The sequence below is a fragment of the Platalea leucorodia genome (genome assembly GCF_965183815.1).
Source record: "Platalea leucorodia genome assembly, chromosome: 12".
NCBI lineage: Eukaryota > Metazoa > Chordata > Aves > Pelecaniformes > Threskiornithidae > Platalea > Platalea leucorodia.
Genome location: NC_138834.1, coordinates 15557929 through 15695847, shown reverse-complemented (window position 1 = coordinate 15695847; position 137919 = coordinate 15557929). Strand labels below are relative to the sequence as shown.

The following is a 137919-nucleotide window of genomic DNA, read 5'->3' as shown; positions in this document are numbered from 1 at the left end:
TGCTCTGCTGGTATCAAGTGAAATAACCAGCTATTAAAGAGAGCGCTCCACAAACTCTGCTGTGCGTTGGGTCTGCGTGGCTGGGCCTACTGTTGGGCTGCTAAGGTCCTTGCTGTTGGCGTAGGAATGGGGACCCATGTCTCTTGGGTCACCCTCTCTTACCCTGTTTTATTGTGGAGAGTGGTCCTTGGAGAGGCAGAGGCAGGATGGAGGTCTGAACAAGGCTCAGAATACTTTTTTTCCACGGTAATTTTGAGAGACCAGTGACTGTCTGTTGAGGACTGGAACACAAAAACTGTACCCAGCTTGTCTCTGACATTTTCAGTGACTTTCTGGACTGTGCTAGACTGCTCATGTCTACTAAAACATGCCTGGCAGAACTTGCTCCCAGAGCCAGACGCTGTTTTGCCACCTGGAGCAAGTTCAATACCACTGTATACAAATATGGTGTTTCTGCTGCGGCTGTTTGTACAGCAGTTATTTGCAGTACAGAGAAGAGCATGCAATTTATCCTAGCTTAATAGATGGGAGAAGTGTTTTTAAGATAATGCGAAGAGAACTGAATGTAGGTGGAGAGCGTTAGAAGTGAGGGAGCAGAGGTGATGGCTTGTAACGGTGTGTACAAGGACAGGTCTTGAACTTGACTTCCTAAATGCGAGGGCTTGCTGAGCAAATGCTTAGATGCTCAGCTCTCTGTGCCCCACGGAGCTGAACTGCATACTACTGTTTAGAAAAAAACTAAATGTTCAGTTGATTTAATTGCTCTGTCGTGCATCCTTACCTCCTTGAACTGCTGTCTCTTGGCAGTGAGGAAGAGGTGAACTCATAGGCTGTTTGCTCCCTGGGCTTTAGCCTGTGACTAGCACATGCTTCCCTGCTTCCCTCGCACCGTATCTGCGTGGGGAAGGTGGGTAAAGGCTGTTAAGAGGGACTTCTGCTCCCTTCCCCAATCCGCCAAGCAGTGGTGTTGCTGCAGTGACCATAGGGCAGCTACTGCTGACTCCAGTTCTTCTGCATCCCAATGGCATGTGCTGTAAAAGGAGGGCGAGGCCTTCTCCGTCCGTTACGGGTAGCTATACCTCCTTCCCTGTAACGTGGTTGGGATGATTCATCTGCTACATGCTGCGTGCAAGCACTGTCTTGTTTCTGTAACTGCGAAGTGGTGGTATTGTGGGGTTGGTAACAGCCTGAGAGTATTTAGCGGACCACTTCAGCAGAGCGCTAAGCGTAGCAGGAGAAGCTGGAGAGGGAGAGGCCCTGCAGGGTTACCGGGTTCTGGTCAGTGGAGGGTGCTGGTGGGAGGAGCGGTTCAGAAATGCCCCTTCTGCCTCGCCTGCTGCTCCCAAACGCCTCTCACCATGGGAACTGCCAGCGCAAACTGCAGAAGGAGCTCAGGGAAAGCACCAGAAAGGTGGCTGGTGTTCTGTGGTCTTTTTTGGAAGATATTACCCCAGATCAACTGTTTTGCTGCTGGATACAGTATTGTATCTCCCTCTTTTTTTATCACCGCTGGCTGCAACTGCAAGTTTCTACAGGAGAAACATATTCGCTCGCTTTGCAAGGCATCTGATTTATCTTCCGTTTTGCAGGGCATCACTAAAACTTGTTTCCTGGATTTTTTTTTTTTTTTTTTTGGGGGTGGTTTTCACGAGCCACGAGCTCCATGTTTCATCACCCCCTTTAAAACAAGTTTTCCTCTTTGATCGGCTCTTCACAGCTCCAAATTTCCTTCTGACTGAAAGGGTCAATCACCATAAATCTGGCAGAGCTTTAGGAATTGTCTTCAACCCAGTTGGCTGTGTGCAACAGGATAAATGGAGGTTATTATTCCCCTTCATGCTAAGCTGTGAAAATGTATCAAAAAGCATTTGCTTCTTGTCTCAGCTCCAATGCCGTTTTCCCCAAGCAACAAAGGGACTCATCTTATTGAGAAGGCAGCCTTAATCCCACTCGTGCGATAGCCTCAATTTCCTGAGTATCCTCTAGCTTTCCTTACCTGCAGGCACAGCTTCGTCGTTGTAGAAGCAGTAGGCGCGCAGAGAGACGAGGAGCCTCGTGGTCAGTTCTGTGCACAGGCTAAATAGGGGAGGGTCATCATCTGATTTTTGTCGTATGCCACCTGCTTGAGTGAGGAGCCAAGCGCTGCCGTCCTCCCACCAGCAGCGATTTGTGTCAGACTATGAACTGGGGGGCACAGGTTGAGTTGTTGCAGATACTGTCTTTAGTATTACAGGGTCCGGTTGGATTTTCTTCTCCTTGGCCCTTGCCAATGTGAAGATGTGGCATCACACTGGAAATCTGGGTGCAGCATGTATCTCAGTCTTTCTATACATTTCTTTTTTTGCAAGAACCTTCTGATAAAGGAATAGCAGAATGTCCCAGAAATCGTCTTTTATTAGCAAAAAGGCACCGTTCCTGATTTGCATATGCTGAAGCTGCATATGTTGTCTGGGTCTCGGCAAGGGCAAGCAGCGCTTAGGTCATTCACTCAAAACCGCTTGCCTGTAGTGTGTAAAAGTCACAGCTTTAGATCCTGAGGTCCTCTAATACAAAATGCTTTTTCCTCCCCCCGCCCCCCCCCCCCCCCCCCCCCCCCCTTATTTTTAGCCTTAGTAATTGTTACCTGCTTGTCTAAGTGTCCTGTCAGGGTGAGTGGGCATGAATTTCTTCTTGTCCATCTGGGTCCCCTGCGTGATTTCCTGTACCTGTCAGGACTTGGGTGCCGAGGTGACAGAGCACTCAGCTGTGCAGCCCCTGTTGGGGACCCTTGCAGTTAGAAAAGCTCGCAGAACCGATACGATAGGAGGAAAAGGATTAATGGGCTCCTTTGTGGTGTTACTCCAAACGCATCATCCACCTCTTTTTTTAAGGCTCCAACCAAACAAATTGAAGCTGTTTAACAGCCCATGTACCAGAATTTCCTGTCCCTACAGAAAGAAAGCAACAGCCAGGAGGAATCTGGCATCTGAAAGATATTTTCACAGTATCTATCAGTGATGAAAATGGCCAGACCAGTAGGACTGGAGAGGCAAAGTTCTCTATCGTAAATTTACTCTCTCACCACTATTATCTTTTCTATAATCTAAAACCACAATTGCTAAGGCCAAGTTCATTCAGATCTCAAAAACCCTGTGCTGAGACACCATAGAGAATGGCTGGGTGTAGTGATAGGAGACTCTGACTTCAGGCATTTGGCTGAGACCCTTCTCATTCCTTTCCCACTGACTCTAGACAGCCTCCTAGGACTGTTGCTTTCAGTTGCTGTTTACCTGGGGCTGCCCTAGGATGGGTTATGTGAAAGGAAGACTCCATCTGTCCTGCCCAAGCCCCAGGTTTTGAATGAACAGACTGAGGAAACCAGTAAGTTGGCACTGGTTTGAAATACTTTTTTTTTTTTTTTTTTTCCCTTCCTCCTCACAGCTGCAAAGACTGGGAAAGGGCGACATCCAAGGCAGTCTCAGGGGAAGAAGCACACTCTAGAAGGTAGATTTAGTCACCTTCACTCCAAGGTTCCTGAACCTCCCAAGTTCACCATGCCCAGGGTCTTCGGTCCTTTTCCAGAAGTCGTGAATAAGCAGGTTTGTCAGTAGGAGCAATCTGACGGTAAGATGTGGGAGCCTGCACCTCCACCATACCCACCAGGCACGAGTCCTCCGGGCCGTCTGCAGTCTGTGCTGCCCTCACCGGAGCACAGTATGTGAAATATCTTTCTCAGGCTGCAGGACTTGATTACAAACTTTGCTCTGAGAATTTGCCCAGAAACAAAGACTAGATTTGCCAAATAGGAAGTCGCTTTTATTTGCTTTGGGTAACTCCAGCCCCACTTTCAGAGGAGCGGCAGAAAAATCCATTATAAGGCACTCTCAGCTCCTCTGTCCAAACCTCTTGAGCTTATCCTAGTAGGAACAGCTGTAAGAAAAGGGGAAGAGCGTAAGCTGTTGATTCTGCTCATTTCATGGTAAAAAACCCTCCTTGTGCTGTTTTCTGATGTGTACTTTTGCTACCCATAGGTGGACAGAGCTACGACTTCAAGCCCTGATCTAAAATACTGGTGGACTGGTCTAACAACAGTGAGCCAGAAAAGGTAGGAGAGGGTTGAATCATGTGGAGAATAAGACTGGCTTAAAGCAGACAAGGTAGATGGAAAGCATCTGCATTTCCTTCCTGGTGATGGGGGAAGAGAACACTGCTCAGGCTCAGTAACACTCGTGTTCTGTTAGTTTCAGCCAGTAACACAAAGATTACCGTCCTTTGGTTTAGTCTTTTAGGAACAATATTTCTCCCCTTTTTAAAACCCTCCTCCCTTGCAAATTCTGCATAGTCTGAGAGAATAAAGCTGAACACTAGGTCAGTTCTTTTACAGAGTTTGTTGTTTTCCCACAGCACGGCTAATTTGCATCCTACAGTGCTCAACCCTGGAGGTTTCTGTAACTCCCTCCAGGCTGGTAACTACAATAGTAAGCTGAGAAACACGAACTTCTCAGGATAGGTCTTTGCTAGCTACCTGCAATGATATAGTTATCTTCTGATAGCTGTTATCTCTCTGCATTGCATCTTCCCACACAAACAGTCCCCAAGGAGTGACAGGGGAAGGTGTCAATCAGCATTAGAGTGATGCAGATCTGGCTTTTGGTATAGGAACTTTAGGCTTTCTCTGGCATTTCTCAGCTGAGCGAACTTCCTTCTCAGTGGTGTCTCGGGGAACATGTTAAGAGGTGAAGTGATCCTGCTCTAAAAGAAGTCGATTTTAGTAGTGCTGGATCAGCTTAGCAGAAAAAAAATAAAAGGAACTCCTTCATCTCAGCCTCATATACTTGTTGTATATATGCTCATTAACATATAGTAATAAACCATGCACAGGAAATTGACTGTAAATGTTCATTTACTGTAAGTTATTGTCCTAGTGACTTAAAAGTACATGGTGTAATCAGTGAAGGGTCAGGGTAACGTGACTCAGTGGTCAGTGAGGCTGCAGAGCCACCCTGACTTGGGGCTCCCCCAGGCTCAGCTGCTGGACTGAAGAGGCAGGGATAGATGCGGGAAGTTTAGTTACCTGTCACATTGCGAATGCCACGTCCTCACTGGAAGTGTTTTCTTGTTTCAGACTTCTTGGCAATGCTCCCGCACCTTCTCAAAATGCTGGCTCTACTGGCGCTAAACCTGCAGCCTCTGTTTTTAACACACCTATGTCACGCACGTTTCAAGGTGGTGCAGAAGATGACACGGACAGTGAGAAACCCAGCCTCGGTTCCTCTGCTAAGGAGGCCTAAACGTCTCGTCTTACATGGAAAAACCTATGCAAATAAACACTCTGTGCAAGCGCCCTGGCTGTGCGTGGAGACTCTTGCTGTGCCTTAGCAATGATTTCTGCAGAAGCTTTGGTCAGCAGGACAGCTGTGCTGTGCTAAGGATGGAGTGACATCTGTGAGCTTTCTTCACTACCAACCAGCAGATACCTAACTCGCTGGGAAGCGGGATCGCCACTCAATGAGAGCAGGATGCAGGTAGGGGTCCTGAACTTACCTTGCTCGGCTTCTAAGTGAAGCCGTCTCTCCTTTGACCCATAATACCCAAATCTTGAAACACATTAAGTATCTTAATTCCCTCTACCTTCTGCAGAAATTGGGTGCCTAAGTATCCCTTCGATTCTGTACTTTACTTCCTCCTGCCTAGCATGGATTTGAATCAACACAGCAAAAAAGAACTTCGTATTGCGTGGTCGGTTGTCCTTGCTTTGCTACTTGACCTTTTAGCAGATGACTCTGGCATCCCTGCTTCCAGCTGCTTGTTAACAGTTCTTGTCAAAATATTAATACAGGACGTGGTATGTGGAGAGTAGGGCTGGGGCATTTGGAAGACCCCAACAATTAATCTCCCTCGTAGCCAGAAGGGGAGCGGCAGATTCATGCAGAAGGTCGGGTCAAAAATTTAGTGTTCCAGTCTGGGCAAGATTCTGTCTTCTACTCCATAAATGTTTTAATATGTCTTACGTTACCACCCTAAGGATCAACAACAAATGGTTACCCGGTAGTGATGGATCTCCTGTTAGGAGTGTGGAAAATGACATCTGTTAATAGCTCGAGACTACCTCCTGAGGGAGACCTATTGTACAGATTTAATTGTATTTCTCTCTTAATTCATCAGCTGTTAGTAATTACATCCTGCATTTTTTTCAATGGAAAAAATTAATCTAAACTGGCTGTTGAGACTGTACTTAAATCATAGGAGGGAGAGGAAATTACAATGCAAATAGTACAGTCTTGTAAACAACTTTAATTCACTACTTAGGTATTCATTAATTAAATAACATCTTTAAAAACGGCATTCTGGAAAATGTAGCAGCCACACTGAGAGCAGTGCTGGTTAGATTAGCTTGAAGTAACTCCTCTGGCATCTCAACAATATATAATTTTTAAAGGGTTCAGACAGTAAGCAGTTTAGCTTGTCAACTGACAGTTGAGAGAAGTGCTGACATCCCCTCCTTGCTAGAGGACGTCAGCCTTACAGTCTGTGCTTTCAAATAATCTCTTAGAAGAGGAGTATTCTTCTTCAGCTTCTATTTTGAACCCTTTTTTTTTTTTTAAATCACAACTGCAGTTCCTCTTGCCTCCTTTTCCTCTTTGCACACTCCACAGTTGACCTCTAGTGGTATTGGATCCTCCAGCAGATACCGGGGTTTTCCACATCGCCCTCCTGTGCTATAGCCTCAAGTTACTTGGTCAAAATCCCTGTCCCTCATTCTTCTCTGGGGACAAGTATAAGAAAGGTATTTTGTCTCATTATCCTGTCACAGTGAATGCAAAGGAAAGGCACTCTTTACAATGGCAAGGTAAGGCAGAAAAGTACTTTTTTCATCATCATCATCTTGTTTCCTCGTAAGTGGAGATGGTTTCAGTGGAGAAAACTGGTCAGGTTGACATGGGCAAGGCTTGCTGCCCTCTCCTGGTGTCGTCAGGGGCCATGCACTGGATCTCACAGCTGCCTCTTAGATTGAGGCTTTCACCTTTTCAGACGATGAGTCCTGCAGGAGTGGAGGGAAGAAGCTGCTTTATAGATGGAATTGATTATTTTAAACAGCAGTGTTTTGATTAGGATTAGCCGGATCAATTCAGCCGGGCACAGCTTTTGAATTGTCAGTTGCAAAGGCAACAGTGGTGATCAGGATCTCTGAATCTGCAGATGGTCCCCTGTGGTTTTCTGATTGTGACAAACGGATCGGAGCTCAACGTTGCCGAGTTTCTGGCTACTCTTGCCCAATCTCTGGGAGCATTAGCACTTAGGATGCTTTTTGTTTATGATCATGGGAAGTGGCATCATGGCCCAGCAGAGCATGCCGGTTACAGATGAAAATTTACAGCCGTATTTTGGTGCGCATCGTGGGAACATATTTTTAGTCAGCACATCTCAGTCTCAGCATTTGATGGGAACCAGTCGTCTTACCCTGTAAGGTGACTGATGAGGGAAGGTACTCACCTTGTAGAAATATTTTTGCTCCTGATAGCCACTGAAGCTCAGCTTGTTGGGTCATGTGCAACAATCAAAGGCAGCAGCTCTCCACAGCGGGAATTCAGTTTTAAGGATGCAAAGTGATCTAACCTTGTGGGCCCAATGTTAAGGACCGCAATTGGCAGCTGCTTCTCCCGGGCAGCGAGAGCAAACCTGTAACCAGAGTATACCTGCAGGAATACCAGAAGACAAAATTACTGACAGCTTAGGCAAAAGAAGAGCTACAGAAAGGAGTAAGGAAAGGAAAATAGTTACTGTTGGCAGTGGGAAAAGGGGCTGTGTGTACATGCTCTGTTAGGCAACTACACGTAATTCAGGTACGAAATTCCTTCATTCAGGAGGGCACAGAAAAGAACCGCTTTTAACCTCTGTCAGGGAGGGATTTGCAGTTTCATAGACACTGAAACTTCACAGTACATTGAAGGGAAATGTCCTTGTCTTTTAGCAAATCTCTGCGGCAGTTTTTATTAGTTATCATAGATACTTAAATGCTTCTACTTTGATGGTTCTCACATGGCCCAGCTTAGGTAGTACAAGAATGAACCTAAGGCATTTCGATCATTCCTGTACAAAGGATTATAAGCTTAAGGAGTGCAAGCTCAAGGAATTTGTCTCCAGTATCCTGAAGCCAAGAGAATCACAATCGGGCAGCCTTGGTTTTATCTCGTTCTGGGAGGCGTTAGTTTTTTTTAATGTAATATAACTTGTTCCTGGAAAAATTTCTCTTATACAAACTCTATTCCAAAACCTTCCACAGGTTAAACAACAGGGGGTTGTAAACTATCTTACCTTATAGATAAGAGGCTAATGGAGAAAACACATTGTGATACAAAGGACAATCCTAAGCAGCAACCAGAGATAACTTCTGCTCTCTTTTTCAGAATTTAGTTAGGAATTAGAGGTCATAAAATCTGGTATTTCACACAGTGTGCCATGAGGCCTAGAAAGCTGCCAAAGGCTAAAAAATTCAAGCAAAAAAAATGTGGGGTTGTGATCTCTGCAGGACTGAATAGTATCCGGTATCTTGGCTTTATGGGCAACTGTGAGCCTGCAATGTACCGATGGAGGAGGTAGCAGAGCGAGGTCTGACCGTGTGAATGGAGTTATTTACAGCAGCGTGAAGTAGACTGGCAACAGAGTGACAGGGAAGCCCAAACAGGCCAACTGTGAAGCCAGATTCCAACCGCAGTAAAAATAAAATACAAAGAAGCTCTGGAGGGGCTGTTTTGATCCCCAAGCAATTAGTAGTCCGATACTGTGGGACCAAGGATTGTTGCAGGCAGAGTAACACAGAAACAGGAATGCACCGTGGGAGGAAGCCCTGCTTACCTGCATAGAGGATCCTGCCACCAGCATGGAGTCTGATTCTGCCAGGCGTTGGTGCACAAAATTCACTTTTTCCCGGCTCACCGAATCTCCAAAGAACGTCACATCAGGCTTCAGGATTCCACCACATTTACGGCAGGCTGGGACTTGGAAATTACGCACCTGCTCATCCGTCAGGAAGACATCCCCATCTGGAGCCACACCGAATGCTTCAGCTTTCCAGGTAGGATTCAGAGCTTCAAAGTGCTCCTGAAGCTCAGAGCGCAAGATTTGGTCTCCACAGGCCAGGCAGAAAACCCTGAAATTCAGAGCAAAGTCTTAAGGGAGTTTCACGTCAGTTGAAGATGTGGCGTCTGTAACTTGTTCCTTAGAAGGCCTGGAAGGTCCGTTGTCATTATCCACATTTATTTACCAAATAGTACAGGTCAGGGAGCTGTCTTTCTACCTCTGATTGTTGCTTTGTAGGAATGCTCTAGAGGAAGCGCTTTGAAGCCTACCGTGCATCCTCTCTCCCAGTGCAGGCTGTGCTTTTTGGTCTGGAAACTTTGGGTGATCACAGCCAGACTGCGGTGGTCCCTCTCTGGCATTCTGGCACTACCCACTCTGCTTAGCCCTGGATAATCCTTGCATCCTCAGCATCCCCTTGTCCTCTTCACTAAGAGGACATTTGCTGTAGCAAGGAAAGGGGGAGTTCTGAGTGATGCAGGCTCCGAGGGAAATGATCCAAATAACGCTCCAAAAAAATGGAGTGGTGATGTTTGTTGAATACTGTGCTGTGAACAGCACTGTTTCGTCATCTTTTCCTCCACCCCAGCCCACCAATACCTTTCAGCATGTCATCTCCAGGAACATAGCATCGATATTTTGCCTCCTTTTTCAGCAGCTAACACTGCACCCTGAACGAGAGGCCGGGGGATTAACCATCCTCCCTCTGCCAACAGAGTACCTGTGCATGCAGCCGTGCAATTCGGTCATGCGCTGGCTCCCGGCTTTGGTGTGAAGGGCATCCACGTTCTGGGTCACCAGCCAGTGCAGCTTCCCCAGCTTCTCCCAGTCTCTCAGTACCAGGTGTGCTGTGTTTGGCTGGTGGGAGGAGAACTGGGGCCAGCCCACAAAGTTCCTTGCCCAGTACCGCTGCCGGGCACTGGCACTACGAATGAACTCAGCGTGCTGGATGGGCCGTCTGTCTGTCCTGGTGTAGAGTCCGACACCTTCAGAGCGGTAATCTGGGATCCCCGATTCAGTCGAGATTCCAGCTCCAGTCATTACAAACAGCCTCTCGGACTTGGAAACAAAGCGCTGCAGCTCCTCTACTTCTGCGGGATCTGGGGGATGACAGGCTGGCACGAAAGCCAAGTTTGGAGAGGTCCTGGATACAGAATGGGATCTGAAATGATGGGATCTGATGGCTCTGCAAACTCCTGACAGCGTCCTGGCAGAGAACATGTTCAGCTAAAAGCCAAGAACAGAACACGTGGCAGGTAAAAGAAAGCAAAGAGCATGTCCTTAATTCCATTTTTTGGGGTTTCCCTGGAAAATGATGCCGATAAGTATTCTTTGCTCTTTTTCTTTTTAGTAAAGAAATACTTATTATTTTGGAAATGTTAACTAAAGCCCACCGTCCAAGGACAGCGTTTGTACGTCCCTTTCACAGAGGGCAACGCTGAGGACTGCTGGAGCTGCAAGGACAAAGTTAGCACCCCTGACTCGCAGGACTCCTGCTCTCCTGTTCTGGCGTGAAGGGTGGCTGCCCAAGAGGACTTCGAGCGAGCCCAGAAAGACCTGAACCTGCACAGTCCCAGGTATGTGCAACGGGGCAAAGAAATGGCAGGGAGGCCAAGCAGCCCACCCCAGAGACGCCGTACAGCTGGTGTGTCGGGTTCCTCCCCAGAGACCCTTGCTCTGCTTTCTTTAACATTCTGCCTGCTCCAAATCAGTCCTTTCCGTTTGCCCCATCCTTTGCATGTGTTGTGGGAAGGGAGAGAAAAACAGGCTTGAAATGTTGCTCTTTCAAGACAAAGGCCTCGACGGGAGTTACTCCTGGTTCTTTTTTATGAAGGCCTGGTGCAGAAGAGGCCTTGAAACGGGACTGAAGATGATTAGGACACTGCCTGAATGCCTCTGGCACCTCCTCCTTTGTGGGTGCCACCTCCCCGGAGTCAGTGGAGGTGGAGGGTACTGCTTTGCTCCTCCAGCAGGAAAAGGGGGCTTTGCTGAGAGCGAAGGGATCACCCAGATGTGGGGGGGGGGCAGAAACAACTGCCGGGCAGGCAGGAATGGGAGGGATATCCTGCTTTGAGGGGGGAACGGCAAGCCCTGTTGGGGACAGGCAGGATGGCTTTGCTGACGAGTAGCCTGGAATTGTGTGCAGGACCTGTTGTGACAGGAGCGGATGGTTTGGACCTTGATTTTGTTTGGTCTTTCTAGCAGTCCGTTGTTCTCCTTTCTCCATGTCACTATTTTAAAACTATTGTCTTCTGGGCCTCTCTATGGTTTTGCATGAAAAGTACAAAAAATTTTGAAAGAAACAGTACCGAGAAGGGACTGTCTGGTGTTTCTCCCTCCCACCATCTCCCTTAGCAAGGGGGCTTGTATGAGATCTGGAAGATGGAGGAAGGACTTTAATTACTGATGAAACAGGGTGATCTCTAAAGAGTGACTGCAACAGGCCCCAGATAGCCTGGTGCTTACAGCTTGCTTGGTGATGTGGGACACCTGGATGCAGATTCATGCCCGCTCACACCTCTGCCCTCACCACCAGAAGTTACTGGGAGGCCAGCTAAGGGACTGGGTCTCTCTGGGAGTCCTCAGCTGGCTGGAGCAGATCCCTTTCAGGTGTTAGAGGCAGCGGTCCGAGGGAGGGCTCTGTGCAGCTTGTTGGCTGTCAGATGGTTAAAGCATGGGGGCAGTTTCATAAATGGTTTCTTAAAAGTTTCATAAACTTGCAGTGCCTGCAAGATCTGTGGCAGCTCTGAGAAAGGTATTCAAGTGGTGAGCTTACTGGTCTAAAAGGCTGGCACCTCAGGGCTTTTGATGACCCGTGCTTTGGTGCCTGGATGGTTTTTAGACTCCTGCTGCGTCTAAATTGCTTTGCCTCACGTCCCCGGCCCCCCTCAAGTACCAGTTCTTACAGTAAATGGCGCAATATTTAAATACGCTTAAGGTTTGGGTGTTCCGCTGTCAGTATCGTGATACTAAATTGATGCTAGTGGCAAAGAGTAGATTTGTCTCAGTTAATCTCCAGTTCTCAAGGCTTTGCGTCGTCATCAGTTGAGTTACAGGGAAGATGGGACTTCCTCCATAGTCTGGATTACTTTTTAAATCTAAGCAGTGGGTTCTGTTTGCAATGGTTTTTGCCTCGTTTTGTTGTTTAGCAGGACATTCCCTCTGAAGAGGTTTAATTTTCCATACGAATTAATTAGAAGGGACAAAGTCTCCCAATAAACTGTAATTTGCTTGCAGAATAACATCTGTCATGATGCTCCCCAAAGGCTGTTGAGCCAGTTTGACAGTATTTAAATTGCTTTAACTGATGAAAATTCTCCATTCCTATCCCTTATCATCAAAAGATCTCTCAGAAGGAAATGTTTTGAGGGGGAATGGAATGGAGATATAATATAGGTTGGCCCACAAGAGAGAGAAGGCAACGGGTAGGCCCAGCATTAAAAAGAACATAGATATGAGAGCCGCTGTGAAGCGCAGAAGTAGGGCAGTGCAGGAGAGAAACCGACGAAGGGCAGAATAGTTCCTGTGAAATGCAAAGCTGCTTTTAAAACAAAAGCGCTCAGATTAAAAAAATAACAGCTACAGTACAGAAGTGAAACTCTGTAAACGTACCTATCGAGAGCCGAGGCTAGAGTTTGGTTTTAACACGCATCCAAGATGCTCCGCGGAGAGGTCGGACAAGGCGGAAGAGAAACAGGTTTGCGCAGACGGTTACAGGCCAGCAATCCAGAGGGACGCCATGTCATCCGAGTCTCTTTTGATGTAATAATGACGGGGGGGGGCGTTACAGGCAGACCGAACACATCTAACGAAATAAGGGCGATATGGTCAATAATGCCTGAAAACTGACCTTGCGTGGAGCTGCCGTGCCCGGCGGCGGAAGGAAAGGGCCGGCCTGCCGGGAGGGGAGCTTGCTGGGAAGCGTAGTTCACAACGAAACTGAGGGCAAAGACTACAATTCCCATGCTTCAAAGAAGAAAAAACCCGAGTTCCACAAACCTGATCAAGTCAAATTTCAAACCAAGAGCTTCATAGCTGCCCTGAAGGAAATGTGCAAGAATAAAATCAGATTTGATTTGATACAAATGCAAGTAATAGCTTTGATAAAATGTGTTGTAGATGCTTGTCCTTATAAAAGCATGGATTTTCTTTTCACTGATACTAACGGGTTTTAGGCTTAAAATGTGACTAAACAAATAGAAGAAAAATCCCCTGAGGGCTGTTGGAGACGTCTCTCCTGGCTCGGGAATTCCCTGAGATGTAAATTGTTGAGGGCTATGAGAGTACGCCGGGCCAACAGGTTCACCCCGCTCTGGCGCTCTTCCCTTGGTACCTACGTTTGGTCCCAGGAGGGATGGACCTGTCCGGCAGTCCTGATGGGCACAGTTAAGCATGTTTGGCATGACAGGGAAAAGGTTTGGGAGAAAGGTGTGGAAAGGGCCTGTGGCAACAAGGAGGGACAAATAATGAAAATCCGGCCCCTTGCGCTGCAGGTGGCGTGGCCAGGTGGAACCCGAGAGGTCCGCGTGGGAGAAGGGATCTCTGTGCAGCTTTCGGGGGAGGCGTGGATGAAAATTTGCTCCGGCTGGACCTCTCCCAGGGCATAGTCGGACACCCTAAGCCGCTTCAGTAGTAAATCCGTTGCCAGCAAAGGGCTCGTACCAGCCGTGCCGTTCAGCAGCTCCTGCCTGGGCTCAGCCTGTCCCCTGCCTCGCCCGCGAGGGCTCGGCGGGAGGTGGGTTTCTGCCGCCCGGCCCAGCCGACTCCCCGAAACCTGCCCGCTGCCGGGGGGCGCAGGGAGCGCTGGGGAGCAGGGACCACCTCGCAGCGGGAACGGGCTGGTGGGTCAGCGCGACCCATCTTTGCAGAGCCGCACCAACGACTCCCACCCCTCGGTGCCTCGTTGGCAGCAGGGATTTCTTCCAGCGTTTTCCCGTTGATCCCGCAGATCCTCCTTTCTCAGCGTGGTGGCTGGCTACTGGTGGTGACTTCTTTGAGCCCTTGTGTGAACGTGGCCCGCGGCGCTGGGCAGAGCTGGCCCCGCGCAGCTGGTTGCCGTCCCCGGGGCTGTGCTGACCTGCTGCCCGCCCGCTCCCTGGCAGGGACCGGCGGTGCCTCGCTGCGGGCGCGGTCTCGACCGTCACATACGAAACCGTACGGACTGCCTGGCGGTACGGGGCTTGGTTTTTTCAAAGGAGTCTTGGTTTTTTTTGAAGAAGAAATAAATAGGAGGAGGTCCGGGCTGCTGCACGGTAGGGGGCTAGATGCTCACCTCTTTTACACACAATGGGCTCTTTCTAATAATTTGGACGGCTTTTCAAGTGCATTCTCCAAATAGCTCTTGCTAATTAATTCAAGACACTGCAGGAATTTTTAATCCGGTTTTCTTGCCTTTTCCAGTTATTTCAAAGCCCAGAAGAGCCCGAGCCTGTATAAAGCAGCGTGTAATTTTGCTATCGGAAGGAAGACGTGCGTCCCGCTCGCGCGGTGCCAACCTGCCCGTCCCAGCCGCCCCCGCGCCCGGCGGAGGAGTGGGGCACGACCCCCTTTTTGGCAGTTCCGTGAGTCCGACGGCCCCGGGGCTGTTAGTGCCTGGTTTCGGAGTTTAAACGTGTTTTCATCGAATCGTTAGGGTTGGAAAAGACCCTTGAGATCATCGAGTCCAACCGTTAACCCAGCGCTGCCAAGGCCACCGCTAAACCCCGTCCTCGAGCACCACGTCTGCCCGTCCTTTAAGTGCCTCCAGGGCCGGGGACTCGGCCCCCGCCCTGGGCAGCCCGGGCCAGAATCGTTGGGCGGTGACTTTGCTTCGGTGCCACCGGGCCGGCGGGGGCAAAGCCCCGTTCGCGGTGGGGGGGCGGGGGGGGCGGTCCCTCCTGGGCCGAAAACCGGCGATTTTGGCCGAGCCGCCGCGGGGCGGCGGGACAGCCCCTCCCGCGGCGCTCATTACCATAGCGGCCTCCCGGCACCCCGCGCGTGTCCCGCCGCCGCGCCGCCCGCCCTCCCCTCCCGGTACCCCCCCCCCCCCGCCGGCCGCAGCGGCAGCGCGGGGCGGGGCGGGGGGCGCGCGGCGGCGCGGGCTGGCGGGGCGCGCGGGGGCGCGCCGGCGCGCTCTGACCGCGGCGGCGGGGCGGCGGCGGGGCGGCCGGGCGGGCGGGGAACGCGGGCAGCTTTGCGCAGTGGCAGTATCGTAGCCCGTGAGGTGAATCCGAGGCGCGATTATTGCTAATTGAAAACTTTTCCCAATACCCCGCCATGACGACTTGAAATATAGTCGGCATCGGCAATTTTTGCGGGCCTCCCCGGAGGCTGGTTTTACTGGTTAAAGATAGATACCGGGAGAAACGGGCGGGCGTGCGGCGGGCGGGGCTGGGTTTCGCTGCCCGTAACGGGGCCGGTGGGGTGCTCCGCCCCGGCCGCGGGCGGGGAGGGGGCCAGGCCGGGGAGCCCCAGGGACGGGCAGGCGGTGGGGAGCCCCTCATCCCGCAGGCAGCTGCCCGCGCTGACGTCGCGCCTACTTTGCATACTCCTTCCCAGCAAGCTTCGCGGCCGCCCCGCCGCTCCCCACGGAGAGGGGAAAAACGGGGAACCCCGGTACCGGCGGCGGGGCGGGGGGACGGCGGCGGGCGGGGCTCGCTGCCGGCGGGGCCGCGGCGGGGGCGGCGGGGCTCGCCCCGAGCTGGGCGGCGGCCCCGGGGCGAGGGGCGGCGGCGGCGGCAGGCCGGGGGCAGCTTTGCGCAGTGGCAGTATCGTAGCCAATGAGGTTAATCCGAGGCGCGATTATTGCTAATTGAAAACTTTTCCCAATACCCCGCCATGACGACTTGAAATATAGTCGGCATTGGCAATTTTTGACAGTCTCTACGGAGACTGAACTTTGGTGTGAAAAACAGACCAAACAAGCAAAAAGTTAACGAGTGGTTTGCTACTTTTGTTAATCTGAAAGTTATGATTGTGATGTCTAGCCTCAGACAGGTTATAAGGATTAATTACTTGAGAGTTGGAGGGTTTTTCTTCTCTCTCTCAGTGCCAGCTCCTGCCAAAAACATGGTTTAATAAATTAATGGCATGTTTACCTAAAAAGCTCGATTCTTGCCTTTTTCTTTCAAAGCTGCCGAAGGAGGAGTTGGTCCCTGAAAATGGAAGAGGAGGACCTGGGGTACTGGAGAAGCATTTCTTGCGTAGCCCTTGCTGACGAGGATGCCTTGAGGAGCAGGACCTCTCAGAAGGTAGCTGAGGCAGCGAGGAGAGGGCTGGCATTTCTGGAGCAAGTGAGGGGGGTGAACGTCTGCATCGTGCTGGACTGGCTCCAGAGCCGCTCCAAAACCCATGAGGGAACAGCTTTCAGTGCACAGTACCATAACCTGCATTTTGTGGGGGTTTGTTAGCGTATATCATATACAGTGTATATTATGGTGTGAATATAGTGTATATTATGGTGTGAATTTGGGGGTTGTCCTGTGCAGGGACAGGAGTTGGACTCGATGATCCTTGTGGGTCCCTTCCAACTCAGGACATTTTATGATTCTTTGATTCTGTATCCATTGGTGTCACTTGCTTTAAAAAAAAAAGCTGCTTATAGTCAAAGGAATCGCAAACCTTTACTCTGGAAAAAGCAGTTGCTGAATTTGGTGTAAAATCCTCTTTTATAAGTGAAGTAAACTCCATTCATTTCTCGGTTACAGCTGTTGTCTTATTTAATACTGAAGTAGACGCTGTGGAGGGAGACTAATGACCATTGCACACCAGCTCCTGGGGCTGAATCTCCGCTGGAGCTGAAACAGCTGCCCTCTGTCACTTTGTGTGAATGAGATGGAGCTTGTGTTGCTGACAGGTTACCTCCGAAGTTCCCTGTCTGGTCGTGGGTGCCATCCGGATGCTCCTACCCTGCCTATGAGACCCCCAGCCTGGCAGCTGTTTTAAACTATAAGCAGGCAGAGTAGGAAGCTTGGTAGCCAACATTAATGTTCCCTCTTTATCAGGTTTATTTGTAACATTCAGCTGTGCTGGGGTATCATACACAACAGTGACCAAAGAGTGACAGCGAAACCTCCTAGATTGCTTTTTCCCCCGTTTGTACTTTGTTGCTAGCAATATCGATTTGAAATCAAAACCTGAAGCATAGAGATGCTATTTCCCTTTGGCAAAATAAGCCACGGGGATAAATACCAAAGGCATATGTAGTGTACAGTGAGTAATAGTAAAAAGTAATTACAGTATATGAATCAAGCAATTACATGAAAACTGTGCTGATAAGTATTGGGTTTATCGTTTGATTGTTTCTCGTCTCTTCTGCCCAAACTGTCTGTGATAATACGCTGGCGTGGTGCTTTCATTCTGCATTGCGAAGTCATATCCTGCATCTTATGCTAGCAACAAGGCTTGCTCGTTTTGCTGTAACAGATCCCTCCAACAAGTGTGAGGTCGGACCTTGAATGGAGAAGTTGCATGTTGAGATTTACTGCCATTGCCTTGGGCCTAAAGCTCTGCCCGAATTTGTCTTTTATGCATTCACCTGAAGAAAGAGCTGCATCCCCTTGCGTGATGTCCGTGTGGCGCAGCGCAGAGGACACACACTGCAATGAAGTCATTGCCATCGCTCTGCAGTTTCGAGTCACTCTCTGCAAAGTGCACAGGTAAGCTCTAAACATGCCTTACAAGTCAGCGTAGCTTCATATCTGTTCTTTTCTGACGTAGATTTAGTCTGCTGTAAATAACGGTGCTTTTCCTACGAGGTACGATGAAATGGGCTTGGCTGGCCCCTCTGTTTGGCAGCTGGTCCGAGGCTGCAGCCCCGAAGGGGACAGGTGGGCAGTTAATCCGTCTGGTCTCTGAGCGTCAGTGGGTTAGGCCACCCTTCTGGAGCTGGTCCCTAACTGGTAAACACTGCTTTGACGAGAGGCAAAGATGCCTTGAGCGAGTACTGTGAACACTTGGGTTGTGTGGAGCCGGGAGGTCCTGAAGTCCAACATTAGGTTGATACTGACTCATTGTCTGACTTTCTTTCCGGCTCCCAGCCGTTTCCCGTCTGTACGTGGGGGCAATAACTTCTTGTCACACCTTCTGTGAAAGATAAGTCAAGTCATCACGCGTCTTAGTCACAGGGCACGACGTGAGAGGAAGCCGCGTGTGTTTCTCTGACGCGCTCCCTCCTTCGCTCCCTAGCGCTTCCCATCCGGCACCAGCTCTGAGGGATGCAGCTGCTCGCAGCGTCCCTTCCCCCCTGGTCCCGCCAGCAGCCTGCGGGCGCGCCTTGGGTGCGCCGCTCTGGTGGGAAAGCGTTTGCTGGAGGTGGCCATCGCTGGGGAGCTGCAGCTGCTTCTGCCGGCGGCTGGCAGCTGCATGAGAATGGCGCTTGAGCAGCAAGCGGGTGCTCCTGAGTCAGTAAGAGCCGCAGAGGCAGAGAGCAGGTAGCCGATGAGAAAACGGGAATTCCAGGGCGTTAGGAAGGACAGGAGAGGGTGAACGTTGTTTGGGTGCATTTAGCTTGAGCCCACACCACTGAGCAGTTGTCTTAGCAGCTTGGGTTTTAACCTGCCCCTGCGCCTTAGGCTATCACGGGAGGGTTGCGGACGGACAATTGTAAGGAAGGAATGGTAGCGGGTGAAGGAGAATTCGGTTATGGGCAGCACCTGGCTATGGGGAGTGCAACGAGGATGAGGTTGGTGTGAAAAGCCACGTTACTAGCGGATAGTGGCGCTCCTGTGACAGCCCTGCCTTTCCACCTCAGCGGCCCTTTCATAGCAGCGCTGAAGCCATAGGCAGAGCTTTAGAGGCGGTGACTTTTTTGTCTTTTTACACCGAGCAGCCTGGACACAACCTCTTTCTCGCGGGCGCAACCTTAATGGGTGCTATGACACGTGAATTTCAGCCCTGGGACAGAATAGAAACTGCCTGCTTGATTTGTGCTCGCTTCCAGACTCCCCGAGGACGCTGCAGGAAGCCGAAGATAACAATTGCGCACCAGGCCGCAATACGAACAGAGCACAGTGCGCGCTTTATTTATGCAGAGGTAGAAATACAACCCGAGTCGAGACAGCTGCCTGTCACGTGTTGCTAGAAGGAGCATACAGATCGCAGGCAAGGACGGGTTTCTGACGACCTGAGGGCCACAACGCTGCCAGCAAACGCGGCTGCGGTGGTTTGTGCGGCTCCACCTGCGGGGCACATCCTGAAGCCGTCCTGCACAGCCAGTGATAGGTTTTGAGGAAGCGTAACCCAATAATGTTTTAAATTTTACTCAGGGACCAGCAAGGGGGTTGTCAAGGGAGATCCGTGGCATTGATGGTGAAGCACACGGTGAAAGTCTTTGCTTGTATTGTACTTAGGTGTAGGAAAGGATGTCGTTTTCTGAGAAGTCTGGAGTAAAACCCGGAATGAATTTCCTGGAGGCTGTTGATATTCGCGAGCATTGGCTGGGGCAAGGGAGGGGATATTTCCATGTCCCCCTGGTGATTGTGCTCATTATAGCGCTTCTTAACACGGGAAATAATGATGTCTGTGGAATTGTGTTAGCTGGGGAAACTGGGTGTGTTTGCGCCTAGAGAGTGAAAAATAAAGTGTCGGAGATTGCTAGCGGCTGACCTCATGTTCTCTGCTTTTATGAAAACGCAATCCTGTAATCTAGGCCAGACAACAGGACCCGTGCTCTGCCCCTCCGAGAACGGTCTCCGACTCGGCCGTGATTTTGTACGGAAAAGTGCCGCAGGAGTCGCGTTTCCTGGATCCCTAGCTGCTCCCGCACTGGTGGTTTTTGGCGTCTCCCTCGCCAGACTGGGAGCTGAACGCTTGGGCTGAGCGGCTGTTTTTACTGCCGCGTCTCCTTGGCCGGAGCGCGGTGGTGGAGTAAACGCGAGCTCTGATGAGGGTGGAGCTGCTTTGCGGTTTGGGCAAGGCTGAGGACTTTGCTGCCTTGGAGCGTGGTTTGGTAGCGGTTTGAAAGGAAAAACAAGTGGGAAATGGTGGTTCGAGACGCACTCTCACATGATAAATCCAGGAGGGCTGTTATGGTTTTGAAACAGGGCAAAGGAGAAGTGGTTGGTGGCTCTCCTCTGTGGTGGCAGCAGCTCGTGGAAAATTGTTCAGGAAAGGTTTCGCCGGCCCGAGCTTCCCTGCGGATCGGGTAAAGCACCTGGGGCTGGAAACGTGGGTTTGGTCCAAGGCCTTTGGGGCCCGGGGCGGCAGCGGGCAGGGCTCCCCGCGGGCGGCGGCAGCGCCTGGCACGGCGGCATCGCTGCCCCGGGGTCCTGCTCCTCGGGGGAAGCGGCCGGCGCTCTGGCTCGCGTTCCCGGCCGGGCACCGGCGGCCCGGGCCGTGCCCCGGGGGCGGGGGGAGCCCGGGCGCCGCTGTCGCCGCCCGCCATCTCCCGGGGCACTTCTGCACCCCAGGCGCTGCGCACCGGGGCCGGGGAAGCCGGGTCCCCCCCCGCCCCGCCCCGCCCCGCCCGGGGCCGGGCTGGCGGCTCCCGCTGCCGCCGGCAGGGGGCAGCACCGGGCGGGGGCGCGCGCGGGGCGCGGGCGCGCGCGGGGGCGGGCCGGGAAAGTTGCGAGGCGCTGAGGCGGGCGGCGGCGGCGGCGGCACCGGCGGCGGGGCGGGCACGGCACGGCGGGGCACGGCACGGCGGGGCACGGCGGAGCGGAGCGGGCACGGCGGCACCATGGACGACTTGGGTGAGTTCCGAGCCGCGCGTACTCCCCGCGGCGGCGCGGCGCAGCCCCCGCGGCCCGCCCGGCCACGCTGCGCCCCTCCGCGCCGCCGCCGCGGGGCTCGGCCCGGGCCTGCCGGCGCCCGGGGACGTGTCGCTCCCCGCGGACCGCGCAGGCCCTCCCGGCGGGCGCGCCGCCGCCCGCCCCCGGGCCCCTCGGCCGGGCTGCCCTGGGGCCGCCGCCGCGGGCCGCCGGTGTTCGTCCCGGCTCTGCCCCGGCCGGGGAAGGCGCCCCTCGGCCCCCTGCCCCGGGAGCAGCGTGGAGCGCGGTCGGGTTTCAGCAGACGCCTCCTCCCCTGCCGCAGCCTCTGTTCTGGGGCGAGATCGGTAACTTCGCACGGGTGCAGGGCTATCGCTGGGGAGCCCTCGGGGGTCAGCGGAGCCCAGCCCCTGCCCGACGGTGCCGCCGGGCTCCGAGCTCATCCCCGTCCTCCCCGTGCTTCTCCCAGGTGTGCCGAAACCTTCCGAAACCGCACGGTGGGGAAATGTCAGGCAACTGGTCTCCCTGGAAAGATCTAGAGAGTTTGAGTTCCTTTGGTACCAAGCCCGAAAGGGGGTGGATCTGCCAAAATCCCTTGTGCTCTGGGAGACATTAGGGTGACTGAGTTCCGCTTATGAAACTGATTAAATCAGACACTGGGGAGGGGCTGCGATCCGTTACTTCCATCCTACCTTTAATAGGAACCAGACGTTCTGTTAAGATATGCTCCAGGAAAATTGCAGTTTTATTACTGGACCTGGAAGCTCACATAACCGTGCTGGCATAAAGCTGGCGGTCACACCTTCAGAAAACAGACTCCAAATTGGACTAGTGATAAAACTTACGGGGCCAGGAGTCCATCGGCTGCATGGCTTCCTGGTAAAAGGTGCACCACGAAGGATTCATTCATTCTCCACGGGTGAAGTAGCTGGTGGTGTAACCAGAATGAGTTTCTACTGCAGCTTCTTAACACAGTTATTGTTTCTTGAAGTGGAGACAGTTCTGTTGACCGTTTCTCATACCCCTCAACCTGGTTATCTCTTGGAGATTTGGTGCTGCTCCTACAGCAAGTTTCTAGCGTGTTCAGGAATGCGTTGCTAGTCAGAACAGGATTCACCTGGTCTGTGTATTGACTTGCGGAGTGGCCCTTCAAGGTGAGCATACAGATAGCGTTGTGTAGGGCCAGTTTAAGTGTCTCATCAGCACGCTCCTGAACAAACCATGGGAGCTGTACTGTGCCCACTGCAATTGTTGCATTCCTTGAACAGCGGTGGTGTCACTTTCCAGTTCTCCGAATAGGCTACTGCAGTTTCAACACATTTTTCCTTTCCTCTGTAGGAGGATTAGAAGTGAAATGCAAAGAAATTCTGAGAGAGATCTGAATTTGTCTCTGTTTTGTTTGTCTGAGGTGTTAAATGTATTGGCACAACCAAAAGTTAAAGTTGTGATCTGATTTTAAAAACAGAACTCTTTGTCTCAGCAACTTGATTCCATCAAGTCTTAATTACACTACGGCTTTCTCAATTTTTCTGCAGTCTTTCAGACTGGACAAGATCCAATTATCTAACAGTAAGCAGTTGAACAAAAAAAGTCGGACCCTTTCTCTCTCTAAGCTTTTTTTTTTGGTGTACAAAATTCATCACGGACAGGCAGACCAGCTAGTTTCCCTCTGCAAATCATTGTTAGCCCCAAAATTGCTTGCTTATTTTTCTAAAGCCATTCACCCTGGGATGCGTCCATAAGGGAACAATGCTGGGCTGATACAACTCCCCTGCAATAAGTCAAACTTTTGAACTGAAGCGAGAGTTGTTTGTTTTTCTTTCCTCATTATCTATGGGTGGATTATCTGAGTTGTGGATTAACTGTGCCATGGATACGGACGTCTGCGCTGGCTCTGTCCAGAGGCAAGCTGGTCCGGCAGGACTTGTTGGTTCAGGCACGATGCCACGCGGACATAGCTGCGCTGCTTCCAGGGCCAGTTTTGGCCCAAAAGTAGGTTAGCATCGAGCCTGAGCTGATACGCCTTGCAGGTTCGCAGTTGATGTCAAGTTAAATCAGCTTAGATATTTCCACACCCTGCTTCTGAATCTGTGGTGCAGAAATGACTAGTGACTGATGGACCTTGCTGGGCATGAGGGACCACGTCACGGAGCCCGTTGGCGTGTCTGATCTTATTTATCAAAAATCTCCTCCCTCTTCCTGGAGCTGATGGAGTTGATCAGTGTGTGCATGTGCGCTGTAAAATGGAGGTCCAGAAGTATCTCAATTTCATGCTGCTTGGGCTGGAGAGGTTATGAAACATATGTGAAAATAGATTTGTGTTGCTTTGGGGATTCATTTGAAATGAAGAAAAAACTTTGTTCCTTTTTTTTCCCCCTCCTCAGTGTTGAAGAAGTGGCATTAAGAGTGCACGGCTCACACAGGAAACTGTTTCAGAGCTCTGCTGCGGAACTCGTGCAGCCCGTCGAGCCGGGGGAGCCTCTGCGGCACAGGATGCTCGGTGCGGGGTCCGGGCGTAAACTGGAATAGCACATTGTGGGAAGGGGGAGGAGGCGGTGAATACGAGCAGCTGACCGGACTTGTCCAGGTTGGCTTCCTCGAATCTCTCTGAGCAAGCATATTTTGCGGATGTGCTTGGCGTTTGACAGGAAACTTGCTGAATGAGTTTGCCGTTCTGCAGTGTTGTAAATTGGCACAGAGAGCAAAACTTTGTCCTAAAGAGCGAAAATCCTAACTCGGGGCTATCGCCCCCGTCGGGGGGTTACCAAAGCGCAGGGTGGTGGTGTCACACGCTGCGCTTCCAGCACGCAAGTGACCAACCGCACATATTTGCTTCAGACAATTTGAGGTATTGAATTCGATACTGCATTATTCTTGGTTCTGTGGTGCTACCTTGTCTAAGTGATTTGTGTGAACAGTCCGCTGGGATCTGCTGGTTGTGGAGGAAGAAACCTAATTCGTGTAGTGTGTCATGTATTTTATGGTGAGAGGAGCAGGAGAAAGGAGGCTTTACATTTGCTTTAGTCAGATATTGTTTGATTTTTGACTTCGAATGTTTTTTACAGCCTTTTTCTGAAAGGGGTTGTTTGCAAACACAACTGTGAAACTTTTTTTTTTTTTGAGCTTTGGTAACTCCAAACAGAAATGATGTTGCTTCTAGAAGCTTTCTTTTGATGGCTTTGAATTTCTCACTTCTCTACTGCTTGGTGTGGTGGGTTTTTTTTGTTTTTTTGTGTTTTTTTTAAAGGCTTCAGATTTTTTTTTAACTGGATTTTGCAATCAAAAACAAAACAGCATTCACTAGAGCTTGTAAAAGATGTTTTACAAAGGAGTTATTTCTCTTTAATAAGAACGTATTTATGGTGGTGTTTTGGCTGTGCGTGTAAACTAGACTGTAAGCTGCTTATTGTAGGTATGCTTCCTCACTTCCAGAAGGGTTTTTCTTTTGCAGGAGGTTTGTCTAGCGGTGCGGCTTCAAAATTCTGGGCGCAAAGGTTCGGCGGCACAGAAGTTCACCGGCACGAGAGACTTGACTTTACAAGTTGTTTCCTTCTGTTTTCGGAACTCTAACCCACCCTCTCTTCAGGGCTTAATCCTCTCAAGATTGACTTTAAAGGGAGCAATCTTGCCGTTGATTTTTCATGGGAGTGGGGCGGGGGGTGCACGTGTTTCCATCCGTCATCTCTCCTAACATTTGGGAGACTGCTGTGCTCTGCAGGGCTATGCTGTCCGTCCTTCTTTTGAGGGGGATGCTCGCCTGTTTCTGACTCAGTTCCTTCAGTTGGGAAGTCAGATGTGGTGGGTTTTGGTCTTATTTGACTGCAAGTTTAGTGTGAAATTGCTTATGGTCAGCTACGCCCAGGAAATGGCATTGGGGGGAAACTGGTAAAGTAATTTGGTCCCTTAGCTTTCCACTGGCTCAGGTTTCTGAGTCACTCCTGCTGCTGGGCGAGAAGACTGTAAACAGAACTAATACTCTGCACAATGGGGTTCTGACTTGTTTCAGCTTCTTAGCTGTTCTGACCCCTCATAAAACAGGGACTTCATTGTCCTGAGCAACTCAGACAGGGAGTCCTCTGCCTCGAGCAGTGTGCGATGCAGAGAGAGGCTTCTTTTCTTGTTGCTCTATTTCCATGGAAAGGCTGGACTCTGTGCTGTCTTTAGCTCCTTTGTCCCTCGCTGGGAGAGGTCAACTTATCCCAAGTGTTCAGCTGCCCTCCTGGTTAAAACTGATCCTCCGACACCATCTCTACCACTGGAGAAAGAAGTGGGTAACTTCTCACACATCTTCTTTAACTCTGTCTCTCTACTTGTTCTTCCTTTCTCAGGGAATCAGCATACTTCAGTTTCTCCAGACACTTTTTCCCTCACCTCTTTCCCCTTGAAGTGTATTTATTATATGAAACAAGTTGTGAAACTGCAGAAATGACAGATAAAATTCTAAAGTCTGGTGGCAGAACAAGCAGTAACAATGCACTTCTACTTAGATCAGAGTTGTTTTTCTGATCTACTGCTAAGACAGACAGACATAAGTTCCTTAAATTAAATCTGTGCAACTAGAGTGGGGGAAAAAGCCTGTCCATGGCCACAAACCCAATCTGTTTGAATGAGACTAATGTGTTAGTTGTGATATCCAGGATCTACTGCAGCTTTGGAGAAAGCCAGAACAGATTCTGAACGCAGTTGTGTTGTGCTAGTTGAAAATCGGCGCGGGTGAATAGGATCTCTGGTCCTCGTTTCCTGCTCTGCGTCTCAGACTGCGCCTCCCTCCCTTTGCCTACTGAGCTTCTGTGCCCCTTTTTGTCTGATGCGGAAGCTGTTAATGAAGATGCTCTTCTGCTCCAGCTGCCTGAAAGTGAGACATTGTCTGCGGGAAGCTTCCCCGGGCTGTGAGAAGAAGATGGGGTTTAGGGGATGAGTTCCTTGCTCACTTTAGCCCGTCCTAACTAACTTAGGTTTAATAACAAGCCCTGGAAGTACAGGTTGTCACGACTACTAGGCTATTATATTTTAAAATGCTAGGTGGGGAGCTGTGGAGACCTTTGGGTCCTGTTCTTGTTTCAGCGTTTGTAAAATCTCACCTCGCATCTCCTCCGGTTTCAGATCACAGCCAAAACCGGTGATTCCAGCTTCCCTCTCTCTTGTGTGCTTGCCGCTTACTTAGTGAGCATCAGGCTCCAGAGCGAATTGGTTCAAATTGCTGATCTTTTGAAAAACCAGCCCTTTCCCCCAAATTGAACAAATGATTTGCCATTGGATCAAAAAGCTGAACTCGCTTGCCCTGTGGCAAGGTAACTAAATCCAGCGCAGTGTAGGTGCAAGGAGTGGTACCATTCCTTCCCATTTTGGGCTGAAGTTAAATGGATTGGAGAGAAAGTGGAAGCTGTGATTGCAAATTGGTTTTACATGATTTAACTGCTGGCTGCTGTAAAGTGTGCTGGTTTTTTGGTTTTGTCCCCCCCCTTCTTGTCTCCACAATAACCGTTGAGCAGTTAGCTGGATCAGCAAGCTGATCTTCTGAAAGTAATTTTTTTACATGGACAGTGGACTGGGAAGTAGGTGAGGCCACCTCTTTTAGCTGTGGTTTATGTTTAATCTAGCATAAGGTAACCGTTTATCCACAGCCTCAAAAACTTGCCCTGACTTTAGCCATATTGTTTCTGACTCTGCGAAACAGGGATAATAGCTCCTTACCTGCAAAGTACGGATAAAGTTTGTTGAGATCTTTGTGTTTCCAAAACATCTTCCCACTGAATATATCGGAATAGTAACTCTTTCAAGCTTCTCTGGTCGCCATTGCTGGAAAAGCTTACAATGGCAAGTTTGAATTAGATTTATAAGTTCTTGTTCCCTTCTCAGCCCTGTTTAATGTTCCCTCTCTGCCTTTCTGATTGCTCATCCTTTCTTCATCCTCTGTTATGACAGGCTGTGAGTAGGGAGAAAAGATTTCCTTTCCCTTCCAAGTTCCCCACAGTAGTTCTGCTCTAGTCTTTCCCTTTACCACAGAGCATCGTGAAGTCATTCAAAGAATGTCGTGTGCTAAAGATACACCGTAAAAACAGGAGGTGGGTGATGACTTTCTCATATCATTCTTAGCTGTTTTTCCCATTCTTGCTTATTCTCATTGCAAATGGCCCCAGAGCAGCAGGAACCAGCTGGCTGGGGACAGTCTCCCTTGATTGACTGGTGCTAAAATCCGTGCTTTCTCTTCTGTGTATGTATGTTTTCAAATCCCGATGAAGCAAAGTAGAAACGGCAACTGGAGTGCTGCGGAACAAGTTTGGTGTTGGTGTTTCGGTTATAGGAACTTGAGTCCCTGAGGTTGTGTGTTTGTGCTGTTTAGGAGTCTGGTAAGCTCTTTTTCTGCTCATGTAAATGCAGCTTTTGCTTGTAGCAGACAGTAGTTATTCTGAATTTACATGGGAAATTTATCTAAGCAGTTTGAGACAACTGTAAGCGGAGGATCCAAGAGAACTTAAGGCAGGCCACAGGGGGAGGCAGCCTGCATTGTTATTGCTTGGCTCCTTTTCCCTGGTGCTGGACTGTCTCTACACTGTGAACAAGTTTAGTTCAAGTTATTTAAATGATGATGGGGAGGTCTGAAGTTTTCAAACGCAGTTTGTCATGCCACTTCTCACAGCGTTCTTCTTATCCTGTGCAAGTTTGGTGTAGATGGCTTTGCTGGGTGAGCTACTGAGTACGTCTGGCTGGCAGCATGCAGTTGAGCGTAGCTTGATTTACTGTTTTTTACTGTTTATTGCACGTTTTTAAACCTCTAACATTTTGCAAATTATGTGAAGAACATCAAAAAAAGTAAATGGCGCTCCAGGGAATAAACTTTCTGAATGATGCTTTGCATGGGGAATTGTGCTTTAAACGGCTCAGCTGTAAATCAAACTGTATGGGGTCTCCAGGAATAAACCAATCCCATGTTTTTGTCGCAAAATTGAGCTGGCAGACGGAATTAGTTCTGTGTCTGTCTAGACGCCTGATAGGATCTTGCTTAATTTCCATCCCTGAAGAGCAAGGTGAGCAGAGAATTTAACTTTATGCTATAGGGAAGTTTGTGGTGGTTTGGGGACTGTCAGTAGGCTGGGTTTTTGTAAGAGCAGGAGAGGGCAAAAAAAAGCCAGAAGTAGAAAAGGTCATGGGCAGGAGGGCTGTAAATGATTTGCCATGGATTAGGGGCTTAATACTCCCTTGTTCTATCCTCTTTCATGGTTCTAAACAAATTTAAGGCTTCTCTCTGAAAAGGTTTGAGCCACTAATTTCAGCTGGGTCAGACGAAAGTGCTTAAGGCTAACTGCACGCCAGCGGAGGTTACTGGTGTTACTGGTGTTAGGGGAGGTTATGAGTTGGAATAAGATGATGGCCTGGCTGGTCTCGCCTGCTGCTCATCGTGTTTGGCCATTAGTTATATCTGCTGCTCCCATTCCTCAGCCCTGGCTGCTGCCTTGGGACTAGGGTTTGTTGCTGCTAGCAAATTATCCCTTTTGGGCGGAGGTGGTCCACGAATAAGATGCCTAGGAGCAGTTCTTCTGGATTGCAGCTCTCCCTCTGTTCGTTACAGTTTTATGTGGGAGAGTTTTCTTGGGCTGTGTAGGTCTGGTTAGGCAGCGTGATGCACAGCTGGAACTATTCTGCCTGGCTGCGAGCAGCTCCAGCAGTTAGACAGGATCCCTGCAGAGAGCTGGAGCGCTGGGGGAGGGAACGAAATGCCATTTCATCCACGTCATGAAATCTCTTATCAGTGGCCAACTCAGTGTTGTGGGTGGGTGAGCGGCGTTGGCCAGAAGAAGCTGCCTTTTATTTCTGCCGTGAAATGCGAAGAGCTCGGCGCTGTCAGTCAGGCTGGGAGCTGTGGAGTGGCTGTGTGGAGTTTGGGATGAATTTGTCAGTCAGGTTCTTATAACCCTAAGCTTGTAGTTTCCAATCTATCCTGCTGGTGCTTAATCTGAGATTTGCTACTTGGCTGTCCTGAGCAGTTCCCTTGGGCAGTGCCTCACAAGCACAGCTGCTCTGGCACGCTGCTCCCGTATTTCTTAATTGCTTAAATCTGGGGCCTCCGGCACCTTCTGCCTTGGGATCATGCTTAAAAGCCTTGTCCATGCGAGTTAGAGGTAAAATCTGTTAGGTTATCATTCATTTTTCTGTAAGAGTTTGTTAAGGGCTTAATTTGTTGGGTGCTACTTTACCATCAAATGTGAGGGAGAAAACTACATAAAACAGATCACCATGGAATGGCTTAGGGGGGACGGAAATTCAGAGACCTTCTAGGCTGTCTGCGTCCGCTGGAGTCCCTGGGTGCATTGCTTGGGCTTGAAAACCGCACTACGTGGGATGGAATAGCCAGTGAGGAGTTCGGTGCCGCTTCCTCCGGAGCGGTATCGCTCTGGTGTGACCCTGGCTTTGCAGAGCTGGGAAGCCGTTCGCTCTGCGTGTTGGGGAGGAGGGTTGAAGAGAAGGGGCTGGGGGTGGTGCAGGGAGGAAGCTTTATGTAATTCTTGGCTGGCTTCTGAGTAATTGTTTTAATGAAATGGAATGCAGTGTATTCAGTGCTTGCTTGGCAGAAGCAGCTATTTTTTTATTTTCTATTTTTTGGGGGGGGAAGGGGTTGGAGTTAGTCTATTTTCCATCTGCTTTAAGCAGTTAGGCTTGGATTTGTCGCAGAGATAGGAGTGGAATATTGTTCTCGGCGAGGGGGCAGTTGCACCGCTGTGCGTGTGTGGGAGGTTGTCTTTGTACGCCCAATGTGTAAGTGCAAGAGCCTGGTCCCTCTGTTTCTCTGTGGGTTGTGAATGCCGGTGGTGTTCTGAAGAGGATCAGATTAACTTTAAATTACCCAACAGTAGTGGGATGGTAGTGATGCGAGTAGGTACAGGGCCATATAAAATATATATGCATCTAGGTACTTGATAGGAAAATGGATCAATTTTCCACCGTGCCCTAGTTCAGTGTATAGCAAGGAAGAATATGATGACTTGAGACAAAGAAGTCAACTTAATTTTCAGCAGAGCAGAAATGTAGGCGCTGGGAATCCTGACTTCTGCAGATTAGTGCAAAATCTTCTCTCCAGTTATCTCAGATAATTGTTGCCTTTTATCATAGGATTGGTGGAGGAACAATCGGAGATCATGCTGAAAACCCTTTTTTAGAAAGTAATGTGAAGAAGGATTTATTTCATGTACCTATGAAAGGGAAGTTTATTCTCATGCTGCTTCTATTTCAGTATTGCTGGCATTTCCATTTTTGGTCAGTGCTGGAGATTGGTCTCTCTTACTCATCTTTACCTCTCAAAAATCTACTTTCTCTTTGGTGCTTGTGATTTTTTTTTTGAACTGCAGTTTTCTGTGGTCATGAGTTCTCTTGCGAGTAAAACAGCCTTCGGTTGATAGAATAAAATTTGTCCTTGTCTAATAACAAAACAACGACTTCTGTGCGGGACACCGAGATGAAGCCGCGGTCATGCATTTAATTGCTTTATTAATATTGCTCTTGGTAAAAAGAAATCCTCACGATTTCTCTTGCTGGTGACGAAACAAGCAAGAGGCTTGTGCCTAGCGCTTCTGTCATGATGCCGGATAATAGGTAGAATGATAGGTTGTCTGCCTTCTCACAGTGGGAAGAGATAAGAAAGCCTTAAACAGATTCTCTAGCTCTTCTCCATTCACTGGCTATAACATATTTCAGTTCTAAAAATGTTAGTTTTCTGTCTGGCTTTAACAATTTCCTTTCTTTCTGTGGGCCTCTGTCATGACATTGTGAAACTCTTGAGCCACATTCTTCTGCCAATGCTAAAAAAAAAAAAAAAGAGGCAGAGCTCTAGAGCTGTAGAGCCATCAGCAATCTCCATCAAATTACCACCCACATCTTCTCCCAAAGTAGACTGGGGGACCAGTTCCCACATTCATTTCTGGAACATTGTCCTGCTTTCATTCCCGGAAACTGCTTTTAAAGTAAAAAGAAGCTGCTTTAATTAGATTTTTAACCATGTGCTTCTTGGCCCCTTGTACTCTGTTATCTTTCAAAGATGTTGCTTGCCCACTATCTGTAATTCCTTGGGTTATCTTTAAGTTTTAGTAGAATGCTCATCAGATGGAAAGCTTCATTTTAAAACTTTCTACCTATTATAGTTATAAGTAAGAGCCACATGACTGAAAAATGTTAAATATTTTGTTGTCATTTCCCCCTGCCCTGCTCTGTGAGTTTACATTGCGCTTTTGGCAGTGCTTTGTGTAAAGTCGGTTGCTGATGATGACTTACACTTTTTGGCTTATAAAGAGTTCGGTGTCGCTTCCAAGTCTGCTCCCACTCTCTGTTGCAGAGAACTCTTGCAGAAACAAAAACTTCTTAAAAAGAAAAATCCACCATTTTGAGAGTACTTTCTTAGTAATTAGAGTTTTAACAAGCCAGTTAAACCACATACCACATTTGACAAAAGTTCCTTTTTTAAAAAAAGGGAAATGACCCGCCTCAGAGTGGTTGGCAGGTCGAGCCAGCGAGTCTTTTTAACTTGTCTTTATTTATATCTCAATATACTAACCTTTTATTTGGCATCCCCAGTATCTGGGTGAGATTTGCTGGGACTTTATTTCTCCTTACAGGCAGAAGCTTTTCAAACTTGAGATATCTTGGTTTTTAAGGGTAGATTTGCATTTGTCGAATGCTCTTTGCATTTATGCACTTGGGAGATACGCTTGTTACTTACTGAATGGGACCTTGCTGGAGTTAATGAAAAATATTCTCTTCAAGGACTAAAATCTCTCAAGTTTGCCTTCTGATATCCCGTTTAAGAGCCCTCAGGATACGAATGTCTCAATAAGACTGGACTAAATGTGGATACGATTGCAGGGTCTCTTCAGTGTCCCCATTCTCTGTTGCTGGAATCCTCCTTTTCCTGGTAGCCAGGGCATTCTACATCTCCTGGGCAGAATTTGTGCTTCTAATGCTTTTAATGAATTCAAAATTTATACTAATATTTCTGTTCCTCATTTCATCATCTTTTTATGTGTGTCTCAAATTTTGTAACTGGCACTTTGCCTGGACGGGTCTATATTCAGAGCTGTTTATGCTGCTTGGATAGGATTTCCACTGTTTAAAAGATGCTATTTTTTTCTTCCCTTAAGTTTCATGTCTATTCTTGCATAACCATGCAAATCTTACCCTTCCCTTTATTGGTTATAGGGTCCACATGCTTTCCTGTTACTTTTTAAAAGGCAGATAATTAACTTAGAATGTGCAAGCTCTGGCGGTATTTTGTCTCTGGCTGTGTCCAAAACCGTTTTTACATATGCAGATGGATAGGATCGTAGCGATCTTTAGCAAACTCCTTATTGACTATGGCTGTCTGTGCGGCAAAGGTGAGATGCTGAGGTATCTGAGGCGGTGGTCCTGCTGGCAGCTGACTCCATATAATGGCTTGCTGCTGCTGAAAGGGCGGGTGGCTTTACTTTCTCTCATCCTTAACCCTTTTCTGCTCCCTCGCCTGGCTGCCTGGACGTACCCCCTCCTTCTTGCTGACTGCTGTGCTTATCTCTCTCTTCTAACCCAAAAGAAAGCAGTCGTTTTTTTTGGCTGGGTGCATATTCTGTTGTACCGGTTCACAGAGGGGTCTTGTGAGAGCTAGAGCCAACACAAGTAAGTGGCAGCAGCACATGTCTGGAAGAGGGAGTAAAACCTCTCCATTTTTGGCAGTGGAGAACTGTTAATTCGCCTTTCTGCATCTTGTGAAACTGTATCCTTCATGGTGCTCGCTGTCCAGTGGAACTCCTGTGCTCGGTTCCCACGTAAACACTGATGTAACATGTTTTCCTTCCCTAGATGAGTTAGAATCAGCAGATACCAAATTATGATCTCCAAGTGGTAAGTACTCTACAGCTGTTGTAAGGTGTCCTCTTAAGTGGTCAAATTTACACACTTGTCATTTCCACCGGAGGGCTCTGGAGCAGAAGTAAAGAAGGGTTTTGCTGTTGTCCAAAGATTTGGAAGCCACTGCTGTGTGTTCACGCTGTTCTGATTTGCCACTGCTTATGGCACTAAGCTACTGCTTAGAAGCTGCTCAGAAGAGTTATCCAGCACTGGATTAGCACGTGTTGTAGCCTCAATGCTGCGTATCGCAATTTTCTGTTCAGGTCAGACCCAACTGCCTACAGTTATGCAAATCTCAACCAAATACAGTCCACCCAGGGCTTAAAAAATGCCCTTGTCTGCCCTCATTTCAGTGGGCTGCTTGGTAGTAGCTGGGTGCCACACACCTCTGCACTTGGCAGTTCTTCTCCAAGTCCTGTAGTCCCGGGCCGAGCAGGGTCTGGCACACAAATGATGGCAGTGTTTTCCACTCTGGTCTGCTGTCCTTGGAGTTGTTTCCGTTCTCTGCCCATCTGTTTTCCAGAAAGGCGTGAGAACAGATGGCCCAGCTCAGGTCTCTAAAGAGCGTACTTTCGTGCTCAAGGAAGAAAGCTAGTCTGCCGGAGGAGATGGATAACTTTCTTTCCCAGCAGCTCTATGTGCTGCTAGGGAAGAAGAAGAATAGGTAGGAGGAGTCCTTCCTTTCATTGCACAAGGAGGGTAAACCGGCTTTTGGCAAGATATTAATTATATGGCATCAGCCTGACGTACCTGACTTGGAGAGAGCAGCACGGGTTTGGAGATGAATCTGCCGTAGTAAAACTGTGCGGTATGACAGATTTCCCAGCGCTGGGGTGCTCTTGCTGCCCACTGGCACTATTTCCATCAGTGTTTGCCTGACTGATCAGCCAAGAGACTAGAAATGTCTCGAGCCCTGAGCTTCTCTTTATTCCCTTTACCAGAGCTGTGGTTTAAAATCGATAGTGTCTTGTTTCCTGCTGTTTCTCCACCCATCCTTGGACTCTGCTCTGCTTAATGGAGGTCTCCTTTGTATTAGATTTGCTAGATGTTTGTAAGCGCGCGCTGTGTTTTGACCTAGCGCTTGTGGAGTAGCTGCGTGCTGGTGTAGCAGGAAGGGTCTGGTTCCTCAGATAGCTGGCTTGGCTGAGCCCCTCTTCCTGTAGGAATACAAGGGAGCTGGTATTTTGATCAGAGGCCTTGGCCCTGGGAAATTGTCCCTGAGGGGTCAGTTCAGAGGCTGCTTGTTTGGTTTTCATGAATATTTTTTTTTTTCCTTTTTTCTTTTTGGCAGAGGAGAGCAGATCTTGCTGGACTTTTCTGAACGTTGATCCCAGTTTCTAGAAACTTTCTGAGCGAAGCCAGCAGCAAATAAAAATTCTTATGACATGCATGGGGAGGGTTAACTTACTATTTCGCGCACGTAAAGATAAATAGAGGACTAAAAAGGTTAGTGTGTTGGCGACGAGTGTTTTTGATTTTTGTTTTTTAATTTTTTTTCCATCTAGGATGTTGGCTGAAATCCAGCCCAGGTCAGTACTGAGATGGTATTAACTGCTTAGTTGCTTGCATAAAACGTTTACGCTCACTCCAGCCTGTTCCTTCCACCAGACTCAGCCAGGGTGCCATCCCGCTCTTGTTCGGTTTGAGCATTGCTGTGTTTGAACAGAGCTGATGTCCTCTACTTTTGCCTGAGCCAAGGCGCCTCCCTCCCAGAGAGGTGAGGTCAGTACTGGCCATTTGCTAACGCCTTTGTCTGGGGCTTCCTGGCAATGCCTGAAGATCTGTTTGCTGTCAGGCGGAGATCAGAAATAGATCTTGCACAAGAAGAGCCGCTCTAGGAGAGGACCGGCAGAGGCTGTACTTACCCTCCTTGGAGACCAAAGCTGTTTCCAATTTGGCAGTTGACACACAGGGAGAGAGATGGAGACTCTCTAATTTGTGCAGATTGTCGTTCCTCGTAATCTTTCGTAGGGCTAACTATAACTGCCCCTAGGAACACCAGTCTGTTTGCTTCCAAAAGGCGAGGATTCTGACAAAAGACTCGGTAGCAGGTGGAGCTCGTAGCAGGCTGCAGATTCGGACCGAGAAATTCCAACTTAAGTATTTTTAGTACAGGCCTGAGAGTCAGACTTGCTTTCTATTCTGATATAACGTGGACTTGCCGTGTTATGTTGGGCTGTTCAGGGCTGCATGTCAGTTCTCCATTTCTGAAAGGTAGATCATTTTTTGTGCTATCGAGGGCGTATGAACGTTAGGGTGAGGATTCTGATTTGTGACCCTCGTTGGAATTCAGGCGCCGTGGCTGCAGATGTTACTGCCTATAGTTGCCGCAGGTCACAGCCTGTTATATCAAAGTAAAATGAAATATGTGGAGGTTTAGGTTTAGGGTGTGGAGCTGTCAACTGCTGCGACCGAAAAATGTGGCTGAAAGTGGCTTCTACTTCTGCTATTAGTGCTGTAACTTGTGGGTGGGACAGCCATCTGAGGACAGCGGTACTTAAATCATGGTGGTCTGAACCACTGGAGGTCGTGAGTTGGAGTACTCAGTAAAGGCTGGTTAAGGCTGTGTGAAGCATTTTACATAGCACAAACTTTTCTTGTGCAATTTCCAACTTCTCTGTTCAGTAAACCAGAACCTGGCTCTGTGCTCTTAAACGTTGTACGAGCGATGAGATTAGCTCTGCCTACTGCTTCTGCTTGCGCTGTGTCGCAGGATGTGCTGGAGCTGACTGCACTTGCAAAGCCTTTACAAACTTTTCCTGACCCTCCTGAAGATTGTTCGTAGAGCAGTGGAAGAATTTTTTGACTAAGCTTATCCACCTTTGGTAGTTGTTTCCTGTTGTTCCAGGCTCAGTTTGAGAGTACAGTGAATCTAGACAGAAAGGAACCATGCATGGGATTATTTTCTCTTTTAGCTTCACAAAACGGTGGGTCGTTTGTGAATCTCTATACGGAGGCATTCAAGGCTTGTGTAGCTGGGATCTGGCATTCTCAGAAGCCTTTGGTAGCTGTGAAACTGAAAACATTTATTTGTTTAGTGTGAGTTCAACATGAACTCAGTTTAAGGCACCAGGTCTTAGCATAGGGGTGTTTTTTCCTGGCATGAGCTGTTTGCCACTCAGGGCTATAAACAGAGGGAAGTAAACATAAGATGTCTCTTTTCACTTCAAGTGTGGAGAAAGCCATGCTATAAAAAAAGAGGATGCTGTATATGGCAGGAAATAACCCTTCCCTTCCCCCTCCCCAGCACTTTCTGGAAATGAGATATAAACGGGAGGACACACCTTTGGGAGGGAGCAGGCTCTGAAACCAGAGATGTCACATGCTGCTAGTTCCAGTGCTCCTCTTGGAGGCAGCGCATGAAGAATACAACAGCCAGCTTAAGCTGGGTTTGCCTGGCCTTGCTTTGCTCTGTGCTGTCCTTAGATCTTCAACGCCAGGAAGAGTTTGTTCTTCCTGGTGTTTCTGTTGACAGCTTCCGAATGCGATAGCCAGTGGAGTGGACAGCTTAGGTCAATTTGTAGAACTTGGAAAGGCTATACTTGGTTTAGCAGCTTTTTGGCCAAAAACAAACAAAAAAATATATTCAAACCATATTTTCTTTGGAAATTGGTCTGGTAACCTTACTGGTTTTTTCTGGACCATCAGGTACGTGCCTTCTGCAAGGAGATGGTACTTAAATCACAAATCACTTCCAGTGTGAGGATGCTCAGCAAACCTATAACACACTGAGGAATCCTTCTCTCTGACCACGTAAGCAGTTATGTGCCCTGTGAGATGTGACTTCTGTTATCTCAGCCATCTAATGAACTGTTCTGAGGTAGTGGAAAGGGGATGAAAGTTTTTCTAAGGAAGTTGGAGGAAGGCAGAATGATTATGCATTTCTCCTTTTGTAGGTGGTGGTTGATTTCTCTCAGCCAGTTTGAGCTGGGGTCTAATTTAGTGTTCAAGAGCTAAGTGGAAAAAATCTGGTCCTACAGGAAAATCTTTTGTGGTTCCTTCACACAGCTTGGACTGTAGGCCAGAGCGCGCTGTGGATTTGTGTCGTTTCATCCAGGAAACTGTGCTGACTCAGATCTTCGAGGCGGTTGCAGTGTCTCTCAGCCTGCAGGCTGCGTCGATGATCCCATGCCCTGTGGGTCTAGTGAAGATTAGGTTACCTTCCTGCCCACTCGTTGAGGTGAAATTGGTGATTTCCCAGCCTGGTGCATCAAAAATAACAAGAGATGGATCCGAGATGCTCATTCAAGGAACGGGGCTGTGATTCCCAGGGACTGCTGGTGTCAAGCTGCAAACTGGTCAGCTGGTTTCCTACGGAGTGCCTCTCTCTGTGCCCTTGACAGCCTTGCTGCGGGGTTACACGGGAACTAGCTGACCCCTCGTGATGCTGGCACTCCAGCACCCTCCCCGTGCTGACAAATACCCACTGCTGAGGTTACGGGGTAGGTCTGAGTTTCAGTGAAATGCTTGTGCTAATTGGAAAGGAAGCGGTGTGGCCAGGCGCAGAAAGGCTCTTGCAGTGACCTTTATGGTTTTGAAGCAGAGGTACAAATAGCCCTCTTGCCCCTCAGCGGGGTCTGGTGGAAGGTCTGAGCTCACATGGTGGCTTCTGTTGGGTTTTTGTACCGTACAGAGTTGGCTCGTCTTCAAAGTTTTATGGTCAGGAGTAGTCTCTGTCAAAAGCTGACTCTTAAGCTCAGCAGCACAAAGGAGATAGCACCACTAAGGTACATAATGTGTGCCGTCCTACCGATTGAGCCATATCGCCGTTCGGGGGCTGCAAAGCCAAACCAAAATGTCAGTGTAAGCTCAGATGGACGTGGCTGGTAGTGGTGAGGGGTGGCTCCAGAATTCAGGAGCATTTCAGTTTGTGCTGTCTGCTGATTGCTCCCTTTTCAGGCTGCAGTTTTTCTGGTCTGCACCTGAGATGCAGATGAATTACGGGAATCAGACAGGAGGAGGCGTGATTTCTTTCAACTAATGGCAGGATGGGGCTGGATTCTACAGTTTGTGTCCTGGCCTGAATTGTGGAGGTGAAAGTACAGTATTTCCTATTTAAAGCAGAAATTTTATTCACTTAGACAAGGGCTAAATTTTGGCGTTAGTATCTTTGAAACATTTTCTAAAAGCTGCTTAAGCTATAGAGTGGCTGGAGCTATGTTTCCAAGAAATGTAACGAGTTTGTCATAAGAAACCAAACCAACAACGCGTCAAACTTTTACTGGATTAGTAAGTTGAATTAATTCAGAAAGCATCTGATCAGCAGGGTGAGTTCCAGGAGCAGCGCGGGGCTGCGTGCTGGGGGAAGTGGGGATCGCTGGGCCCTTCCCTTACGCTGGCAGCGTGCGGTGGTGTCAGCTCTGCTGAAACTACAGCCGGAGCGCTCGAAGGGTTTGCGTTTCATCCCCCAATCCGCAGTGAGTAGTTACTGACAAACAGTTACTGAAATAGCTTTAAACAGGCTGTTTGCACACCCTTTTACAACCCTGTGCTTGGGGTGGTAGGAGTGCCTGTTAGTTGTGACCAGTTAGTTGGCCACAAGCTCTGGAATAAAGTCTCCAGCTTGGGTCTCGGTGGTTGGGACAGGAAGCCACAATCATTGCTGCAGCTGATGGTAGTCGACCACATCTCACAGTGCAGTGTCTTGCCTTTGTTTAGACATTTGCTGATAGTGGTCAGAGCTGGGTGCATGGGCTGCTGTACGGGGGAAAGCAAACTGGTTTGGCTGTCCGTATTCGAGTTATGGCATAGATGGGGTTCGCGGTGGCGGCCATCACGTGATTTTGAAAGCAGTTCTGTCTGTCGCGGGATGAATTCTTGTTTAGTTTGTCTCTGCAGCCTGGTGTAGCTAGGCATAACAACTACTTGATGGTTGCCTTTGCTGTTAAGCTTTTCTGAAGCACCCACACAACTTTGTAAATCAGTGCCACAAATGCACGGTCTTGCTTATTCTAAGGGGCAGTATTGGTTTCAGAGAACAGAGAAGCTTCAAGGATTTTCATGCATATTGTCTTCTATCGGAGGTCACCATACCATGTACTGATACTAGTCTGGACAGTCTTGTTTACTAAGCAGTGACACAAGGCATGATTGCACCAATACCTTGATAATGAGAAAGCGCAAGGCTTTGAATACACATCAGTCGCTGGAATACATTAAAAAAAGAGCTGAGTGATTTTTTTTTTTTTTGACCATGTCATCTGAACTGTCTCTAGGCAGGTCTAGACAATGTGAAGTAAAAATACCAGTGGCTGCTCCGTACTGGTAATTCAGCAGTTGTTAGGTCTGGCAAATGACTTTATCTTTTGTGCCTTGAATTTTTCTGTATCTTAAATAACAATCTGTCCCTGCTTCACAAGAGAGCTGAGGGCTGTTAGCTGTCCTGTATTCGAATCACCTTCTCATCATATGGGTTAAATTTTGGAAAACTTTTGAATGTCTCCTTCTCAAAATGTTTTAGAAAGTAAGCCAAGCTATTTTACATGCTTTCTGTATACATGAACCAGAGAACATCAGGATTTTAAGAGCATCTAATTGCACTTTGAATTTTTAAGGTCTCATTTTGAACGTAGTCTTTGTATTTTATTACTTTTGTAGTCTCTGATCGTTTTGCATTTACAAACATTGATTAGACTATAATGCCTTAAGAACCTCTTATTACATTTCTTTTACCTGGAAGTCAATGCCTGCATTCACCTGTTTGTTCATGGTTTTCCTGTTTCTGATAATGCTCTTCCCTTTTGCTGAGAAAAGTCAAAACTGCTGTTAAAAAGAGAATTCCTGTCGTCAGTTTTGCTCTTTGGGGCTCCCCACCCCTTCCAGACTCAAACTCAAGGGCTGTGAGGAGCCCTATAGCAGAGCTCCAACAAGTCTTCTTGATGCAGCTCTTCTAGAGCATTGCAAATGTTTCTTTTGAAAGGCTATTTAATAGGATAAATATACCCAAGCTCCCCATTCCTCTGCAGTTACTCACAATGTAAAACTGTCTTGCCAGGGATTGGGTTACCGCCCCGAGCTGTCTCCCTATATGTGAGCTGGCGTAGCATTTACTCCTGGAGGTGGGGGAGAGAAGACTTATTTGTACCTAACGAGACTTCTAAAGTTTATTTAGATTCAGGGATTTTGCAAAGAGGCTGCTCGGAGTCTGCGGGTTCAGGGTTCAGTTCTGGAGATGCAATTCCCCTCGTTCTTTTAGGGGACAGCAAAAATCAAGGATTTGAATCAGCATCTTACAGGTATTAAGAAAATTGGGCTGGAGAATGGTGTCTTGTTCTGCAAATGAGGGGTCTGCAATTTGTCTTACGCCAAGTGAGACACGATTATCGTGTAAAGTCTGTGTCCTCATTTAGACCTGCCCTTATGGCTATCTTTTTATTTCCATTTACCAGTCCTCTGGAAACCTTCTGCTGTCTAAGCCAGGAAGACCTGTAGCAGTTCTAGTTATTTGGGTAAACGGGCATGGGGAAGAACAGGGGAGGTGCGGACACCTGCTCTCTGCAGCTGCATTAGTGGAAATACTGTCGTTTGTGCTCAGCCATCTCATCCTGATTCCCCAGCGTGCTGTGTCTGCGCTCTCAGGGACGTGTGGCAGTAGAGATGCTGGGGGAGATGGGACTCTGTGGCTGGATGCCGAAGGCAGTTGCTCTGTGCGGTGGCTGGATGAAGAATCCTGTCTCCAGTGTCGCTCACTCTCCAGATGTCCCATGCAAGAAGCAGAGCTACAGGCAATGTGCGGTTTGATGGATGTGCAGATGTGACGTTCAGCTGTTGAAAATGAAAGGCTGATATCTGAGGCATTTGCAGTATCTTGCCTCGGTTATGCTTCTATTTCCTTCCCAGCAGCAGATGAGATGTAGAAGAAAATTCGACCACCATCCTTTTGATCTGCTTACTGTATTGATAATGCTCTGATTTGCTGCGTCAGCACGGCTTAATAGCTCATCCTCAGTTGTTGAGAGAGAGGAACTGCATATGGAAATCTGAGGTAGTTTTCTCTCTGCTGGCACTGATGCTGTCATCTTTGAGCTAACTGAGTATGCTGTGTCTCTCTAGCCCTCGCGCAGGCTGGAGTTACGCTGGACACTCAGTAGTGGAAGGCTTCTCCTTAACAGAGGAAAGCAGATTTAGATTTCTCTAAATTGCCTCACTTAAAAATCCTAGACTGCTTACGAATAGTGGAAAACTATTTACTGCTTGAGGAAAAATTCGCATTAAAAAGCTGCCTGATGCCAATTGGCAAATGTGAATTTGTCGATGCCTTGTCGTGTAGGTTTTTCCAGAACTAGTTCAGGATGTGTTCTGCTTCGCTGTGCCACCTTAATCCAGGGGCATTTTTGAGGTGCACAGGAAGAGGGGAGTGAACAAAGAGTGTGTTTTGATGCGCATGGGAAGATACATGTAAATATGTTTTTTTCTTTTTAATAACTTTATCTATTTAAAGGGGCTAAGTGAGGCTCAGATTTATAGAAAAGGGGGTTGATGTGTGCATCAGTGCCAAGGGGCCCCTGCGTTATCCATTCCTATTCTGTACCTCAGATCTGCCTTGTGATCTGGCGTTACTGCTCTTTATCAGACAAACCTGGGACGTGGGAAGCTGAAGAATGTGCCCCTGCGGCTGCACACGAGGCCGTTTCTGCTGGAGGATACCGCATTTGCAGGACAGCGAGTGCTGACACGCAGCGATGGTGAAGGAGCCTGCGTCGTAGCCCCTGGAATGCGTGAGCTGTTCCTCGGCCTGACAGAGGTGTGGGCCGGGGCGATAGCGCAGGAATGTGCAGTGTATAACTGCGGAGATGATTCCTCTTTTCAGTGCAGCTTGAAGTGGTAAATGGGACTTACCCTAAGGTATTGTCCTGCTCTTTCATCTTGCTGATTTTCTTGGTAAAAGGGATTTTTTTCTGAGTGGTTCAGTGCACTGGATATCAGCTAGGCAGTTCTTGTCCCAGGCTGTCAAAATGACTAGCAGAGCTTTGGCAGATGCTGGGAACTACCTTGAAGCAATGCAGTCGGTATTAAGGACCACTCATACTTATCTCATGTATATGCAGAGCTGTGTGTTGGGATTTGAAGACCAGAATCCCAGGGGCCTCGTAGTTAGTAATGATTTTTGGCAAAAGGGAGAGAAGGGAGAGAGGAGCAAACCGAGGCACCCGGACTTGCAGATGTCTTGGAATGCTTTATAGCAGTAAAGGTATCAAATGTGACATCATTCTTTAACTGCCCCTCCTTCACAGGAAAATCTGTATAGAAAAAAACACTTGAATGCTGTGCTGATGTTGGCTGGGGTAGAGTTAATTTTCTTCATAGTAGCTGTTGATAACACAGGAATGTTTTCGTTCCTGCTGAGCAGTGCTTACACAGAGTCAAAGCCGCCTCTGCTTCTCACCCACCCCACCAGCGAGGAGGCTGGGGGGCACCAGGAGCTGGGAGGGGACACGGCCGGGACAGCTGACCCCAGCTGGCCAAAGGGCTATTCCATACCATACGGTGTCATGCTCAGCGTATAGAGCTGGGGAAGAAGAAGGAAGGGGGGGACGTTGGGAGTGATGGCGTTTGTCTTCCCAAGTCACCGTTACCCGCGACGCAGCCCTGCTTTCCTGGGGGTGGCTGAGCACCTGCCTGCTGGTGGGAAGCGATGAATGAATTCCTTGTTTTGCTTTGCTTGCGTGCGTGGCTTTTGCTTTGCCTATTAAACTGTCTTTATCTTAACGCACGAGTTTTCTTGCTTCTACCCTTCCAGTTCTCTCCCCCATCCCACCGGGGGGAGTGAGCGAGCGGCTGGGTGCTGCTTAGGTGCTGGCTGGCGTTAAACCACGACAAATGTGAACACAAACGCCCTCCCATACCGGGGAGGACGTGGTTTGAGTAGCCCTCTGGCCTGAACATGATTTCACTTGAGCATGTTATTTTTGGGTTGCCCAGTGGAGGCAGGAGGACTCTGCCTTCTGTCCCTCTGTCTCGTGTTTGCCTGCAGCCTTACCGGGTGCTTGGCCAAGTCACCTGCGCCCGCGGAGTCCCCGGGCACGCACGCGTTGAGAGGCACTGTGCTACGGCACGGAGTCAGTTAGGGTTCTGTCAGCTGTGTGATGGCACCAGCGTAGTGATGGCAAGGAGCGTCTGGGTTGGTGGTGTTTTAGCAAGTATCCCTCACTCTTCTACACCCCACTGAGCAGCACGCTGTTAATAGAGTGGAAAATACAAATTTCTATTCGCACAGCCCGTGCCTGTGGGTAGGCTGAGCCCTACTGAGTCTTTGGAAACGGGACCGTGTGATTCCACTCCGTCCACATGTCTGTGAGTTGACATTTTGTCTGTGGGTTGTGTTAGCAGCTTCTTGTAGGGGCGAGAGTGGAAGGAGGGGTGATCCTGTGGAGGAGCTTGAAGATCTAGTATAACCCTGTCTGTTTTACTTTATTGCTACAAAATGCTTAAATCTGTCCTCTAGAAATAAATGAATCTCTGATCTTTTAACCTTGGGAGATTCTGCCTCCTAGAGCTGTGTCTGTAGTATTTTAGAGAGGATTTGGGGCAGCAGTAAAACTGCGGTGAGGTCAGCGTGTGTGGTTGTTTCCAGAGTACTGGGCGATAGCCCGAGGCGCTGCAGTGTGCGCTGGTGTGAAGATGCACATCTCCGCGCGGCACACGCGGTGCCGGCAGAAAGTTTCTGTGTGCCTAAACCAGGGACAGGTTCCCGACTCTGCGGGGATGAACAAGTGAGGTGAAGTACTGCCAAGTTAGCCATTGCTGTCGCGTTTCGTCTTTCTGTCCATGTAAGGATGTAGTGGTGCCCTCTCATGGCTGGTGGTTGTGTGAACCGGTCTGCGTCAGTGCGTTGGGATGATCCAGTCAACTGGGAGGGACTAACTGGTTGATTGGGAAGGAACACTTCATTACCCAATACATCAATCGAACCTTTAATATTTCTATTTAAGTATTTGATACTCTATTTAAGGAGCGGTCACTGTAGCAAAAACTCAGTCCTGGAACATGAGGTGCAGCCCCGCACAAGGCACAGCATCTTTGTTACAGTTCGTCAGGTTACAGCTGTCTCGTCCCTTTTGCGAAAGAAAGATAGAGAGCAATGCATCTTTTTTTCCATTAATAAATCTCCCTTCTTTTCCTCCCATCTCTTATCTCACATTGTCTTCTGGTAGCGTTAAACAGTTGCACAAATCCTAAATGAATGCACAGTGCTTTGGGGCGTCTTGGGGTGAAGTGCTGCATGGAAAACAAAACGTTAATCCCTTTGGTTGGGTTTTGAATAGTTGCCTCCAGTCGGTCTCTGGGCTGCAAAACTCCTGAGGTTGACCGCGAAGGGAGCGATTTGCAGCCCGTTCCCGTGGGCTGCGGAGTCGCTTCCCTCTCGAAGGGTGAAGCCCCGCGAGGTGGGACACGCTGAGCGGGCACCGTGCCACCACCGCTCTCGGGGTAGTTCTGCTGCCGTGGCTGGACCCTTTGAACGGGATCAGCTTCCCAGTCCAGCAAAACTTCACTGCGGTTGCTGATGGGATTGGATCGGAGAACAGTTTGTGTGGCTGGAAGCAATGGGGATGGACGCAAATGGGGAAGACCTTCCCTCCGTTATGGTTGTGAGCTTGAAGGCAGCGACTGGGGCGTGAGAAAGGATGGACCCTGGGTTGGAGAACATGGGGGCCAGCAGGCACAAGGAGAGGTCCTTTGCCACCCGTAAACCAGTGTGTGAGCGCCTGTCCTGCTCCGGGCTTGCTCCTGCTCCTGTCCCACGGGTGGGGTGGTGGCTTCGTCCAGCTGCTTCGGTGTCACTTGTGCAGCTCGGTGTCACTTGTGCAGCTGAAGCGCAGCTTGAGCAACCGAGTGATTCCTCTCCAGCCTTTTCTCCTCCCTCCGCTTCCTGTTCCTCGGCTCTGCCTTGTTTGCTCAAGTCAGGAAGGGGGAGGGTATGGGGGAAGTTAATCATTTAAACTGTAATGTCTTCTCCTTAACTCCTTCACAACCTGGGGGCAGAGTGCTCCTGGTATTCCCAGAGCCCTCTTCTTCTGCAGACTTGTAAAAGTAACCCAGTAAATCTAGCCGAACTCGCTCCTGTGCCGTTAGTGAAAAGCAGTGGGTTTCTGTCCGATGGTTCATTCAGCAGAGCGCTGAGCCGAGGAGGAGAGTTTTGTGGCGAGATGGTTACGTCTGCCTGTCCTGCAGTGAGGGCTGGGGGTGGAGGCTGGAAAAATGGTTTGGGTCCCCTCTGCAGGGCTGGAGGAGCCCAGCACCCTCATGGGATTTTCGCTTCCTGGTGGAGTTGGATTTGCCTTTGTCATTGGTGGGGAGAAGCAAAAACCACACCTTCTGGGACAGCACTTCTCTTGGAGGTTGTGTGCACGAAACCTCCAGTCACAGGACCTGCCTGGTTGAAGGACTTGCAGCTCTTCAGCAGTTCCCTTGAGGTACGTGCCTTGCGCTCTGGAATCCACCAGCTGTTCTTTTGCTTAAAAAGAAGATGAAGTTCATTTTTCCCCAGCTGCAGAAAGCTTGTATCCCTTAGGAGAATCTGCTTCTGGGGTATTTTGGCCCCTCTAGGAAGATGCCCGTGGCTCAAATGATTTGGAGCATCTTTTTACTAAATGAAAGGTGTATAGGGTTAATTTAACGCAGTATTTAATTTGCTAATGGCTATATTCTGTTCTCTGAGGGCAGGACCGCCTTTTTTTCTTTCATGATGCTTCGGTTTGTGAAAGACAGGGAGTATAAAAGCAGCACCTTCCTTGCCTTGTAATGCAATAACCCTGTCCTCCATTTGACCCTTAAATATATTTTCTTGAGGGGTTGCTAAATGCGTTGGCTGATGTGGTCTGCTCTGCTCGGGAAGTGGCTTTGAGCTGGCAGGTGCCTGCCCTCTCAGAGCCGGTAGGCAGCCATTAGGGCGAGCGGTTGCTGGGTTGCTATTCTGGTGCCACCTGATAACTTCAGCTCCTTGTGACCCCGGTGGAGGATACTGCGGGATGGCCACGCTCGGGCTGCGCCCTCGCGCCCCAGGCCTGAGTACCGAGTACCTGCCGTGTGCAGGAGGAGAAGGACAAATCCTGCTAACTGAGACTGCCTGAAGACAGTTGAGTCTGCGCCGAGGGGAGGGAGATCCAGGGGGTTTCTGAGAGCCTCCTCTCCTAATTCTGCTGAAGTTGCGTTACTGTTGTTTGGCTGAATCCCACGTCTCCAAAGGGACCCGCCAGGTATGTCCTGATGCTCTTATAATGGAAAGCGCTGATGTCCCTGGCGAACCGGCTCCTCTCTAATAGCCTTAAAGATGTGTGCACTACCGCTTGCTGCCCCAGTGGAAAGCTGGGCGCCCGGCCAGCGAGGCTTTCTTTAGAAAGTGAGTACAGTGCAGACCTGCAGTCGCTCGCTGGAGTTTCCCCCACCAGGGACTGCAGCGGGCTCCGCAGGGTGGGTTCACAGGACAGAAGGTCCAACAAGTCGAGATTTGCCTGTGAGTCACCGCGGAGGAGTGCAGGGTTGGGAACGGGCAGAGGATAGTTTGCAGGGAGAAATCTGGAGAGGTGGGAGTGCCTTTTCATGCCCCATCTCAGAGGGAGAGCGATTTTCCTGCTTTAAGATTTCGGAGAGGTGCTAACAGTGTGACGTGGGTTCCTCTGCCTGGCATGAGTGCCGGTGTTTCTAGCTGGTGGAAGTTTTTCTTCTCTTCAGGAATTTGTGAGCAGTCTCCACCCAGCAAGTTGAGAATTGTTTCCAGGAGAAGAAATGGCGTTTACCTGGCAGCCCCTGGAAACTAGTTAACTGTTTGTGTGATGTACTGAGAGGGATTTTTGTTAGGGAAACTGAAACACGTACTCCTGCTGCACCGATGGACTAATTTGAAAGTTTCATGCTTCTTCCACTACCTTAGACTCTAGAGAAAACCCCTCCCGAGATCATTTCCTGCAGAAAGCAGTGCCTGCGGCCACAGTAAATGACTGCGTGATGATGTGGGGCCTGTAATTAGTCTGTGTCAGTATCCTGTTGCCAGTCGATCTCTGGGCAGGTTCCTCCTAGGTTCTTCTTCTGCAGGCTGCAGTGAGACTACGGGTCCCTGTTGTTGGGTGGTTTTCCACTTAAGACAAAAAAAATCTGAGACTGACACAGTTTTTCTGGCTGCTTTGTTACCTCTTGGCATTTTCTTTGTACTACAAGTTTGATTAACCCATTCAGTCCTGGGCTGCAGTAATGTTTTTCAGGGCATTTAGTAGATCAGCTTGGATGAAAAGTCTTCCCAAAGACCTTCTGATACGGATATCCTGAATGAGATGAAAGAGAAAAAGCTGTAGTCCAGGATTTTACCGTTTTTCTTTTTTTTTCTTTCCTGCAGACGCCTTACTGGCAGACCTGGAATCCACCACCTCGCATATCTCCAAACGACCAGTGTTTCTAACAGAGGAAACACCTTACTCCTATCCAACTGGAAACCACACGTACCAAGAGATTGGCGTGCCGCCGCCAGTGCCCCCGCCACCCTCCAACGAGGCCCTGAATGGCACCGTGATTGACCCCTTAGATCAGTGGCAACCCAACGTATCCAGATACGTCCACCAGCAAGTAAGGGAGCGTGTGTGGATGGGGAGGGTGCATGCTTGTTTTGTTGGCGCAGCATCTCTCAAGGAAGTAGCTGAGGGGATGGAACAGCAAGCAGCGAGGATGAGTTTGGCTATGAACAGAGTGGGGAAATGGGGGGGAGGTGTGGGCTTTTAATAGAACTAAACGGTTGGAACAAATGGCTGAAAAGAATTTGAAACCCATCGTCATTGTTCCGACAAAATGGTAGTGTGATGAGATTAGTGTTAGTCATCTGTCTTGTAGCCTGTGGAAAGCAGGCTGGGTTTCCAGCACAGATCTGCGACTCATAGGCAAATCTGAAGCAAGTGGAGAACAGTTGTTCCTGGTGTAGCTCATCTGATAGAGGCTGGCTGGCTATATAGCAGATTTTTTTTTTTCCTTCTGCTGGGCTTTGTTCTGTCCTATACGTGTGTGGGGTTGCAATGCAGTAGTGTACGTACTCATTTTGTATTGCATGTTTCCAATGCAAATCTCATTTCCACAGCCTCAGTCCCAGTCTCCTATATACAGCTCTAGTGCCAAAAGCTCCAGTGCCTCTGTTCCTAGAGACGGGCTCAGCTCTCCTTCTCCCCGTGCCAGCGAAGAGGAACACGTCTACAGGTATCTTGCCTCTGTTAAGAGATAAGCCTGACTCACAACTTGAGCCTGCTGTGGCTCAAGCTGCCTTCTATAAGTGGGAACAAACGCTGCCCCTGTGTATGTTATGATGCCTTGTGTTGGTTTAGATTACTTCTTTTGTAAGAGGCCAGTGTAACTTTCATACTCACTTCAAACATTGACCTGGCCCTTTGGTTTGCTCCGCTGCAGAAGAGGTTAAGGATCCATCAGCTAGAACAGGATCTGGATCGTGTTGTGAAGGATACGATCCAGAGACAAGTGGCAAATCCGTCCCTCTGTTAAGCAGCCCAGAAGTTCTTCACGAGGTGGGTGGCCTTTGGGTCAGTTATCCCGGGGAACTCCGTTACCTGTGGCCTAGCAGGGTGTGCATTGACTTGAATTTTCAAGGAAATTAGAACTTAAAAGTTTCATCTCAGTAGATGGTAGATAGATAACTAGTTTGTACTCGCAAAGGCAGCTGCTCTTACACGGAGAGGCTGGAGGAGTAGCCTGTACGGTAGGACGGACCGTTGTGCTGACAGGGGGATGAGTGAGGAAGAGGCTGTCAGAACTTCATCTCTGATGGCCCTGCACGGTGCGCTCTGTCCTGGTGCCGCCTTACAGTGTGGAGACTGCTGTTTCTCTGGTGTCGTGGTCTAACGGTGCCAAGCTCTTTCTGCTGAGCAGGAAGTTGCTTTCAACCAGAACTAATTCTGGGTAGAGGCAGACATATCCAGAGATGGTCCAATGGAGGCAGTAACTGCAATTTTTTCAGACGGCTGCATGCAATTAGTACAAAATGGATGTAATTACAGCCATAAGTCCTCCTGTACAAGGGTCTGGCATGGCTTGGTTCTGGTGTGAATTGTGGCTTGTGTGCTTGGGTCGGAAAGAAGTATGCCCTCCTCAGATTGCATATGTGGATTTTTTTTTTTTTTTTTTTCAGTCTGAAGAGAAAGATAATAACTGCCCTTATGGAATTTCATAATTGTCGCTGCGGTTATAGGTGTCAGAGTCCTAAAGCCTGTTACATATTAACTTTCTGAGCATAATATGGTAGTGTGCACAAGGCAGAAGCTCCCATTTTGGATTTGGAAAGTATCTTTTTGATAAAATAAGAACCTCTAGAGCATTGGAAGTTATTTCTTCATTTGTAAAACTAGGAGAAAATAATTTCCCTGCCATTGATGATGGGAAGACTGTTACTACAGTGTAATTACTGTAAAAATCACTGCATTGGTGCTACGTTTTGCTTTGAGACAGTTTGCGGTTGTGTGTGGTAAATGGGATCACCTGTATGGGATAAGGAATAATTACAGCCAGTGTTTTATACACACCTGTGCACAGGTAAACTTCTTTCAAGGCTTGTGTATTTAACACAGTAGAAAATAGTTTCAAATTTCTTATAAACTAGTTAGAGTTCCCCAAATTAAAAGTTTGAGGACTTGAGAAGAGACCTTGAGTGCTGCAAGAGGCTACCACATAACCTGCTGCTTTTGACTTCTTGTCGATAGCTTGAGGTTTGTACTTTGCCTCTTTCTCCAGCCTGTGCTGGCCCTGCATTCCCTTGCGTCAGGGGGGAGGTTTTTGCTGCTTGGGGTGATGTCAGCAGAAACAAGTAATTTTCCTGTATGCCAGCTAATGGTTCTGCTGCTGTTCTGTGCGTCTTGGATCTGCAGACGGTTAACTCTTTGCTACAGGGCTGTACGGCACACAGTCCTAAAACCTGAGGCCCTGTCCGTCAATGCCATTTCTTTGTAACTGACAAGTGAAGATGTGGCTAAGCAGCACCTGCGTTGTAGTCATTTCACAAAGCACACATCTTCTTTCCCCCAGAGCTAAAAGCGTCGGCTTGAAAAGAATGCAGTACATGTGTAAACTTTGTGAACCTAAAGTACGTTTGCCTCCCTCCTCCTGCTGTATCTTGATGCAGAAGTTTCACACTTCCCTTTTATCTTTAGTTTCCCGAACAAGCAGAAGTCTGCAGAGCCATCTCCCACAATGACCAGCTCCTCTCTGGGCAGCAACCTCTCAGAACTGGACAGACTTCTTCTGGAACTGAATGCTGTTCAACATAATCCCGCCAGTGGCTTCCCAGGAGGTATGGAATAGCACGACATTTGGCATGAGTGGATAGTTTGATTCTCAAAACAGTAGCCTACTTGTTCCTTCCAACATCCTTATTGAGGGAGACCCCTCCAGCTCCTGATCAAAGATTCGTTTAGTATGGATGGCATCTCTTGAGGTCTGTGGTGCAGCACCCTGCTCAAAGCAGGGCCAACTTCAAAATTGGCTCTAACTGGAGTTTCAAAGTTAGATTAGGTTGCTCAGGCCCTTGCACTTTAAGTTCTGAATATCCTCAAAGATGGATGTTCCACAAGATTTCTGGGCAATTTGTTGCTCTTGCCTGTGATTAGCACGTATGTATGGACCTAGGGGTCTGAATGACTCTCTTCTGCTTCCCTTTCTTAAGATGAAGCCGGCAGAAGCCCATCACTGCCCAGCGTGACTGGACCTCACTATGTCATCCCAGAGAGCAGCAGCTCCGTGGGAGGGAAGGCTGCACCCCCTACAAAAGAAAAGCCAAAGCGAAATGGTGCACGTGGAATCGAAGATGTGCGTCCCAGTGTGGAGAGCCTGCTGGATGAGCTGGAGAGTTCTGTGCCAAGTCCAGTGTGAGTAGTGTTTTGGTGGTTGCTGGCTCTTGTGGGGTGTGACAGGCTCTTGTGGGAATAGTGACTGTGGTGTAGGGGCAGATGCTGCAGGAGAGTGACAGGCAGAAGATGGGATTTCTCTAAAGGGTCAGAAATCAAGCAGGCGCATGAAGATGCTGGTGCTTTTATCTACTCCTGGATGAAAAAATACATAAGTCATGTTACAAGAGGTGGATTGTTCCAACTCAGATGTAAAACTGATCGCAAATACCCACAGCCTGACAAAATGAATGTTTGGTCATCGTCCATTCCTTAATGGATGGCACGTGTGTGTGTGTACACTCGCGTTAGGCTTGGCAGAGAGACAGGGTCCGCGTGTGTTGTGGAAGCTGGGTCTGGGGGAGGGCTAGTGAAACTTGCTGTGCTGTGCTTGTTCGGAGGGGCACTGGGACTTTCAGCCTAGGAGTGGTCTCCCAGGCTTAAACGCACTTTTATTTTTCCTTTTTTCTTTTTCTTGTCAGGCCTGCAATCACTGTGAGCCAAGGTGAGGTGAGCAGCCCCCAGCGGGTCACCGCCAGTCAGCAGCAGACCCGTATATCTGCTTCTTCAGCTACACGAGAACTGGATGAGCTGATGGCGTCTCTCTCCGACTTTAAGGTGCCCTGTCATCACAACTTAATACTTCATCTTGTCCCTCCCCACTCCCAGACTCTCTTGCCTGTTAGCCACATCTGCTCACCTTGATTGATCTCCAGAATGCCCTCTTTACCTCTCAAATTTGCTCTGAAAAACTTCCTGTGGTGGTATTTGCGCTTTCTGAGCGCTACTGTAGGTGTTCTCGGCTGCTGTAAATGCTCGTCACTGGCAGGGTAAGGCAGTCCTGGGGTCTGTTTTTCCTTTGGTTCTGCAGTTTGTCTGTATGCCAAAGATAATGAGCTTAGTTACTGCTCAGTACAGGGTGAATTATTTGCAACTTAACAAGAAGTAGGGGAGCATGGGACACCAGTCTGCCTTCTGACAGAGACCAGGCCCTTCTGTTCTGTGGGATGACCCTCCTCCTTGGAGTGTATTTTTACCCTGATGTGCTTTCCCTGTGGAGGATCTTCCAGGCATGTGGTATGAGCACTGAAGCCTTCACATCAGACAGCTGGAGACTTCAATGGTTTCCATCTTAAAACAATCTCTCTTATTCACCTCAAAATGGGATTAAAGTCTGAGCTTCTTGTGGGGGCAGAAGATGGAAAATACTGTTCAGAATCTTGTTTGGAAATCAAACTATTGTATCGGAAAAGAACTGCTACTTCAGTCGTAAGTAGCACATAAAAATCCCATAATAGGATAAGCTCAGGAGTAACTTGCCCACGGTCATCCTGATACGTGAAGCACTTGGCATATGTACTTGGGTAACTTGCTCTTTATTCATATAGGTATGTTACCATTCTTGCGCTAGATGAATAACTTTGGAGCTTATTTTCACGAGACTTTCATTTACCCATAATCATAGCAAAATGAAAAATATTTTCACTTCTTGCTTTCTACTTTTGCTTATAGCCTTTCTGAATTACTCACTTGAATTTGTTCTGAGAGAGGTGGAGAAAGCAAATATCTAACATATTCTCTTTGTGGTCATTGTTGAGTTTGCCTTTCTTACATACACATGCAAGCCTGCTTTCTAATCCTAAGGAAGTCCCTAACTCTCTGGTTTTTCCTCATGTGGAAGATTCTGCTGATGCTTGGTGTTCCTTGTCTGTGCTGAACTCCATCTCCTCCTACCATGACTTTAGGTGGGTCAGCCAGCGCTGATGAATGTTTTGTGAGGAGAGGTAGACAGGTCGTTCAGTGAGGGCTTTGCTGCTGTTCTCTCTGTGCCACCATTCACGTGAGTGCTTTTGATGTCTGCTGTGGGTTTCGTGGAGGTCGTTACAACACCCGGAGTTTGGACCGAGCGCAGAACCCTGCAGGGAGCATGCACGCTCTGCGGGACTTCGCTTGCCTTGCAGTTGCTGGAATTGAATTCAGTCTGCCATTTCTGGCACAGGTACTTCATTTTGTGAGAATCTAGGAGTTACTCACTGTTTTCTCTAGACTTACTGTAGTGTGTATTTAGTCAATTGCAAATATTGACACCTTAGTGTTGCCTTTTTTCTCCATATTAGGTCCTAGGGTAGAGTGCAGGATACCCACAGGTGTCTGTTCAGTCTAGTTGAAAAATTGCACCGTTGTGAAGCTGGAGAGAGCTTCCCCCTGCGCTGCTGGCATAGCCTGCCTCGCTCCCTCCGTGAGCTGGGGGAGCTTGAGCGCTGCGGCCTCCTGCCCCTGCTGCTGTTATCAGGGCTCAGAAAACAAGCCCGGGGTGTGGTTGCTGCCACCAGCCTTTGCTCCTAGGTGAGCTCTTGGCAACTGAGAATGCCCTCGCCCAGCCCAGGTTTTCCTTGCAAGATACAAAGAGAGGATGTTTTTAAGTGTGGGTGCTCAAATGCTTTGCAGTCTTGAGAAAAGGCCTTAGAATCTTTGTGCAGCTCCAATAAAACCTGCATGACGGAGACTAGCTGCTCTCTGGAATACTGCCTGCCTTCCTGGCTTAGTTTCTGGTTGAGCTCTGAGAGCAAACTGAAACGTAGCAAGACTTTAAGATTTGGGCTTTATAAACACAGCATTAGTATTTTTGTGAGGCATTGAGCTCTTCTGTGTCTGAACGTTCTCCCTGAAGCACGAAGAACATGGTTTCTGCGATCGCTTTCCTGACTGTTTTTAATGGTTACTTTCCTTTTTCCTGTTCTCCGGGTTGCTTCATTTTCCTTTCAGTCCTTTTTGTTTGCTTTTACCTCCTCTATTTGTGCCAACTACTGGTGTTAGCTTGTCTGTAAAAATGTATTTCTAGTCTGTCCCGGTGGCAGGATGTAAGGGAGAGGACTGGAGCCTTTGCAGAGGTGAAAGACTGAAAGCTACCGTTCGAATACCAGACCTGTGTGTGGCTGCGAAAAATAGGACAGAAAACCTAAGTGCGATGTGTAATTAGTTGGAGTTGGTAGTTGGTACAGCTAGAAGTTGCAGTAGATGGGGATGGGAGAGTGGAGGCACTGATGTTTAATTTCCTTCGTACCCCAGAGTAAAAGGTGTTCTTACAGACTGATACATTACTCTTTTATCATCTTTTGCTCGCTTTAATGAGTTGCTCATTCTTTTTGCTTACAGAATCCATTTGATTTTGGTTATCTAGCTCATCAGTTAGCCGGCCCTGAGATTACTTAATGCACTTGTTCTTTCAATCTCTGCCATTTCTGTGTAATATGATGCCTGCTTACTGCATAGCTAGCTGCTTGTATTTAACTGTTCTATTACTGTTGAGTGTTTAACCATTGCTCTTGTTTTGGAGCAGGTGTGTTTTTAATATGCTGGAAGTACTTGCTTTTGAGTGAAATGTTAGTCTTGCCTTGAAAATGACTGACTTCATTTTAGGAAGTCTGAAAACGGTGAACCATGGTATAAAGCCAGGTTACTTTTACAGGTGCATTGTCACGGATGAGTGGTTAGGTCGCTTGCCAGCTTAGGCAAAATACAGGGGGAAGGCAATATTGGGAAATGTCCTCATTTTAACTGCTGAACGTACTTATTAGTCCTTTTTGTCTCTGCTGTGACTGTGGGTCTTGCTGTGCTGCTCGAGGGGAGGAGCAATCTGTAATGACTTGTGGTGCCCTGTTGCTCTTTCTGAGCACAGTCTCCCTGTAGCACTGCTGTTGTGCCTTCACAAACGTGTGTGTGTGTGTGCACGCCAGCTCCTGACCCCTCGGGATGGTAGCAGCTTAAGTCAGCTGAAGGTATAAGTCTCTTCCATCTACTGGCAGATTTTGTGCATGTTCTGTTTAATTTTATCTTTTTATTCATGATAAGTATCTCAGAAAGGTAAGTAGACACTGAGATACCGTACATGGGCTTGGGAAGTTATGTGCCCCGCTACCTTAGAGCATAAGCATTTTAACTTCTTGAGGCTTCTTTGGAAAATGTGACTAAGAACCAGAGCAGGTCTTGATAGCTCTTGGATTTGGAAATCCTTTGTGGATATGTTTTTAAAACAGAGAGGGCTCAGCATTGGTCTTAGGTTGACCTGCTGTGCGAACTTGTCCAAGCCACTGTTCTGATTTTCCCTTTTTAAGAAAAGGGAGTAATGCGTTTGTCTCCTAGAGTTTAGCCAGGAACCGCTGAAAATGGGGAAAGGAGGACCCAGGATCTTTTGTTTTCAAAAGACCCTGTCAGTCAAGGAGAATCAAAAACTCTGTATCAGTTGCTCTCGTTAGAGTGTATTTTGGATCAAAATTAGTTCTGATTTTATTACAATGTCAATGTGGAGCCTTTGGCCTAAGGGGAAGAGGCTAATTAGCCACCTAAGCAATGCTTACAAGGGCATGGCGTGACTGACAGACTGGTACAGAGTCAGTATGTGTCACGTCCAAGGTGAGATTAGCGATGTGAACAGAACAAAGCCCCTGTCATCTGTTCTTGCTGTGAATGCCCTGAAGCTTTGTTTTCATTGCCATGAACTCAGCCAACAGGAGCATTTTATTAGTGTATCAAGAAGAAAATGTCATGCTTTGTTCTATTCATTGATTGCTTTTTTTCAGCTTTGAAGTGTAAAATTTACACGTCTGACTACGAGTAAGTTGTTAACGTGACCTTTACTCACAGTCTAGACATTCCTGGGTTTGTAGCTGACTTCCCAGCGGCTGCTGCGTGCCCCCGTCGCAGCTGCAGGTGAACACATGAGCTATCGCTTAGAGGGCATAGGAAGAGGATCTCAATGGCAGTAGAACTTCATCCGCCATCATCTCATGTGAAGATCAGCACAATGTCATGCTGGTTCTGCTCTTTGATATCCCATTTTCCTTCCGTACTCTTGGAAGTAAGGCTTTGGATCAACACGGCTCTTTGATTTGGAGGTCATGATTGCTGTAATGCTTAATTCTTTGCTTTTTTTCCTTCTCCTTACCTCTGTCTTTATCTTTTTCTCTCCTTATTCCTTCTGTCTCCTTTTTGCAGACTAGTTCCACTATGTCTCTGATTTCCGAACCCTCCCTAGAACCGGTTCCCAGTTCAGCAAATGCAGACTCCAGCAACGCTCCTCACAGTTTAACAGTGCTATCCCATTCCAAACACCCTTCCGCAAGTCACAGCGGGGACTCGACAGTGCCAGCATCTGCCCCCTCAGCAGTCCTCCGCATTGAGGAAGGCGGTAACACTGTAGTTCTGCCTACTTCAGGGCATTCTGCCGCTCCTCCACGCATGCCCCGTTTGCCACAAACGGTCCCTGTGCCCCCACCACGGGTCTCTTCTGGTTACGCTGCCCGTGGGCAGCAGATGACCTCTGCAAGCTTGGGTCGGCTGAGCAGAAAGCCTGACTCTTCTAGAAACGCTTCCCAGGCTGCGGCGGCTTCCAGCGGGGAGCTTCTGTGTAGATCTGCTAATGTGGAGGCACAAGGCCTAGAGTATGATTTGGCAAAAGAGACTGAGAAGAAGGAGCAGAGAACTGATCCCAAAATCTCAAGTGTACCAATTTCAAACGCTTTAAATGGTCAAGGGAAGGGGCAGATACCTAAAGAGCTGGATCAGCAGGGAGTGTTCAGGGACAATTCAGCCCTTCCTTCCCAGGGCAGAAGTGTGGAAACGGCTTTAGACGAGCTGTGGGCCCTGGAGCTGGCTGCACACGTGCCAGAGGTACATGGAAAGAATGACAGTGTCTTGAATCCTGTGTATGAACCTTCTGTTGTGGCCCTGGATCGGTGGGATGTCTTCCCAGACACTAAAAACCAGTTGGGCTTTGTAGTGGAGCAAGGACAGGAGCTAAAAGCTGAAGTACCACAGGAAACCAAGGTAGATGGCTGTCCTGACCTGGTCAAGAAGAGGCAGGGCAGAGAGAGAACTAGGAAGGCAGGTACTGCTAACATGAACAAAGCCAGAGGAGACGAGGAAAATGAGCAGTTCAGAAGCTCTGCAGTCACTCCAGAATCTCCTGGAAACGTTTGGAAAGCTGAATGGGATCTGCCATGCGTCTCCAAACCACCCATTGAGAGGATTTCTGCATCAGGCCAGGCAGGCACTGAATGGATGCAGGAGTAGGACAAGTCCTAGCTAGGACCGTTCTGACCACGCACTAACGTGTTGTGTGTGGTGTGAGTGTGCTCACCCACGCTAACAGCATGCAGCTCTGAGCGGATGGTACTGACAGCTGCATGTCGTGAAGGTTTGAAGTCCTCTGCTTTATCTTGTGGTCTCTTCTGCATGTTGGTCAGCAGCACAGAACATGGCAGTTTGTAGGGACTTCCCTGTGAAATGGACTTTGGTTCCCGAACTGGGGTAAGACTCAGTCCACAGAGGCCTCTGAAAAGTTAAAGGGCTGTTTCATGCCCCTGGAGGATGTTCCTGACTTGGGATGGCAGCTACTCTGCTCTGCTGCCCTTTTTAGGTCTCGTCGCTGGGGCTGTTAGTGTTCCTTCCAGCGCTGGAAGTACGCTTTGTGCACCAGCCATCTCTGACCAAGCGTCTTATGCCTGTAAAGGGCAAACGCAGAGAGGCTGCTCTGTGTCCTTGTGATGCTGAGGTTTCTTTAACGCTCAGCGGAGTGGTCATGCTGCACCTCCTATCTTGGCTTCCTGCTGGTTAATCTTTCCCTTCCTTTTCTAGATAGTTATTTTTGGCTGCTGTGATTATCCTTACGGGGTTTTTCCTTGCACTGAGTCACTGTTCTGGGCTGTGCCAAGAGGAATTTTGGCATTGTGGAATAAATGTCATCACTCTTCCTGCTCACAGTTGTCACTAATGGCTTGAGGTTGTGCTGTTGCATCTTGGGGCTTGCTCCGACACGGCTCTTCTCTGCTGATACTATTACCTTTGTCATTTAGATTAAATCTTTAATCAAGAGGACAAAAGAGACTGCGAATGTGCATCCAATGTATCGTGACCTCTCTCCGAGGCGTAAACTAGGTCCTGCCATATTTCACAAGACCGAGTCCCAGGATCGCTTGATTGAAGAGCTGCAGGACAGACTGGGCATCGCTAAACAGGAACGGGAAGAGTGGAAGAGCCAGGATGACTGGCTGACAGAGGGGGTCATTATCACTGCCAGGCCCCAGGGGGAAGAGCAGAATGCTGGACAGCAAGTAGAGAAGGTAGAAAGCTGGGACATGTGCTGGGAAGTTCCAGCACGTCCCTCTGTCCAGATGGCATTGTGTGGAGGTGCAGATTAAGTTTCTGAGCGTCCTAAGCAACATGAAATGAAGAACTAACTCTTTCTTGTCACCCTTGTCTGGCCTGAAAAGGGAACCGGCGCTCGGGTCCTAGTTCTTGATGTTTAAGAATCGGAGTGGGATCTGTGGGTGCTGGTGCTGGTATCTGTTTGGGCAGCCTGCTGCTATCACATATCAAATGTCCATGTGGGGGTTATTTTTAAAACCACGCCTGTCGTAGAGGCATGCTTTGTTTTTCCCAGTACCGTACCTGTGCAGGAGGTTCTGGGTGTAAGATGGTGCCCTTCCTTGAGCTACCCAGGGAAACATGTTTTCTAGTTCCCTTCTCTTTCTTGCTGCTTTTCCCCCTTAGATAAGCATAGTGGTAACAACCACCAGCCTTCCTGTTGCAGGAAGTGCTTGTTGGTTCCTCTTGGGATTTATTCACCTTTCTTCTTCCTCCGTGTCTTTCTAGGTGGTTTTTCCTCCAGAATCCCCGCTCCCCCCAAGGAGGACGGTCTCTGCTCCAGCCTCTCCCCCGCTCCAGCCTTCCAAAGAAGCCGCAAAGACAGTCCCTGCTAACGCTGCTCCCTCTCACGTCTCTGGCCCCGCACTGCCCCTCCCGCTCCCACCTCAGCCTTCCCATGTGCCATCTGCCCCAGCTCCTAGTCCGGTCTCCTCCTCTTCCTTCAGATTGGCTCCCCAGCCTCTCTTCCAGTGGGAAACTTCTGATGATGATTATCATGAGCTTTCTGTTGTGGGCACCCCTCCCTCTGAAGACCCTAGGCATTCCTGTTCTCCCCAGACCTGGACCCCTAGCACCAAGACAGTTGTTTCTGTTGGCTGTCAGACTGAAGATGACGCTTTCTTCCCACAGATGCAGGCAGGCTTCTCTCTTCTGGTTTGTTTTTTTTAAGCAGTGTTTTCCAGTCTAATCACTGCTCCCAGCTTGATAGCTCAGTAGATGTGATGTTCAGGTAAAGGCTGGTACTGAGCTGCTAGATAGGAGAGAGGACTCATTGGCAATATCTAATCGCAGCTGCGCCTGTCCGGCACTGCAAAGTGCTTGTCTGTGCGATAGCCTGCTGGTGCGTGCGTGGTTCCTGTCTGTCCCCATGATCGCTTTGTGCAGCTTTCCCTCTGAGGTGAAGAAAGTAGCCTTGAAACACAGGCTGCAACTCTCCCTGCCACAATCTCTCCTGGAGTGGGGGGAGTAAAAGATGGCAAAACCTTGATACTGGAAGGAGCAAATCAGCAGTCTGTCCTGTGTTGGCCCATTTAGACAGGTGTCCGCAGCGTGAATGGATTTTGGGGAGATGGTATGGTAAGAGCTGCGTTCTGCATCTTCCGTCAGGGAAGGGCTGCAGCTCCAGGAGGGTGGGAAGTCTTAATGTCTATGAGCAGTGCAGTGGCGTGCAATGTAATGTGTAGAGGCAGCTCTAAGCAGCGAGCAAGGAAACACCTCTGCATCTTGAACTGTTGTACTTTTCAGGTGACCTCTGCTCCTCCCCTCGTCCGCAGTCCCAATCTGCTGGCTGCTCATGCGCCCCTGGGCCCCCCCGCCCCCGAGAAGGCAGGACCTCCTTTCTGTTTCCTCAGCATGGTGTGCACTTCTGGTCGATGAGTGTGCTGCAGATGCTGCTAGGATCTGCTCCGAGAGCTCCCCGTGCCATTAATGTCGATGATATCCCGCAGTGCATGGTTTGCTGCTCACAGAGCCCCTAACTGAACTCGAGTGGTGGCAGATCTCATGGGCGAAGGGCGGGAATTTGAAGGGCCTTTGCATGATGAATTTATGTGGATGCTGTGCCGAGTGTCCCCCGTGAACAGCCGGCATTGCGCGCAGGAGGTGGAATAAAAGCCTCTCTCAGGTGGGGACTCGTCTGTGGGCTGTCGGGAAGGCTGGGTCACCAGGCCAGGCAGAAACTGCAGCGTGCGTGGGTGGTTGTGCCTGCACCGGGGTCAGCTGCGGCTTGCAGGAGTGCGTGGTCCCTACAGGCAAGGGTGAAGCGCCCTGTTGCTACCTGTTGAACTCATCTCGCCTTTCTCTCCAGATGGTATTTATCAGTTGTGTGTGGCATTTGTGCCTGCCCTGCCTGGTGGCCACAAGCCCCTGGTTGGAGTGAGAGAGGACACGATCTCTCAACACGGTCCAGCCCTCTTCTTCCTGCTGTGCCGTGCAGGAAGCCCTGGCCTTGTCCCGGGACTCTGGCCTGGCTTTGTTTACAAAGGCCTGTTGTCTCCCTCCTGTGAGAAGGCTCCTTGCCATGGTGTGCTGCGGAGACGGTCACTGTAACTGGTAGCAAATAACTGCTGCGTGGCGGAGGGTTTGGTTTAGGCTCAGGACGCTGGGGTGTGATGGGGATGCTCTGTGCTGCTGGGCTGGGAGAGGCTGCAAGTTAGGGGATGGCTGGAGGAGAGAGGAGGGGAAAAGCTGTGCGTTAGGCTCCGATGGGAGTCGTGCTGCATGCAAAGCAAGGCTGACGAGGAGCATGTGTATATGTGTGGGTAAAAAAAGCTAAAATTATGTATGTCATGAGAATTTTTATACAAACGAGTAGAAACCAGGGTTTGTCATTGAGTAAACTAGTCGACTACAAGTACGACCAGCTGCAGGAGAGGGAACAGAGCTCCTCCTGTGGCTGGAAGGGTTCTGCCAAGGCTGTGAAGCGCTTTGGTGCGTCCCTGCTCCCCTGGCTGTGCTGGCAGCAGGCTGGTGGGTTGTTCACAAGTGTAGATTTTATATCTGTTTTAATCTGTCCTCTTAGTAAAAGAAAATGTGCTCCAGACCAACATCTCAGGGAGGGACTTCTTTGGGTCTCTCTAAACCTGAAAGTAGCTATTGCAGTGTAAAGTCAGCTAAAATAATCTGTATTTCATTATTGCAGTTTCCCTGCAGAGGCAGCTTTGGTGGCCAAAGAGAACATACACTTTGTTTATAAGTTATGAACCTAAGTAAAACATTTCTTCCCTTCCTCTGGGCAGCCTTTCCAAGCTGTGTATACCGTGGTGGTGTGAGTTTCAGAAACGGCCGCTGAGACAAGTATCTTAATCCCTTTCCCCGCACCCCCCTGCGTTTCCAGCGGTCCGACAATAGACGTGGCAGTCTCTCCATTGCAGTCCTGGCTGCTAGGGCTCTGCTGGGGATGCACTGCCCTCTCTGTAGGTAAACAGCAGGCAACTTGAAGGGAGTTATTTCCTCTCTGCTTCCACTTGCTTAGCTGGGGCGTGGGATGAGAGCCACCTGATGGGGGCAAAGGAGATTTGGCAAAAAGATCTGCAGAAGGTGGTGCAAAGAGAGGGAGGGGAAGGGAGAAGATATTCGAGCTGAAAGGGAGGTGAGGTGAGGAAGAGGAGAGAGATCTCTGTTAGGGAGGAGAGAGTGACAACTGAGAGAGCCCCACAGCATAGGAACAGAGAGAGGTCAAGGGGAAGGGGCCCTCTGCATGGCGTCTCTGCTTTGTCAGCTGGCCAGGAACTGATGAGGTAAAGGGAGATTTTTGGCAGAGGCTTAGAGAGCACTGTACTGACTGCTTGGGACTTCTGCCGTGTGCGCAGTGAAGGGAAATAAAATCCTCAGTTCACAGCTCTGCTGTTACACATCCCAGGGGCTCTGCATGTCCCTGCATGGGCAGAATACATGTGTGTCCTTGATCCTGGCTCTCACTGGCTTCTGTGGAGAGTGTGTAGCTGTCTCCTAGCAATCTTCTGTCCATCTCTGCAGAGGAGCCACTGGCAGCAACAGCAGGCATTTCTCTTTTAAGTGGAGCAGCACTCGCCTTACAGTCTTTGTTTTCCCTTCCCGACAGTTCATGGCGCAGGGGAAAGCCGGGAGCAGCTCCCCTCCATCCACAGCCTCCAAGCCTGGCAGTCAGCTGGACACCATGCTGGGAAGTCTCCAGTCTGACCTGAACAAACTGGGTGTAGCTACAGTTGCCAAAGGTGTCTGTGGAGCCTGCAAGAAGCCTATTGCTGGGCAGGTGAGTGGAAGGTGCTGCCTCATTGCCAGATCTTGGGCTGCAGCTGGGAGTAATGGGGAGGGCTGTTTCGTGAGGCTGAAGAGACTGGAGATGCTGGAGAAACTGAAGTACTCTATTTATCCACTGGCTAGGTACGCTGTAAGCTCCTCCAGTGACCTCTACCCTGCCCTTGAGGGACTGCCCTCTCCTGAGATGATAGGTAATTCAGTTTTCATGCTACCCCAGTCCAGGGCTCACTTGAGTAGTAGAACTTGTCATTCTTGCTGACCTCCAGCTGGTATCTTGTCATGTGGTCTAGGGGAGAGGGAAATAAGAGTTGTCCTTCATAATTTGTCTTCCCAACAGGTAGTTACAGCCATGGGGAAAACCTGGCACCCTGAGCACTTCGTCTGCACCCACTGCCAGGAGGAGATCGGGTCGCGTAACTTCTTTGAGCGGGATGGTCAGCCCTACTGCGAGAAGGACTATCACAACCTCTTCTCCCCTCGCTGCTACTACTGCAACGGGCCAATCCTTGATGTGAGTTCCCTGGGGGGATTAAGGGTGCTGGCAAGGTGCTGCAGGGCTGGGTGTTAAAAACTCCACTTCACCCGTGTGTCCTGGGTGGAAGATTTTGTTTGGGGACTTCTATTTTTCCTTTGCCCTGGCTCTGAAAGGGAAACAACTTGACCCAGTCAAATTCTTACGCTAGTGAGAGGAGTTAGTCCCTCTTACCTTTGCTGAAGTTCCTTCAGAACCCCACATCGCTCCATCGTTCTGGTAACGATTCCTCAGCATTTGTCTCTTGGTAGCCTGTAGTAGCAGGCACCAGCGCTAGTCCTGAGAGCCGGACGGGGCCCTGTATAAGGGAGGAAGGAGTGCGTAAGATCCTTTTAGGGTAAAAAAAAGTGTGCAGTGGGGAAAGCCTGAATGAGCCAGAGGCGGGGGAGAGTTGACTCACTCTCTAAAGGACAGTCTATTTTAATGCACGCTCTTGTCAGTACCAACGTTAATGTGTTCTTCCCCCCACCCCTTCCCCCTTACCTCCAAGCTGAAGCCGTCATTTACATGACTTGCACTTTGTCTTCTTCTGAACAGAAAGTGGTCACGGCTTTGGACAGGACATGGCACCCTGAACACTTTTTCTGTGCCCAGTGTGGAGCTTTCTTTGGACCTGAAGGTATGAAGTCTCCTCCCTGAACTGCAGACAAGTGTGTAAGGCAGAGCTGCTATTAGGGGACAGCCTGAGAGATGAAGTACTGAAGATGGAAGTTGCAAGGAATATAGCTGTTTATGGGGCAAGGATGCTAGCAGTAATCTTCTTTCCTCCCTGGAGAGGAAGAGTATGCATGTCCATGTGCATGCACGGGGCAGGAGGGGCAGCAGAGCACAGAACAGCTACCTGCTGGTGTGTCAGCGGGGGGAAGGATGATCCTGCCCACACTGGTTACCCCGCGGAGCTTGGCTGGCCACAGGTAAAGATCAGGAGCTGATGCTCTTTGCCTCTCTTCTCCTTTGGCAGGATTTCACGAGAAGGATGGCAAAGCCTATTGCCGCAAGGACTACTTTGACATGTTTGCTCCCAAGTGTGGAGGCTGTGCCCGGGCTATCCTGGAAAACTACATCTCTGCTTTGAATACCCTGTGGCACCCCGAATGCTTTGTCTGTCGGGTAAGAAACCCAAGGTCCTGTGCTGCTGCTGTGCGACCCCTCTCCTTCCCACCCTGCAGGCATCTGGTCCCTTATCAGCAAAAGGCGTCTGTGGGGTAGTGAAGGGCAGCCAGCCCCACAAGATAAAAACATGTCAGCAACCAAACACCTTCTTGTTCCTCTGCCTGTTTACGTTAAACTTTCTAGCTGCTTTGCTCTTTCTGTTCCCAGCTGCAATTATGGGCTTCTGCAGCAGCTCACAGATAAACAGAGACATTTTCTGTGACCTTTAAATAATTATAAGCGAAGCTTCTCTCTGAGCACTTGCCTCAGCAATCAGATTTTGAGGATCTTCCTCCCATGCTCCATCTGACAATGTAAACTAATGAGAGTGACCTTGTTCAGACAAACATGCAAGTCAGTGAAATAGTGGCAGGCTCCGTACAACAGGCATAATAAACAGGAATACTGCAGATTAAATGCTTGGCACTCTTTCAGAGAGCCCTGCAAATATTAACTCTTACAGGCCCCAAGAGATAAGCAAAATCAGCCAGTGTTTCCTAGAATGGGAACGAAAGGCAGAGACCAGAACAAGCAGCAGAACCACAAGCTGCCGATGCCTGGTGCGATGCTCAGAGCAGACTGTCGCCATGCTGTTGGGACTGCCTGCCCAGAGCCGTCTGTGGCTCCCAGAGCGGCGTGCAGAGAGTGGAGGCAGAAGACGGCAGTCCTGGCTGTGTGGGGCTGGAGAGGGCTGTGCTTTTGTGCAGAGACTGAGACTTCTAGCAAGCGGTTCTGCCTTCCTTTCCCCCTGCTGCCACACTGCATGTATTAGTGGGGCTAGCACTGATGTCTTCCAGGACACGAGGTGGGATTCTCTTCCTGTTTTTGCTAAAGCAGAGCAGACTTTTCAGCTGTCCTGCTGACTGAGGGAGGAAGCTGTTTATTGAACTAATTGTCAGCATTAGAAAAGTCTTGGACGCACTGCAGGCACGCCGCATTCATCCCAGTATTGAGAGTGTTTAGCTATCCATCGCTCTGCATGCGGTGCTGAACTCCTGTGTACGTGTTGGGGTCCAGCTGTGTGCGATGCTGTGTGTCCTCCCCGGGGAAGAGGATGGTGTTGGGGCTGAGCAAAACCAGGCTTCTGGAAATCTGGCTTTTCCTCTGGGCCTTGCTGCTGATCTGCTTGGTAAATCTGGCAGTATCCTCAACTCTCCCCCGCACCCTGCTGCCTCAGTTTCCCACTTGTACAAGGAGGGGCGTCTCCCCGGTCTTGTGGGGATGGTGGGCGCTTCTGTTGCAGGTTCTGAAGTGTAGCATCCTCAGCTGCCTGACACTGAGGGGCGTGAGGAGCTCTGGACGCTAATAAGCACGTAGCTGGTGTATCCTCTTCTCCTCATCTATTCAAAATCATTAGCACTGTAGAACAGTTTCTCCCAGTAGCGATGCGCGTGTACCCGGTGGAGACGTTTCAGGATGGACGATCCTGCACAAAGTGTCCCTGTGTAACGCCAGCCATTCTGGAGAGATTACTTGTAAAGATTGATAGTGCCTCATTTTCTCAGATGGAAGCAGTCCCATGTTCATCAAAATTCTGCTGCGTGAAAGTCTGTGGCGGTCCCTGCTTCTGCCTGCTGTTGTGGGGAAGCTGTGAGATTAAAAAAAAAAAAAAGGGAAAGGCGCTGCAGTGTTTCCCGTCTCAGGGGAAGGAGTGTTCTCCTTTCTCCTGGCTGGACACATCTGGTAGCTCTTCTGTGGTATTTTCTTTGTAGCAGTGAAACCAGCTGGGGGAAGGAGCATGGTTGATTCCCTTGCTTGTGGCTGTATCTGTCCATCTGTCAGCCCTTCCTTGGAAGCTCTTCTTGACGGACAGAGTTTGGCTCTTTGGACAACAGGACGATGCTGAGAGGCAGCAGTTCACCCTGCTCGCAGTACAGCTAGGCTGTGCCACAGAGCAGAGGAGGCTTGTGGAGCTGCCCGCATCCCCAGCGTGTTATACACTGTCCCCTTCTGCTTTATCCTCCTGCAGGAATGTTTCACACCATTCATCAATGGCAGCTTCTTTGAGCATGACGGGCAGCCCTACTGCGAGGTGCATTACCACGAGCGTCGCGGCTCGCTCTGCTCCGGTTGCCAGAAGCCTATCACGGGACGCTGCATCACTGCTATGGGCAAGAAATTTCACCCCGAACACTTTGTCTGTGCCTTCTGCCTCAAGCAGCTCAACAAAGGAACCTTCAAAGAACAGAACGACAAGCCCTACTGCCAGAACTGCTTTCTCAAGCTCTTCTGTTAGAGGCATCATAGATGGGCGCTAAGCATCTTTCTGCCACCCCCTTGGCAGTTCTGTCTCTCTGAACGTTACTGTGATTTACAAAACGTACCAGGCAGGGGAGGGGGGCGGGGCGGGGTGGGGTGGGAGTGCTTTCTGCTGCTACGGAGAGGCAGTAGATCCAGAGATGAGACGGACCATTAAACTGGAAATGCCCTTGCTGTGTCTCAGTAGAGAGAGGCCGAGTCCCCTCATTATAGTGTGCGTGTCTGTGTGTGTGACTGACAGCTGAGCTTAGCTCCAGGGCTCCAACGGGGAGGTTTTACCCAGCCCCCTCCTGGCAGAAGGAGCCTTTGCCAGTACGTTTCAGCCTGTGTCAGCTCCCTGAGCAAATCCTGACACTTGCAGACAGCGCAGCCCTCTGCTCTGACACCTCTTTCTCAGGCTTTTGTCTGCACGCCTGCAGTCTCAGCAATAGCACAGCGAGGGCACCCTGTGATCTCAGTGCCACCCTGGCTCCGCTCACTAGAGCCACGCGGGGTGTGCGACTGAGATCAGAGCGTCAGCGCAGGCAGCCGGGACCCTGCAAGGGTCTCTCCAGTTCCATTACACTGTAAGGAGATAATACCACTTACTTTTTTTTTTTTTTTTTTTAAGAGGAATCAAGATGTTACTGTGTGGGGTGGGTTTTTTTTCCCTAGTTTGTTATTCCCTGCCTTTTCTCAACACACTGGAGCAGGAGGTGGAGTAAGCCCCGACCATCCCTCAGCACTGATGTGCGCTCCTGTGGGTGACGTCCTATGCCAGGCACCTCCGTCAGCACCCGGCCCTGCTCAGGGCATCTGCTGCTCCCGGGAGAGGGGAGGAGGCATCGTCCCTTCTTTAAAAGCAGGTGCAGAGAGGTTAGAGCACAGCGTTTTTCATCCATCCTTATCATGAGCGAGTGTGACGCGTGCGTGTGTTTATCTGGCCTGAAACTCTCCCATCCATCGGGGCCTGAAACTGTCACAAGAGCAGGGAGAAGTGGAGGGGTTTAAGAAGCCAGGAAAAAAAAAAAGATCCAAACTTTTATATCCTTTCTCCTTCCTCTCTTTGCTAATGAGACCTGTCAGCCCCTTGGTATTTCCCTTTTCTGTGCTCGTTGAACATGTTCTACTGAGAGATGCTAGAGCAATAACCTTTTATATTGACTGTTGCTGGTATAACATGTCCCTTGGGTCAGGTGTGTGTGACACACTTGGAGTTTTACTATCAAAGTGAATACTGTATCCTGTCTTTGATAAGAACCGTAGATTTCTACACTGATTTTGAATTCATATCTAATTTACTTTTAATCCTCTTATACAGAAATTGGTTTTGAAGTGATTTTAAGAAAGCAACTTTTATATCAAGCTGTGCTGTTCTAGGCAGTATGCCAGTTGTGCTGGTTTACTGCATCTGTAACCTCAACGCTTTGTTAAGCCTAACTAACATTCAGTATTTTCTTTTTATTGTGGGTTGGGAGGGGCTGGAATCTATGGGGAAGGGAATGTGACTTGTTTATTTTCTTAGCACAGGCAGGTGAACTGTGAATAGCTTTTTTTTTTTTTTTTCCCTCTTTTTTCCCCCTCCTCTGGGTCACCTAAAAGTGTGATTTTGGTTTTTATTGTAACCTGTAAACTGCTGTATTTGAATCACCTGCCGTTCTCCCAAAGCCGAGCTTCCAGGATGTTATAGTGAGTCTTAATATGATGCTGCAGGGGGGAAGAGCTCAGACCTTCGCCCTCGGTTTCTCCTCTTCTGCCACCTGAAACCAGAGCAGGGCTAATGGGGGAAGGGGTTCCTTTTCTCCTGTGGAAGAAAGGTCCTGTGACTAAGGAGAAGAAATGGGGAGAGACAGACTCTGTTCCTGACTAGCTGTGGAACTTTGGGCCAGTCACTAAACCTTACCGTGCCTCAGTTTCCCCATCTGTAAAATGGGGGCAGTTTCGCCTGGATTTGTGAGGTTATCGTGAGGCTTAGTTCACGTTTGCTAAAGCACTTTTAGGTCTCTGGCTGGAGGGTGCTATGGAAGGTGAAATACTACGTTGAAATACCCGACGGCGTTCTGTGGTAACAGCCGAAGCAGCCCAGGGAGCGGTGTTTGGAATTCCTTCTCCGGAGCGCTCCGGCGGCATCGCCGTCGCCATCTGGCTGGGCTTTTCAGCTTGGCAGGTGCGTTAGGGGTCCGGGGGCAACCGTGTCAGCAGCCAGCCTGACCTTCGGCTGGAATCCGCGGGTTGCTCTCCTGCCTAACCTTGCCGCGGGGCTTCGCTGCCCTGCTTGGGTCACCGAAACTGTTTTTCACCAGTTTCCCGTACAAACGCACCTCAGTTTGTGGTTGAGAGACCGAAGGGAGCTGCGGAAGCGTTAGAGCTAAAGCTGCGTCAGCTGGGCTGGGCGCAGCTCTCGGAGAGTTTGCGAGGCCAGAAACCTTACGCGTTTGTCTCCTCATCTTGGAGATCTGATTTGACTTAAAACGGACATTTCTAAGCTGCGTGCGTTTATCCGGCTGGAAAGGTCAGCTTCATTTGGACGGAACGCTGTTGGGTTGGGAGCGCCGGAGAGGGGCGAGAAGATGTTTCTGGCACTGCCGCTTGTCGTGCGATGCCCGCAAACTGTGTAATCGTGTGCCTCAGTTTCCCTGTCCGGGGAGTCTTTAACCTACCTCACTGCTAGTTGAGGCTTGCGTAAGTGACGCAACCCTGGGCGCGGGGTGCTGGCGGGGAGGCGCGGCTGTCCTGGGGGCCTGATGGAGATGGCTGAACCCGCGCCTCCCCGGCGAGGTGCTGAGCGCGTCCTGGATTTGTCTGGTTTCTGATGGGCTGGGATGCTACGCGGCCGCTGCTCTGCCAAGTCACGGCTTTTGGTGGCTGCTGCCGCTGCGGATGTCCAAAACGCCGTGTCCAAAACGCCCGTTACTTGATTTCAGGTGCCGTTTCGGGGTAGGGCAGCCGTGGCGCTCCGCTGGGTCGACAGTTATTTGATATTTCTCCCTTGTAAACTTCTAACTCTGCTTTTTTTTTTTTTCCCTGCATTTAAAATTCTTGCAGTTACGCTCTAATAAAAATGTTACCGTTATTCTCACGTCTGTGTCGCGATTGTTTCCAGCCCCTTCAGCTTGCGAGAAGCCACAACAAAAGCGGGTGCCCGCGGCGCGGTCCTCCGGCCGCCAGGGGGCGCCCCGCGCCGAGCCGCGCCTTCCCCCGCCGCGCGGCCTCCTGCGCCGCCCGCGCTTTCCGCCGGCGGCGGGCGCGCCGCTCAATGAGAACGGCGGCCGGCCCTGATTGACGCGCGGCGGACAGCCAATGGGATGAAGCGGGGTCCTTCCGCGGCTCGCTGTGATTGGGCGTTAGCCGCGGTATAAAAGGAGATGGGCCCGCCCTCCGGCCTTTCTTTCCCGGAGCCCTCGTGGAGGTGGGTGCGCGGCGCGGCGGCTCCCGTGGGGCCGGGCCCGGGCCGGACCCGGGGCCTGGGCCGCGGCCGGACTGTCGGGCGGGGAGCGCGGAGCCGCGGGGAGGAGGCGGGGGAAGGGAAGGGTGCGGCCGCGGCCCCGGCCCCGCCTGAGCCGCGCTTCTCCCCCCCGGCAGGTCACAGCTCGTCTTTAAACCCGCCGGGCGATCCTTGGAGCACCGCCGCGATGCCCAGGGAAGACAGGGCTACGTGGAAGTCCAACTACTTCATGAAAATCATCGTGAGTGTCGGCGCGGCGCCGGAGGGCGGAGGCCCGGAGGCCCGGTCCTGCTGGGGCGCTGCCGCCGCCTGGGCTTCGGGGGCGGTGGCGGCCCGGGGGCTGCTGGGGGCAGCGGGGACCGGGCTGGGCTGGGCTGGGCTGGGCTGTCGGCGGGGGGCTTTTTAAAAAAGAGAGGGAGAGCCATCGCTTGTTTAAGGAACGATTACGGTACGCAATAGGAGAAGGTTCAGACAGTCTGGATAAGGCAGCGTTTAAGGCTCCTGTGAGGATTTGCTGTGGCAGTTCCAGAGGTAACTTGCTTAGGGACCTAACTAGATAGCTGGGGTGATAGAAATAGATAAAAAATAAACAATAAAATATACTAATAATAGATAAGTAATAAATAAATAGTTAGAAAGGTGCAGCCTTGAGGTGCACCCAGCATCAGGGTGAGCTGAGCACTCTCAAACTTCTGACAGATTTTTTTTTTATCTTTTAACATATTGAGGTTGTAATGCTGCTCTGTGCGCTGGTCCGGATCTGTATAGTTACAGTGGTTTTCTTGTTATAGCAACTCCTGGATGATTACCCAAAATGTTTCATCGTGGGAGCAGACAACGTGGGATCCAAGCAGATGCAGCAAATCCGCATGTCCCTGCGTGGGAAGGCCGTTGTGCTGATGGGGAAGAATACTATGATGCGCAAAGCTATCCGGGGTCACCTGGAGAACAACCCTGCCTTGGAAAAGTGGGTATTGCTGTCTGAATGTGCTCCCGGAACCTCTGTCTGGGAGGAGAGGTGGTCTGAGAAGCAGAACTGAAGGCTGTCATCTTTCCTTCAGGCTGCTGCCTCACATCCGTGGGAACGTGGGCTTTGTGTTCACCAAGGAGGATCTGACGGAGATCCGGGACATGCTGCTGGCTAACAAGGTAGGGGAGATCAGCCCTCACCGTGCCTCTGGGCTGGCAGGTGCGGAATTAAAAACAAAACTAAATGTTCCTGGGGGATATCTGGTTAGTAGGGATCCTCGGGGGTTGGGAACGAGGCCCCTGCAGCCTTGGCCTAACTCCTTAAGTTCGGCTGCCTCGTGTGCGCGAGCCTGGGTGCTGTCCGTCCCGGAGCAGCGCTTCGGGAGGGAGCTGATGCCACCCCACCAGATCGGAGAGGTGAGCGGTCTTCCAGCTTCTCGCTTCCCCTCTCTCCAGGTGCCAGCCGCTGCCCGTGCCGGTGCTATTGCTCCTTGCGATGTGACTGTGCCGGCCCAGAACACTGGTCTCGGACCCGAGAAGACCTCCTTTTTCCAGGCCTTGGGCATCACCACGAAGATTTCCAGAGGGACCATTGAAATTCTGGTTAGTGAGCGGCCTGCTGCTGCTGTTAAAGCCCTTCCCCGACTGGAGGGCCCCGATTGCGGCAGTTGAGGGAGCTGTGAAGGTCAGAGCTCCCGTCAGCGCTGAGATGCTGCGCCAGCAGCCTGAGCGCTGCGCGTTGGGAACTCGGGGGAGGGTGCCTGGCCTGGCCGCGGGACGCAGCGCGCGGGGACTGAGGTTCTCCCTCACATCTCGGCTGCGGGGGTGGCTCTGCTGGAGGAGCTCGCAGGCGAGCTACCTGTAGGTGCCGCAGGAAGGGCGCTGCCCTTCTCCTACCTGAGACGCACCCGCTTGGTCTAGGGCTTTCTCAGCTCGCGGAGCTGAACTTGGGGCCTGCTTTTGTTGTGCTCGTTTGTTCAGTTCCACCTCTTGCCGTTGGAAATGTCCGTTTGTGTCCCGTTGCGTTGATGTTCTGAATTCCTTTGCTGAATGCACTCCTTTTCCCCTTGTTTCCTCAGAGCGATGTGCAGCTCATCAAGACCGGAGACAAGGTGGGTGCCAGCGAAGCCACCCTGCTGAACATGCTGAACATCTCCCCCTTCTCCTTCGGGCTGGTGATCCAGCAGGTCTTCGACAACGGCAGCATTTACAATCCTGAGGTGCTGGACATCACCGAGGAGACCTTGCACAAGCGCTTCCTGGAGGTGAGTGCCACGGCCCGTATCCGTTACCCTCTGCCTTGCTGCGGGGGCAGCATCGCTGCTGTTCTCCGCGAGGTCCTGCGGAGCCAGGAGCTCTCCTTGCCGCCCCGCAGAACCGCTCTGTCGGTGCCTTCCGCAGGCTTTTCCCTCTGAAGCGACTTCTGAAAGCGTTTGAGGCCGTTTAAATCTTGATTGGCCTAATTTTGCCGGAGCCGCGTTACCGCGTGCGCTACGCGCTGTCCCTCGTTAACGCTGGCCGTGTAGAAATGGGCCACCATCTGCCCTGGTTCCTAGCCCAGGTTGTTTCCCAGGGCACAGAAACGAGTCTCTCTCTCCTCACAGGGTGTTCGTAACGTTGCCAGCGTCTGTCTGCAGATCGGGTACCCGACCATCGCCTCTGTGCCCCACTCCATCATCAACGGGTACAAGCGGGTGCTGGCCGTGGCGGTGGAGACCGACTACACCTTCCCGCTGGCTGAGAAGGTAACGGCTGGGCGCTCTGCGGCTCGGAGGGCGTCGGGAACGCAGCCGGGCGCTGTCGCAGAAGCACCTGGCGCGGCGCCCCGTTCGGAAGGGCTCGGACCTGCCCGTGTGCGAGCGAGGGACCTGTCCCGACCGGGGGCGCTCGCTTTCCTACCCTGTGTACGAAGGGCAGGAGAAAGCGGGATTACCTGGCGCTCCTTCCTCCCGGGGGCCGTTACGTTTGAGTGTAGCTGAAACGCCTGATTCTTCCCGGATGGCAGCGATGGGTGCCTCTGGCTTCTGGCTCGCTGCGAGCGTTGCCTTTATGACTGCAAAGCTCAATCCTTCACAATATTTTGATTTCCTTTGAGTTTACATTTTTTCCCCCCTTTTCTGCAGGTGAAGGCCTTCCTGGCAGACCCCTCTGCTTTTGTGGCAGCCGTCCCCGTGGTGGCCGAGGCTGCTGCGCCCGCCGCCGCCGCCGCCGCGCCGGCGAAAGAGGCAGCGAAGGAGGAGTCGGAGGAGTCGGACGAGGACATGGGATTCGGTCTCTTTGACTAACGGCAGCCCCCGTCTGTCTGTCTGTGTCAGAGAAATAAAAACCTATTTTACACCCTGACGTGTGCCTGCAGCGATGGTCTCCGGGCCGACGGGGGCTCGGGAAAAGCGTGTCCCGGGGGGCCGGGGTGCGGCGGGGGAGCGCTCCTGCCGCGGGCCGGGGCCCAGCAGCCGCCTCGCCCCGCAGCTTGTGCGGGCGGTGGGGCCGCCGCCCGTCGCTCCCCGGCGCTCGGGGCTGGGTTCCGCCGTGCGGAGGGGCCGGGGCTCCCCGCGCTCCGCCGGGCTCGGCCCCGCCGGGCTCCGCTCCGCCGCCGGGGGCCCCGGCCCGGGCCAGGCCGCGCCGCCGTCGCCATGGAGACGGGCCCGCCCCGGCCGGCTCCGCGCGCGGCCCGCACCGGAAGCCGCTACCGCTTCCGGGGTCGCAGGCGGCGCCATGGCGGCCGACACGCAGGTGAGTGCGGGACGGGCCCGCGGCGGCGGCGGCCCGGTGAGGGCGGGGGCCGCCCGGGGCCGCGCCCGCTCCCGTCCCGCTCCGCTGCGCCCCCTCGGCCCGACTGCGGGGCCCGGCCCGGCGCCCGCGGCCGGACGGGGACGTGGCGGCCGGCCCGGCTGCGTCCCGGGGCGGGAAGGCCGCGCCGGCGCTGCCCGCTGGAGCCGCCCGCGGGGGGGGGCCGCACCGGCGCCGTGCCGCGGGGCGGGGGAAGGGGCTCCCCGCTGCCGGGCTCTTCCCAGCGCGGAGGCGGCCGGGCTGAGCCGCCGGGGCCTGAGCGGCTGCCGGGGGCGGCTGCAGCCCGGAGCGGGGCGAGGGACGGCGGCTGCCGCGCTCGGGAGGGTCCCGCCCGCTCGCTCCCGAGAAAGGACCGGCACAAGCTGCCTCCCTCCCGGCTGCCGGCCCGCCGCCGGGCTCGCAGCGCCTCAGCGGGGCTGCGGCCGCCCCCGCGGCCTCCGGGAGCAGCGTTCGGCCGGGAGAAGCCGAGCGTTGTGCCCGCTCCGGGCTGCTGAGCGGGGCCGCCGGGGTGCCACCGCGCCCGGGCTGCCCGGGACCGCCCGCGACGCCCCGACGGGCTTTTCCCCCCGCCGTGCGCTAGGCTGGGACGTTCCCAAGGCAAATCCCGGCCGTCTCGGCATCAGCTCCTTACTGCTGCCAACACTGTGGTTGTTCTCTGCGTTTGTCTGCAGCAGCGTTGCTCCCGCTCTGGCTTTGTAACGCGCGTACGCGTGCATCCTAATAAAAAGAAAAAGCAAGAGCGGGAAGCCCGTCCCAGCAGCTCCGCCGTGGAGACTGGGGAGTCGTAGCTTGTGCACTAAGCTGCTTGGGAAGTCCTGTGGTGTTATACGTGATTTATATTTTTAATTTCTAGACTGTCGGGATAATCTGAATGTGTTTTTCGTGTCCGTACATCTCCCTGCTTGTGATTAAGCAGCATGAGTAAGTGCAGCTTGGTTTGAGTTTGCATACGATGAACTCACGTAATTGAAAGGTCTGAAGGAAGAGGAGCCCTTTAATGGCGGCTTCTTCTGTCGGCTCAGGTGGTAGCGACGCTGGGGAGCTCGGGTGTGAGGTGGTGACGGGGCCGGGGAGGCGCGGGCGGCCCCTCTGAAGCCCGGGTAGCCGCTGCGCAGCGTTACCCCTCCTGCCGTCAGCAAAAACGCTTCGCTGAAAGCAGCTCTTGCCAGGTCTCCTGTGCTGAGAGAAAAACCTGTTGTGGCAAAACTGGTGGAGCTTTGCCTGAAGAGGGAAGGAACAGTTTTGATGAGTTTCTAAATGCTTATTTGTTGCTCTTCCTAAAGACGGTGATGATGATGATTAAGATATAAAGTTGCTCAGTTTAAGAGCTGAATTTTAAAAGCCTTTCCTGGAGAGCTGTGTTTTGGTGTATGTAAATGCAGAAAACCTGTGAGCGTAGACCTGGCTGAGCCCTGTTCAGCCCACGCGAAGTCTTTTATCGTCGTGCCTATCTTGCAGAACTTGGAAGTTCACGGAAATGGCTTCAGTAGTTCAAGGAGCTGATTGCTGAGAACGTAAACTTCTTTCTAGTCTTTTCAGACAGCGTATCTCGCCCTCTCGATACCGCTTGAAAACTGAAACGAGCTGTTTGGAGGAGTTTAACAACTTGGGGAGCCGTCTCGGCCCCTTCCCGCTCGCAGATCCCGGCACGCAGTAGCGCAGGCGTGGAAAAAACCATGCAGTTGTGCGATGCGATTTTTCGTTTTGCCTGGGTAACCTTGGGCGCTACTGATAGCGCGTGGAAGGAGTCTGATAGCGAGGCGCAACCTTTTGTCATCTGGCGAGGCCGATTTACAAAATCCCTGCGACGTGCGTGTTAGTTCTGGAAAAGGCTAAAGGCAAGCGGTTCGTTCTTTTGCTGGGCCCGTGTACAGAATTTCACAGCTATGGACAGCCTGAAACCACGGATCGGTTTTTCAGGACGGGCAGTTACAGTCAGCCCTGGGTCGTCGGCAGTTAGGAGCTCCCCTTTGGGGCTGCGTGGGCTTTAGGAGGAATAAAATAACCTGAAACACTGAAAAGCACCTTTGCGCTCTTGAAGTACGTTTTTTGTGGTGCTTTTAAAGGTCCTGTACTCTAAGCCATTGATCTTACCTCTCCCTCTGTCCTGCTTTTAGAGGGGTAAACGTGTCTTAGAGAGCGTGAGTGCCGCGACAGGGCCGCAGGTTAACAAAGCGAAAGCAGCCACCCTTCACCCGAAGGGGGAGGTTTCTGAGTGTCACCGTGTCCCTGCAGTACGGCGGCCCTTCCCCGGCAGATAAGACCGGGGGTGCTCACGTTTGGTCACTAAGAGGTCGTGTGGCGGCAGATGACGTGGTTTGCTTGCCCCGGTTTTGTGTTCTCTGTGTCGATATCGAAGGCAGTCTGATGTTTTTTCCTCTCTGCCTGTGATTTTAGATTTCTGATACACTGAAGCGGTTTGCGGTAAAAGTAACCACCGCCAGCGTGAAGGAGCGGCGAGAGATCCTCAGTGAGCTGGGAAAATGCATTGCTGGGAAAGGTAAAAGCTTCGGGGCGCCGTTCTGGTTACCAGGCTGGAGAAGAATGTTAAAATATTTTGTTTCAAAGGCTGCGTGAAACTTGTGGGTAGTTTTTCGAAGCAGGGGGCCGGCAGCGTTTGGAGTCTGTGCTTTCTCACAGCGTTAATTCTAAGCACGGGGTTTGTAGGCGAGACAGAGCTCCAGTTACTGGCCTGTGTGCTTTTCCAGTTAGTAGTACGTATGTATGTAGAGAGAGGGAGAGAACAGAAGATTTTAGGTAGTCTTAATGAAAGAGTTGAAACAAAATTTAAGAAATCTTCAATTTCTCTCATTTTCTGAAGATGACTGAGCATGTGTTCCAATTTTGCCGTTATTTTTAAAAATATGCATAAAATGTACAACGAGAGAGAGCTCTGACCCTTGCAAACAATTTCAGAGATGTGTAGGGGCTGTGAGCAGTTCACTGATTTCAGTTGTGAAGTGTTAAAGATGAAGAGCTCGGTGATTTATGAAGAAATGTTTTGAAACACAATCTGTTGCAGATCTTCCCGAGGGTGCAGTGAAAGGCCTTTGCAAACTCTTCTGCCTTACTCTGCATCGATACCGGTGAGTAAATGGATGTAGAAAGGCTGTGTTATTTAATCTATGGGTGTTGATGTATTTATTAGTTAAACTGGTATGGAGCATCTGGAAATGTTAGCACGCGGTGTCACGTAGAGGCGTATGACGCTGAAAGATGCCGTTTATAATTAGGCTCTCAAGCTATGTTTGACGTTAAAAAGTTTTACAACGCTTACCTTGTGTTTCACTTTTGACTTTGAAGTTAAAACTTGCATCCCGTGGTTCAGTCTGCAAGAATGAACGCCTGTGTCCTTGCGAAGCAAGAATAAGGTGTCTTTGGGACATCTTTTAGACACTTTTAGATGGGATGGAATCGTGGCCTGCTGTAGAGAAGCTGTTCAGAACCTGTGTTTCCTTCTGCGACCTGCCGGAGAGCCTCGACGTAACTCTGTCGGCTGAAGAAGGGAACGGAGCTTTTTTCCAGAAACTTCTCCTCTTCTTGGAAGAGCAAGGCTAAAATAACTATTAGCTCAACTGCTGAAATGAGAAAGCAGAGCCCTTTGTGTGATGCAAGTGTAGCGATATGTAACGTTGGCAGGATTTATAATGTTCACGGAGATCTGTTTTTCGTTCTAGCGATGCAGCATCCCGCAGAGCCCTGCAGCTGGCGCTTCAGCAGCTCGCAGAATCCCAGCCGGATGCAACAGCAAAAAACCTTCTGCAGTCACTTCAGTCTTCAGGGATCGGCGGCAAGGCTGGAGTTCCCAGGTGCTGGATAAGTTGCTTTGTGTGGAAGCAGTTCCGCCTTGCTGGTGGTTGCTCTTGTGTTCAGAATGATTCTGCTGCTGCTGCTTGCCAGAAGCGTTAAAAACATTTAGAGACAAAGCTGTTAATGACCATTCAAATGTTCCTCTCTTACCTCTTTCACGTCTTCGGGGAAAGCAGGACTTTCTTGGTGTTCCTGCCGGTGGATTGGGTCTGAGTTACGGTTTTGCCTTTATTAACCTTCAGGTCTGGAGGGATGAGGAACAAACTCTTTTACCAAGAAACAGTCCCCAAAAGGATTAGGAAAAGGGATTTCCTCGCCCATCTGGTGTTCAGCTGGTGAATTCAAGACCTTATTATAGAGAGGGAGATAATGACATTGGGAGCTGAGCTGAGAAACACACGGCTCTTCTGTTGTGGTAGCGTGTGGGAGCTCTCGTGGTTCCAAAAGGTGACTTATGGTATTGCTCAGCTGACGCAGGCCGCAGGGTGCCGTCCTGCAGTGCTCCGTGGCCGAAGAGCGGCGTAGCCTTCAGAAAAATACCTGATCTTGGTTTAAAGGCTTGCAGTGCTACGATATTCACCCTTCAGTCGCAGTGGCTGGCCTTGCGTGCAAGGACACTTTCTACGTTCTTTAACGTTAAGGGAGAGATCAAAATGGAGTGAGGATCCTCAGGGAGCTGCGAGGTGGGATCCGTTACCTGAAGTGGAGGGAGGAGGCGAGAGTTAGCAGAAACCAGAGCTGAGCAGTGTGCCAGGAGGGAATGTAAGCTGAGAAGCGATTTGGCAATCTGAGGCTGGGAAGCTCTGACAGTAAAGATCAGCAGCAGATGAGAAATCTTGAGTCACTTTTTGGGCACTCTCAGTTGGCAAAGTATTTAAGTCTCATTTCTCTAATGCCACTAAGAAGATCCAAAAATTATCTTTCTTCTGCTAAGGTTTTTCAGTCCCAGCAGGCAAGATTTAGCCTCTTTTGTGCCATTCAGCAGTTCCAAGTGTTAAACAGGAGCTGGAACACATAGCTTATGAGGAGTAATTATTTCCTTTAAGTGCTAAGACTTCAGCTGTGTTTTTCTGTGATAAAATTGCCTCACTTATAAGGTGCTGCTCTGACTTGGGCAAAGATGAGTCCGTTATGGACCAGTAGGTGTAAGTTACATACTGGGAGCTGTAGATTTACCTCTTTCTTCCCTTTGTACACCAGTAAGAGCAGTGGATCTGCAGCTCTGCTGGCGCTCTCCTGGACATGCCTGCTGGTACGCACGGTCTTCCCAACACCTGACAAGAGACAGGGAGAAACATGGAAAAAACTGGTAGGTTCTTTTTGGTTTGCAGAAATATCCCTTCGGAGATACGGACTTAAATGTTGCTAATGCCTTTTAGGTTGCTGAAACATTGCAAATAAAATTGCAAACATGATAACGTCATGTTAAAATCCAGGTTTACGTGACAGTCCCTCTTGCTTTCCGGTGTATTTTGATCTCTCTGTTCCTCTGGAGAAAGCAGGAGGTGTATGAAGCACGGGAACGGGGCAGTTTTGGACCCGTGCAGAGTTGCTCTGCATGCTCTGGTGTGTACCAGTGTTTCTAGACTGGGTGTGCTAGTGGTGTCTCCAAGGTGCAGGCTGCAGCACGAATTCCTTGTGCCTCCCTTGAAGGACTTGCCTGTGATACTCTCTCATACAGTGTCGAGTAGCTTTTTCCTTTCTTTTCACTTACTTCAACAACCTGAACCTGCGACCATGCTCATAGCACCTTGGAATATAGTTGGAACACGTTTTAAGAAGAGATGTAACCTGGTATAAATTGTTGTTTTCAAAGTTAGAGTTTCCAAAACTGTTATGCATGGTTCTGCGAAGCGGTGCGTGTGGGATGAAGGCCATGGCGGCTTGTTGGAAGAACTTACACGACCTAAGGACTTTTTTTCTAAGCAGATGGAGCTAATCACTGGCATCTGACACGCCTTGTTTGACCTGAGCTCTCTGGGAAGCAGGTGCATGAAGGTTTTCTTGGCTGTTTCCCTTGGCAGGTGGAGGTTCAGTGCTTGCTCCTTTTGGAAGTCCTGGGAGGTTCTCATAAGCAGGCGGTGGATGGGGCCGTGAAGAAGCTGAACAGGCTGTGGAAGGAGGTGATGTATGCCTTACTGACCGTGTTCAGTAGCTCTTCTCCCTTCTGTTGTGTTAACGTGCCTTGCTCTTTTTCTTTTCAGAACCAAGATCTGGTGGATCAGTACCTCTCTGTCATTCTCGGTCTTGAACCAAACCAGAGTTACGCTGCAATGCTGGGACTCGTGGTGCAGTTTTGCACAGCCCAGAAAGAGATCGATATCGTTAAACGATACAAGGTAAATCTGTCGTACTCCTTTTTTTTTTTTTTTTTTGTAGTAAGTAGTGTCACTTCTCATCATGGAGACGGGGGCTGAACAGATGTCTCAGTGAGGTTGGTACTTTGCTTCTGCCCCTGGTTTCGTTATCTGTCAATTCAATAGCCGTGGACGCCTGACTAAGCCAGCCGGGATGGATACACAGAGGTGGTGCCAGATGCGGGGGATTTTGCTGTGGCCTGTGCATTATGTAGATGGCCAACGCTGCAGCTTTCCGCCTTCTGCCCCGTTGTGGGAATGGAAGGCAGCACTTAGCTTTCAGTGCGTTTTGAGTGTTGGGCTGAAGGGTCGAGCAGAGGGCACTGATCTCGGCTTGACTGCTCTGTGTGAGGATGGAAGCAAAGCTGCTGCTGAGTGGACAGGGCTGCCTTGCGGAGGAGAGTGAGGTGGGGTGTCAGGCCTGGCTTCCTCAGGGGGTGTGGGGAGCTGCGTATAGGTTGCGATGTGGCTGTAATTTGGTGTTTCTGCTTGTTCAGAGTGCTCTTCTGGATTTCTACTTGAAGACCATCCTTATGAGCAAGACAAAGCCTCAGAAGCACGTGCTGGTGAGATATGTTGTTACAGAGCTGTTTGTGCTTTTGTCCTATGTGCAACGTCCACTGCTGTGCTGAGCGCTTTGTTCCCTTTGCAGGACAGCTGCTCCCCGCTTCTTCGGTACATGTCTCACGCTGAATTCAAGGACTTAGTTTTGCCAACTCTGCAAAAATCCCTCCTACGGAGTCCTGAGAACGTAATTGAAAGTGAGTCTGGCATCTCTGCATGGCTCTGTCAAAGAGCACGAACAGTTGTTCCTTAGAGGTCTGGAGTTGGGGGGAGTGCGTATCTCTGGGCTATGCTGTTGGAGTGCAGGTGGCAGGATTGTCTGGCATCTAAGGACTGGATGTGGAGAAGCAACATTTGTGGTGTGATCCCAAGTGTCTGGGTATGTGATAGCTACTGTTTGCGCAGAGGACAGAATTTCACAGCTGAGTGCTAAGAATAATCCTGAATTAATCTGCTCACTGGGCATCAGTTTCACTGTTTTTTCTTTCTGTTCCTTACCGACCCTGTCTGCTCTTGATGTGAACTGTGGGGAAGGGTGTGTTAAAATGCTTAAACCAGTTACTTAACAAAACGTAATATGCCATTCTCTCTTCTGTCTTCAGCAATCTCTTGCTTGCTCGTAGCTGTGAACCTGGATCTCAGCCAGTATGCTCTAGACATTGTGAAAGGACTGGCCAGTAAGTACTCTCACTTCTGGTGGGAATGATGAATTCAGAATAAAGCTTTCTTCAGCTTTCTGGCTGAACCTCTAGCAGCTTCATTACTGGTGAAGAGGTTGTTTTATGTGGGAGGGAGGATGATGCTGTAACTTGGAACTGGAATAATTCACGTGACGGTTCCAGAAGCTGAGTCAAGCCACGTGTAAAGATACGTCCTTGTCTTGCTGATTTTATGCGGTTTGTCATCAGGAGCTCTTAGCTTGTGCGTTATTTTGTAGGTCATCTGAAATCCAACAGTGTGCAGCTGATGGATGAAGCAGTTGTGGCATTAAAGAACTTGGCTCGACAGTGTAGCGATCCTTCGGCTGTGGAGTCGCTGAGCAGACACCTTTTTGCCATCTTGGGGGGTGAGTAAATTGTAGGATAAGCAGTGGGGGTGAATAAAAGTTGGCCAGCTTCAAGGAGTTTTGGGTATTGTATTTTCTGTTGTCTTTAGCTGCCTGTATGGCAGGGGTGGCTCAACCTGCATCAGGGGTGATGGGGCAAGCTTTTGTATTTTTAGAGAAGATTCCTGATGTAGCACATAGCTGTTGTCTGTCTGTAAGTCAGCCGTCACCTGCTTGTTTCTTGTTGGCAGGCTCGGAAGGGAAGCTGACAGTTGTTGCTCAGAAGATGAGTGTCCTTTCAGGTGAGGATCCCAGAAGAAAGCTGCTTCTCTGGTGGGGGAAATTCAGCAGAAGGCTGAATGAAAGGGATCTGTATTTAATCGTTTAGGATTCCCTGCATGTCATTCCGAATTGGCTGTGGTTCATGTCGTAGAGGGTGCTGGATACCACATGCCAGTTCTTGACTTTCTCTTCAAAGGAAATAATTGGCTGGTAGGCTAAAATGTTTTATGCAAGGAAGAAGATGACTGTATCCTGAGTAAAAATGAAGACAGAGGTCCTGCAGTGTTGGTACCTGGTGGATGTGACATCCAGATGTAGTGACGAGAGAGATATGCCTGTGCAAGGATTGGAATGGGAAGGGTCATTCTTGATTATTTTTAGATTGTGCAGCGAGTGCTGGTAGTTTGGGAACTAACGAGAGAATTCTGTCCTCTCAGGGATTGGCAGCCTTAGCCACCATGCAGTTTCTGGATCCTCTAGCCAAGCTCTGACTGGAACCGTGGCTGAGCTTTTCATCCCTTTCCTGCAACAAGAAGGTGAGACCTCTTGCCTTTGTTCTGGGTTTGCTAAGCCGCTTTTGTCTTGAGCAGGACTTTCATATGGCCTGTTATGCAGGACAAATCCAGATTGTGCCTGTTGTGTTATAAAATCCCTCGCCCTGTTTTGTTGAGCAGCCCCGTGGACACAGTGCTGCGTCTCTTAGAAGCACATGCAGTCTTTTCCTGCCTCCTCCTGATGTTGTTACCCACTTTCTGTTTTCTGTTCCTGTGGTTTATGCAATTGCTCTGCTGATGTGAGCTCTGTGTTACTTCCTAGTCCATGAAGGCACGTTGGTTCATGCAGTCTCTGTCCTGGCTCTTTGGTGTGTTCGGTTCACCACAGAAGTTTCTAAGAAGCTGGTGGAATGGCTAAAGAAAGCCTTCAGCCTTAAAACCTCTACTTCAGCTGTGAGACATGCCTACCTGCAGTGCATGCTAGCCTCTTTCAAAGGTAAAACTGTGCAGCTCTTAATAACTCTCTTGACCGTGTGACTTAAGAGTAATTGACTTTTGTACTTCCTGATGTAAGTAAATCGCTGCGGGGATTAAGAAAGATTTTATAAGGCAGTATCTGTTCAGTGACGTCCTTCGTATTTCTCCTTAAACTTTTTTTTGCCTTCAAGTTTATAAAGATGGTTTGTCTCCTTGTAGAACTAGCATCAGTGCCCATCGTGCTGTCTTTTCATAGGCCCACAGAGTAATTTTTGATTGCTTTATTTTTGTCTTATGCTTAAATTGTAAGGCTTCTAGCTCAGGGACCATGCTTTTGTTTATATAGCACCCAGCACACTGGCCTGCTAGCCTGTGGCTTTGGCTCTCAGAAGCTTTAAAAAAATACAAAAAAATTCATGTGTTTGAAATGAAGATCTTCAGAAATTCGAAGTTTTTGCTGATCCTTTTGAGATTTGCTTCTGTTGGTCCTATCCCCTTTGACTTCAGTATTTCATCCATGGGTCAACAGGCGATCAGTCTGATGCCTGTATGTGAGATCTCCCTTTCTTGTTGATGCGGTGTGAATCAAAAAGATGGTCTACATATGCTTAAGAGATGAATAACTCAGTGTATTGTATAGATGCAATGGATTTGCCATCATTTCCTCAATATTGATACGAGTGAAATTGTAATTCTACATTTTTCTATTGTAGCTACTAGGAATTTCTGTGCTATCACAGGGCTGAAAAAAAATCACTCTAAAAACTGCTTAGATATCACAGGATGGTGGTCCTTTCAGAGACATCAGTATGGCAAACTTGAAGTTGCTTGCACTTGCCGTGGGGAAGGGGGATTACCTGTGTGTGATGTGTGCAGCTGTCCGGGGGATCAGGGCTCAAGATAATTCGTATTCCAAAATGATTTACTCACCCCTGAGCCACCCAGTGACGCATCCAACTGGGGCATAGAGAAAAGAGAGGTTCTGACTCTCAGGAGTTTATGGTTAAAACACTGCCTGCGAATACTTAATGTAGAAAATCACAAGGTCTGTTGCGTGTGAGGTGTTGCTGCTGGAAGTACCAGGAACACCCAGCTTCCACAGGCCAGTGGGGTTCCTTGACTTGTGAACGTTTGAAGTGGAACAGATGGCTGTGCCTTGCCAGGAATTTACTTTCCCTCTCTCGGGGAAAGATAATCTTTGAAGTCAGGCTTCCTGTGATGTGAACCAATTCCTTTAATGTAACTGAATTAGCATTTTCTTTTGCATGCCACAAACAGAAACTTGTATTGAGATGGGACTGTTTTCTCTGTGAGGAAAGGACTAAAGTGGTTATCATCTAGCTTTTCATAAAGTTTAACGATAGTAGCGATTGGCAAATACTCTGGGAGATTCAGAGTCTTCCCAGTATGTGTCTGGTTCCTTTCCTTGTCTCATGACAACGGAAGAACCGTTGACACCCTTGTGGTGTAAAGTGCGAGGGACCCGGTTGTTCTGTAACTCGCCTCTGCCTCCCCAGGTGACACGTTATTGCAGGGAATGGACTTGCTGCCAATGCTGATCCAGACAGTGGAAAAAGCGGCATCTCAAAGCACGCAGGTTCCCGTGGTAACTGAAGGAGTTGCGGCAGCTTTGTTGATCTGCAGGATGTCTGTAATCGAGGGACAAACTGGTAAGGTCACAAACCAGCTCGTAGAATCCAATATAAACAGGCTCAGAGGGTTAACACTTTTTCTTGGCAATGTGCGTGAGATACTATTCCTTAATCTGTGTATTGTTTCTGCACAGAGAATCATTGCCCTTTTGTAAACCAGGGAAGGATTTATTCCCGTCTCTCTCGGTTATGTCAATGAAGAATTCTTGTTCTTCCATGGCTTTGCAAATTCCGGCTTCCATTCACGTAGGGCAGTATTCCTCTTTATTCTGACAGAAGACGTTCACCCAGAATTCTGTCTTCCGTTAGAGGATATTACAAGAACTGTCTGAATTCATACATCTGCCAGGATATAAAATCCAGATGTGTTCTGTCTATCAAAAGCAACACACCACTTTCCTCCTTGCCTTCATTTTTAGGAAGGCTTGCCCTAGGAAAGGTTAAGGTGAAAGAAACTTTACGTTTCACAAGTGTAAGTCAGAGAAATGTATTTTTTTTCAGCAGGTGTTTTTGGGGCATGCTTACAGTTCTGAATGAGAGAGATGGGAGGCTTTATAGCTGAAGACAAGTAAAGCTAGAAATAATTTGAGTGATTCCAGGAGACAGAATTCTACTGTATTTTGTGCATGCTGGTGAGTTCTGACTTATTTTGAAACATCCTTGATAGACATCTATTCTTTTCCTGCCAGAGTCTAAGCTGAGTGGTTTCTGGCAGCTGATTCTGGATGAGAAAAAACAAATTTTTACGTCTGAGAAGTTCTTGCAGTCTGCTCCAGAGGAAGGTAAATTGTCACTTATTGCGTATCCGGTTGCTGTTTAACTCTATTACTTAGTACTTACAAGAGCTACTGTTGCTGTTAGCCCTGCTCTCTGATCCTTGGAGGATCCAGTTTCAGATTAAAATGAACAGCGTGCTCTTTCAGAAGTACACCTAGGCTAGTTCTAGTCTAAGCTTGACGATCAATTAATTTATTTCTTCATGAACCTGAGTTATTAAACATTTTATATTTCCAAATGTGCTTATTCTGGAAAAGTCTTTCCAATACAAAATGTGTTTGTGAGGTGTCCCAGTTTGTGAGTAAATAGTTGCAGCCAATCTAAGGGAAGTGGAGAAGCCTAAAATTAAGAAGATGGGAAAAAGTAAAATCAGGCTGGAGAAGAAAACACGTAGGTGAAAATCCTAAGATTTGTGGGGGAAGAGTAATAGCAGATGGGAAATCAATTGGGTTATAAATTAGTGTCTCTATGCTCTGTTTTGTTCTCTTGTGTTTAAAGATTAATTGAAAAAAAAAAAAAATGGCATGTGCCCAACAGAAAACATTACTGGCTGCATTTTAAACTGAAAGTTTTGAAAATGAGTTCACGAATCATTTCTCTGAAATGAATTAATTTATCTTTTGTACAAAACTTGGATGAGTTAAAGTTTTCAAAGTGGGAAATAACAGTGGCAACAGTGGCAAACACTGAAGGCAATGTGTTTATCCATACATTTTCCCTTCCAAGTCTGCAAATATCCTGAAACAGTGCGATTTGGAAAATTTTAGATTGCTCCTGTAGGATGGTAGCTCCAAAAACTAATGCTGATATTTTGAGAGTAAATATTGTCATGATTTGTTATTGGTTATTTAAGCAAAACCACCCAGCTAACATGCTTAACGTCCCCAAACTATCTGATGCCTTGAATGTCGGGAGTCCCCTGTACCGTACGTGATAGGGGTTATAACCCACCCCACGATTCAGGGCTTTCTGCTCCTGCTTTATGGTATGGTTGAACGTTGGCATACAAACCAAAGGGCCTAGTGACAGTTGACGCACAGAGGATGGTATGAGGTAAAATGCCATAGCGTTATTCACTTGTGTATGCATTCAGAATATGTTTTATTGTCGCTGAAGACATTTTGGCAGTGCTCGGGAATTAGCCGTGTTGGTGCAGCGAGCATTGTGTTTATCGTTTGGTTTGCGCTGTTGACTTAGACAAAAATAGGTCACACTTAGTGGTCAGGAAAATTCTGCTGGGATCCAGGTAACAACATTTCCATGAAATCATGGGTCTGTTTCCAGTCTTGGCAGATCTGAGGTGGGTTTGTCTCTGGCTTCACTGAGAAGATTATGTCGAGGCTCAGTTTGGGTAGCTATTTTAATGTGTCCCGCTTGCTGTTTGTTTGTTTTCAGGTGAAAAAAATCTGTTTCCTTGTGAAGTCTCATGCTATTTTAAATATTTGTCTTTTCCCACAGCAATGTGTACAGTGCTGCAGCTGACAGAGCGCCTTCTCTTGGATCATGCACAGCGACTGCCTGAAAGTAAAGTTCAGTACGTAGACTGCTCTTGCTGCCGCCGATCTGGGTCTGATCCCTGAGTGTTTCTGTGGGCGGTGGAGAGGGTGGGCTTGGGACTTTGCACAAAATGTGGAACTCCTTGTGCCTTTGCGTCCGGTTGGTTTGCAGAGCTGCCTCCCTTGCTAAACGTGTTTCTTTCTCTGTTTTCAGGCAGTATCACCGTGCCCTTGTTGCAGTACTGCTGAGTCGGACCTGGCATGTTCGAAGACAGGCCCATCAAACAGTTAAGAAGCTCTTGTCCTCTCTGGGAGGGTACAAACTGGCCTATGGGCTCTTGGAGGAGCTGAAAGTGGTTCTCAGCTCTCATAAGGTGAGTAGCCAAGAAGCCTAGTCTCTCCTTAGCCAGTTGTTTGTATGCTGCCAGTCTCCTCCCTACCCTAGGTTTAGTTAGTGGTGACATACGGCGTGATACGAAGATGATTCAGTTCCAGATGATCTCCTAGAATGCTACTTGTTACTAGATTACTGCAGACTACTGTCTCAGTGTCTGTGGTGTGCCTAGTCTTCCCTATATACACAGAAGACGTATTATTCAAAATTGTTTGGGGAGGAAGCTGCAGTTTTCTTTGTCCTTCTGTTATTTTAATCCAAAATTAATCCCTGCTGGAAGACCAAGTGCTTTGTTCCTTTCTTGGTATCCTAGTTCTTTGGCCCTGGCTTGTAGCTCAGGCTGCCTATTGAAAACAAACGTAATATAAATGCTTTAGTAGCAACTAATATCAAAAGTAAAAAGAAAATCAAAAAAAGGAAACCGAGTGCTGTATTATTGGGCATGTTGCTAAGCCAGCGCCATGTCAAGCTGTATAATAGATTAAGTTGCATTAATTAGATACCAAGGCTGGGACTTTGTAAATAGTCTTCCCATGTCACAGATACAGCCTGAATAAAGTATTTTTGAAAAGATACTGGCTAAAATTAGACTGCCGAAGTTGGGCATACTGTTCCCAGCCAGCTGGTTCAACCTTTTCCTAAGTCCTCTTTGCCAAAAATGATCATTTTAGTTTTATTTTACCCTGGCTTGCCAAATCTAGTGTAGTCCTCCATTCTTAGTCTTTCTGTCACTGTCGTCTCCATGCTTTGGTTCCGCTGTTATCCTTTATCCCTTCTTTCCTGTGAAAACTTGAGGTTGTTAGTACTGACGGAGGGAGCTGATTGTTGGTATTCGGTATGGTGTTACTGTGGGGAGGTGTGCTCAGGGCTCAGGAAGGCTTGGTGTGATGTGTTAATGACAAGTTGTCCACTCAGGTTCTGCCTCATGAGGTCCTGGTGATGGAGTCGGGAGAGCTGTCAGAGCTAGGAAAGACATACATTCCTCCCCGCGTCCTCCATGAGGCACTCTGCGTCATCTCAAGCGTGGCAGGGCTGGATGTGGATTCCTTTGAGCCAGAAAAGCTGGCACTGGAGATGCTGCTGGTGAGCCATCATCCATCTGTAGGTAAGTGAAGGGATAAGACCCCTCTCACGGCTAAGGTACGGGTTTTTTATCTTACCTTTTTATTTTCTTGCATTAGCAGTCTGCTTCGTATTTATTATGCTCATTTATTCTTCTTGCCAGTGGCAGTGCAGCCGGGTCTTTGGCCAGCCCTCCTCGTCAAGATGAAGATAGATCCCAAAGATTTCATTACCAAACACCTGAATGACATATTACCCAGGATCACGGCCTACACTCCCGAGAACCAGGTGAGAAACTTCTGCTTTCCTTGTGTTAGTTTTGGGAGATACTTTGGAACAGGAGAGTTTTCTGGAGGAGTTAAGTGCTAGCTGGTCTATAGGGAAGGAGATCTGTCTGAAAGGTGGGGAAAAGGCAGGTTCAAAGAGAACGTCTCTGGTGAAAAGGAGCTGGGATTTAAGGGGGGAAGAAGGTATGCCAGCAAGCGAGTAGAATTCTAGATAAGATTCAAGTACCCACTGAACCAGGAATTAGGTATTCAAACATAACGTGGGCTGCCTCAACAGGGCATACTTTTTTGAGACAATTTCAAGGAATACTGATAATAATGGTTTTTTCCTTTGTTTTCCTGATAGTCATCTATGAATGCAGTGGGATCTCTCTCTCTGCTTTCACCTGGCAGAGTGCTCCCGCAGCTCATCAGCACTATCTCAGCATCAATGGAGAATCCAGCTCTGTGCCAGGTTACTCGAGAGGAATTTGCCATCATGAAGACACCAGAGGGAGAACTTTATGACAAATCTATAATACAGAGGTAAGACTTGACAATTTTTTTTTTTCCTCTGTGCACCTGGGGATTGATTGCTGCCGGCACCGAGCCAGCGGGTGAGGGGTTTGTCAGATGCTCTTTCCGGACAGGAGTTCCCAGATTTGTGTGCCTGCATCTTAGTCCAGAGCAGTGCTGATTCTTTTCTCTGCTTTTCCTTCTCAGTGCTCAACAGGATAGTATGAAAAAGGCTAACATGAAGAGGGAGAACAAAGCTTATTCCTTCAAGGAACAAATCATTGAGCTGGAGCTGAAGGAGGTGAGTTGATGGGAACAGGCAAGCCAGTAGTGACGGTTCTGACACCAGGCTGTCTCGTACGTTTTGTTGCGTGGCTTCTGGCATATGTTTGTACGCTGCTGGGAAAGCTTCTCTCAACTTCTTTCAATACCTAAATGTTATCTTCTCTTATTTGTATCAATTTATGTGGTATTCTGCTTGTTTGTGAGTGCACTTACTAGTTGGTAATACCTGGTTTTTTTCCTTCATCTGTTGTTCAATGTATCTCGTGTAACTTTCCCAGTAAGGGTTGTTAAATAGGTGCTTCCATCTTGTAGACAGGCAGCAGTTCAGTTCGGTCCAGCCAGAGCAGGGGGTGTAGGTGGGGGGAAGAATTGGTGAAAGGAAGGGAACGTACCCCGTCGACTGGGGTATTCTTTTATTAAAGGTTGACTTCTGTTTGCTCTGGGGAGGATGACGTGCCCATCCACTGTAGAAAGAGCTGGACAGCTCTTTCTAATGATGTCAAATAATTTGTGACCAACTGAAACACGGGAGAAACTGATGGGACACTAAAGTGTTGTTAACCTGCTGGTTTCCATTTTGTGTCTTCGCTTCAGAGTGATATGCTTGGAAGAATATTTTGATACTGTTTTGAGAGTAAATTGCAACAAACCCCAGTGTGTCCAACTTTCTTCTCTACCTAATTGAGGGGATGGTGTTAACAGCTCCCGGTTAATAATGTCCATGGCTCTCTACTGCAGGAAATAAAGAAGAAGAAAGGAATAAAGGATGAGGTGCAACTAACTAGCAAGCAGAAGGAGCTGATGCATGCCCAGCTGGAAAGGGAGTCTCAGATAAGAAAACGGCTGAAGGAGGTAAGTTTTGGTGGTCTTTTTTGCCAACTCTGCAGCTACCATGACCCAAGTCATTTTGACAAAAGGAAAATGGAGTAGCATAGAGAATATTTAGCGATAACCTATTTGTTTCTTTCATTAGAAATTAGATTTAACAACTTGATCTTTTCCCGATGGAATTTTTTATGGTAACCTTTTGAATTGTTTCTCTTACAGCTCGATAATGAGCTGGAAACAGCCCTAGGACTCCTGGACACTGTTATAAAGAGAAAGCCTCCTGGTCTAACTCAGTACATCCCTGGTCTCATCGGTTCCTTCTTGCCACTTCTTCGGTCGCCTTTGGCTGCCCCAAGGATTAAGGAACCTTTTCTTTCCTTAGCTTCCTGTGTCATGCCTGCTCGACTGAAAACCTTTGGTTAGTATTTGCGGTTACTATTCAAGGGCAGGGTGCGTTATTTTTATGGCAGAGCGGTGAAAATCCTTGCTCTTACAAGCTGTGGATCATGACCATGCACCACAGACAGCCATGAGGAAAAACCACCCTGGAACAGTGCTTAGGGAGGTGACTGCGATGTCCCAGAGACCCTCCTGCTGGAGAGGACTGGGTTCAAAGACAAGGAGTTGTCTGGTCATTGTGACCACCCCTCAGTAGCACTTGGTGGCAGTGGGATTGTCTCCCCTGTGCCGAGTTTGGGGGACGTAACTCACACGTACGTGTGTGAGGGAAGCTGCCCCGTAAGCCTCGGGGCTGGGCTTCCTTCTCTGTAGCTCTTCTGCAGCCCGGGCTGTTTGCCCAGAGCTGTTATAATTCCTGGGTCTGTGCTCCTGGGGATTTTTCTCTCAAGAAATCTTTGGTTTTGGACTTCTCAGGGATTCTTTACTCTTCCATACCAGGTACTTTAGTGAGCCACGTGACCTTGCGCCTGATGAAACCAGAATGTGAATTAGATGAATCCTGGTGTCAAGAAGAGCTGCCTACTGCTCTGAACAGAGTTGTTAGCTTGCTGCATGCCCACACCATTCCCAGCCGAACAGGCAAGGGAGAGCCAGGTAAAAAGTACTGTAGATCCCTCTGACACACCCCGCTCCCAATAACTCTGTGAGCTGTTTTGGTTTTGATGGTTTGTATCATGTTTCATAGGTAAGACTTCACTTTTTTTTTTTCTTTTCTTTTTTTTTATTGGATAAGGCTTCAAAGATATGAAAAACCTTAAGGTTTTCTTTTGTGATGGTAGTAGTAGAAATGCTGTTACAAGTGTAGTAAGTGTAGAAATGAAATAACAGTATTTTCTCTTAAAATGCTTCATACAGAAATTATAGTAGTGAAATTAAGGCTCGTCTTTGCCAAGGACAGTTTCTACCTTTCAACACCACTTAGCATAAGTGATTCCGTGAGACTAAGTGGAAAGACGAAATAATTGCTTGTTATCTGTGATCTCAGCAGTGAAGTGCCTGTGGCCTCTCCTTGTTTGCTGTGTAGTGCTGCAGTTCATGAATATTTTATTCTGGCACAGTTGTAGAAGAAGCAGTTCTTGCCTACTCTGTAACATGAAAGCAAGCACCAATATTTTTACGGCGCAAGAATATGATCTGGGTTAAAATGAACCTTTTTTCTTGAATTTTTTTGTTTTCTTTTTTCTTTTTTTTCACTGGGTTAGTTTTAATCTCGATCACTTCCAGAATCTGCTTCACGATGGGGTGCACAAGTACTTGTACCACCACATTGAAGGTGCTAGTACAGAAGAGGGAGGGTAGGGCTGCTTCCTTCAGAGGCAGGGATGGCTTAGCCTTCTTAAAGCATCTGGTGTGCTGTAGTAGATGGTTTGTAATTTTTGAAAGGAAACGTAGGATTCCGTTTGGTCCCTTACCCCAGCAGTTCAGTTCTCCTCTTACTGGTCTGTTGCCAGTCAGATCCACAGCTGTGTGACTGTGGCACGCGTCGTCTTCGCGGCTGAGAGCAGCAGTTGACCGTGTTGAGCACCACTTCCGTGCTGAACGTCTCCGTGATAATTCGGTGTCTCCACTATGGAACTGTTTGCCATAGTAAGCGCGAGTTCATTAACCTTGGAATCCATTTTCAGGCTTATTTCCAGAAAGTAGTGGAAGTAAGAACCCGCCTCCTTCAAGATTTCCTACAGTGCTTAATTAAGTGAATATCTGATATTTTTTTTCACTTCTCCTGCAAGAGGAAAGAAGTAGGTTCTGTAACGCTTTGATGGACAAGTCATGTTATATTCCCAAATGATTTTTCCTCATTTTCAAAGTTCTTTGGAGTGTAGTCTTGCAATATTATTTAGTAGAGGTTAGCTTCTTAGGTTACCGTGAGACCTAAGAGAGACCATACCTCATTATAATGTGGATGATAACATTTATCATTCGTTGCTGAAATGCCAAGATACAGTTTATAATCTTTTTCCTATTGGTCAATACCAGCTACTGTGTTAATAGAACATTTATCTTCTCAGACAAAGCTTTCTTCCTCCTGCTGCATATAGAGGGACAGTTGCTTAAGCCTAAAAATATCTGGCCAGTAATGAAAAAAAAGGCAAAAAAAAAAAAAAAAAGCATAAAAGCAAACAGTTACTGAGCAAACAGAGAGAAAAATCCCACCTCAGAAACGGAGGGAGTTTTACCTAAGCTATTCATGTTAGGCAGTTAGGAGCTCGCAGTGTGTTTGGTATTTAATATTTCTCCCTTGAACTACTTTTGCAGTCTCCGTGCCCTACATAAGCTGACTAATACTGCAGTATTGTATCTGCAGTGCTCTTCATCTGCATCTTAGAAATTTAAAACCTGGCCTTCTCTGACAGCACAGATAGGATGTAGAAAGCAAACGTTTTCCTTAGACGTCTAATACTTGAATTTTAACTGGACTAACTGGAGGACTAGAAGGAGCATTTGTTGTGTCCCGTAGCCAAGCCCCTGTGCGAAGGAAGGAGCAAAATCTTCAACAATGAGAATCCAAAAGCTTTGATTTTTTTCAGGGGGAGAGGGGTGTTGAGACTTGCACCAGGATTAGAGGAACCTCATTCTCAAGAATCCAGCTGAAGACTGTAATGAGAGGTTAGCTAGGCTGGAGGAGGCGTTTAAAGGGAATGTAGCTGCAAATGGGCCCCTGCTTTGGGACAAATGAACTTTAAAAGTGACTTAGTTAAATTGTATCAGATGCCTGTGTGGATCCTCCTGCTCAGACGTAAAATTGACCATAACTTTTTTTTAGTTTAATTCATTTTAATTCTCAGAGTCTACACACAAACTTAACGCACTTTAAATAATAGATTTTATTTCAACTTTGATTGTGTGATGGATTTGGCTTTGTGTCCCGTCCCCCCCTGCCCACAAGTATTTCCAGGATAGGCAAGACCTCAGTTTTGCCTGTCTCTGTGGTTTAAGCCATTGAATTGTTGCAATTTCATTTACAGTGTGTGTTTTCACACTGTTGAAGCATTGGAAGTAATTTGGAATCCTAAAGTGACTTTAATTAAAGCCAGCTCATTGATGTAGCAAGCAACAACCACCTTAGGTAGAATCATAGAATCGTTTAGGTTGGAAAAGACGCTAAGATCATCAAGTCCAACCGTTAACCCAGCCCTGAAATGCCAGATGTCACGGCTGGAGCCATGCTGTGGCTGTCGCTAAGTGAAGTGGCAGAGTGGTGGAGGCTACGCAGGGGCCGGCTGCCCGCGCTGCTTTGAAGGGGCTAAACTTTGTCTGTGTGGGGAAGGTCCAGATACACGTGAGCCGGTGTCCTTTAGACCGGGTGTTTCTAGGGGCATAGAAATACTTAGGGTCGCTTAGCGTGTTTGTACGTGAGGCTGAAGCTGGCCGTATCTGGTATGTGCTACCAAGGTGGACATTTTACACCCGTCGATATTGTAAAACAAAGACATGCTTAGAGTTACAACATTTGGGAATATAACAAGATCAGCTATGCTCACAGGACTGTGTTTCCTTTTTGCAGGTGCTGCACCATTATCAGCTCCAGCATTTTCCTTAGTCTTTCCTCTCCTAAAGACTGTTATGACTGAGACGCCTCGTGACAGTGAAGACAAGGAGGAGTTTCTGGTCAAGATTCTGCAGATCCTTACGGTCCATGCTCAGCTGAGATCATCAGCAAACGGCCAGGCTTTGCTGGTGGACGAGGTAAGTGGGAGCTGTGGGGATGAGATGACCTTCAACACTTCTTCAGATGAGGCATGGGATAAAACAGCTAAAGTGTAAACTGGGCAAAGCAGATTAATTCTACAAGTTAAAGTTAACAATCTAAGGTTGTTTTCTGTCACAGGTTTTGGTTACCTGTCCGGCCCTAGGTTTTGATTGTGATTTTTACAAGGAGTGTCATACACGGGCAGGGTACTTTGGAGTCACAAGACGTAAGGTTTTTTCTCCTCCCTCCACCTTTTCTCCTTGCAACGTTTCAGAACGGCCCAGAGTTGCTGCCCCGGAGGGACATGCTGGTTCTGCTCACCCGGGTGATAGGAACGGGTTCGCCACGGTTACAGGTGAGTCCTCGGCTTCATAACCACAGTCCGGATTCTGCCTAAGTTTCATCAACATCTAACTGAGGGAAATACACCCACCTGGTTTAAGTCTCTGAGGCTGGTGGTTGATATATTACCAGTTTTCTCCTGTGCTTATGGTATTGGGATAAAATGCCTGTATCTTTTCTTTCCTGTGGGTTTTATTGCACCAAACGTATTCTTCAGTTTTCCACAGGTGACATCTTATTCCTTTTCTAAGGCCTTGCTCTGGCAAAGAAGTTTAGTAGTTGCTCCCCCGAGTAACCAGCAGTAAACTTTGTCCTAAGGGATGAGATGGCAGAAAGGCCAAAAATAACAAAAAGGCAAAGGGTTGGACTGAACTCATCGGTTCTCGTTTTCGTCACGAACCTTTGTCACTGTTCTTTGAGAATTTCTTCTCTTGTGATAGCACGCAGCCCCCACCCTGCGCTTGCTCTGACCAAACGCGCGGCAGCAGAAGGCAGCAGTGGAATCTAATAGTTCCTCACGGCATTTTAGGTTTTGGCTTCCAACGCGCTGACGGCCCTGTGCGCAAGCAGCAGCGGGGAGGACGGCTGTGCCTATGCAGAACAGGAGGAGATCGACGTGTTACTTCAGGCCCTGCAGTCTCCATGCATGAATGTTCGAGATGCAGCTCTCAGGGTAGGTGGGAATCGTTCAGGAATCACTGAATTCCTCAATTGTTTGGGAGGTGAATCTTCTCCAACACTGATGAAGCGAGGCTTCCGCTGTGATGCTAGTCTTTGGGTAGTGTGTCTGCAGGAGGAGGCACCAGCTACTGAACAACAATACTCCAATTAATGCTCTTTGTGCTAGATTTATCTTGCAAAAAGGAGTACTCTGTGTCTATCCACACCTTTGTTTTGTTAAAACAGATGTAATTACGCCAACTTAACACCTTCTATTTACAATTGCATAGAGCTTAGTCTTAAAGAGAGAAGCTGTCAAAAAATTCCTATGTCTGTATTGGGCCCAGTGTTTTTGGAAAGCTTCAGGCTTAGTCGCTTCTCAGAACATAAGAAAGAAAGAAAACAGCCAAGGGCGCTTGGTTTTCTTTGCCAGGAAACAAATTTCAGCTTAGCTCACCTGAGCTGGCTTCTCTGTACTGAGAAGCAGAGAAGACTGTAGTCCCCAGAGCACAACCCAGTGCCCCGCTGCCTCTCCGCAGCCTGCCTGTTCTTGAGTTTCACCACCTCGCCTGTCAGCAGCACGAAGTCCTTGATCTGCGCGGGCCACGTACTGCACAACCAACCATGAATTTTGACGCTTCCAACCGCTGAGAGCTTGACTTGGCAGAGGTTTTAAGTGTTTTAAAGTGTCTGTTTCTAAAATCAGGTCCTTGCATTGATTCTCCTGTAAACTAATTCAGGGGCTGATGGAGCTACAAATGGTTCTACCAACCCCAGACAGCGATGAAAAGAATGGACTGAATCTGTTGCGTCGCCTTTGGGTGGTGAAGTTTGATGTGGAAGATGAGATTCAGAAGTTGGCAGAGAGGTAAGAGTTCTTCCTGGCTGATTGGATTGTAAGGGGATCTCCCTCCCTCTCGCCTCCTGGGGCTCCGCTGGCCGGGGCTTTGCCTCCCACAGGCGGAGGGCGGCTTTAGGTCCCCCTGAAATTGCGTATCGCAGTGGCTTCTCTTGCTGACGGGTGATCGGTCACCTCTGTGTGTGTGCTGCAGGCTGTGGGAGTCCATGGGTCTGGAGCTGCAGCCTGACCTCTGTTCTCTGCTGATCAAAGATGTCATCTACCACGAAGAGGCAGTGCGACAAGCGGGTGCTGAAGCTCTTTCCAGAGCTGTAGCTCAGTATCGAAACCAAGCAGCAGAAGTCATGAATAAACTTACAGAGATTTACCAGGAGAAGCTCTATGTAAGTACTCTTGTCCTAAGGGGTTGACAGGCAGAAGCTTGTGCTTTATTTTATATTTTTTATTAATCACTTTTCCTTTTATCTGTCTTGAGGATGTGCATGAAGCCTACTGTTGCTGTGTTTGAGCTTATCGCAGACTTTAATGTCTCGAGCCTCAAGTTATCAGCCAGTAATGGCACCATTGTACAGGTGGAAGATATGCCTTAGGTGATGCAGGAAGACTGTGGCAGAGCAGGGTCAGTCTAAGTCGTTTTGGGCCTAAGCTAGCTCTCTGCTTGTTTTTTTACCACGCTCTTCTGCTAGCGGTGTCATACCTCTGTGCAGTATTACAAAATGGCATCGCAGGTATGGCTGACAGTATTCTCTGCGTGCGTGTCCTTGGAAAAGGCATTCTGAAATTTTTTCTCCTTCCAGAGGCCACCTCCAGTTTTGGATGCTTTGGGACGAGTGATATCTGAATCACCGCCTGACCAGTGGGAAGCAAGGTACAGTCATCTTCAAATCGATCTCATCGCTTCCTGTGCATCCAGATGAGATGTTTGAGATTTATATTTAGGAGTTCAGGCAGTGGACAAATAAGGGAATGTTAAAGGAACAAAATCTATGCAGTTGTATTGACTTGCTGGTTTCATGCGTCCTTCTGGGAGGGAATATTAGTGCCCCTCAGGCAGGCTGGGCAGGCCAAACTGCAATGCTCTCAGTTCCATCAAAATACTGGATGCTGTCTTCCCTATGTCCTTCTGATAAGAACAGAGTCTTTCCCCTCAGACTGATTTTTGTCTTATCTTACTGTATTCCCACCTCTGTATGGGCAGTTGATTGATTGTTTCAAGAGCGGCAGTGCGAACCTTAATGAACTGGAGAAATTCCAGTTTCGATAATTACTTTTTGTCTACTTGTACGCCCGGTACAGGTTTAATTGGAGATCATCTTGTTCGCTGCCCATTTTAAGCTTAATCTGTTCTTCAGTGCTGATGTACCTTGTTGTAAAGCTGCTGGATTTCAGCAGTAGATGAAGTGATCCCGGTGTCTGTCTTTGTTGGCCCAAGTGTCTGTAACGCTTAATTGGGATAAAAGTCCTCATACGGCTGAAGGATTGTTGTCCTTTTGGGAACCGGCAGCATGGGGTTGTGTAATGAAACGCACGTAGGCTGGACGCTCTGAAGCTCTCTGGTTTCGCAATGGGTCTCTCTCTCAATTTCTGTAACGTACTGCTGACAGCAAATGTGATTGTCACCTCAAGCAAATTCTGTGAAAAGCCAGGAAGCTCACAAGCTCTCCATCTTTGCAGGTGTGGCATAGCTTTGGCCCTCAACAAGCTCTCACAGCATCTGGACAGTTCTCAGGTGAAGCCCCTCTTTCAGTTTTTTGTACCGGATGCCCTGAACGATCGCAGTCCTGAAGTCAGGAAGTGCATGTTAGATGCCGCTCTTTCAACGCTCAACACTCATGGCAAAGTAAGTCTGAACGTTTCTCTCTCTAGCAGTAGAAAAAGATGGAATGAAAATGTCGATACTGTGTTGGAGCCCATAGATTTTTCTTTTTTTAAATTATTTTGTTATTTCTTAGAGGTTGCTGTTACGTGTAACAGCTGAAAACTTCCATGTAGTAGGAATTTTTGTGTGTTCGGAGTTGTTCTGTTAGTGACTAGTGTTGACTAAGTGTAGCTCTTCCCTGTCATTGCTATAAAAAAGAAATAGCCCTGAATCAACTGGAGTTAAAATGGTATAAAACTAGAGTAATAAAAGTAAAATCAGACCACAGATCTTTTAATCCTGGGAAGGTGAGAATTCCTTTTCAGACCCCGTGCAAAGCAAAACATGACAGCTTGCTGATCGTTGGCTTAATTAAACTGAAAGGAACAGAAGTCATTCAGAGAATTGAGGACCATCCTTCTCACTGCTGGCCCTTCTCCAGCAGCGCTAGGCGGAATGCGAATGTGAATCGCTCAGCTTCCGATTTCCTCGTACATGCCAGTCACCTCTTCTGGGCAGCCCTCTGCATTCCTGTCAAGCCCAAGGCAATTGGAGTATTTTCATATTGTTCGTTCTTTCCTTCTGTTTCTTGGAAAAGCCACGTGAAGCTTGTTTTATCTTTCTGTTCTCCCTTTGCAAATGGAGCAAGCAAAAGAGCCGGCGCTGATGTTTAGGCTAGCAGTCTTGCCTAGTAGCTTGCGTTGCTTCTGGCAGGACATCATGCTGGCAGGTTTGGGGGATCTAATTTTTAAGAGCTAAATTCTCTTTAGCAGGAAATATTTGTTGCCTGTTGGGATGGCACAAGGTTTTATGTGATGTGACACATTAAATGAACTGTAAATACAGCGTGATTGTTCGGTTTGTTGGCTCAGAGAAGAACAAGCGTGTCCACTGGGCATAGCAAATCTCATTCTGAGTGGACTCTAGTGGCAGCTTCTGTGGTTTTGTTTTTCAGGACAATGTTAACTCTCTCTTGCCAGTATTTGAAGAATTCCTGAAAAATGCTCCTAATGACGCCAGTTATGATGCTGTCAGGCAGAGCGTGGTCATTCTGATGGGTTCACTGGCAAAGCATCTGGACAAGAGTGACCCTAAAGTGAAACCAATTGTTGGCAAACTGATAGCAGCCTTGTCCACACCGTCTCAGCAGGTAGGTGCCTTCCTGGAGGAGCTCTCGCGTTCCACGCAGAGGCAGGTTAACACTACGATACTTTTAGGGATGCCAGAGAGATGAAAAATGGCTCTGGTGACAGAAAGCTGTCTTTGTGGGTGCAGTCCACAGGGAAGTTATGTTGGTGATGATTATTTTGAGATCTGATAGCTGGTGAATTGTTTTACAGGTTCAGGAGTCAGTGGCAAGCTGTTTACCACCTCTGGTGCCTGCAATTAAGGAGGATGCAGGAGGAATGATACAGAAGCTAATGCAGCTGCTTTTGGAGTCCGATAAGTATGCTGAGCGCAAAGGTGCAGCTTACGGGCTGGCGGGCCTGGTGAAAGGCCTTGGCATCCTCTCTCTCAAGCAGCAGGAGATGATGACCACGCTGACCGATGCTATCCAGGACAAGAAGAACTTCCGTCGGCGTGAGGGTAAGGGACAAAAGCTTTTCCCTCCCAAATACTTCAAATTTCTCTTGTATCTACTACCACTGTGGTCAGATCAAATGATACCTGAACCCTGTGCTTGCTTTAGCTACCTTTATTTTACTAAAGTTTGCAGAGGAGGAAACGGGGAGTGTCTGTCATGAGGCCATTGATTGCGTATGGTGTCCTAAAATTGCTCTGTTTGCGTTGTGGCGGAGGAAGGGTTTCTGGTCCTAGACAACCTGCCCGTGCCCCTCTCCTGTTTTCGAAGGCAGGTGTTGCTAGGTGGGCTCCCGCTCCCAGAGCAGGAGCGCTGGACGTACTCCGCTCCAGCTGCTCCGGAGGGGCTCGCACAGCCTACTTGTTCCTTTTGCTGCTGGATCTTTCCTGTCCTTATTTCTGCTTCCCTAAGCTAGGACTCGGAGGACTGTTATGTGTTTTTAATGCTGCTGGGCTTCTTGTCCTTTCTGAGACCAGAAATCCCCACTACAGCACTAGCCACAAGTGCAAGAAGGCGAGAGACTTTCAGCTGCGAGGTTTGAGTGCTTTTGGAGGAATTCTACAGATATTTGGCAAATTGTATCTTCTCTTTCCATCCCCTTTAAATGAAGTTGCGTTTTCCTCTGACTGTCCTTTTTGTTTCTTTAGGGGCTCTGTTTGCCTTTGAGATGCTCTGCAGCATGCTTGGAAAGCTCTTTGAGCCCTACGTGGTTCATGTGCTACCTCACTTGCTGCTCTGTTTTGGAGACGGGAACCAGTACGTGCGAGAGGTAAGATGCTTTACATTTCTGAGAACAGAGTGTTGGGAGAAAACCAAAATGGAATGGATATGAGTACTGTTTGTCACTAGGCAAATTGAGAAGGTGGATCTATCCCTTGAGATACCGCTAATACAATTTGATCGTCTTAATAACGGAAAGCATCTTATTTCATTGGCCATTAATTGGGAGCTACTTGGCTGGCTGCATCATTGTACTTAGACACTATTTTACATGAAGGCTTTGTTCCCACTGAGTCTCTGAGGAAGGAGAAAACACGCGTTGTGACACAGCTTGTAAATGGTCTCTTCTCCTTGGAGGCTGCAGATGACTGTGCCAAAGCCGTGATGAGCAACTTGAGTACTCATGGAGTGAAGCTGGTTTTGCCATCGCTTCTTGCAGCACTAGAAGAGGAATCTTGGAGAACCAAAGCTGGTATGGACCAATATCTGGCTGACATGGCTGAGAGTAACCCAGAGTTCCCTTCGCTCTCATTCCCCTTCTTTATCCCTTCATCCCTACAGACGGCCGTGATAGTTTATTGTCTCATCGGGGACTGTGGAACTTACAGCTTCTGAGATATATAAATGAGTTCCCTCACACATTTGAGCAACTCTTTTCCCCCAGTAGATTCAAGGGACACTTTTTACCCCCTGTCTCTCTAGAAGTACTCCAGAAACTGGAAGTTTCCTCCTCTCCTTCTTTTCCCTGGTACAAAACCAAACAAACAAACAAGCCAACACCATGTTTTTAGTGTCTTTAAGTGGCATAGAGTGGCTTAATGCATTTCAGGCATTCTGTGTTTTCTCAGACTGGTAGATTTGAGTTTGAGGTAAAGGGATCATCTTCTCCTATCTCTTCTTAACGCTGTGTATTATTTTGTCTTTTGTCTTTTTTTTTTCTTTTTTTTTTTTTTTTCCTTTCCTTCTGTGTACTTCATGCCCAGGATCGGTGGAACTGCTGGGGGCTATGGCGTACTGTGCTCCCAAGCAGCTCTCTTCCTGCTTACCCAACATCGTGCCAAAACTTACCGAGGTGCTCACAGATTCGCACGTGAAGGTGCAGAATGCGGGTCAGCAAGCTCTCAGGCAGATCGGGTCTGTCATCAGGAATCCAGAGATCCTGGGTAAGGACTGTCTGCATCTCCAATGTCCCAACATGCCCATGGTTTATAACAGCGAGGTTTATGTTCACAACATTTAGGATTAAATCCAAACTTCTATAGAAATGAAACTACTCCTAGAAAAGTATAACGTGAAAGCTTAACAGCAGCTGCCTGCTTCACGGCTTTTTGAATGCTCGTATCCGTTTTGTCAGCTAATGTTAATGGGGTTTCCTCTCTCCCTGTGCTGCTAGTTGCTTTAGAAGGATCTAAAACATCCCATGGGAGAACACCAGCTCGCCCTGACGTGCGTTTTTGGTTTATGTACAAATAAAGCCTTTTCTCTCCTCTTTAAAAACGTTCAGCAATTGCTCCGGTTCTGCTGGATGCTCTCACCGACCCCTCCAGGAAGACCCAGAAGTGTCTGCAGACCCTACTGGATACCAAATTTGTCCATTTTATTGATGCTCCATCCTTAGCACTGATCATGCCAATTGTCCAGAGAGCTTTTCAGGACCGTTCCACAGACACCAGGAAAATGGCTGCCCAGATCATTGGGAACATGTACTCCCTGACGGATCAGAAGGTATGCTCTCGGACCGTGTGCTCTAGTTCCTGTGTTAGGAGATAACAGAGCAAGCACTAGAGAGAATTCGTTTGGTTTGGGGATTTTGCTGTTAAGGTAGACAATATTAGAATCCACGCAGCTGCTTTAATTAAATGTATGTAAAGGAACAGATAATAGCTATAAGGCAGCGACAATTCTCAGGTGCTTAAGACTGTCAGCTTTGTACTTTGGTCATCTAGTTATTACCAGATTCATCCCTGCAAAAAGGTCTTGGAATTTTTACTGTATAAGAAATGCCTTAACAAACAAACAAGCAAAACCAGTACCAGTGACACACAGATCAGCTGCTTACACGTGGATCCAGGGTTTGTTTGAAAAGTATTTGTAGAACCTCACTGTAGGCTAAAGATCTGTGTTTAATTTTTGTGCTGATAATCTCTACTTTTAAACCTTGTGTAAATGTTAAGAGTGTTGGATTTTCCTTAGATACAAAGTGCTGGGCTGTGGGTGAGCACCAAAAAGGTTTTGAGTGGTCTGCGCGGAACTGGTGTTGTTCTTGGATTTGCAGAATAATTCAGTGTGCTTATTAGCAGGATTGTGATGAAACTCTCAAGATGTTAAGGATGATTGCTAATAATAAGGAGCTGAATGCCCTTTACATGAAGGTGACTTAGATTTCTTTCTCATTTTGAATCTAGTTCTTACTCTTTGGGCTCTCTGTTTCAGGATCTGGCTCCTTACCTGCCCAGCGTGACTCCTGGACTGAAGGCATCCCTGCTGGATCCTGTACCTGAAGTAAGTCTTCCGCACAAATGCGGTTTCTCTTTCAGCGCATTAGGCTAGGCTTTGTCCTGATCTTCTGTAGATCTGTAATCAGTCTGACACATCTGTCTTGGTAACTTTGACGGGATATTTTGCAAATCTCCGTTCCTTTTGTCTGTTAGGTGCGTACGGTGTCTGCAAAGGCACTGGGAGCCATGGTGAAGGGTATGGGAGAATCATGCTTCGAGGATTTGTTGCCATGGCTGATGGAGACGCTGACATACGAGCAGAGCTCAGTGGATCGATCTGGTGCTGCTCAAGGTGAGGACGGCTGCGTCTGAATACTGAGTTCAGACTTTCTCCTATTAAATCAGATTAGCTTGTTCTTTCTTGTGTTTATCAGCCCCGTTACCTGCTTTTCTCCCCAGGTCTGGCTGAAGTTATGGCTGGTTTGGGGGTAGAAAAGCTGGAGAAACTTATGCCAGAGATTGTAGCTACTGCCAGTAAAGTGGATATTGCTCCACACGTACGCGATGGTTATATCATGATGTTCAACTACCTGCCAATTACCTTTGGAGACAAGTTCACTCCCTATGTTGGTCCCATCATTCCTTGTATCCTTAAGGTACGTAGCAAAGGCCTGAAGAGTTTTATTTATTAGACGATAAAACCAAGGCTCTCGAGTATTTTAAGCATCATTTACAGTAATTGTGAGACAGGCAGAGACTTGTCCAGCTTTGCTGGACAATACAAAATATAAAAGAATTTAAATTATAAATTATTTCTTGTTCCAAGTTATTTGCTTGCTGTCTTCTGTTTGTAGTCACTAGTAATTTCTTGAAATCACCTTTGTGCATTCACAACTCTATAGTTCATTTACTTTTCATGGTTGAGAGAGAAAACATCGTTTTGTTTTCCTCCTTGGTTTTGTATATTGTGCTGAACGCCCCCAGCTTTCACAGACGCTTTTCTCTCTCTGTTCAGGCCCTGGCAGACGAGAATGAGTTTGTGCGGGACACTGCCCTGCGCGCTGGCCAGAGAATCATAAGTATGTACGCCGAGACTGCCATCGCGCTTCTCCTGCCACAGCTTGAGGACGGCCTGTTTGATGACTTGTGGAGGATAAGGTAAGGGATAACCGTCTTATCCACGGACATTTCTCTTCCATGGTTGGGAAACTGGTGTGATTTAGACTCTACGTTGCTCCTCAAGCAAATGTAGAGACCTCCCGGGAAGCAAAAGCAAGTCTCTCCTTTTGCTTGTTGATTTGAATACGAAGCCTTATAGCACCGAGTCTGCAAAGCCCTGCCAGCCGTGGCTCAGGTTTCCTGGTACCTGCAAAGCATTCCTACGAGGTTATTAATTCTGGTGGTGACTCTGGAGAGCACTTCCAGGGCAGCTGATGTGGCGGTATTTAGCCCTCATGTATTGTTTTTCATTATTCAAAATGCTGAGTAAGTTATTGTTCTCCTGTGTATGGAAATGTGCAGCGGAGCGCTCACAGCTAATAGCGATTGCTCAAAAATTAGTTGTACTAAAAGGCTTGTGTCAGCTGAGTGCTGATGGGTGAATGTCTTTTGGGTTGAGAGAGATACCGGCAATGTCTTGTTCCTTTTAGGAGTCCAGGCTATTCCCTGATTCATGGCTTTGATACGGGAATTCTCTCAGCCCCTTCCAGTCTGGAATTCATTCCTGCCCTTTCCCTTCAGCACGCTGCTTCTCAGTCGTGCAGGCAGACTGATCTTAGATACCAGCCCGTGCAGCGTTTCAGTGCTGACCTAGCTCTTTGCCTCGCATTTTGCTCACGTCTGTATTTGACACGCTGTCATATTTGGTCGGGTACCGCCTGAAAACCCTGTTTGTAACGCTTGACTTGCTCCTCTTGCCAGGTTTAGCTCAGTTCAGCTCCTTGGAGATCTTCTATTCCATATCTCAGGAGTCACTGGAAAAATGACGACAGAAACTGCCTCAGAGGATGACAACTTTGGAACAGCCCAGTCAAACAAGGTAAAGCTCTTCTTGTCTGTTGTGCCTTTATTATTATTTTTTTTTTAAATCAGCATGGAAAGCCTGCTAGAAAGACATATTGAATAATCGCGTATTTTCTTCTTTCTATAAGTTTCAGGAGTGGATAATACAATTTTGTTTCTGTTTCTTTTCAGGCTATTATTAATGCTCTCGGTGTGGAGAGGAGGAACAGGGTGCTGGCAGGGCTGTACATGGGCCGCTCTGACACCCAGCTGGTGGTGCGCCAAGCCTCCCTGCACGTCTGGAAGATTGTAGTCTCAAACACTCCTCGGACGCTGCGTGAAATTCTGCCAACCCTCTTTGGGCTTCTGCTGAAATTCTTGGCCAGTACTTGTGCGGACAAGCGAACGGTGAGAAACTGAGTCATGCCTTCCTGTCACTGCAGGTGACCATTTAAACCAATCCCTGAGGAGCACAGGATAATTCCTTACTGTAAATCACTCCAAAGCTGCCATTAATTTAACTGTTCTGAGCATGAGTATGTCCGAGTTCTCTCTTTGCTGAAGGCAACTGTGATGACAGTAAAACTATCTGTCTATCGTTAGTCATAATAGTAGTGTTTCCATTCCTACTGCTCTGTCTGTGCTGTGAACGGTAGTTTATGGTCAAAAGTTAACATCTGCGCACAGTTCACCTTCTTAAGTTTTATAAAACAGGAAAATAGCTATTGAATACATTTTTTGGGACAGGTTGCAGCACGGACATTAGGAGACCTTGTCCGAAAATTAGGAGAGAAGATCCTTCCTGAAATCATTCCTATTCTGGAAGATGGCCTGAGGTCAGACAAGAGCGATGAGAGGCAAGGAGTCTGCATTGGGTTGAGCGAGATAATGAAATCCACCAGCAGGGATGCGGTAAGTTGGTTATGTTATGATGTAAGATATTTATGTTATGATGGAGGTATTGCAGCTGAGACAGAATAATACAGCTAGTGCTGGACTTGTTTTATGGACTGAATTCAGGGCTTAGGACTCCCAGGAGTTGCTGTTCAGGCAAATGTATGCATTTGTACCTGTCGGTAAATTTAAAACATTGCACAGTTCTGACTTGTATGAGATATAATAATAGAAATCATCCACTAGGTAGCCTTAGAGCACTGCGCACGTGTGTGTTGATTAATCCTGGTTTTTTTCCAATATATTTCAAGCCAAGAGCAATTTAGTTTCAGTTGTTAGCTGCTTTACTGAGATGCGTGTGTCTGTTGTGCTTTAGATATTCTGTAATTTCATCTCTACATCTTTAGGTCCTGCTTTTCTCCGAGTCCCTAGTTCCTACCGTGAGAAAAGCGCTCTGTGACCCTCTGGAAGAAGTCCGAGAGGCTGCAGCGAAAACATTTGAACAGTTGCACTCAACAATTGGACATCAAGCCCTTGAAGATATCCTGCCGTTTTTGCTGAAGCAGCTGGTGAGCTTTGCTCAACGTCAGTCAACAACTTGGTTAATGATGTTGTGGGACAGGTTTTGAATAAGTAGCTTAGAGGAGACGGAGGATTGTAGTGGCAGACCTTCCAGGGAATGGCAGCTCTGTTTTGTCTCCTCCATGGAGTCATCCTAGCCATCGGCAGGGAAGGTCTTGTGGCTAAAGCATAGGCCTAAGAATTGCTACATCTGGCTCTGCCAGGGAGTTGCCGTTGTCACCTGCTTAAGTTGTTTGGCCACCGTTCCTGATACGGAAAAATCCCTCTGATGTGGCAGAAGAGCTTGGTATGAGAGCATTTTTGGGTAGAAGGACTTGTGTGTTGGTTATATGATGACATGGTAAATTGTCACTGGAAACAGGGTTTAGCTTGGCGTGTCACAGATCATCTCTCAGGTTCATAACTTTCTCTTTCCCTGTAGGATAATGAGGAAACATCTGACTTTGCTGTGGATGGTCTTAAACAAGTTATGGCTGTCAAGAGCCGGGTGGTGCTGCCTTATTTGGTGCCAAAGGTACAATTGGAAACAAATTTTAAACTTCAGAACTGTGCTTTTTCCTCTGCTTGCTGCCAGTTTTCTTTGGACCGATACGCCAAAAGGAAGAGCATAGTTTGAAATTTTCTTCTCATTTTATGCTCAAAACATTGTCATTTGGGTTGTGATGCATTTATACTTGGAAATTTTTCATGTCGTAGATGAATTGAGATTCCTTCTGAAAAAACTTCCTGCTTATCTTGCTTTTTGTTTTTTGTTTTTTGTTTTTTGTTTTTTTTTTTAGCTGACTGCTCCCCCTGTGAACACCCGCGTGCTAGCTTTCCTCTCATCAGTGGCAGGGGACGCTCTGACACGGCACTTGAGTGTCATCCTGCCTGCTATGATGTCTGCGCTGAAGGAGAAGCTGGGGACCAGCGAGGAGCAATTGGCACGTAGCACAGCTCAGCTCTTTGTTCTGACAGGTTGCCTGAAGATAGTGCTTCGGGTTTACTTCCCAGCACAGGATCTGTGTTCTCTAGATTCACAGATTGCATGTTTTAATTCAGTCCATTAGCTTCTTCAGGATGAGTCTTTTTGCCTGGTGGCATATTGTGAGTCGAAAAACGTATGCTTTCCAAATCTATTTGTATCCATGTAAAAGTCTCTTTGGCCTGCAACAAGATACAATTCTCAGTTTACTTATTCTTGGAGCACTGCCAGAGTGTCTAGTTAACTTTGTATTTATTCTTGGCATAGAAGACAGAGAGATTAAAGGGCTGAAGGGAGGAAATCTCCTGTTTTGCATGCAGCACTCCTGTACTGCTTTCCAAAACATCTGGTATTTGGACTCCAGAGAACATCCCGGAGTTGTGATTGCAGATAGACGTGTACTAAGTTGGTGAATTAGGAATGTTAGTGACGGAGTCCTGTTGTCTGTCTGCTGTAGATGCCCATTAGCTCAGCTTCTAGCCCCAAGTCTGCCTGGAGATCTGTAATGTACCCGCAGACGCGCTTGTAATTAGCGTTGGGACGCACAGCATTAAACTACCTAAATTAAAAAAATGTTATCTGACAAGAGCCGCAGTCTCTGAGGGGTGAGTAAGATGGGGAGACGGAACTACTCTAATTTCTGTAAACGAGCCCTTCTGCAGCTGGAGAGCAACCTGTGTGGCAGAGTTTGGTCACTTGTTAAATTGTGAGAGTTGGTTATGTACCCATCTCTGCTCCAGGACTGAACTGAGCCTTGAATGGTGATGCGACCGGCTATTTAATGAGAAATGATTAGCAAGTGGGGTGTGTTGTAGTATTTCTCGAAGACGTAATGCTGTGGATAACGTGGGGAAACCTGGGGCTAAATCTGGCTTTGTTCTATTTGAGAGTTAACGTCAAGTTAATTTGGACTCTTTAGGAGATGGCAAACTGCCAGTCTGTAATCCTGTCTGTGGAAGATGACGCTGGACAAAGAATTATAACTGAAGATTTACTAGAAGCTACCCGCAGCCCTGAGCTGGGAATGAGACAGGCAGCAGCTGTCATTCTCAATATCTACTGCTCCAAGACAAAAGCAGACTATACTGGGCATCTCAAGAGCTTGGTTTCAGGCTTGATACGCCTCTTTAATGATACCAACCCTGTCGTTCTGAATGAAAGCTGGGATGCGCTTAATTCCATCACCAAGGTGAGAGGCGGCTTAAAAAGGTTACAGTGGTAATGCCTGGCAAGGAGAAAACAGGGCTAGCTGGTAAAATACTGCCTAAATTGAACCTTCTGGTTTGATTGTAAACTACATTTACATTTGCAAATGCTGCAAAGATTTGAGCGTTGCAAGATGAGCGTCGTGAGCCAGTAGCCAGGTCTTCGGAGGAGGCGGGAAACGGGCGTCTTCTCGACACACCTGAGAAGAGTTCACGAAGCATAGCTGGTTGCCACGTTGGCCTCATCTTTGTCTTGCCCTTCTCTCCTGCAGAAATTAGACGCTGGGAACCAGCTTGCTCTCATTGAGGACCTGCACAAGGATATCCGGATTGTAGGGAATGAGGCCAAGGGCGAGCATGTGCCGGGATTCTGTATTCCTAAGAAGGTAAAGGATCAGAATGCGCATGGATTCCTCACAGCCTAACACCCGCCTTGCGGGGGAACTGGCTGATGGGACTTTACAGCTGTTAGAAGCAGTGACCATTGGGGCGTTCCAAACCTGTTTGTTGGAGAGGCTTTTTGTAGGTTACTGCCGCTCTTGAGTTGCCCTACAGAAGACTCCTCTTGTTACAAGCTCTTTGACAGTTCCGTTATGCGTGTAAGTCATGGTCGCTGGCTGCTTTTTGTGGGGGCGTAAAGCTGGACTTCTGTGCCAGATTTCTCTGGTTTAAAAATTCCCTGAGCCACCACCACTTTTCTCATAGCAACTGGCTTAGTAAGGCGTAGATGCATGAAATCAAACCAAATAAAAGTAGCTCTGTAAATGTGGAAGCAGGCAGCTGAAGGTCAACAGGAAATTGAGAGAAACTCTCCCAAGTTTGTGCATCTGGTGTATAACAGGAGCAAAAATAAGATACATATTTCTTGCATCTTAGCTTCTAAGCTTTCTTATCTGATTTTCATGACAGGGAGTGACTTCCATACTCTTGGTGCTGCGGGAAGGTGTTTTAACTGGTAATCCAGAGCAGAAGGAGGAGGCAGCAAAGGCCTTAGGGCTGGTTATTAAGCTGACTTCTGCTGAAGCTCTTAAACCATCTGTGGTGAGCATTACTGGGCCACTTATTCGGATCCTGGGCGATCGGTTCAGCTGGAACGTCAAGGTGGCTCTGCTTGAAACATTAAGCCTCCTTTTAGCCAAGGTAAGATTCAAAGTAATTGCCTGTGGTCTGTGAACATTTTCCACGATAACCTTCAGCAGTATCTGTTGCTGTTCATGTAAATCCAGCTAGGGTGGCTGCTGGTGTGGACTTGGTATTTAGGAATGGCACCGTAACTGGACTGTATTCTTCCAGCAGCTTCTGGCCTACCAAAAAACCCCCCAGTGCTTGAATCACTGGGCTGCTTAGAAATACTGCTAAATGCTGATCCCACTTCCAAGTGATTAAAAACTACCACGGAATTAATCTTTCCCCTGTCCGCCATTTTTATGAATTATTAAGTGCAAAGGTGATCATCTTATGTATCTTTGAACTGAGCCGAGCTTTTATTTAGTACTCTGTATACAAAAGGCTGCTCATGATAGTGTAAAATTTTTCAGCAACTTGCATTGCAGCAGGCAGAAAAGAAGATTAGATTTGAAAAGGTTAAAAGTTCCGTGGTATTGTTTCATTTTTCCTACTTTAGCAGTATGTTAGATCTGGGCGAGGGCTGTTTGTGATAACTAACTGCTACAGAGGAGGGCCTGCTCTTTTCAGGCTTTGATTTCTAGGCACCGTTTCAGACTTGACTGCGCCGCTTTCCCTTCTTTCGTCTCTGGCATAGGTTGAGATTGCCCTGAAACCGTTTTTGCCCCAATTGCAAACCACCTTCACCAAAGCCCTACAAGACTCAAACCGTGCGGTTCGCCTTAAAGCTGCCGATGCTCTCGGTAAACTCATTGTCATCCACGTAAAAGTGGATCCTCTCTTCACGGAGCTACTGAACGGAATTCGTTCCAGCGATGACTCTGCGATCAGGTAAGCCGTAGGTGACACCTCAGACCTTCCTGCTTATTAAGGATGAAAGAAAGGACTAGGATGGATGAACAAAACTATAACAGCTATTTGCGTAGAATTTATCTTTTTTTTTCCTCCCCTTAATTCTGAGAGTAACATTTACTTATTAGTGAAAGCAGTTGCCTGTTAATCAAGGGTTGTGGAACAAAGAATGTGGATGATGGGGACTGCGGGTGAGGAGCTAAGCTGTGACAGTGCCTGAGGGGAAGCCTTGCTCCGTACCTGCCCGGTTCTCTCCCCTGCACACACCCTGGCAGCCCACTCCCAGGTACAAGACTGTATCAACTCTCAGTCGGACCTGCAGTAACACAGCTGGTCTTGCATCCTAAGCGCACAGATCCCTAAGAAATAAAACTTCCTGATTTGAGGATTTTTTTAATGTTTGAATAGTCAGAAAATATTTATGCTGTAACAGACAGACACAAGTACACAAATGTGGAAATATTCTCTCGCATGGTGTTTCCAGCAGTGCAGAGAGAGCATCAGTCTCCCGGACGGTAAGGCGTGTTCGCGTAATTGCTGTGTAAGAAACTGCTGCAGGTATCCAGAGCTCAATTTCTTCTTTAGGGCGTGGGGAGAGGCAATGCCTGACCGTAAGTTGTGATCACTTCTAGGGACACGATGCTGCAAGCGCTGCGGTTTGTAACACGAGGAGCTGGTGCAAAAGTTGATGCTGCCATTAGGAAGAACATCAGCACGGTGCTTCTAGGGATGCTGGGACACGATGAGGTACTGCTTCAGCCGGCTGCAAAGGATCCCTGCTGTAGACAGTCACGTTCTTAAATTTAAAATCTGAACGTTCTAACAAGTATTTTCCCAAATAACTTCCGGGGGAAATGACTACTGATAGAGTGGAAAGAAATTCGGATAAAGAAGCATGGGGTTGGGCATTACTCACTGAACTGAACACGCTCTGTAAAATCGATCTCGTTGGAGCCTTGTAGTGTGTTAGCCACGAGTCGGGTGCAAGAGTTAGAAATCCCCAGCCAGTCACTGGTAACTCTGAAAATCCGAGAATTTCATGTTTCCTTAGCAACCGCGTATGTGGGTTTGACCTGCAGCTCCTCACCAGTGTGTCTGAGGCAGCTCTGACCTCAGGACTGGCTTTTTATCTTGGAGAAAACCGGCAATTCCTTCGCTATATGCCCATATGTCTGTCTGTAGGCTCTCGGGTGGGGGTTATCATTTAGGGGGAGAACTTTTTCAGATAACGGCACGTTTTTCTCCCAACGAGCAAGAAGCTCTTCCAAGTTTATTACGGGGTCTTCTGTATATGGCAGATAGCAACAGTATCATCTGTGAGATTAAAATTAATCATCCGGTAATTTCTTCTTTATGCCTTAATCTGTGCAACATAGACATGCAACTGTTGGCATGCTAGAAATAGAAGACATGAAGAATTCCCACTGGATTCTAAGTTTCAGGGTGGAGAGGAGCAGTGACGGGATGGCCACATAAGCAAGCCAAAGCAACAAAAGCCTGGAGGTTTTAAATTAAAAGTAGTATGAGTCTATCACAGAGATAAGCTCAGCTAGAGATGGCTAGAAGTGCTGCTTGCTTTCCAGGCTGTGAATCTAAACTTCTCTCTTAACACGCCTCTGAAAACATTCACTTTCATCTTTATGACTTCTCCATGTAACAAATCAGAATTTATGTAAGGTCTGTAATTTCTCAGTCTCTGCTGGCTTTTTTGACTGTGGATTTGGCTTGAAGTTCCCTTATGTACAAGAAACCTCGTGAACTGATAGAAATCCTCAGGTAGTAGGAGTGAACTACTACTAGTAGTATTTATTTCCTCCTTCTCTCTTTATTCCATATCATCATCTGTCTCTTGCTCTTCTTGCTCCTTATCTCTGCTGCGTATGGAGCTCAACCAGCGTTACTCTTTTCTTCCTTGCCTCGTTAGGATGCCACCCGCATGGCCTCGGCTGGCTGCTTAGCGGAACTGTGCGCCTTTCTGTCAGAAGAGGAGCTCAGTACTGTTCTCCACCAGCACTTACTGGGTAGGTGAAGCCGGTTACGGTGACTGGAACTGATTCTGAAAGCAGGGGACGGTACCCTCTTAGCCGTTGGTTCAGGCAAACTTTGTGACTCATTATTTAGGTTCTTCATCTTAAACCTGAATCTGATCTTCCTGTGCTTTTCTTTGCTCCTGGCTGTTCATTTGAGCCGCCGGGCACATAGTTGAGCACAGCGTGGTGGTTGTGATTTGGGGTTACCCGTACTTTTTTTTTCCTGGATTTGTTTTCAGATGAGTTGATGGAAGTACGGGCATGGCTGAGCGATTGCTCGTGCTGACAGAGAGGCGGGGAGGCGGCAGGATGTTCAGGCAGGGTGGGCGGGAGGGCCATTCCACCTTTTTTGATGACGCTGTCATCTTAGATTGGCTTATGCTAATTGCAGACCACATCTGATGGCTTCAGATGCTTTTGGAGCATTAACTAACTTGCCTCTAAGTTAGAGAAAACCATTAATTTTACAGGAGCTCTCAGTGGCTGGGAGTGCCATGGGATTACTCTCCTCTGTGGGATTAAAAAGGGAATCTGTTAGGCCGTTTCAAATTACAGGTGACTTTTACAATTTTATTAGAGAGTCAAAGCTTGTGTAATTCCGATGCCCAGCTCCTTCATGCACCAAGTGATGGGGGCCTGACTACGCCTGCCTGAGACCAGCAGAAATAACCGGGTTGAACAATACAGAGTCATTGTTTGTGTCCGGTTTCCGTATCTGCGCAGAAGGGGTTCCTGGCCCGCAGAGGGGTTGTGTTTTAGCGCTGCTTGTATGGCAAACTGACAAAAGCTTTCTTGGATGAAGAGGAGCGGATAGCAGGAGCCTTGCTATTCTTCTTTCTTCCCTTTGCAGCAGACGTCTCTGGCATTGACTGGATGGTGAGACACGGGCGAAGCCTGGCTCTCTCCGTGGCCGTAAACGTTGCTCCTAGCAGGCTGTGTTCCCCCAAGTACTACACCAGCGTTCAGGAGATGATCCTCGGCAATGCCACCGCTGACAGGGTAAGCGCTGCGTGGGAGTGGGCAAGTTCTGTTGCAAGCGCTTGGCGGGAGCTTGAAAAGGTCTGCGTTGCCGAACGGAACAGAACAGAAATCCCCAAGTGCCGTCTGAAGATTCTCCCTTGGCTGGATGCAGTTTTGTAGGGAAATTACACGGCTGTTCCGATCCTTTGAGTTCTGATCTCTGTGGAGATGAAGACTAAATCATCTTCAACCGCAGAGTAGCTTACATTGGGAGTAAATTACACTTCTGTTGCCCTATTAAAAGTTGTCATTCCCGGGCCAGGTTTGCGAGAAGTGCAAATATTTTGTTTTAGGAAGACGACTTTAAATCTAGGGTTGAATGAGTAATTTGGCGTAGGGAACTTGAGGGCTCGGTGGGGCCTGCCACCTTGCTCCGTGTGGCTCATAGTCACATGATGATTTTTTCATCGTATTACCCCATAACGTTAACCCAACGTTTTCCTGCTTTGCCTGCGACAGTTTTGTGAAAGATCTGTTTAGCCCTCGGCAGCAGCTCACCGCTCCACGAGGCCGTGAGCCTAGCTATAAAGGCCGCTGGATTCTGCTGCAATACCGGTTCTTGTCTTTATGCTGCAGATTCCCATTGCGGTCAGCGGCATCAGAGGGATGGGCTTCCTTATGAAGTACCACATGGAAGGAGGAGGGAACCTGCCTCCCAAACTTTCCAACCTCTTTATTAAGGTAAGCCTTTTTACGAGCACTACCTGGCGGTGTTCTCCCGTTAGCTCTGTTTGAGCTAACTCACGGTGGCTTTCTCCGTCCGATTTCTGTACGGTAACCCAGCAGGAAAACGGAAAGCTCGGCTGCCCTATCTTGGGAAGCTCCAAATCCCCCGATCCCTGAAAATCTAGATATGCCTTTTTGTGGCAGAGTACGGACAGAATCACTTTATCAGCCTGCTCTGCGGTTGTGAATACAACACCGCTGTCCCAGCTGTAATGCGGAAATTTGACTTTTGATCTTTCTGTGGTAAACTTCAGTTCTGATTCTTACGCATTCATTTTTTTTCCCTGGCCGTAACAAACAGCTGGCAGGGAAGCAGGGAAGGGGGGGGGGGAGTTGTCAGTTTTCTAAGGTTGCTAAAGGTCAGAGGGCATCAAACACCTACTCTCACCTTCCCTGGTTTTGCTGCAGTACTTTTTGACTTCCACTATTGGAAGTCAAAAGAGACCGAGATAAAAGAGAGTATTGAAGCTAACACCTTTTTTTCCGTTCCTATCTATTTAAATAATTACCTCAAAATTCCTTTCTTTCCTGGGTGTTCTGGTTTTGGTGGTTTTGTGGGGTTTTTTTTCTCTTCTCTCTCTCCCCTCCCCATAAAGGTGTATCCCTCATGGCAGACAGGATCGGAATTTTTAACATTAGAACCTCAGGATGTTTTTAATGTCTTAGAAACGATAGGGGAAGACAGAGTGAGAGGGGTAGTGCTGGAGCAGGAGAGCTGCTTTTTATTTTGTCTGTCATCTTTATTGTAAATAAAAATGTGTTACATTTTAAAGTTTTACATTTATTTTCAATTTACTTGAAAAACAACCAAACATGCAAGTTGGCATGATGCAGGCCATCAGCCTTCAGACCCGTTGTTTGAAATCCTACATTCGTATATTAATTTGCATCATAGGATTGTATTAAAATATAAAAGAAGCATCACAATTGTCACAACAGCTTTATCACAGTATTAATAGTGCAGTTGACATTCAGATGTTAGCTTTCATGTTTTAAATATGTTGAGATTAAACAAAAAAAATCAAAGCTCTAGGGGTTTTTGTATTTTAAAATGAATTCCACTGTTGAAACGCACCTTATGCTCCAGCCAGAGACTGACTTGGCTGTTGCTGCTGATCGAGTTGTTTTACAGAGGCGCTGACACTATCAGCCTTCGCTGCACTTAGTGGTCATTGCCATTTCCTGAGAGAGTTGAGAGGCGTGTGACCCTGTCGTCAACCACATTTTTAGAAGTTTTCTTTTGAAAAGGTGTCTTGTTGTCAAAGTTTGCTCTTCTCTTACTGTTACCCAGTTCAGTCAAACTTGTTGGTAACAAGTTTGTCTCTTGCGTACCTGTGAGTTGAAAACTGCTTGCTTTTTTTGTTACAGTTTAAAAAACTTAAATTAGAAAAAAAGATAAACTGCTGCTTTAAATACCTGTCCTTGGTATATCTGAATTTCAGTCCATCTTTGTCTCCTTCAGTGTCTCCAGAACTCATCCAGTGACATAAAGTTAGTTGCAGAAAAGATGATCTGGTGGGCAAATAAAAACCATCTTCCCTCACTGGATCCTCAGACAATCAAACCAATTCTCAAAGCGCTTCTGGACAACACGAAGGACAAAAACACCAGTGTAAGAGCCTACAGCGACCAAGCTATTGTCAATCTCCTGAAGATGAGAGCGGGTGAAGAAGTGCTTGAGGTACGAGACAAGAAAATGTCATCGTTGGTAGAAGGCCGTGTCGCGTTGCTCTGCGTACGGTTAAGCGTTGTGCCTGGAGCCTCAGAGCGTGCTGGCAGGCTCTTACGAAATAGGTGGAGTGGGACGTTCCTCTTGGCGTTTAAGCCTTCGTTGGTATTTTCATGCTAAGCCTTGAAGAAATAGGCAGTACCGATACTGTACAGTATGACTAAAATCAAGGTATTTAACGTACCCCCCAAGTTTAACACAGTAGCCTTGCTTTCAACATGCCGTAAGCCCTTCCTGTGCCGCAGGACCGCGAGCTTATTGCTTTTGGCACTTGTCTAATCCTACTGCAGCATTAGTGGTGCTAGAGAGAGTATTTTAGGATGGACTACTTTGTACATCTATTTCCAGACCTCTTTTCTAAGTCTTAGCTGTTTTTGGATCGTTCCCATGTCTGGAATCGTAAAACCAGATGAAGGATTTTGGTACGTTTGAGAGATTTTAGATAAATGCAGCTTGTAAGGCACTTACGTTTATTCTTATTTTGAAGGGTATGTCGTAAGGAATTGGTAATCGGTGTTGTCTTCCTTCCACAGTCGGTTTCCAAGATTCTAGATGCTGCCAGCCTGGAGCTTCTCAACGAAAGCTGCAGGAGATCTCTGAAGAAGCTGGCTGCCCAGGCTGACTCTGAGGAGCAGATAGACGACACTATACTGACGTGATAATAAAGCTCCAGAAGACAAGAAAACACTGAACCAACCGCTGCATCAGCATTTCAACTCAAACACCTATTTTAAATGTTTTCATTTTTGAAAATGTTAATTCTGATGGGTTTTCATGAAAAGGACTCCCAGAGAGTATTTTAGTATCAAATATACCAGAATAGCCTTAATTAGACCCACACTAGCTGAAAATTGAAAATTTGGTCCCCTTTTTGAAACAGATAATGCGCAAGAAACAGCTATACTAATCAATATTGGTAAATTGTGGCCAATTGCGAGATGTGGCTAGAGCACATCAGGCTTAAACTCTGGTGACACCTATTTCCTTTGCAGGGCCTGTGCAAAAACTCCAGTACTGGGAGCGGTGTTGGTCTTTTCCACGGACCCTGTGAAGCAGGAATAGAACTCGGTGAAAGTTAAAGCGTATTGTTTTTGTGTACTGCTAACTTGCTGCTTGTGACGGTTCTGAAGACTGAAAAATCCCTGTAAAACAAAGTATTTAAAATAGCCTTAGAAATCACAAATGCGAAAGGGGGATTAAATGCAGTCTGTTTAAAGAAGGAACATTTAATAAAGGCTCTGACTTTGATCCTTCTGGTGTAAACTGTTCTTTTTACAAATTCATTTGTCAACAAACTTCTACTGCGATTTACTTCTGGACCTACTTTTTCTAGGGCATACAGTCTGTAGAGTGGGTAGCGCTGTAATCTATAAAAACCTTTTGCAAAACTGAAGCAAGCTAGGGTTTAAAACCAAGCCAGAGCTGACATTTAATGAAATTTGTAAGTAATTACTCCTATTAATTTCCAAAGTATTTTTGACTACAGACAGCTTTTTAGTTATTCAACTTGTGAAAAGTCCTCTATTTTTATGCCTTCAAAGGCTTCACAAGATACTTGGCACTTCCAACACACAGATTTTTTTTTTTTTTTTTTTTTTTGTCAGTGAGTTGTACGGCTCCAAGCAAGCAGTATTTTATTTTTACCTGGCCACATATATCTCTTTTTTAAAAATTTGTTTTAATTTACTAATACCTTTCATGCCGCTTGATGGGAATAGTGAAAATCTTATTGCAGAACACAAATTTTTAGAAGGAAAAATGAGCTTTACATTCTATGTAGCGTAACAGTTAAGTAAGCCTTATCTATTTTATGAAACTACACAGAAGCTGGTTGCACCTGAGAAGCCAGAGCATTAAGATTTGTTGCTTCAAATGGATGGGTGGTGTGTGCGGGGGAATCTCCCTTGCGTGCAACTCTGGATGGCTCCAGCCACGAAGGGAGGAGAACACCATACTACACATCATAAAACCTGAGAGCATAAAATGTAACCACACGGGAACAGACGTTCTGCTGAAACCAACTTGCCGATTGCTATGGCACTAGCGGCAACCAAAAGCATTTTATCTTCACCATAGTTATGCCTCAAACAGCAAGACAGAAGCTCAAGTAGATATTTGGGAGTGCTGTGCTTTGTTCTGGGCAAAAGTACGCGAACCTGTCAAAATGTTCTTGGTGTTACGTCAGCTGCCAAGCCTGTGGCGTAGCAGGCTCCTGGCAACCGAGACTTGCTGCAGGAGTCAGCAGGATACTGCTGGAAGGGACCTGGGAAAATCCGCTATTTCACCCCTTACCTAAGATAGGCTCAGCTCCAACCGAACCATTCCTAACTGATTTCCATATAATTGTTTTTTATGGCATTCTATGATGCAGATTCCATAACCTCTCTATGCCATCTATTCCATTGCATAAACTTTTCAGACTGTCAGAGCTTACCTTGTGTCTAAAAAAAATAAATCTTCCTTGCTGCTACTTTTGCTGCTTGTCCACAGACCTTGAAAGCAGTTCATTTTTGCAGCAACTGCATCGTCACTTCAGCGTTCTCACCCCTGGATGGAAAGAAGTTTAGATTTTCTAAGCCTTTTCTCATAGATTTTCATGTTTTCTAAATGATTTTTGCCTTCCAAAATACTTGCAAATCTTAAACCATCTTGAAACTGTGTGTTCTGCACTGAAGTGGTAATAATCAAAGAGGAAAAACTCAACTAAAGGCTCTTAAGGATTTGGCAGTCTCAGGGCGCTGGAATGAGTTTCAGCTACAATGAATTAGCTGTGTTTTGGGATAACAGAGGAAGAGCAGTTAAACCATGCAATGCGAGAACTTCCCTGCGCTGAAATATGTACAAAATTCTATGCCATTCAAAACCTACTAAATAGGTGGCAAAAAGCTCCGTGGTTGTGTTGGAATCACTTCATCGCTGCAGACAGGAAGGAAGGAAAAAATGGCACGTTTCTCTGAAGAATGGCTGGCTGAGCTCTCGGTCGTGGGCACCTTGGCTTACCTATTTTATCCGCGAGTCTAACTGATGCTCCACGTAAACACGTGAAAGAAAACTACGGTTAAATAGAAGCCTTTTTTATTAACTTGTTAATTTTAGTCAAAAAGCCCTTTTTTTATTAAGGGTATTTTGATGGTTTGTATTTCCACCTTATGTAGCAGCAAGTGGAAAAACTCATTCATCTTCCCAAACAGCAGCTGAATTTCTGCACTCCGTTTCGTTGTTTCTGAGAGGGAGGAGTAAAAGGTAGGAGCTCACTCGCACTTACTGAGAATACGCTGATTTTTCAATTACAGCAAAACACTGAATTCGGATTTTGATAGCTACTTTTCACTAACCTATACACTGCGATGTAATACATCAGAGAGAAAATACCCTCATTTTTGCCACAACATGAGATCCGAGAAATTGATTGTGCCAACTCGGAGACTAAAGAATTAATGTCTTTCTCATTTCAAATGTCTTAAAAATACCAGTTGTCAGTAAAAGATAATTTTTCCCCACAACTGACTGTAATAACATCTTTGAACTGTCAAGCAACTGTCTCTGAGTGACAGCTGAACTGTGTGTATTTCAAGAAGATCAAAGAATAATTTATGAGAGATGTTTAAACTTACAAGGTGCTAAAAATCTCAATGGAAAAGAGACAAATGTGAAAGCATAAAATATTCAAATATTTTGATTTTTTTTTTGATAAGTCACAGTTTGTACTGTCCATTTTACTAGGTAACATCACACCCTCTCACGCTTTTCACATGATGAGGTTTCATGAGCTTAAAAATAAAGGTAATGATGGGAGTCGCTGTCATTTCGGGTTTGAGCTGGTGGTTTGCATGCTGGATTCGAGGAATCTCCCTGCAGCTACGCAGCGCCCTCAGTTACCCCGATGCTCGGGGCACGTGTTGGGTTATAGGATGGGCCGCCCAAGTGCTTTACCAGGGTGGGTGATACGTGGTGGTGGGGGGTTGCTTTAGCACTGGGCTAGGCTGGGGCTAGCTGCAAACCCTTTTCTAGCAGGGCTTCTGTGAGCGTCAGTCTGTTGTTAAATAACACACGCTCATGTCTGGTAACGCTCCAGCCTTTCTCCCGCTCCTCAGTTAGCTACATCATACATTTGAGGATAATGCAGAATGAGCTGTAGGGTGTGGTGTTTTAAATGCATGAGTTGCAGAGTGAATGTGAGATGGAGGTCATCTAAGTGGATTTCAGGATGTGCAGGATTTGACAGGGGTGAGCTTTGAAGGGTAGAATACTTTTTTGAAGGTTGAGATTAAGGAAAGTTTATAATTAAACCCACAGACATTAGCCATATTGTTGGTCAGAAGTATTTAGAAGGTGCAATTTTATGTGCTAAAAAAAAGAAATCTTCAACCCAGACATGCTATTTTAGCCATCCTGGGTTGGTTTGTTTCCAGATGAATTGCATAGAAATTGGACAAATATAACTGTGGAACCACACCACAATATCCTATGCAGAAGAAATAGGAAGTTAGAATTGGTTAGAGACAATTGCCTTAAAAAATATCCTTATTCCTCTTAACCAAACCCTATTGTACAAATCCAGAGAAAAGAGTCTACAGCTTTTGAGTCAACATCGAGGGAAAAAGCAACACTGCTAAAAACTGCCCGTCATTCTCTAAGAAACACTCACAGCTCACAGCAGAGTTGCGGCTGGAAGGCACTTCTGGATTTCAGCCAGTCCAACCCCTGCGCTCAAAGCACGGTCGAGCAGAGCAGGTTGCTCGGGCACCGTCCAGGCCGGCTGGGCTCCACAGCCTCCCCGCACAACCTGTTCTGGTGCGTGAACACCCGCGCAGTGCCACCGACGTGGTCTGCAGTGGTGGCGTTCCACTGATCTCCGTCTTTTACTTGTGCTTGGGTCCCACCAAAAAGGTCCGCAAAGCAGGCGCATTCTACTCTGTAAGCATCTTTAGAACAGTTAGACTGTAATTATCAAAAGCATTATGGACTCGTATTTTCGAGTTAACAGTCCTTGATTTGTGTCATCTTTCCTTTGCCTGTTTATAGGCTCAGTGGACTGTAAAGGTCTGGGTTCTTCAGTGCTAATACAGCTCTCCCCATTTGAAAGACAAATGCATGTTAATGAGATACTGGTGTCAATGAATTGTGAACTTAGGGTTAAAATTAAAACAATCAACTTTAATTGAATAATCATGTCAATGTTTTGGTTTGAATCTATGCTAAACTAAAATTACTTTTAAGACAGATGCAATACCTAGCACGTTGCCTTTTGTTATTGCGTTTTTATGTATGTATTGAAAAGCCTTAATAACTGGGAAAGGAAGTCCTAAGCAATTTACATATTCTACACCAAAACACTGCATTGTTTGATCTCAGGAGTTCAAGTATCACCAAGAACAAGTATTTTTGTAGAAAAATAATAGAAGAGAAATCAGCACTCTTCTTGTGCCGTGTCTCCACCTAGAAGTGGCGATCACCTACAAAGTGATCACAGGCTCGCAGTTTAGTCAGTATCTGTGCAACTGACAGCAAGATGACTCGGGCTGTCTGTGTTAGACGATCGCCAGAGTGCTGCCCGAAGCGATGTGGACGTGGCTGTGGATGGTGCGGGCACAGCTGCTGCTGTGGGTGAGGCCAAGGCCCTGCCTGAGCCATACATAGCCCAGCTCTGGATTAAAACCCCCGGGAATGGAGTTCCAGACCGCCCTGAACTGCCAGGCCTGCGTGACACACCTGGGTATTTCCTATCACTGTGCTGTGGCCTTCCTCACCTGCAGGCCGGGCTCTGACGGGAACTGTGCTTGTGGCTGCGCGACTCGCTGCCTTGGTGCACGGGCACCGTGTTGAAGAAGCAAAACGCGTTCCCAGCCATTGTGGCCCGCTCCTGTGCCTTCCCGGCAGCGGAGCTGACAGTGCCTGAGAGCGCTGGGGCTCCCTCACGCCGCTGGCGCTGGCCGGGGGGCGGCCTGCCCTTCTGCTACGCCCGCAGGCCTCACGCGAGCGCCTGTGGGAGCCGAGGCGGGCACGGGAGGCGGCCCGGCGGCTCAGCACGGGGAGACGGGGAGCCGGGGAGCCGGCAGCGGAGGGGAGGCGGGCGGCGGCGGGCGGCGGCCCGTCCCTCACAGCTCCGCCATGGCCGCCGAGGCGCGCGAGCAGCGCCCCGCCCGCCGCCGCTCCCGCGCAGGCGCGGCCAACGGCCGCCGCCGCTCTCCGCCGTCCGCGCAGGCGCGGGGGCGGGCGGCCCGGGTGGGCGGCGCGCAGGCGCGGCGGCGCTGTCAGTTCCGGCTGTTTGTTCGGGAAGTGGATCCGGCCCGCCGCCGCCCCCCCCCCCCCCCAGCTCCGCCGCCCGCGGCCGCTCCCGCCGCCCCGGCCATGGCCAGGGACTACGATCACCTCTTCAAGCTGCTCATCATCGGCGACAGCGGTGAGGGAGGGCGGCGCGGCGCCGGGGGCGGGGGTAGGCCGCTGGCGGGGTGGCCGCCCCTCGCCTCCGCCCGGGCCGTCAGGGGCCTGAGGGCGGCGGAGGGGGCGGCCCTCTCCCGGGGCCGTTGTGGCCGGTGCCCCGGCTCTGCCGGGCGGGAGGCAGGGGCGCCCCGCGCCTGGAGGGGGGGGGCGCGTTCGCCTGGGCCCCGGGCGCTTCCATCGGGTGATGAACCGGGCGCCGCGGGGTGCCGTGGTCGGTGGCGGGGCCAGGATGAGGAGGAGGAAGACGGGGCACGGATGGGTGAGGCCCTTGCGAGCCGCCCCTTCCGAGGGCGCCCACTAATTCCTGCTGGGATGAGGAGGGAATTCCCTTCCCCTGTGACAGGCGGTTTAAGGCATCGATGGGAAGGGCTGGCTGCTCCTCAGCCCTAGGGACCATTGTTTCCAGCGTGGCAACTACTACGTTTTAATACTCTTTATTATCTTAATTATTCCTTAAGACTCTTCCCGTGCTTCACCCTGAAGTCTCGGTTTTAGAGTTCGTCACTTTTTTTTAATAAATCCTTGAAGAGCTGGTAGCTTTGTGTACTTCCAGCAAAGGATGCAAATACCTACAATAGTTACGGATAAGGGGTAGTTACAGATTTTTGAAAACAGACCTGTAAATCCTTCTGCAGCAGTTTCAGAAACTTCTGGAGGGCTGGCGTCTGAACTCAGCCTGTGTCTGGTGCTTTAGTCTAGGTACATAAGAACTGGGACTGGGAAGATTCCTGTCTTCAGTCCAGTTCAGTGTTGGTAACGCTCCAACAGCTTACAGTTTAATTTCCATAAGCTGGAGAAGATGGCATCCACCCTCTTCTTTTAATAGAGGTGTGGTCCATAAGGCAGCAGGTCCCAGCATGCAGCGAGGCACGGCTCCTGGGTGAAAGTGTAATGTTGCGCGATCTTGGCAGTTGTCACCTCCAGGAGCTTTAGCTGTATGTAAAAATATTTTATTCTATACTACACTGTATCTGCACGAAGGGATCTAAAGAGGGAGAAAGGGCAACAGCTTCAAAACAGCTTAAAACCCTAGGCACTTTTGGGAGCCTGTGGATTATTAAAACCAAATGTTGCATTCTGAGTAAAGCAGCAGTTCTGTTGCTTGCTGATGAGTTTCAAAACTGTTCAGGCAAGATAAACAGGATGGTGAAAACTCTGAGGAGGACTTCTCCTCATTTGGAACAATTAAATGAAGTTTCTTAGCTGAGTCTTCTTGAGTCCCTACAGTGTGTCCAGTGAGAGGAAAAAAGTGCTGTGAGAATTGTCGGGTTGCCTGTGGTTCTCTGTTGTAATTAAATCTCACTATGTAGTTTGAGTATTGATTTTTTTCTTTTTTGTTTTTGTTTTTGCTAACCCCAACAGGAAGGCTTTGTCCCTGCTTTCGCAAAACAATTTGCTTGCCTTGTTTGTTGATGTTTATTCCTTGCAGTAGGAAGTAGACTGATACTGGATAGGATGATTATGTCTCATCTGCTTTCCCCTATATGCAAATATGTCAAGAGGGTACTAGGCTTGTGTGTTTGTAGAACAGGTCATCTTGAGAAGCTGCTGGTGATCTCAGTTGTGCCGAATATTTAAAAATAATACAGATGATCCGTGCTTTGCGTGTGCTGCTTTAATTCGCTCGTGCTTCTTTAATTCACTCTACCATTCAGTAGGATATGGGGTTTAGAAACTGGTACGGCACAGAATTTTGCTTTTAATTTTGCTTTTGCAAAGCCAATAGGCCTTTTTTTGTTGTTGCATTTTGCTGTCTTCAACAAGCAAAGAGGCCCTGCTAGCCTTCTCTTTTCAGCTCTTCAAATAACTCTGTGTAGGCGGTGGAGGGTCACGACGAGCGTGGTTTCTCTATAGGTGACCAGTGCAGGTCAGAGGCAGTGTTTGCTTAGTAAGATCGTTGTCATCGGGAGCGTGTAGAACTTCCTGAGTTCAGGAGGTTTCTCCAGAAGCCGCCCGCGTCCCGGGAGCAGCGTCGGCAAGAGCGTGGCTGTGCAGCGGTGGACGGTCTGACGGAGCGGTGGTCCTGTGCGGCCCATGCAGCTCTGCGGCGTAGCCCGGGGCTGACTGACGTTTTAACAAGGTGGTGTGGTCTGACAAGGCTGTGGGTTCCAGCACCTCCTTTCTTTTTATTAAGCTGGAGGCCAAGGCTGCTTGATCAAGAAGCATAGTCCTTGCTGAAACCTTTTTTTCTTTTTTTATACCTTAGTCAGGTGGTATTTTGCAGGGTTTTAGCTCTTGCTAAATAACCAGTCCTCTGCTAAAGTTTAGGAACTGCTCTGCTACCTTTTTTTGAGCTCAGAGGTATTCAGTGTATGCACGTTGTAACTTCGTATTTTTTAATAGCATTCTTTTTTTTTTCTTTAAGATTTGTAATATTCAATGAGAAGTGAGCATGGCTTCTTCAGATGTCTGGTGATTTGGACTGTTTGCAAATGAGATCTGGCTTACTGGAATCATGCAGATTTTTAGTTTTGTGCTTGGTTTTTGTTGGTTTTTTTTTGTGCTGGTAGCTATCTTCAGATGCCAGCAGCTGAGAACTGTTGCAGTTCTGTATTCTTTGCACACGCCTTTTGCACAGGTCTTCTATTAAGAAGAGCTTGCAAGTTCTACATCATCAAAACAATTAGTTTAAATAGCTTCTACCTGAGAAGATTTAATAGATAATCACCCTGGTGAAGCTGAATTTCCTCTTCATGACATAGCAGACTTCTTTTCTGGAGGGGAAGGGACATTAACAGCAGAGATGTTATGCAGAGATAACAAGTTTGAGGCATTCTGATACCCAGATTCCCTTGGTTGGCTGTGCAGGAATGAGTTTCTTACGATTCTTGTCTGAAGCACTGTGAAAAACGCTTCCCTGCACCAGGGTGCGATCAGGGCGCAAACAATCATGTAAGGAAAACCTGGATGAAGTGCTGCTCAAAGCACTTAGAGAAACGTTTGATGGAACATTTTGGCAAAAGGTACAACTTCAGAAAGGTATGTGTCCTTCCTGTTAGGTGTGGAACAAGCCTGTTTTGGATGGCAGTATAGAACAATGGTTCCCAACTCCCCTGTTTGGTTTAGGCTTCTGTTAAACTGTGGCCATGATAACATAAGCTTTATAGTAGCAAACCCTAGTCTGATTGTCTAAGTAGTCCAAATTCCACTGCCGTTGAGCACGGCATAAATGAATGGGAGGTAGGCAGTGGTGTTAAGAATGATGTGCAAGTGGAACTCAATAGAGTAGTGTAGAGCAGTGTTCTGAGTACTTGTTAATTAGAGTGACACACTCTTTTTTTGGATCTTTCCTCAGTAAAAGGAAGTCTACTGATCGTAAACTTGCTTTTAGTCATTACTCTTTTATGACCTCTTAGAACTGACCACAGTTCAAAAGCTACTGTTTGAGAGTTTGCCGAGGGCTGGAGGAAGGAGGGGACAAAAAAAAGAAAACCTGTACTGCTACAAGAAGCATACCAAGTCTTGGAGTGACAGCAGTGTGCTTGATCAGATCTTCAAGGAGAGTACCGAGATGAATAGTCAAGGTGGATGGTACTAAATTATCGGCTGAGAAAAGATCCCAGTTAGAGTTAAAAATGCAACGGGTAAAATACTGTTATGTTACCTGGCACCCAAGATGACTGTATTCAAAGATCTTGCTGTCTTTGTTTGTCATAGGTGTGGGCAAGAGCAGTTTGCTGTTGCGTTTTGCAGATAATACCTTCTCAGGTGAGTGTTTTGTTTACTTCGGTAACTGAAATGGTCAAGGTCTGCTCCAGTGCTGCTGGTTGGCGAGGAGTTGTTCTTCTGCACTTCCCCACTGATAGCTGTACGAGGAATACATTCTGTTTCTAACTTTGCTTCTCTTGCTATAAGCCTATGCAAGCCGTCCGGTCTGAGCTTCGCTTGCAACTGAAAGTCCCACAGTATTTAAATGCTGCCATGGTTCCAGAAAGAGCTTAGGTTTTTTAGCTTATGCTGTGCGCTGTGCAGACTTCCTGTTGGCCATTGGGCGTTTAGATTGATGGAATATTGTGGCTAAACCACTTACATTTGGGACATAACTAATTTATTGGGAGGAAACTCTTAGAACAGACTGTGTTCAAAATAAGCGATTGCACAAGCATGTAAAGCAAAGCTTTGTCTCAAAATTTTCACAAATGAAACACTCGCATAGTTACTGTCCGTTTCTTGAGATATTTGGTTGCTTACTCTTGAGCACCAATGCGGTAGAAGAATAATTTTATTTTGTAACACTGAATTTTAAATTTAAAGGGTGGCATGGGAGAAATGGCTTTATGGCTAGAAAAAAAAAGCTATTAGCTGCAGATGAAAACATGCAGATCAGCGTGACCTGATAGGGCATTTTGAAAGATAAGCAGATAGGGGGAACCTTGTTCTCCTGTCCAATCTGAGAGCTACTGCCAAATAGCATGCAGAAGCGTGCTTTGGGACATCCAAAACAAACAAGACTTAGGTTCTCACTTACCTACGCTTTCCCTTCAGGCAGCTACATTACCACAATTGGAGTGGATTTTAAAATCCGGACAGTTGAGATCAATGGAGAGAAGGTGAAGCTACAGATCTGGGACACAGCTGGACAGGAGCGCTTCCGGACTATTACATCAACGTGAGTATAACCGGGCTCAGTGATATGTAGCTTAGTGTATGGATCTTGTAGTTTAGAGTTACGGTTTGGATATTTTCATGTTGCAGTTGGTTAGCTAACGATAGCTTTGCTGTCTGTACAGTGGGACTTCTCTCAGCTGGTTTAGGACCGATAGCGGTGGTGATACTGTGGTTAGGTTTGAAACTGGAGTTTCAGATTTCCTCACTCCTCTCTGCATTTCCACGATGGCTTTGTCTTGTTCCTCTGCTGCTAGTTTCCAAAGGGTAGAACCGGAGTTATTTCGCTGTTCTGCATACGCTAGAAAGCTTGTCTCTGAAGCCTATCCAAGAAGGTCACCCTCTGATTGTATGTATTGCAGAAGTACAGAGTGCAAACCCTCTGTCGGTGTCGTATAACTAATGAATAGCTTTGAGATCGAAGAATGGGATTTCCGATACTTAGTTTTCTTTTAGGACAACCGCATTTTAGCGGCTATCTTTGTGTGGAGTTCTGTTGAGGCAGACGCCCACATGAAGTTAACCTTTTCCTTGGTTCGAGTTCAGTTTCATGCTCATTGTCCTTTTGAACAGCTTTTCCTGTTCCTGAAGAAACCACACCCAAAGCTGCAGCAGTGGGAACTAAGAATAAAATTCATTTGTAAACTGATTGCATTAAAGGTGGGACTGCTCACCGTGGCACTAGGGGAAGAGGAAAAAATACGCTTGGAAATGGAACTTTTGTTTCCTTTGGGTATTAACAAAAAATAGTAGTTCTTGAAAGACCTAGGTGTTTCACTTGGTCTTTCATGACTGATTTCTCTTTTGACTCCTATTGGAGAGGAGAATCGTTTTCAGCTGATGTATTGGTTAACTTACTCAGACATAAAAATAATGAGATTGGTTGCATCTGTGTTATGTCTAAAGAACTAGAAACGGCAAAATCGAACCTGATGTGCGCGCCGCCCCTTTCCTCTGCGCTTCTATACGGATATTACTGGATTACTTCCATTGTTTCTTAAGTGTTTAGCTTGAAAAAAATGGGTTGCCTCTTGTAGGGTTCCTGTGTGTGACATCACTTCTTGTTTCAGCGCTGCAGGCGGCGTGGGGCAGGAAGCGGTGAGGGGCAGGCAGCCGTGCACCGCTGCGGCTCCCATCAGCTGTGCGCGCGGGCTAGTCCCAGAGCGCCCCAATTAGTGCTGAGTCAGCACACGGCCTTCCTGTTTTCAGATTCCCTGACACGACTCGGAGCTGCGTTAATGAGCGTTGGTTCGTGGGGCTGATGCCAGCTAGTTTAGAAAGCCATGGTATCCGGCACTGAGCGGGGAATACCAGGAAAGGAGGCTTCCTTTTGTGAACGGGAATAGCTGCAGATGGGACTTTGCGTAGTGTTTCATGTAAATTTTTTCCTTCGATTAATGTTTAAAATGGGGAAGCTGAAATGGTTTGAGGGCATTTGTGCCATGACCTGTTTGAACTCCGCTACTACTTTTGCATAGCTTTTTACCAAAGTAAAAACTCTTGGGGAAGCGAAGGCCCCGGTTTTCCTGCCTTATCTCTGGTGAAGTAGTTACAGAATCTTCCATGGTCAGGGAAGAAAGATTTTAATTTTGTGCAAGTTTAAGCAAAGAAGTTCCTGTGTCCGAGTGCATTTGAAGGGTTGAGGAACACACTTTGGGAATGCTGGTTACCTCGTCGTGAGGGCTCCTCTTGCTGCTAGGTCAGCTAGCTGTGACGGTCTAGCGTTCGTTGATATTTTTCAAGAGGCGCTCTGGACCTAAACATATCACCTATAGAAACAGGAGATAAGATCCTGATTTTTAGAAATGGTTCTATCTTTTTTTTTTTTTTTATATTGGCAAAGTAATGCCATACCTGATTTGCTTAGCCCAGACTGAGTGACAAATCAGTTACCATGCTAGTAGTTACGAAAGGGCTTGGCTACCAAATCATGGGTGGAGTATGAGTGTGCTGTCACCAGTGTCATAGTCTTTGTCTACTCTTTGACTAGATTGAGGTTTAGATTGAGGTTAAGACTATAAAAAGGTGTCCTTCAGTATTACTGTAGGCCAGGAAGTCCCTTTACAGTTAAAGGTAGAGTCTAGATTGATGTTGAGCCAAGCCTGGCAAGCAAGCCTGAAATTAGAGCCCATCTGGTAATAATAGTAACAGGTTGGAAGTACTGCTGTGTAGACCTGGAATTGCAAAACGGTAGAGGTGGTAGGAAGTTAATAGTAGAAAATTCAGAAACATGAAAAGGTCGTTCTATTTTGATTTTACTTGACTACAGCTACAGAAGCTGAAAAACAATAAAACTGTTGAGCAACAGAAATCAAGGTGACCTGGGGTATTCTACAGAAACTCAGGAAAAATAAACTACCTCAGCATTTCAGACTGGGAACTATAAAAGATAGCAGCTGTTTTTACTGTCTATTAAATGTGGAAGTACTGGGATAGCTGGTGCCTAGTGGGAGGAGAGGCCAAGTTGTCTGAATTTGGTTGGTGTGGAACGTCATCCAAACTCTAAATTTGATTTAAATTCACCAGAGATGTAGCACGCCAGGACTCAGCTGTATTAGCAGGAATACTTAAGATGCGTGAACTTTCCTGTACTTGATTTGTTGTTGTAGATAGGATGCTCCGTCCTGATTCAGGACTGTGGTTTTAGGATTTAAGCTTTAAATAATAGTTGTCAGATGCTAGCTCAGGGTGAATAGCGCTAGCAGAGGGACTTTCGGCCATGCATTTGTGTGGAATGGCATGTTCAAGAGAGGGGTAAGCTTTTTGAGATGACAGAATTGATGTGTCTTGTAAACCAGATATGATGGTCGAAAGACTAGTCAACTGACCTGTAACAAAACATGTGCTTCCAGGAACGTGAAACAAAGATAAGTATGTAAAACAGATTATTAAAAGTCTCTGGAACTGGTTAGAATTCTAGAAGAATGAAAAATAAGGAAATATGTATACTGCAAACTAGTGAAATATTAACAAAGATGCTGGATTAAACCAATGACCTGTCTTTCATGTTGGGCAGTTACTTTTTTTTTTTCTCTCCCCCTGGAAAAATGAACATACGTGCCCTACTGAACTAATACTTTCTCTCTTCTAAATCCGACTTAGCTACCGTCATGCTTCATGAAACTAGTTATCATAACTCCAGATGCTAATCTTGGGAAGCATTTGCTAGAGGAAATCTGAGAACTTTTATTGGTATCTGTAGTAGGGAGTACCACACTGAATGGCAAAACGTTCCCTTCTGCTTAGAACGGCAGCCGTCAGAGAGGCGCGGGGCGAACGCGGATGGCTGAAGGACACGAGTTTGGTTAACCGGTTCTGAAGATTTTCTGTATCAAGTCTTCAGTATTAGATAATGTTTCAAAGGCAGTAAGCTTATGTCTTTAAGCTTCTTTAAATATAATTCTACAAGTAGAACAAGCAACTTAGGTGTTTATTTCAACTTAAATGTTAACATTCTTAAGCCTTTTCCACACCAAAGCTAAAGCCTTTAGACCTAGGTAACTCTTCCAACCATATGGAAGACAGTTGGCTGCTACCAAACATCCAAGGGCATATACAGGTCAAGTTTGGTTGTCTTTCACCTCAAGGGGATACTTTCATGGGCACTCTAAACATGAATAACCATTCTATAACTTCTTTTTTTTAATTTCATTAATGTATTTATCACTAGGAGCAGCAGCAGGTAGTGTAGGGCACATGGCACAACTCTCCTCCCAAATAGAGGACAGCTAGTGTCAGTCATTTAGTCCTTGAACGGGAGGCTGAGATTGAGAACTTCATTTCTCTTCTGCTGTCATTTCTATGGTCTCCATCTTCCCTAAAATGTGGCTGGGAAGAAGAGAAGGCATTCTTTCCCTAGTGTCAAAGCCTCAACTACCTCTTGGTTGCCAAAAGCACAAAATTTACACCTACTCCTCCTTGAATGCCAAAAGCCCCATCTGTTCTCTGCTCACCAAAGCCTACAACTTGTTATAAAAGCAATTCTGTGCTGCATCATTCTGAAATCTGAAGTATGGGGTTGGATAAATCAGATTTTGTTTTCTGCTACTGCCCTGCACTTGGGGTTGGAGAATCTTTCCTGTGCTTGTTAAGCCTAGAATGTTATCTAGGTCACAAGGCTGTATCTAACAAATGATAGAAGATAGCATGACTAGCTGTGTGAGAAAAATGTGTATTATGGGGCTTAAGAAAGAATAAAAGGTAGTCGTGGTCTTATCTCTTGGACTGCTAAAAGGTAATGTCAGCCAATGGAGAAAATGACATTTTAGTGTAGATGAGGGGTTGGCAACCTTTCTAGAACGACGTGCCAGCCAATTTTCCCTTCCAAAAATAGAAGCAGTGTATGCTGGTAGGAACTCAGCAGGAGTCAGGGGTTGCTGTCTTGCACGAAGGAAGATATTTCTGATGGGGTGGTTGGCAATATTAGTGCTTTGTGGCAGGAGCTCCCAGCTCCTGCAGTGTTTTGAATGCCGTAGTGGTTTGTGCTGCTTGGTCCAGCCCACAGCCCTCATCCCTAGGAGCAGACGACGACTATGCTGACGACGCGTCAGGAGTGGGATCTATATGTGCAGGGCGCGTGTTGTTCTTCTTCCCCGACATCATATGCTTTGCTTAGAAGAAAACCTAGGTGCGTGGGCAAGGTAGGAGCAGCAGGGTGCTCCGGTGGGTGCTCTGGTTTGGATGACTGGGATACCAGGCGTGGTTTTATGGTGTGCACAGCAGACTGAAGCAGCTCTGCGTAGGTGTCGCTGAACCACTGCGTGTCTCTAAAGGCTGAATGTTGTCTTTGCAAATATAATGCTCAGTGTTAGGGAGGAAGTGGTGGCTCAGCCTGAATTAAAAGACCATTAGGTGATATGGGAGAGTTTGAAGATTAGTGGCCAGATGTAGAGAAATCCGGTGTGTTGGTATTGGAGATCTTTCCCTTTCTGATGCTTTGCACAAAACAGTATTAATCCAAAACCGTGTGCAGTACATGTTAGTGTCAGAGGATGATTATTTTTGCAATGTGTAGATTCAGGCTATGGAATACTTTTTCCTCTCAAGGATCTAGGTTATGAAATAAAGTCGAGCTTGTAACGAAGTAAAGCACAAATGCAGTGCTGTAGCAAGTTCTAAAGCTATTGAAGGAACTGATTGCAAATGGGCTGGAATATTTGAATGTGCAGGATCTCTTACGGGCTGGGAATAAATAATTCTTACCTGAGTTAGTTCTTGCCAAGGACAGTGAATGTACAGCATAAATTACTGGTAAAACATGGCATGGAAGAAATATTTGGTTGTCTCCTGCAAGCGCCCAGATGAGCAAGAGGAGCGGGCTCTCCGACGTCTGCAGAGTATGTGTGGTATCGCAGAGGAGTGTTGATACCCAGTGACTGTCACCGCAAAGTGGTCATGAGAGGAGAGGGCCGGGGAGACGCGTGCGCTCTGTACGTGACACCTGCCTGCCCGTGGCAAGTCGGTCTTGATGGTTTATAAAGGCAGGTGGCTCCTCTTATGGCAGGGACGGTGAGGCTAAAGGTGAGGAAGAGAGAGCGACTCGCTCAAGCGCATCAGTAGCAGAAGTGAGCCGAAACTTTGAGGCCTTCCGTAAGGTCGTGCATTTGGGTTAGATGAAAAGGCTTTGAAATTTAAAGGTGTGTTCGCTGAGCGGGAATAAACTGTCAAAGAGGACCAGAGTGGTCACAGTGGGCATCTTTAAAGTGCGATGGAAGGGACGGTGCTGCAAGGAGTGCTTGCGCTAAGAGATCAAGCTCTAGAAATGCTGTCACAATTTAAGGGATAATCTTTGATTTTGGTATGTTGAATTCTTGAATTTGTTTTCAAGAGGAGGAAATGAAAGGGAAAGAATAAAGCTACACAAAATATTCCTTTTTTTTTTTTTTTTTGGTCAAAGCCACCTAATTTGCAATAGAGAAAATACCTGGTCGCCCTGTGAATGTGGCTGAAAACTGAGAAGGTGGAGCTTGCTTTTTATATAGCATTCTCACGGTGCGCATACTGCCTGCCTTCAGTAGGTTCATGCAGGTGATAACGTTGGAACTTGAATTCAGGTATTTTCCTTGCATATCAGAATTGCTCATCATCTTTTAAAGGTGCTGGTTGCCCAAGACTAATGGGAATAAACTGAAACGAAGCTGATTTTTAATGGCTAAAGGTAGCAGAGCGCATTGAATGCACATATGGAGTCGATCTGTTGAGTAGGAAGGTGCGATCAGAACACAGTCGCTCAACAAGACAGAAATTTTTGTGAGCTGAAGAGAACTGTGACTGAGGGTTGAGTGTAGCTGGAGATCTGCTGAAATTTTAGCCTGTAGGTGATCTTTCACAGCTAACAAACTTACTGCAAAAACTCGCCGTGGCTCGGACAGCGTGAAGGTTCGCATCACAGCCAGTTGTGAGGACGTACTGGGGGCACCGCCACCTTTGGCTCACGTAGCCAGAGGACAGGATTCATCTTTGTAGATCTTGACAACCTGAACAAGGAAGGAAGCGGCAGTCTTTGGACTTTGAAGCCTGCTTGTACAGACTAAGCGAGCAGGGAACTCTGTAGGTTTAGAGGAACAGCATGTGATCTAGCTGTTGTAAAAGAATTAAATGACTCCCAGCGGAAAGAAAATGGGGGCACTTGATTGCTGTAACGTGGGGATTTGTTATGAACCTTGTAGAAGCTAAGGGAAAGAGCTGAGAAGGTGATGCATAGCTTGAGTTAACGTTTATTGCCTTTTTCCACTCCCTAGGTATTACAGAGGAACGCATGGGGTCATTGTTGTCTACGATGTAACCAGTGCAGAATCTTTTGTGAATGTAAAGCGGTGGTTGCATGAAATTAATCAAAATTGTGATGATGTCTGCCGGATACTAGGTAGGTTTCTGATCAGAGAGTCAAGAGAATCTCACTTAGCGGGCTGACCTGCTGCCGTACAAAACTGACTTTTTTTTTTTTTTTCTTTCCTTTTTTAGTGGGGAATAAGAATGATGACCCAGAGCGAAAAGTGGTAGAAACAGAAGATGCCTATAAATTTGCTGGGCAGATGGAGATCCAATTGTTTGAGACCAGCGCCAAAGAAAATATTAATGTGGAAGAGGTAATACAATATGCAGAAGAGTATAGATAAAATGATGTGGGGATAATGGTTTGGGAAAAAATAAGAATTACATTCTTCCCACTGAGGAAGAAAGATAAAATGCTTTATACCAGTTGCAAGCGAGTAGGTAAAATGTCAAGAAGAGACGTCCAACTGCATTTGGAAGAGTCGGGGAAGCGAAATGAAGGAGCCCACGTTGCCTTTTCCCTAGCTTTGCAGTGCTGACATACTAGGCATGGTCTCAGGAAAGACTTCTCACTAGGGAGGATGCTGCTAGGAGGGAGGGCTGCCCAATCTTCCCTCCTGGCCTCGGTTGCCAACCTGACCTGGTTTTATTTACTGGTTTGGGAAGGGGGACAGAGGTGTTACTGATTTAGCTTGGGAGTGGGTTGGGAGGGTACTGGATTTCCGCTTGGCCCGTAGTGGGTTGGGGAAGAGCTCTGAGCCGTTACTGAACTGCCTGGAGAAGTGGAGTTGCTTCAGGAGAAGAGCATCCCACAAAAGCTAGCCTGGGTTCCTGGGTGGTCTGAACTGGCTTGTTTCTCTTGCAGATGTTTAATTGCATTACAGAGCTAGTCCTGCGAGCAAAGAAAGAAAACCTAGCAAAGCAGCAACAGCAGCAACAGAATGATGTGGTGAAGCTAACGAAGAACAGTAAAAGGAAGAAGCGGTGCTGCTAATGCCCTTTCCCTGCTGCAGAGACTCTGCTCTCAGACAGATCAGCCCCTCCAGCTAGACTCGGGCAATTCCACTGGGGCAGGCTTCGGGAGGACTTTCTCAGTTTTGTGCCGTTATTTAAAGATGATTTTTTCTCCTTGTTTTCTATCAAGAGGCGCTGGCACCTTACCACTTCAGTGCCAAGAAGGTATCGGATGGAATCTTGCCCCCCTCTCCTCCCCTGCTCATTCCAGTGCGCCTTGTAGACAAGAAAGGACGTTGCCTACCAAGTGGACTAATTAACCCAAGAGTTTGTATATAATGTATATTGCTTTAACCAGCCTCGCCTCCCTGTTGTCGCTTTGGCTTATGCCTTCTTAATGTCAACCAATCATGGACTGCAGAGTTCATCTTTTTAAAGAAACAGCGCAAAGTTCTTAATTCGAGTTGGCCCCAGGCTGGCAGCAGCGGCTTCCTGGGGCCTCCGGCTTCATTTCTGTTGGGCTCCAGGCTGGCGACTGGTGCCCCTGGGGCCTATGGCTTCACCTGGAGTTCCAGGCTTTTACTGGGGCTCAGGCTTTGTTTTTCTAGGTACCAGGATTGCAGGTGTTGCTGCTGGAGCCTGGGGTTTCACTTCACCAGCCCCTGGGCTGGCAGCTGGTGCTGCTGCTGGGGCCTCCAATTTCAGTTTGCCATGGTCCAGATTTGCAGCTGGGTCCTTGGGTTTCACCTTCTTGTGCTGCAGCCCAGCTGTACCTGTGCTCTCCTTTAGTTTGTATCATGATACTGAAAAACAAACTGACCTGCAGAAGTGGGATTTATTTGGGTAAAACTTTTTTTTTTTTTTTTAAAAAAAAAAAAAGCAAAGTTTAACTCCTTTGACCTCTGCTTCTGGTTCTGCCAGGGTCCTAAGTGAGGGTCCATTTCTTTTGAGAACAACAAAACCCATGTGAGTCTGCCAAAAACCCCCAAACTTCTCCTTGTTGCCCTGTCCACAAGTAGGCGATCTGAACTTGAATGTGAACTTTGGTGGCGAAGCTTTTGTTTTTGAGAGAGAAAAGGCATGAAAATAAATCCAGCTGTTCTGGATTGATGTCTGAACATGAAAGCTGCTGCAGGATCATTCCCAGGATTCTTCTGTTAGAAAGGAGGACTGCTGTTTAGTGTCGAGAAATGGAAAGCTTGCTCGCTTGGGTTATGTGGTGGTGGGGGATCACCCTTGGAAACAAACTGGTCTCGCTATGCGCAGCAACGTTTTCCTGGCCCTTGTTGGCCTTTCTGGGAAAACAAGGGCTCAGTTCATCAGCCTGAATAGATGTAGTTAAAGGTGGAGAGCGTACGTGCGTGTAACTAAACGATCAAACGCCTGGGCTGAAAGTACGTGCTCAGCACCTGAATAATTGCCGAAGTAATAATAAAAAAAGAATTTTTCTTTAAAATGACTAAAAGGCACGGAGGGTATGACTTCCTTTGAGACCTTGAAGGTGGACGTACTCGGTTTGTCAGTAAGCGGCCCTCTGGAATTGCTGGCCGTGGCTCGGTAGGATGTGATTCACCCGCGTCCGTGAGCTTTGGATCAGCCCGCTTCTCTCCCTTCCTCCCCCTCCCCCAGGAGAGGCTAAATTTTAGTCACTTATTTTGCCTGCATTTTTTTAGATTTCATGGGTTGTGGTAAGAGCCCTAATCATACAATCACGTCACAATCAATCACTTTAAAGACTTTTTAAAAAATGCCAACGATGAATGTGTAACACATCTGTTTTTTTAATCAGTTCAGGTGCTGGGAGTACGCACCCAGCTGCCTTCACCCCGCTCTTTTCTTCACATATCTTTCGTTAGTAGCCCAAGAATGAGAATGAGCTGGCATGGTATTGCTAGCGTGAGCTCTGATCGTTGTGAGACTTGAGCGGCTGTGGAAAGCGGCGGCTCAGGTGGCCCCGGTCCATCCCGCCGGCTTTCGGACGTCGAAGGTGGTGCGCGCCCAGGGCAGGAGCGGGGTCAGGCCTCGAAGCCCTCCTGTTGAAGTGAAGCTGTCCTGTGGCGGTGGCCGCTCCAGATTAATGGGCCCAGCTGCGTTACTGTGGGACTCCCGTGGTAGCGTGCGTGCGGATCTAGGAGGGAGTAACTTCATAGAGGCAGAAGTAAAGAAAATGTGTGACTTTACTGGAAATGATGCAATAAAATGAGGAAATGGTGCACCCAAGCCTGGAGTGTTCTCTTATATGGGAAGATTGGTCCTCTTTGAGTCCAGGCCTTTGTGGCCACGGCTTGAACTCTGCCAATCCAGGTGCCCAACCTCCTGGCTTAACGTGGGATTTGGGGTTTTTTTGGTTTTTTTCCTAGAGCTGGCTGTAGAGGAGCAGTTCTCTCTGCTCTTGCCACTGACTATTCAATTGGAAGGGGTGGGGACTGTGTCTCTAGTGGTGCTGATGTGAAGTTTCCTAAATGTTGAGCAATGGAATGTCTAACTGGTTTGCTAGGATTATTTCTGTAATGAAAGTTTCTAATTATGCTTTTTAAATAATTTTAAAAAATTAAAAATAAAGGTTACAAGCTGCCAAATCTTTTTCGAGGCTCTGTTTCCTCTGCTGTCCAGCATCTGGAGGTGGAAGGCGGCAAGCCAGGGGTGAGCTCTCCTGCTCCACGTAGAGGGGCTTTTCCCTGGGAAGGGGGGATTGGCAAAACCACAATTAATGCTTTCAAATGGTTGGTCGCTATTCTAGTTTTAAATGTGAATGAAAGAGTAAGCTGGAACTGGTAACCGTATTTCTGCAGGGAGGTGAGATGCTCATGATTTGACAGTAATCCTTTGTCTTTCTGTTCAACCAAAAGCGTTGGGCGAGCTTTGAAGGCTTCTCCTCAGAGGCAGCAGGGGTCAGACCCGGAGCTGATTGCAAAGCATCTGGAGTCTCTCCTTGCTTTCCCAGGAACCGAACGTTTGCTCTCCCGCGTAGGAACGCGCAGCCGTCGCTGTGCTCGCTGCCCTTAGCGTTCGCCTACCCCTGCCCGCCCTCGACGCGCGAGCGGGCTGCGGAAGGCGAGGCCCCGCTGCTGGAGGAGCCCGCCGACAGCTTGCTGTGGGGAGGCGCCGTCCCCGTCCGCGCTCTTCTGGTCTGAGGACGTCGAGGGGAACCCTGAGGACGCGTAGATGGTCTCCGCTGCAGCTGGCCAAGCCGGAGGCGTTTCTTTGTCCGTCTGTTTTGTGTCTAAACTCATCAATGTTTGAATTTCCCTCCATCGAAAGGCCAGGAAATGATAGAAATGGCTGGAAGGTGGAGATGGTTTCCAAGCTCACCCTTCTCTTTTCCTGTGCGGCAGGAGGGGTAAATGCTTCAAATGTTCTTTCTCTGGGACCCTTCTGAACGCGTGCAAGTGCTTTACATGCCTGAAGTTGTTGGGATGATGCAGCGCTAAAGATGCTGTTGGGTGGTAAGGTTCAAAAAGTGAGCTTGTTCTGCAGCTAGGCAAGATGAGCAGTGACTCGAGAGCTGAGACGGTATCATAGAAATGATCAGTTTTATTCTGAAGAGAACTATTTACAAAAGAAGTAGAGCATTGTTTTTACTAAAAATATGCCTTTATAGATTTTTATAATATGTATCTTATAAAAACCATACATTTATTTACATTACTGCTACATACAAAAATTACAGCACTGTGGTATATGTACATATCTATAGGTACATTCTTTCTGCTTGTCCCTGCTGTGTGCTTTTCCCCTCTCGATCCAAGGGAATCGTTGCTGCAGCACCCAGACACTTCCTTTCTTGGCTTTTTGGTTAAAACAATCTCGCTTTTTATAGCCGAGCGGGGAGTAGAGAGTTTGCCTGATGCAGAGGCAGATCCGGAACTCACCGTTGTAAGCAGGACAAGTGCGTGCAGCTATCGAGTCCTCGGGTGTGCCGCGCTGCCTGTCGCCTCGCCTCTTGCTTCTCTGTGCAAAACGATTCTGTTGTCGTTAATTGATCTGTTGTTCATCTCGACGGCAAGTTGCTGATCTAAGTTTGGATAAAGTGCTAGTGACTTGCCTTGCATTTACACTGACGTGTTTCTTGTTTACAGTTGCTTCCCTTGCCGAGTTTACCAAAGGGAGATTGATCCCTTTTCCCGCCGGCTGGCATAATAAACGCTTGCCCGACCAGTCACCTGGTACCTAACTGCGGGAAAGTTCTTCGTAACCTTCATCTCAGCAGGCATCTCTTCCCCGTGCAATATTTGACCAGTGACTGCGCGGCACTACTGTTGTATTTACCATTATCTCAAAAGCAAGGCCCAGTGTTGTATTTAGGGCTGCTGATCCCGCTCCTTAAATCTGCTG

General features: G+C 48.0%; 5 protein-coding genes across 9 annotated transcripts; 4 read left to right on the top strand and 1 right to left on the bottom strand.

Moving 5' to 3' along the window:
• Positions 1–6293: 6293 nt before the first annotated feature.
• On the bottom strand, positions 6294–12762 carry SIRT4 (sirtuin 4). 2 transcript variants are annotated; one of them, XM_082325125.1, is made up of 5 exons: positions 12670–12762; positions 9779–10201; positions 8836–9130; positions 7474–7676; positions 6294–7021 (listed from the first exon to the last, which is right to left on the bottom strand). In XM_082325125.1, exons 2-4 carry the CDS (start codon positions 10096–10098, stop codon positions 7512–7514), a joined length of 780 nt encoding a protein of 259 aa, XP_082181251.1. In that variant the 5' UTR covers positions 10099–10201; positions 12670–12762; the 3' UTR covers positions 6294–7021; positions 7474–7511. The 2 variants fall into 2 exon arrangements, with proteins under 2 accessions (XP_082181251.1, XP_082181250.1); XM_082325124.1 differs by having other exon boundaries at positions 9779–10284; positions 12670–12758.
• Positions 12763–20614: 7852 nt separating this feature from the next.
• Positions 20615–68637, top strand: PXN (paxillin). Its single transcript, XM_082325038.1, has 11 exons — positions 20615–20726; positions 46939–47165; positions 47668–47783; positions 49742–49881; positions 50254–50455; positions 50956–51091; positions 61461–61631; positions 61977–62150; positions 62709–62790; positions 63133–63281; positions 65293–68637. Exons 1-11 carry the CDS (start codon positions 20714–20716, stop codon positions 65557–65559), a joined length of 1677 nt encoding a protein of 558 aa, XP_082181164.1. The 5' UTR covers positions 20615–20713; the 3' UTR covers positions 65560–68637.
• Positions 68638–68926: 289 nt separating this feature from the next.
• RPLP0 (ribosomal protein lateral stalk subunit P0) lies at positions 68927–72318 on the top strand. The gene is made up of 8 exons (XM_082324859.1): positions 68927–68970; positions 69144–69247; positions 69798–69973; positions 70068–70155; positions 70432–70578; positions 71055–71240; positions 71580–71720; positions 72099–72318. Exons 2-8 carry the CDS (start codon positions 69194–69196, stop codon positions 72258–72260), a joined length of 954 nt encoding a protein of 317 aa, XP_082180985.1. The 5' UTR covers positions 68927–68970; positions 69144–69193; the 3' UTR covers positions 72261–72318.
• Positions 72319–72664: 346 nt separating this feature from the next.
• Positions 72665–116048, top strand: GCN1 (GCN1 activator of EIF2AK4). Of its 3 annotated transcripts, none has more exons than XM_082325374.1 (58): positions 72665–72708; positions 75163–75265; positions 75788–75851; positions 76443–76574; positions 77776–77884; positions 78600–78698; positions 78780–78914; positions 79430–79498; positions 79585–79693; positions 80099–80173; positions 80434–80562; positions 80793–80843; positions 81261–81359; positions 81640–81813; positions 83312–83464; positions 84136–84228; positions 85682–85757; positions 85934–86093; positions 87029–87218; positions 87339–87463; positions 87809–87987; positions 88165–88258; positions 88981–89094; positions 89290–89488; positions 89968–90123; positions 93035–93216; positions 93495–93575; positions 94092–94235; positions 94963–95090; positions 95275–95464; positions 95879–95949; positions 96756–96921; positions 97895–98089; positions 98280–98526; positions 99169–99290; positions 99599–99713; positions 100225–100404; positions 100746–100966; positions 101675–101743; positions 101893–102031; positions 102139–102335; positions 102695–102837; positions 103600–103717; positions 103873–104088; positions 104428–104592; positions 104982–105143; positions 105578–105670; positions 105936–106079; positions 107040–107309; positions 107598–107711; positions 108235–108465; positions 109088–109281; positions 109935–110049; positions 111227–111323; positions 112186–112331; positions 112929–113033; positions 114541–114759; positions 115341–116048. In XM_082325374.1, exons 1-58 carry the CDS (start codon positions 72691–72693, stop codon positions 115464–115466), a joined length of 8010 nt encoding a protein of 2669 aa, XP_082181500.1. In that variant the 5' UTR covers positions 72665–72690; the 3' UTR covers positions 115467–116048. The 3 variants fall into 3 exon arrangements, with proteins under 3 accessions (XP_082181500.1, XP_082181499.1, XP_082181501.1); XM_082325373.1 differs by having other exon boundaries at positions 112183–112331; XM_082325375.1 differs by lacking the exons at positions 107598–107711; positions 108235–108465; positions 109088–109281; ... (4 more) ...; positions 114541–114759; positions 115341–116048 and having other exon boundaries at positions 105936–106113; positions 107040–107208.
• A 5042-nt stretch (positions 116049–121090) lies between these two features.
• RAB35 (RAB35, member RAS oncogene family) lies at positions 121091–135229 on the top strand. Of its 2 annotated transcripts, XM_082324908.1 has the most exons (6): positions 121107–121210; positions 124909–124959; positions 125737–125860; positions 132597–132721; positions 132820–132944; positions 133496–135229. In XM_082324908.1, exons 1-6 carry the CDS (start codon positions 121159–121161, stop codon positions 133622–133624), a joined length of 606 nt encoding a protein of 201 aa, XP_082181034.1. In that variant the 5' UTR covers positions 121107–121158; the 3' UTR covers positions 133625–135229. The 2 variants fall into 2 exon arrangements, with proteins under 2 accessions (XP_082181033.1, XP_082181034.1); XM_082324907.1 differs by lacking the exon at positions 124909–124959 and having other exon boundaries at positions 121091–121210.
• The last annotated feature ends 2690 nt before the right edge of the window (positions 135230–137919 follow it).

What these genes read in the sequence shown, in the direction of transcription:
- SIRT4 (XM_082325124.1), bottom strand. Translation starts at nt 10,278, where the DNA reads ATGTTCTCTGCCAGGACGCTGTCAGGAGTTTGCAGAGCCATCAGATCC. An exon ending in TTGCACGGCTGCATGCACAG is followed by an intron (nt 9,131 to 9,778) that starts GTACTCTGTTGG and finishes TCTGAATTTCAG; the next exon opens with GGTTTTCTGCCTGGCCTGTG. An exon ending in TGGCAGGATCCTCTATGCAG is followed by an intron (nt 7,677 to 8,835) that starts GTAAGCAGGGCT and finishes GTATTCCTGCAG; the next exon opens with GTATACTCTGGTTACAGGTT.
- PXN (XM_082325038.1), top strand. An exon ending in AGAAGCCTATTGCTGGGCAG is followed by an intron (nt 61,632 to 61,976) that starts GTGAGTGGAAGG and finishes TCTTCCCAACAG; the next exon opens with GTAGTTACAGCCATGGGGAA. An exon ending in AGCTTTCTTTGGACCTGAAG is followed by an intron (nt 62,791 to 63,132) that starts GTATGAAGTCTC and finishes CTCCTTTGGCAG; the next exon opens with GATTTCACGAGAAGGATGGC.
- RPLP0 (XM_082324859.1), top strand. Translation starts at nt 69,194, where the DNA reads ATGCCCAGGGAAGACAGGGCTACGTGGAAGTCCAACTACTTCATGAAA. An exon ending in ACTACTTCATGAAAATCATC is followed by an intron (nt 69,248 to 69,797) that starts GTGAGTGTCGGC and finishes TTCTTGTTATAG; the next exon opens with CAACTCCTGGATGATTACCC. An exon ending in GAGGGACCATTGAAATTCTG is followed by an intron (nt 70,579 to 71,054) that starts GTTAGTGAGCGG and finishes TTGTTTCCTCAG; the next exon opens with AGCGATGTGCAGCTCATCAA.
- GCN1 (XM_082325373.1), top strand. An exon ending in TGAACAGGCTGTGGAAGGAG is followed by an intron (nt 78,699 to 78,779) that starts GTGATGTATGCC and finishes TTTTCTTTTCAG; the next exon opens with AACCAAGATCTGGTGGATCA. An exon ending in CGCTCAACACTCATGGCAAA is followed by an intron (nt 96,922 to 97,894) that starts GTAAGTCTGAAC and finishes TTTGTTTTTCAG; the next exon opens with GACAATGTTAACTCTCTCTT.
- RAB35 (XM_082324908.1), top strand. Translation starts at nt 121,159, where the DNA reads ATGGCCAGGGACTACGATCACCTCTTCAAGCTGCTCATCATCGGCGAC. An exon ending in TTCCGGACTATTACATCAAC is followed by an intron (nt 125,861 to 132,596) that starts GTGAGTATAACC and finishes TCCACTCCCTAG; the next exon opens with GTATTACAGAGGAACGCATG. An exon ending in TGATGTCTGCCGGATACTAG is followed by an intron (nt 132,722 to 132,819) that starts GTAGGTTTCTGA and finishes TTCCTTTTTTAG; the next exon opens with TGGGGAATAAGAATGATGAC.